This window comes from Equus quagga, chromosome 15 (assembly GCF_021613505.1).
Source record: "Equus quagga isolate Etosha38 chromosome 15, UCLA_HA_Equagga_1.0, whole genome shotgun sequence".
NCBI lineage: Eukaryota > Metazoa > Chordata > Mammalia > Perissodactyla > Equidae > Equus > Equus quagga.
The window spans coordinates 18,293,794-18,437,972 of NC_060281.1; the positions used below are offsets into that span (position 1 = coordinate 18,293,794).

General features: G+C 43.2%; 1 protein-coding gene across 1 annotated transcript; it reads left to right on the forward strand.

Moving 5' to 3' along the window:
• Positions 1–29,098: 29,098 nt before the first annotated feature.
• On the forward strand, positions 29,099–94,683 carry TNFRSF21 (TNF receptor superfamily member 21). Its single transcript, XM_046640660.1, has 6 exons — positions 29,099–29,226; positions 50,260–50,911; positions 52,734–53,228; positions 72,556–72,821; positions 91,726–91,954; positions 93,271–94,683. The coding sequence occupies exons 1-6, from the start codon at positions 29,140–29,142 to the stop codon at positions 93,498–93,500; spliced, it is 1,959 nt and encodes a 652-aa protein (XP_046496616.1). The 5' UTR covers positions 29,099–29,139; the 3' UTR covers positions 93,501–94,683.
• Positions 94,684–144,179: the final 49,496 nt, after the last annotated feature.

A 144,179-nucleotide genomic window follows, 5' to 3' on the forward strand; every position in this document is an offset into this window, starting at 1 on the left:
AATTGCAATTGTTTCCTGTGGAGTGAGTCACAGAGCTCCTCATGCTGCCATTCCGGGGAAGTAGTAGTGATTTTTTAAACAAAACTCCATAACCATAAAGGAAGAAATTTATTCTTTTTTACTGTATTAAAATAAAAAGGTTTTGTCCAAGAATGGTGACATACAAGAAGCTAACTGGTGACTACCAGGTAGCAGGCTGAGGTAAAATATTTGTAAAGTATATTGATAAGCGATATGTTGCACCTCTTTAAAGGATGGATATCTAGAATATACAGGAATTCTTGTAAACCTGCAAGAAAATGATGGGCAATCTCATAGAAAAATGGGCAATGGATGTGAATTGCCCGGAGGGAGAGGCAGTCCATAAGAACAGAAAGTTCCAAAACTCTTCCCAGAGGGACTGACTTTATTCGAAACAGAGTGTGGGGAAGTTCAAGCCTAAGGTCACTGCTCTGTGAGTTCACGAAGGAGGAAACTCTGATAGCGAATGAGTTCATGAAGAGAGACTTCGCCTCATTAGCAGTCATACAAAATGCAATTAAAGTAGGATTCCACTTTACTCTCAACAATAGGCAAAAATTAGGTTTTTTGCCATCAAGTGCTGATGGAAAATGAGGAAATGGAAAGCCTCAAAGTATTGTCGGTAAGAGCATAAGCTTTTGGAGAGCAATTTGATGATATTTAGTGAAATTAAGTACACATTTAGCCTATGACCCAGGAAATTCTGTGCTTGGGTCAATAGCTTAGAAAATCTTTCACAAAGAAACAGAAGGGAGGTGGCTGGTTCGCAGCAGTATTGTTATTAATGTTTGTCAGAGCGCAGATTTAGAACCAATCTAAAAGTTCATCAACAGAGAATGGACGACGTAATATGATATGTGCACGTTATCAAACACAGTGTATCAATCAAAAAGAAGGGACTGGATCTGCATATAGCCAAAAAGATAGTTCACAAACGTGTTATTGAGTCTAAAAAGTCAAAAGCAAAATGGAATGCTTAGCGCAATGCAATGGATGTAGAACACAAAATAATACTTTATGTTGTTCATTGTTACACAAATTTGTGCATAAAAGTATGGATGGTGGAATGGCATACATTAAATACATGAGCATGAGTGTGTATGGTCGGGGAAGAGATGGTGAACGGCATTGGGTGCGGAAGGTGAAGATGACAAAAAGATCAATGCAAAAAATTAAGTTTAAAAGAGCAGGTAGCGCTGTCAATAATGAACCACAAAATAGGGAAGATGATTGGTCCTAACAATCTGATTCTACATGCCCAGGAACCTCATAATATTAATGACGATGCCAAAGGAAGATAAAGTATACAAACGTGACTAGCAGTGCAACTGCCCTTTGCTAGTTCTCCTTTCCTTTCCAACTGCCTTACAGGCACAGCACCAGAATTAGGGAGATGAACACTCAAGAGGGACTTTGAAAATTCCCACAAAAATTATAATTTGAATTACTTTTGTAAAAATTAGGCATGAATTACTATTATAAAAATTACTATTTATTTGTTTACACTGGCCAGTGGCAGAGTTAGGTAGAGACCAACTGGGAGGGTAGAATTTAAAAAGAAAACATTTCAACAAGGCAAGCTGTCAAGGCTCATAGGAATTATATACAGAAAATGGAAACAAAAAATTCCTGGACAAAATCTGTAAGTCATGAATTATGGTCCAAATGGTGCCATCTGCTCATAAAATCATGGCGAGGCTGTTGGAACTTTCCAGCACGGGGTTGGACTATCTCCACAAAGCTGCCTAGGCAAAATTCCGTGGCACCAGCTCATCAGGAGCGTTTCCAAGGGGAGAAGGAACTGCAATGCTTTCACTCTCCCTGTCTTGTTTCTGCACAGCAATTCCCAAAGTCAAGAAAACGAGCATTTGCCCTCTTAAACCACCAGTCCAAATTATACTGCCTTCCACTGAACTAAACTCTAGAACGCCCCTTCTTTATGACCACCCCTCATCCAATTCATAATCATTCTTCACATATCATCTTAAGTCTAAGAAAGAGTGGAATGAGCAAGGACGTTGGATACAGACGAACCCAGGTTCTAATCCAGACTCGACTACTTATTAGCTGCGTGAACTTGGGCACAGTTGTAAATCTGCTGTCCTGAGTAAAATGGGGAAAATAATACCTAACTTTCAAGTTGCTGTGAGAATTAAAAAATTAGAGCAGAGGGGCCAGCCCGGTGGCATTGTGGTTAAGTTCACACATTCTGCTTCGGTGGCCTGGGATTCACACATTTGGATCCTGGGCGTGGACCTACACACCGCTCATCAAGCCATGCTGTGGTGGTGTCCCACATACAAAATAGAGGAAGACCAGTACAGATGTTAGCTCAAGGACAATCGTCCTCACCAAAAAATAAAATAAAATTAAATTAAATTAAAGCAGATACTCAAGTCAATATTTAAACTTTCTCTCTCCTTCATGGTCCCTGTGACTCTGTCCCTGTTCATCTCTCCCTTCTTGGAACTTCTCCAACACATGTAGTTGTGACAACAACTTCCTGTCTTGACTGTCATCTCATTTCATGGCGTAAGTATTGTCTCACCAGGGGGAGCTTGGCATGAACTTTCTTGTCCTTCTTCTTACCCTTCCTCCACCTCCTCTCCCCATCCCCTCCCTCCCATGGCTAGAAGTCCTGATGCTTAACAAACCCTTGTAGACATCCTGACTAGAGTGCTCCCAGCCTTCCTAGAGGAAAACATCTCAGTCAGGCACAAAATGTCTGGACGGGGCTGGAGGAAAAGTTTGTTACCAGAAAGTGAAGCAAATGTTACTGTTGGATGAACAATCTCAGTGCCGGGGACAGTGCCAAGTATTTCTATGTGTGCCCAGAGTCAGCTCTGAGTCCCTGCAGCACCAGCCTCAGATGGACAACTGGGGGCCTTTCCCAATAGTGTCTCTCTCTCCTCCTCTTCCGGTGACCCCTCCAAACCTTTCCTTCCTCTTTGTGCTCTGCAGGACACCCAGAGGAGCACTTTCTGCACCTGTGTCGCAGGAATCACTAGGGACAGCACCCAGAAGTGCCTCCAGGCTCTCCCTGGGCATAGCTGGAAGAGGATTTAAGTCCTTCAGATTCTTTGGAGGGGGGCACTTCAGACCCATAAACAACGTCTCTTTCGTCAACATGGAATCCCGCTCAGGGAATAACTTCATTGCCTCACTCTGGGGACAAAACCTCTGTTTCTATATTGTTTTATAACAAAAATACCTCCCATTTACTGACCACTTGTACTTAAGCCTATGAGGTATAAACTGTTATGACCTCTATTTTACAAATGTGGAAACTGAAACACAAAGTGTTTGAATAGCTTGTGCAAAGTCTATATCTATTGCCTGATCAAAAATTACACCACCACCACCCCATGGTCAAATAAGGTAGGAGGAAAACAAAATCCCACCCAGCCTCATAAGTACTTTTCTTCTTCTGCTGAGGAAGATTGGCCCTGAGCTAACATCTGTTGCCAATCTTCCTGTTTTTGTATGTGAGCCACCACCACAGCATGGCCACTGACGAGTGGTGTAGGTCCACACTGGGGAACCAAACCTGGATTGGTTCACCACCGAAGTGGAGCATGCTGAACTTAACCACCAGGCTACGAGGGCTGGCCCTCATGAGTCTTAATGTACAGAAATTCTTCTCCTAGAAGTCCCTCAAACTTCCCAGTGAGTAAGTGGGTGAGATGAGAGTCTCGATCTCCATTCAATTCCCTTAAGAGGATTTGATGGGGTGAGGGTTCAGGCAGCAGGGACACTTCTCCAGGCCTCCCCTTGCCTCACGTGGTCAGTGGGGAGCCCAGGCGTCTTGGTGGGGGAGAGGAATGTGTCCATAAGGACACTTCTCAGGAAGGTTCATAAGCAGGTGGTGTGGTTATTATCAGCCTGAGAAGGAAGGATCACACAACAATAAGAGGTATTAAGAAAAACCCACCTTGTCAGAAGGAAGAGGGATAGAGGAGAACAGACGGTGACTCCAGCCTGTGTGCATTCCCAGGGAGCGAATCCAAAAGATTCTCACTAGAACGCAGCTGCTGCACACTACCAAAGCACCATGACTAGGTAAGAACTGAGAGAGGCCACATTTCACTTAAAATACCCCATTGGCTATCAGTGACAGGAAAAAAAAAAAAAAGAAGAAGAAAAAGGAAAACAAAGTCTGAAAATTCTCATCAGAAAAAAAAGGTGTTTTATGTAAAACAAAATTGAATGAAATATTTTCAGCGCAGAGAGGCTGCACTCATTTGTCTCCATTGTTTATAACAGCAGCCCCCTAAGGGGAAACACATCCTCTGTCTCGCCCTCCTCAGATATGGCAGTGACTTAACTTCTTATTCTGTTGCCACAAAAGGAGGTGGACAATTTATTTTCCCTGTGATAAATCTAAAGTAGATGGGTTTTCTTTTCTCCAGATAACAAGGCAACATTGACCGTCAAAATCTATTCTATTTTTTTTTTTGGTGAGGAAGAGTGGCCCTGAGCTAAGATTTGTTGTCAATCTTACTCTTTTGTTTTTCCTCCCCAAAGCCCTGGTACATAGTTGTATATCCTAGTTGTAAGTCCTTCTAGTTCTTCTGTGTGGGATGCCACCACAGCATGGCTTGATGAGTGGTGGGTAGGTCCATGCCCAGCTTCCTAACCGGTGAACCCAGGGCTGCCTAAGTGGAGCACGTGAACTTAATCACTATGCCACTGGGCCAGCCCCAGGAATCTCTTTTTATAGTTTATTTAAACTCTTAATTTTACATAATGATATACCAAACCAGAAAAATAGGCCAGTTTCATCCTACGGTCCCAATCAGAAAAAAAGTAGTGTAACTGGGAAAGGAACATATTGATAGCTGAGTTTCATATCAAATTCTTAGGCCATATGGACGATTTCATGGTTGTATAACTAGTCTATTTCTTCAAGATTCACTGGAAAAAGAGACCCCACCTATTTTTCTGGGCACAAGAAGGTAAGTGGCCTTGCGGGAATGCACACAGGGTGGCCCTTTCAGCTTCCATTTTCATCATGGCTCCCAGGGAGCCACCCGCTCAGCCAGCTCCAGGGTGTTCGCCTGCCAAGGCTCTCGGGCCAAAGGCCTTTACCCCCTTCGATGGAATACAAATTTCTATGAAGGGCTTATAACCTTCAAAGGAACTTGAAGCAATTATATTCTGGCTTTAATATAGAAGCCATTTGTTCCACACATTTAAATCAATCCAGTTACATTTCAATTTCCGCAGTTAACATTTGTTGAGCGGTTACTATGAACAAAGCACTATATAAATCCTTCAGGATAGCAGTTCTCACTCATGCAGGGAACATAAGAAGACCTGGGGAGCTTTTCTTTTTTTTCTTCTTAAACAGCTTTGTTGAGGTTTAATTTACACAGCCGTAAAATTTACCCATTTGAAGTGTACAATTCAATGATTTATAGTAAATTTGCAGAACTGTGAGAACATTGTCACAATCTAATTTTAAAACATTTCTATCCCCTTGGGAGCTTAAAAAAATACTGATGCCCAGGCTTCACCCAGATCAATTTAGTCAGACTTTTTGGGGTGATTTAGGCAGCTTCTCAAGTGGTCGTGAAATGGCGCGTGTTAGAAGGACTGCTGTAGAAGGTGCAGACATGGCTGGTTCGTAGTTACTGCTCTCGGGGAACTTACAGACCCCAGCCGTCTCAACCGTGGCACTATTGACATGTTGAGCTGGCTAATTCTATCTTGTGAAGGGCTGTCCTGGACATTGTAGGATGTTCAGCAGCATCTTCGGCCTCTACCCACTAGATGCCAGTAGCACCCGCCACCCCAAAGTGTAACAACCAGAAATATCTCCAGACATTGCCAAATGTCTTCTTGGGGAAACTGCTCCCCATTGAGATCGATTGATCTACAGAGGCAACAAGACAGGATCACACGTAAGTGAAACTTTGACAGAAACATAGTAATTCCAGGAGATACAAAAACAATGCTAGAGCATTTTAAAGAGGAAGAAAAGATCTTGTGTGTGTCTCAGTGTGGTATAGCGGCAAGGTGATGGGCTGTGATACAACCAATGTTTAGACCGATATCCCAGATCTGTCACTGGCTGGCTTTATGATCTTGGATAAGGTCGCCCAATTTAGGAGGAGTAGAGGGAGTGTGCCAAGTGTTAGCACACAGCAGGCACTGGATAACCTTCCATTGACTGGGCATTCACTCTGCCAGGGATGATGGTAAATGCGTTACATAATATCTCATTTCATCCTCACTACAATCGTATTAAATAGGTACCATTATTATCCCTATTTTACAGACGAGGAAGCCAAGACTTAGAGAAGTCAAGGAGCCTACCTAGGTCATGGACCTGGGTAAAGTAAAAAGGGAGATTCAAGAAGCAGATTGGTTTGACCTGAAAACCAGTGTATTTGAGAAATATGCTCCATGACGATGCTTTTTAGACTTTCTCATCATAAGGACCACGTGGTGCATTATTAAAAATGCACATCTCAGAATTCAGAAGTTCCGGGATAGGATCGTGACTCTGTATTTGCTCCAAGTACCACTGACGATTTCTATGATCAGCCAAGTTTGGGGATGATTCTTATGGTGATTCTCCTAAGTACTGAATAGGTTTTAAATAAAAAATAAGCTAGCTAAAAATTCAGGTTTGGAAAATTAGGAAAATGTGTGTGATAAAATAGTAAGGAGGGGACAGCATGAACAAAGTGGATTAAATGTATGGGGTGCGCTGGACCGTTGCAGTCACAAGAGCTAACATCTATTTCGCACTTACAGGGAACAGGCACTGTCCTAGGCATGTCTCATACATCCTCTTATGTAATCATCACAAACAACTTCACAAAGTAGGTACAATTATCTTCTCATTGACAGATGAAGACACTGAAGTGCCAAGAGGTATAAGATCTCATGGCTGGCATGTGGTCAAGACAGGATTTGAAACCAGACAGCTTGCATCCCATTCTCATAACAACCAAACGGAAGCACCTGAGGCTCATGGGGCATGTGGCATGTGTCCAACACACCTACTGAGTCACAGGGATCAGGCGGAATCTTGAGTTTGTCTATCCCCAAACCTTTATTTTTCCACTACACCACAATTGTCTCACTCCAAATTGTGGGGAGCTGTGTGTACTGTATCTTCCTAATGACTTTAAAAATATTTGCTTCACACCCATCATTCATTCAACACTAGTCGGGGAGTGCGTGCATTGGGCCAGAGCCACGGAGCTCCAGAGAACTAAGGCATGCTTGTGTCCTGGGGGATCACAATCTTGTGTGGAAATGGACACATAAACAATTGATTCTAACAGTAGGAAAGTGTAAAAGGCACTCTGTCTAGACAACAGGAAAGACTAAATTCTGCCCAAGGGAGCAGAGACTTGAAGAATAAGCCCCAGACGGGTGCTGGGGGCAGAGTCTATTCTTAATTCTTCAGAAGAGGGCAAACTGCATTTAAAGGTTTGTTGATGGTAGGATGGAGATGGATTAAGAGGAGATAAATGGTCAGTCCAGTCAGGAAGCTATTCTCATAGCCTGGAAATAGGAGGGGAGATGCCAGGGTCCTAAATTAGGGCCAGGAGAGTGGAGAAGGGAAGGTGGGGAGAGACGGTGGGGAATATGTACACAATGGACAGCAGTTAGTTCTAGGTCCTTCTGTGCACTCAATCCTGGGCAGGGGCCTTACAGGGGGGAGGGGTGAGAGAGTGCAGCGCTGGATCTCTGTGATCACTCTCTGATCCTGCGGGGAGCTTTGCTGACCCAGAGAAAAGGAAGAGAATCGATCCCAAAACTCTTGTGCACAAAACTTTCCCTCCCTTCTCCCAAACATACAATTCCTTCCTTTAGAGATCTTTTAGGGTTAGAAAGTGGCCCTTTGGCAATGCAAATACTTTTGGGAGAGCATCTGACATACGGGAGGAAACGGATGAGAAGTGAAGACAAAATTACCCAAATTTCTAATTTTGCTAAAGCCTCTGCTGACAGTTCGTAAGTGAAAATTCTAACTTTTAATTTTTTTATTGAGATCACAACAGTTTATAACATTATATAAATTTCAGGTATAGATCATCATATTTTGACTTCTGAATATTTTTGGTTTTGGTGTGGAAGATTGGCCCTGAGCTAACATCTGTTGCCAATCTTCCTCTTTTTGCTGGAGGAAGATTGTCGCTGAGCTGACATCTGTGCCAATCTTCCTCTTTTTTGTATGTGGGATGCCACCACAGCATGGGATAATGAGCAGCATGTAGGTCCACGCCCAGGACTTGAACCCCCAAACCCTGGGCTGCTGAAGCAGAGCATGCAAACTTAACCACTATGCAACCAGGCCAGCCCCTGTCTTCTGAAAATTTTAACATTGAGTAGCTCTTATTATTACAAGGATACTATGGCAGGACCGACTGGAAGGCTTTCCAGTTTCTTAATGCAAAATGTGAGTTGGCATTCATTTCCAAGAGGAATCCTTGGCAGATAAACTCTTGTGTCCTCTACAGAAGTAAGCCCACAAAGGGACAGCCCAAAGAAATTCAAAAGAAAAGAATCTACTGTACAGTAACATTCCAGAGGGCCATCACTGGTGCATGTCTTGCTGATATAATGGCCAAGAGGAATCAGAAAGGCTTAACCAGAACAAACTAACCGGGCTGCCAGGGAAGCAAAAAAGGCTAAGAAAGCAACTAAAAAGACTGCAATGGCTGCTGCTAAGGCTCCAGCAAAGGCAGCACCTAAGTGAAAGATTGTGAAGCCTGTGAAGGTTTGTGCTTCTTGAGTTGATGGAAAATGCCAAATTGGCAGATCAGATTTTTAAATAAAGATCTGACTATAAAAAGGCTCAGTTCTTAAAATAAGGTACAAGTATTTACATCTTTTCCTCTGCTCTATCCTCATTTCCTCCCTCTTGTTTTTTCTCAACAAATTTGTTCAGAGGCTTCTATGAGTTAGATCAGCTGGACCTTCCCTGGCTCCGAATATCTAGACACGGTTGTCTTGAACCTCCACTTGGTGCCTGGTGGGAGTCCAAAGCCCACCCCAAGATAACTGTATTCCCAGGAGGCTTATAGTGTGTTCTGATCCAAGATCCTACTTTCCTTGAGTTCATAGGTTGACGAATCACCTGGCAAAACCCTGTGTGCCGTCCCTTCTTCCTGTCTAATCTTTCACTCCAAGCATGTGATGTAGGACTCCCTAAAGACTTAGGGAGACAGAGGGAGGCTTTCCATTGCAGAAAGGCAAATATCTTCAAACCTACAAAGTCAGCCAGCCTTATCACTAACAGCAACTTTCCACTGTCCTAGAACAGATTCCTAGTCATGCCACCCTCTTCCTCTCTTCTTCCTGCCCTTCAAAATTCTCCTCTTTGCTTTCTGAGAAGGTATCCAGGTCCCAGCAGTCCATACTCTCAGACCTACTGGATATCAGAATGATTCAAGAGCTCGACAGCACAGTAAGGGATCTTGATTTAACAGAATCCAATCTTCTTAGATGGAAATTTGTGGTTGTAAATAGCAGGTCTCCTTCTCCCCTCTCCACTTTAATCACTCTCTGTCTCTACTATTACATGGTATCTTCCCTTTAGGAGCTCTAAGACCCTTGGAAATAAGGACCAATAAAGATATGTAAGAAGCACTGAAAGACATCAGGAAAGGAAAGACTTGACCCAAAGGGGATTAAGGGAAAGCTTCAGAAGTAGTCTATCCATGTATTCATCTACCATCCATCCATCCAACCATCGACTCATCCATCCATCCATCCACGCAACCAACATTAACTGAGAGCCAGCTAAGTGCCAGGCACTGCTCTAGTCATTGGGTATACAATCATGAAGAAGACAGCAAGGGCCCTGCTCTGTTGGGGTTTATATTCCATTTAGGGGATATGAATTTTGATTCACGTCTTGCAGGAAGACTAGGAGGTCACCGCATAGGTAAGGGAGCCAAGACTCTCCCAGCAGAGATAACAGGATGTACAAAGGCACAAAGGCAAGAAATAGCATGAAATCTAACTTAACCACTTAGACAGTTAGTATGCTTGGCTCATAGGGTGTGCAGTGTGAAGGCAAAGAGAGGGGAAGATGAGGCAGGGCCAGTCATGCATGTAGCTGGGAGTTGGGGTATTATCCTGTGGTGAGGAGAAGGTTTGATAAATGACACATTGTCTCGGCCTGCTTTTTCCTGCTGCTGTGCCTTCTCCTCCTCTCTATTCCAGTCAGCATGCATGCAGTCATTCCCACCAAATGAGTCAGTAGAGATGGGAACATTAATTTATTTGAGCAGACATGTGTCAACATCATTTGGAGAATAAGGCACCGGACTTATTACATAGACTCAAATAACGTGATTAGGACTAGTTTGAAATCAGCAAACCTCAGGCCTTCCTAATTCAGTCCTGACCGCTTTAGCCCACTCTGCTTCTCAGCCTGTCTTCCTAGCTATGTCTGCCTCCTTATCTCCTTATCCCTCATCTCATTCCCCCCCATAACCCCAACACACACTGTTCGCCCATCTCAGTCTCTCTCCGGCTGTTTTGGTTCTTGTTATGGCAAGCCACAATATTCACTGGGTTTCCATAATCAGAAAGGGGTAAATTCTTAAAACATCTCTCTCTTAATCTGGGGAAAGGTATTGTCATAAAAAACATGGGGTGATCCTAATCTCTTCACATTTTTATTAGAGTCACGGAATTCAAAAAGCAAGATCTGGACAGGACCTTAGAGATCATCTAGCGAGACCCAACTCCTTTATTTTAGAAAAATAGTCTCAGAGGAACTTACCTAAAGTTAACATGGCTTTGGGGTTGAAAGCAACAGAGGCACATTCTGGCTCCCTTACTCTGTGAGTAATATGTATGAGTATGTGTGTTTGTGTGTGTGTGTGTGTGTGCATGAGTGTTGGAGAGGAGTGTGTGGTTGGAGGCCCTGGGCTACCCAGGGAAGTGGAAAAGGTAAGACACTGTCCCAACAGCCATACAGCCAGGCTTTAAAGATGCTGGAACATTCTTTAGGTTCTGCAGCATTTGATACAGCACAGAATCCAGGTCATCTGGCCTTGCCTTCAACATCAGTGAACTCAGTTCCTACTCAGTCTCTGCTTCCACTATTCCTGCTACTTCTGCTACCTCAGGTTGATAACTTGAAAAAAACACTTCATCTGTCTTCTTTACGGCTTATGCTGGCTCTTGGCCTCTCCTGATTATGGTTTCTGCTTGTTGGTTCTCTGTGGATGAGTCAGCTCGTGCCCTTTGCTGACTCTCTCTCCTTCTGCCTAGCCTTCAAACTCCCTAAGAGAGACGGACTGACTGATTAGTTCATTTAGTTTCACAGTTATTCTTTTTGGACAAAATTCTTGTGCTGGACCTTCTCGAAGACTGCCACCTGCCCCGTGGATCAGCTGCCCTTGGGCCCACCACCTGCGACCAGGGCGGCAGTAGTTTGCTTTCATTAGACAGGACTGCACAGGTGGCAGTGTCAAACCTCCTGTCCAAGTAGACTCCTGTAACATTAGTGACTAAGGCGAGGCTTAAATCCAGGTTCAGACTCTGAGTTCAGCGTCTCATCAAATTTGGAAAGCCCAGACTTGCCTGGGCTCTCCATGGTTCTGTGTATTTCTTCCTCACCAGCTGCATGCCCCTTAGCTTCTCCTGCCCTGCATGGCATCCTGTAACATGCACCCTCTCACAGAGCAGGCCCATGCTCAGATCCTGGAATTATTGAAAGGGACCCAATAAACTAACTACAAATCAGAAGGGCTTAGTCTATTTCCTTGGGTATGTACATTTTAACGATGTCTGAAGCTGAATAAATTACCTTCTAATGCGGCATTTCATACTGTGCTAGAAGGAAAGAAAGATTTGGGAGGGAGCAAATTTCCCAGGGCTACTCCAATTACTATACAAAAAGGAACTTATTCTGTATGCCAGGAAATAAAGCTTCTAGCGTCTTCTACGCAGATCATCTCCTTTGTTGCCACCACCTTTATTTCACTGATGGCAATGGAGAAGTTAGTAAGTTTTCTGAGCACAACCCAGATTAGGGATGTTGAGTCTGGCACAAATAAACCCATTTTTTGCTCTACGAGAAGCTTAGAAAACACAAGGGGAAGAATAGGAGTGTGCTTTTACAGGGGAAAAAGCTTTTAATTTCAGAATTCTCCAATTTCCATCACTCATTGCCGTCTCCTGCAAAGTAGAGGTCAGATGTCATTCACCGCCCTAGAGTTAGTTTTCCTATATTCCTGGGGAGCTGTTTTTTAATCAACAAATATTACCCTAGTGCCTAGTATGGACCGGGTAATATTTAAGAAATCCCATTGGGTACCCTGTACTGAGTAAGTAGCAGCCGTATGTATATACATACATGCATATATATAAATATTCAATTTATGTTAATTTCATGTTATATTACAAAGATTTTTATACAACTAAATATGTGAAAAGATATTCTCAAAAGATATTATTCTAATAATTACAGAATATTCCATTACTTCAATATATAGCATAATTTAAATATTTCTCTGTCGGTGAATATTTAGGTTGTCTTCAAATGTTCACTATTGCAACGATGCTATAAGTATCCTTCTCATAAATCGTTATTTACATTGATTCTTATTCCTTAAGATAGAGTTCCAGATCTGGAAGCAGTAGGTCAAAGAACGTGATGATTTTTAAAGCAAAAAAAGTTATCTTTGAGGCTGAGCTGCAAAGGAGCTGCGGTGGCAGACAGAGGACGAATGCCAGGACCCCCTTCCTGAGTCAGAGAAAATTCGTAAGTCAACACTCAGTTTCCTCCATCATGGGAAGAAAGCCTGCCGTACGTGTGACTTCCATTCTGTTGGAGAAATGTGTAAGCAGAGTTAGGAGAAGTCAGTCTTTTCACATCGCTGACCACCTCCCACTCCCAGCTTACACGGCCCTCTCCTCTCAGCGGCCTTCTGACTGGTCCTAGAATAACACCTAGAGCCCGTTCAGGGCCCGACAACAGGCGTGTGATCTGCCCCGACTGCCTTTTCAGACATCTTGGCACTCTCCTCTTTCCCTTCCTTCAGTACCTGGAACGTGCCAAGCTCTCTAAAAGGTATTAGTCCAGCCTTTTCTTCTGTGTGCGATATTCTTCCCCACACTCTTTTTTTTTGGAGGAAGATTAGCTCTGATCTAACTACTGCCAATCTTCCTCTTTTTGCTGAGGAAGACTGGCCCTGAGCTAACATCCATGCCCATCTTCCTCTGCTTTATACATGGGACACCTACCACAGCGTGGCTTTTGCCAAACGGTGCCATGTCCACACCCGGGATCCGAACCGGCAAACCCCGGGCCTCCGAGAAGTGGAACGTGCGAACCTAACCGCTGCGCCAGCGGGCCGGCCCCTTCCCCACACTCTACCTGATTTAGCTCTTTCTCTTCCATTAGGACTCTGTTTTAAGTGCACCTCCTCAGAGGGTTCTTGCGTGTCACTCACAGTGTCGCTGCTTTGTAGAACTTACTAAAATTTGCAACTCTTTTCCGTATTTTTTCCCTCTGGTTTCCATTGATGATGGCACAGCAGCTCCTGGGGATACCACGTAAAGTCTGGAATCCCCGGGGCCTAATACAGTGACTGGCATGTGGTAGGCATTCAGTAACTATTTATTGTTGAATTTCTGGTGACCTCGGCCAGTTGTGGCAGTGGGACAAGGTGTACAGTAATATGAGATGTGGGATCGAAAGCCGGATTTTGAAGGGAGGGAGTTGGTCTACAGGTCCAAGGTTGGGTTGATCTGTGTTACCTGGTGAAGTAGCTGAGTAACGCCTCCCAAAGACGTCCACGTCCTAATGCCTGGCACCTGTGAATGTCTCAGGATGACACACTGAGCTTTGCTTGACCAAAGAGCCGACCAACGACCCTAAGGCTGGAGTAGCTGTGATCTGGGTTCAAAGCCAGGACTCCATTTATTAAGTGCCTGGCTCGGCAGAAATCTGAACTGCAGTGGTCACAGCATCCACTGAAGGCAAAATAAAACCAAGACAAGGCCAGATGCTGAAGTCAAAACTGAGTGTAAACCTAAGGGGACCTCAAGATGCACTCTGTTTGTGGGCATTGAGTATTAGAAAGGGCCTAGCGTAATTAAAATGACATGGACTGTGACATTAGACTTGGCTTTGAATCTAGACTAGCCACGTACTAACTAGCTAGTTAGCCGTGGACAAGTCCTTTAACCTAGCTGAGACATAGTTTCTCATTTGTAAAATGTCAGAAATAACATCTACCATATAGGATAGTTTGAAGATTACAAATCCCATTTATAGTGTGCCTGGTACATAGTAGATTTGCAAAATGGTGATTATTATTATTACTGGGGTCTCTTCCTGGAGCCATTGCCAGAGTCATGGATTAGAGTTAGGGTTCTGTCTTAGGTAGGTTCTAATGGATGGGGGCATTCTCCCCCACCCCAAATCCCAAAGAAGGAGGCAGATATCGGAAAGGGAGATACTACGGGATCAGGTCCATTTCCCCACCTCCTCCTGTACTCCCAATCTCAAAGCACAATTTAGCAAACCATAAAGCAGGAACTATTTGTGTTTCTCTACCTCATAGAAAGCCTACAAAACCTTTGTATAAAAAGTTAACATTCAATCTCATTTTCCTCATCTCTAAGAGTAATCATAGTACCTTCCATACAGGGTTATTATAAATATTAAATTAGGTAATGCGTGAAAAATACTCATCAAGGAACCTAGGAGCCGGCCTGGTGGCATAGGCGTTAAGTTCGTGTGCTCTGCTTTGGTGGCCTGGGGTTCACGGGTTTGGATCCCGGGCATGGACCTACCCCACACTCATCAAGCCATGCTGTGGCAGTGTCCCACATACAAAATAGAGGAAGATTGGCACAGATGTTAGTTCAGGGTGAATCTTGCTCACTGGAAAAAAAAAAAGGAGCCTGGTATATGGGAAGTGCTCGGTAAATGCTAAGTGTTGCTGTGGTGGCGTAGTGGTGTAGCAATGGTGAGCCTGAAGATGCTAATAAGGAGGGTGGTGATGATGAGGATGGCGATTCGAGAGTGACTTCAGGGTTAAATTCAGGGGATGCCCTGGGAGTTGACAGTTCTCACACTGCCTTAAGGCAGAACTCTTTCTTTGGGGTGGGGATGGGTTCCAACAACACAAATTTATTCTCTTGCAATTCTGCAGTCAGAATTTTTTGAAGTCAGTGTCATTGAACTAACGTCCGGGCATCAGCAGGGCTGGTTCCTCCTTCAGGCTCCAGGGGAGAATCCGCTTCCTTGCCTTTTTCAGCTTCCAGAAGCCACTTGCACTCCTGGGCTCATGGCCCTCCTCCTTCTTCCAAGCGGATCACTCTAAACTCTGCTTCTGTCATCACATCACATTCCTGTTCCTCTGACCTTCTTGCCTCTGTCTGACAAGAACACTGTTGACTACGTTTATGACCCACCGGCTAACCCCAGGATAATCCCCTCCTCTCAGGAGCCTTAACTTTGTTACGTCTGCAGAGTCTCTTTTGCCATATAAGGTAACGTTCACAAGTTCTGGGAATCAGGACGTGGATATTTTGGAGGGAGATTATTCAGCCTACCACAACCACCCACTGTCTGTCGCCTCATCCTCAGGGTAGTTTCTGGGACCCATTTTGTGAGGCCTCCATTACATACACCCTCAACACCCTTGTCACTCCCCTCCTCTGTTGTAACCCTCATCCCTGTGTAACCCCACACTCTACTGACTATGTGCCTGCATCCACGCAGCTCAGGGAGTCTGGAGAAAAACACAATTGTGCCAGTAGGTCCCATCTTACATTTTTTTTGCTCCAGATCTCAAGCAGGGGGCCTCAGCATTGTGGCAGGGCTCCTGACACAGACCACAGCAGAGACAGACAAGGTAGAGGCAGAATTTTGAGATAATCAATAAAGCCAAAAAAAAAAAAGGATCGGAAAGGTTAAATGGAGATAAGACAATTCCATCTGGATTCAAAACTGAATTGTGAGGAATATTTGCCCCCATTGTGAAGAGTTTTTGTGCAAAGCCCTCTTGGTGATGGAATTCTACGGCAGAGGGAAAGTCATGTGGCCAACCCAGAGAAAAAGGAATCTTTCCAGGTCTGCTAAGAAGCTTGGGGAAAAGGTCATGTAAGTACGGCGCTTAAATGCTTATAGGGGAAACAGAAAAAGATAAGATAAACACATAGAGATAAAATATAATCCCAGCTAGAGAAAAATGCTGATAGAAATAAAGGAGGGAAGAGGCTGGAGAATGACAGGGGTTGCTATTTTAGAAAGAGGAGTTAGAGAGGGCTTCTCCGAGGAGGTGGCACATGAGCAGAGGATGCAGTGAGGGGGTGCAGAAAGAGACTGGCAACCAGGAGAGCAGCCTGAGAATAGAGTGAACGCCCTGAGGCAGGACTCGCTTGGTGAGTTTGAGTAGCAGCCTGGGAGTGAGTGTGGCTGGAGCGGAATGAGCACGGAAGGCAATGGCAGATGAAGCTGGAGGGTCCTCAAGGGCCGGAACGTGGAGGCTCTTGGAGGACTATATGTCTTCTTCTGGCTGCTTCTCTGGAGGAAGGAGAAGATAGTTAGGGCTCTTCCCCTGTCAATCGGAGAGCAATACTGCCTTCAGCAAAGCCCTGCTCAGGCGTCATCTCTATGAGAAGCCCTCTTGGATCTTGGGTCCCCCGGAGGCATAACTGATCAGTCTCCTGCCTTCTCTCATGGCTCTGGGAGCACCTCCTTGTGAGCAAGTCAATACTTTTCAAGGTGTCAGTGTCTGCATCAGACCAGCTCTCCCTTCCTGTGAGAGTGAAGTGACCCACCCCGTCCCAAGCCCCGACGTCTGAGTCACCACCACATGACAGGCTCTTTCAGAAGATTTCCTTCTTCCTGTTATGTTTGCAAAGAAATTTTGCTTTCTTCTCCGTGGTCCGGCTTTGTTTACTTTTCATATTTTTGCATTTGTTACATGATTCGCATTTTTGGCACATGGGATGAAGAGGGACTCAGAAGTGGCGGAAGGGTCAGGGAGAGGTGAGAGAAGAGCTTGGAAGACCGACGTTGAGAGCATGTGATCGAAGAAGGGTGAAGAAACCAAATACAGCAAAGAAGGAGAGTCTGACCACCCCTGGGCAACCGACTTCGGCACCATTGCTGTCCACGCCTTCTGCCTGATGCAGGGGCTGGAGTGGGTGTCCTTGACTGTCCCTGCCAGGAGCAGCTGAGTCCCACTGGCCTCCTGCAGCTGACATGCAAGAGGGTTGGGGAGCTCATTTTTGAGCATGAGGAAGATGAATAATGGGCCTCGGGTTTTAAATTTGGTCATTACATTAGTCAAAATTAAGGACTGAAAATGTAAAACCCAAAATTAACAATAGCAAAAATAAAGCATAACTTTTTGTCTACAGATGTCATCACTCTGGTGTATTTTTTTTTTTTTTTTAAAGATTGGCACCCAAGCTAGCATCCGCTGCCAATCTTCTTTTTTTTTCCCCCCCTTCTCCCCAAAGCCCCCCAGTACATAGCTGTATATTCTAGTTGTGAGTGCCTCTGGTTGCGCCATGTGGGACGCCATCTCAGCATGGCCTGATGAGCGGGGCAATGTCTGCACTCAAGGTCTGAACTGGCGAAACCCCAGGCTGCCAAAGCGGAGCATGCGAACTTAACCACTTGGCCACGGGGCCGGCCCCGCTCTGGTGTATTTACAAAAAAGAGCACAAAGAGTAGGCCAGCTAGGCAGGCCTGGGTTCAAGTATTGACTTTGAAATTTAATAGCTGTATAATTTTAGTATATAATTACATTTTTCCACACCTGAATTTTTCTTGTGTGTAAATGTGGATAAACGTACCCAGGTCACAAATGTGTGCATACTAGTTAACCCACACATTTAATTAGTTAATATAATATATTAGTTACATATATTATATTAGTTAATTAATGGATATACCTAGCAAGTTGCCTAATCTATGGTTACCACCCACGGTCCCTCCTTTTTAACTTACTCTCTTTTTCTTTCCTTCCCATTTTTTAAGAACTGTACAGCATTCCAAAGATATTTAGCAAGAACAAAAACACCAAAAAGATTTTAATAAAAATGTTGACATTTTTCTAAGGAAATGTTTCAGGTGTCATACAAACCAAAAGCAGAAAGAAGGAGAGAGAGAGGAGAAGAAGAAGAAAAGAGAAGAGAGGAAGGAAAAAGCTACATAATTTTCCCTCTCTTCTTCCTCTCTCTCTCCCTTTCTCTTTCTCTCTCAGAATATAAATTCCTGGAGGGCAAGTTTTCCAAACTTATTTTTATATCAACTCCAGTCAATGTATTCTGGTTGGATTTACCGCCAATCTTGAATTAAACAGGCCACGTTTTTCAAGCCCCTGTAAGGAGAGCGTTGCTCCAGGTGCTGTAGGGCGATACAGGCGTGGACAAGAAAGGTGCCTGTCTACAGGCGGCTTCTACTCTAGCTGGAGCACAGTGAATCTTATGAAAATAACTATAATGCACAGTACACATTCATGCGCAAAAAGAGCAAAATAACCTAATGTGTGGTTGGAACCAAATAACTAATTGTCCTTTCCATGCATGTTGAGGTTTTTATATCTAAGGAGGATATGAGGATCTGGGGCAAGGTTAGTACTAGTGACTCCAACGCTGTTCCAGACCACCATCCCCTCTGGTCCGGGCTATTGCAGTAACCTCCTAACTGGTATCCCTGCTCCCCAGCAGTCTATTCTCAACACAACAGCCAGACTGATCCGGATAAACACACATCATCATGAAACTCTACTCAGTGGCTTCCTGATGCACTGGGAAAAGCCAATGTCTTACCCACGGCCCACAAGGCTGGCTAGGATCCGGTCCCTGTTACCAATCAACCTCCTCTCCTGCCACTCTCTGGCACTAGGTTTCTTGTGGTTCCTCCAAAACAGCAAGGACACTCGTGCCCAGCGCTTCTGCAGGTGCTGTTTCTTCCAGACACCTGCACGGCCCCCTCCCTCCCTGTCCTCAGATCTTTATGCAAGTATCGTCCTCCTTGATCATCCTATTTAAAATTGCAACCTCTCTCTCTGCTTTGACTTGTCGCTGTTCTACTGTGGAAGTGACTTAGTTGCCTAGGGCTGCCGTAGCAAAATTTCACAGTCTGGGCTGCTCAAACAACAAAAATGCATTTTCTTGCTCTTCTGGAAGCCAGAAATCTGAGATCAAGGTGTCAGCAGGGTTGGTTTCTTCAGAGGCCTCTCTCCTTGGCTTGTAGATGGCTGGCGTCTCCCTGTGTCTTCACGTAGTCTTCCCTCTGTACTTGTCTGTGTCCTCATCTCTTCTTTGTATAACGACACCAGTCCTGTGGAATTAGGGCCCACCCCAATGACCTCATTTTACCTTAAAAACCTCTTTAGAGACCCTATCTTCAAATACAGTGATATTCTGACGCCCTAGGGGTTAGGATTTTAACATATGAATTTTGAGGGGACACAATTCAGTCCTTCAAAATATCTTAAGTATTTTTGTCTGTCTCTTAGTAAGTTCCACGACAGCAGGGGTTATTGGCTGTTTTGTTTATTGCTATGTACTCAGAAATTTGAACAGTGCCTGGCACACAGGGGTGCTTAATCGATATTTGAAATGAATAGATAATAAAGGGATGGAAAAGAAAGCAAAAGTAATCTTTCAGTAGTTTGGATGTGTAATGGCCGGCGGCAAGTGAATTTAGAGAGCTGTCTTCAGCGAGGGGCAACCGGTAAGGGAGCGGAGGATCTCAGATTCTTCCCTGATCTCAGTCAGCTGGGTAAAGCTGCATTTCTCAAAGTGTCTTTTGGTTCCTGCCACCAACAGGTGTCATCCCTAAGCAGCTGGGTAGGACTCTAGCTTTGTTGCTTGACTACACGAGCTTGATCACTTGCTTGCCTCTCTGAAAATCTGTTTCTTCATCTGTAACATACTGTTAAGGATTTTCGCCCTATAGGATTAATATGAGATGATGGTTGTGGAAATGTCTGGCATATAGTAATCATTCAACTCAAAAGTTTGTAACCCCCGGAATTTCAAGTTATACCCTTTTCTTTTTTTTTTTGGTGAGGAAGTTTGGCCCTGAGCTAACATCTGTGCCAATCCTCCTCCATTTTGTGTGTGAGATGCAACCACAGCGTGGCTTAATGAGCAGTGTGTAGGTCCACGCCTGGGATGCAAACCCGCAAATCCCAGGCCCCTCAGGCAAAGCATGTGAACTTAACCACCACGCCACCGGGCCGGCCCCATACCCTTTTCTGAGTTCTACAGAAATAACACTCCATTCCCTGCCTGTAGCTTCCCCAACATCATATACTGCTCTCTGCCTTGCAAATCCCTCCATCTCAGCCCATTCAACAGGAAAATTTGAAAAAGAAGCAACAAAAATGAGGTGTGGTTATTTTTAAAAAATTTCTTGTAAACAAATACAGTTATTTTATTAGGGAAACAGCAATTTAGTGCCTTAAAATAAAACTCATTTTACAATTACTCCTAAGAGAAAAATTCCATAAAATACTAATTTAGTAACCAATACTGTCATTTACAACTCTTACTTTTAATTTTTAAATTTTTTTTTGGTGAGGAAGATTGGGGTGAGGAAGATTGTCCCGGAGCTAACATCTGTGCCAATCTTCCTCCATTTTGCATGTGGGATGCTGCCATAGCATGGCTTGATGAGTGGTATGTAGGTCTGTGCCCAGGATCTGAACCCCCGAACCTGGGGCCACTGACATGGAGCATGTTAACTCAACCACTGTGCTGCCAGGCCAGCCCCGATCTTTGCTTTTTCACCTAGTGAATGGCTCTATATTAAAGATGGAGTTGAACAGATTTTTGGAGTAGACACTTAAGTAGGATGGGTTTTCAAACAATACCGTTCATAAATCAGTTCTAGAAGAGACTGCTTTAAGATGCAAATATCCATTGTGCTGCTTATTATGAATTCTTTATTTAGCATTAGTTTTAGTGCTGTGAAGAGAGACGGCTGAAAACCTTGCAATGTGACACCACATTGCTGATTAATCTAAGGCTCTTAAATATTTTAGATATTTCAGTGAAATGCCTAATTTCCAAGCAAAGTTTGGATGTTCATGTTGCTTGGAAAGTGACTTCAGATACAAGCAAGTTACTTCAATTCAGACTGGCGCTTAGTACGTGCAAGATGTCCAAAAATCTTAATGCCGTCTTAAACTTTACTTCAAAAGTATATATCTTACAGGTAACAATTACAAATCATTTAAAAGTGTTATTATTTCAATTACTGTAGCTTTATGCATTTTGGTGAATTTTGAATAACTAATGTTTTATTTAAATTTTTTTCTGTTTTTGTCAGTGTTTGCAATCTTCAACTAGAAAGATGAAAATTAAAATTAAATATGTATTATTCCAAAAAATTTTTAAAAAGCACCAACTGTACAAAAAAGCTAAAAACTTAAACTTTCAAATTTTGGGGGTAAGTTTGTTGCATGTATATTTCCAAAAGTAGTAAAGTTTAAAACTGCACCAAGGGGCCGGCCCGGTGGCGCAGCGGTTAAGTGCGCACCTTCCGCTTTGGCGGCCCGGGGTTCACTGGTTCGGATCCTGGGTGCAGACATGGCACCGCTTGGCACGCCGTACTGTGGTAGGTGTCCCTCATATAAAGTAGAGGAAGATGGGCATGGATGCTAGCTCAGAGCCAGTCTTCCTCAGCAAAAAGAGGAGGATTAGCAGTAGCTAGCTCAGGGATAATCTTCCTCAAAAAAATTTAAAAAAATTAAAAAAAAGAAAACTGCACCAAGTCCTTTGGGGCAGCCCTTGGAAAACATTATATATAGTAGGTGCTGTGGGAATAAAGGTGACAAAGATTTAATCAGAAGGGGAAATTCCTGCAAGGAAAAAAATCCCTTTTTCCTCAGCTCAGTTGCTACAGTCAGGGCACCAACGACCAATGACCAATCGTCCAAAAAAACCTCCAGGCCCTTGAAGGGGTGAGGCGGGGTGTGCGTGGAGGATGGTGAATGGGGGAGTCTGCAATTACATTGCCTACATTTCCATCGCTTAAGTGACTCTGGATCCAGTTTTCTCTTGCTGATGAAGTTATTCCTCTGTCCATTTGTCAGAGGCTTTTAATGCTGCCCTCGTCATTTACAAAAGCTGAAGGAAGGGCTCAAGAGAGTGCTGGAGTGTCTGTTTATCCAAAAGGTCTTCTGCCTCCAACGAAGGATCTTCTACAACCTATTGTAATAAGGCAATCTCCTGTGCATTGGCTAAGCGAGTGAGCTATGAAGCCACAAGACTTAGGTTCGAATCCTGTCTCCACCAGTGGCTAGGTATGTGACCATACACAAGTTACAAAATCTCTATAAGTCTCAGTTTGCCCATTTGTAAAATGGGGATGATGATTCCAATAATTCATACCCCAAAACTTTGTTGTGTGGATCAAATGAGATAATGTATGCAAAGGACTTACATAGTGCCTAGTACATGGTAAATGGTCAATGCATGCTGCTGACTATTTGTGTTACCTTTGTTACAGTGCCCCAAACCCTCTCCTTGCTTCCATCAAAAATGGAACCTTCAAATGAAAAAGGTTTCTTCATTTGAAGTTGGCAAAAGTTGGGGGCAGAGGATCTGAGGAAAATAGAAGTAAAAGAAAAAAGCGTGATTGTACTGAGCAGTGAGGACCAACATGAGGCCAGACAGCATGGAGCTCTGTTAGCGTGGACACGACTTCTTGACCAACACTGACCTGAGAAAACAGAGGCAGAGCTTCTGCGAACGTGGATGAATGTTGTAAGGTGAGGATGGTTGGTCATGGGGTGAGGACTTCAAGGATGACTCCGGGGCAAATGAAGTGACAATGGGAGGACGGATGACAGACTAGGAGAGCGGGGAGAGGTAGATAGACGGGAAACTGTGGAGAGAATACAGGGCAGGCTCAGCAGGGCTGAAGGAGGAGAAAAGGACAAGATGTTTGATCAGAGAGGAAAGACCTTAGAGCTTGGAATGGCAATGTCGTGTCTTCCCTGTGTCTCTGCCTTTGCTTGTGTTGCCTCCCTGGCTCAGAAACCTAACCAGTTTCTTCCAAAACAAATTTCCGCATTTTCAGGGAATAACCCATCTAGCCTTCTCCAAATACTCAAACCCTCAACAGTCTTACTTTCTTCTATACACGTGTAGCTCAGGCCACACATCTTGGTACTAAATTACAGTCTTGTCCTACATGCTTTCATGTTTGTTCATCTCATCTGTTTGATTTTATTGTAAGCTCTTGGAAGGCAGACAACTGGCTGGATATTCTGTCTGCAGCCCTGCGTCTTCGCACAGTGTTGGGTGAAAGCCTGCCCTCCATATCTACATGGTGATCGGGTGGAAAAGGAGATCAGTCAGAGAGAGCAAGTGGGAAAAGTGCAGAAGCCAATGGCTTGATGAATCCCAAATGGGACGAGCAACTCCCGAACTGAAGCTAATTGTGCTGCATGTTCCCTCCATACCTCTCAGCATCTGCTTGGACCTCCTCTTTCCCAAACGCTTCCTTCTTCAATCTTCTCTCCCTTCCTACCTCAAACAGCTTGAACTCCTCATAGCCACGAGAAAGCATGGCGCGTGAGCCAACTGAAATCCTAAAACTTAAGTGGGAGAAAGGATCGTAAAAGATCTCTTAGTCCATATTTATCATTTTGCACATCAGGAAGCTTAAAAACACACAAACAGATACAGAGGAGTATAGTGACTAGTCCAAATTTGCACAGCAGAGCCAAGACTAGAGATCACATCTCCCAACTATAACAGTTTTCTTGATGCTACATTGCATCGTATCAGAGTAAGCAATATTTCTATTCATCCTAACTTCAAATTCTATGTGTCTCCGAAGAAATTTCAAACTTTCCAACTCAATGTGTCTTCTCTAATTAGAGTGGTTTATAACAGATAATTCTTTCGAAAGGAGATTGGAGAAAGGAAGTTGATTTATTGAGTACATGCCAAGGGACAAGCACTGTGCTGGGAATTTTACATATTTTATCTCATTTATTCCTCATATCACCACTATGAGATGGTTCTTATTGTCTTATAAACAATAGATTAAGGTATTGCTCAAACCCACCCAATTAATAAATAGTTTAGTGGAGATTTGATCCCATATCTGGTGACTCCCCAAACCCAATGACTTTCAATTAAAGTATTAAATGAAGTCTATTTTCTCATTCTCTCTCCTATTAAGTGAGAAATGATTTAGGGCACTGAGTGGAAAAAGCTTATGGCAAAATGAAAGTGTTATGGGTGTGGACTCCTAAGGCACCTGGATGCTATCAAGTCAAGGTGAGCTCTATTTTTCACAGGTGACAGTTTCTCTCCTTCAGGGAAAGGAAATAATTCAATCTCCTCACTGTTTCTGGGAGTGAGACAAAGGTGTCATACCTTCAAAGACTTGGCTATTTGATTTTTCAAATCATCTCTCTCTTATCATCCAAAAGACAAGGAAGCTTCTGGAACTGTGCCTGCTTTGCAATTCTATTCCCATTTGATCTTCTCCAACAGTGTCTTCTTTGTAGCACGTCACCATGGAGACTTGATCAAACTCTTGCTCATGCACTTAATCTTGGAATCTGTTGCTGAATGGTTGATATTCCTTCCTTAGGCCAAAGAACAGAAAGTTCTTAAATGAATTCCTTTAAGAAAACAGAGCTGTGCACAAAATGTTTAACCCAAGTCCGGGATATGGCACTCTACTAATACACCAGATTAAACCTGTTATTGTTTGTATAACGCAACTCAGGATGTTTGAATTAAGGCTTGGAAAAAGAAAAGGTACATCAGGTGTGTTAACTATTCCACAGCTTGTCAAACTTTCCAGTTTGCTTCACTCAACAAATATGTATTGAGTCAGGTAAATATCTTGAATCTTGACTATGGAGACATGAAGATGATTAAGACATGGATTTTGCCCCCAAAGAGCTCAAGAACTGGCCAAGGACATAGATAATTAAACTGACTATAGCATAATGTCATGCATGCCATAAGAGAGCCACGTGGGGAAAAAACGAGAGGAAAGATCGACTAAGTCTTTCCAAATGAGGGTAGAGAAGGTGAAGAAAGGACGTTAGGAAAGGCTTCTCAGATGAGGTACCGTTTGAGGTTGGTCTTAAAGGGTGGATTCATAGGGATTCGTAAGCAGAGGAGAGGAAATGAAAACAATACCTAACAAAGGCTTGTTAACAAAGGAAGTATGACACGGACTGGGTAGTTAAGAAACGTAATGATCTAAATGGGATTAGTATGTAGAAACTGGGGTTTATAGGGATTGGCAGGGGGTGGGAACAGAAAACTAAGCTGGATATAGGAAGTAAAGGCTCTGTGTGCCATGTTGGTACACGTCTACTCAATCTCCTTGCAGTGGGGAGGGTTGAATTATAAACAGAGATCAGGACATGAGTAGTTTTATTGACTTTGAACTTCAAATTGAGAATAAGGAGGAATTGTTAGGTTTTTGGCCAGAGGGAAGGACATGATCAGATTCAGCTTCTAAAAAACTCACTTTCATTAGGGTGTGAAGAAGAGATTAATTGTAAGGACTGAGAGGTTCAGGCAAAAGGAGAGGCGGGGATACCAATCATAGGTTTGTGTAATCCTCTAGGCAAGCAGCCTTGACCAGAGCAGAAGGGATATAGGGGAGGAGCAAGGGAAAAACTGATAGAGACGGAATTAGAGTAGAATTGACTGAGATAGAATTAGCAGGTCTTCAGACAGATTGATGAGAGGGATGATGGATAACTCAGTCCTAGCCAATAGGAATGTTTTTCAGAAGGCACACATGATAAGTGTTCTTGCCCAGAACTTTAATCACATGGCCATACCTAGGAGCACCAGAGGCTGGGAAACACGGGCTTTTATTCTGGGCAGCCACACAATCAGCTGAAAATAAGTGTGTGTCTATAATGGGGGACAATAGCAATCTCTACCACCCATTCCTGCTGAACTATTTTAGTCACCTTTTCACCTTTCTCCTCCCTGAGACTCTGAGCTCCTCAAAGGCAGGATCAGCTCTTATTATTATCTCTGCAGTGGCCAACAGTGCCTGTCACACAGCAGATACTCAACACATGTGGAGATGAAACAATCTTGCTGTTGCCCAGACAAGCTTCATGCTCTTCTTTCCTCTGAGCTTGATTTTAGCTGATTCCTGCACCTTTTGCACGCTCACATCTATTCCCGTCAAATTCCTGCCATTCCTTCGTGGGTCAGCTCAGGATGTTGGCCATAAAGCAGTCACTGCTCAGAACCTCAGAACGTGGACAACTGTTATTTTCATTATGAAAACTGGGTACTTGATTTTTAAAGACTAAAATTTTACTAGAACTGCCAAAGGTACGCAGGATAAATAAAAAAATAAGGTAAAACTCAAGGCAAGATGGTAATTGTGGTGATTTCTCCAGTGTGCAGATACATAATCAGGTTTTTAACTAGAAAGACAGAAAATGGAAAAAATAGAAAGATAGAAAAAGCAGATCGACTGGAAATGTACTAAGGGAGAAGAAGGAATTAACAATGATTTTGAGACTGGGAGGCTAGGAGACTTGTGCAGCATCAGTAGAAATAGAAAAAGCCCAAAGCTGGGATGTGTGTGAAGAGATGCGGGCTGGGGAGTGATTATATGGCAGAGATATGACAAAGCTAGTTCTTGCGCATGATTGAATTTCTATCCTTTCCCAGAAAATAAATGTCTAAGTGACCATATTGAAAATGTGGCAATGAGTTAAACAATACTTGAAGAATTTTTACAAAGTGAAATGAAAGCATTTATACATTTTAATTCAAAGCAATAAAGTTTCACATCCCATCTAGATTCAAGTTATTCATAATCTATTTATCACTCATATAGAGGGATATTTATTTAAATGTTAACAGCAAACAGGATTGAGTGAATTCTCACCTGTCAAAATGGATATTCGATTTCAACTTGATGTGATCAATGTTATCCCAGGAAATGATGAAATCTGAAAGTAGTTGAAGCCAATTCAAACTTAGGTTTTAGGAAGATCAATAGTTGAGAAAGGACTCCTTATACTTGCACAGTAACCCAAACGCTAAATTTGCCCAACTTCATGGAGCAAATCACTCAGATCCTACTTTGAAAAATGTGAAGCTTGGATGCAAAGAGTTAAATGGACTAACTAGCAACAAACAACTGCTTTGACCGCCCCTCCCCCACCTTTTTTACACCTGTGTAACTTTTTTAACAAAAACTTATGATGGTATTGACCAGTCATTTGAGTTTTTGAAGAAATAATTGAAACTGTTATATATGGAGACACAATGCACGTCCCCGACTCTTTTAAACTTCTGGAAATAGCTGGACAGATTCAAGTTCAGACACTGCCCTCTCCTTAAAACTCCATATTTAGTCGTAACATTTTCTAGAAGTTCTTTGAATTTAACCAGCAGTTATATGTTCTGGCTTTTTCTACCTCCAACATTTATGGACAATTGTTTTCTTTACTGACACATGTTTAAACCAATAGATTGGAATTAAACCTCATATTAATTTTAGCATCTCTCAAAGTGTGCAGAGAACAAACGCCAAAGCACTGTACATTAAAAAGAAAACGATTAGTTGGCACCTCTGCCTAAGTTACCTTCCGGGATACTGGGTATTGAAGCAGATAATTGAGAAAGTGTGTTTATCTTGAAGTAGAAGCGGTCAAGGGAAGTTAGACTAAGTGCAGTACCATAGGACCCACAAGTGAGCATGTGGACCAGACAGCCAAAGAGGTCATTTCAGTATAGTATGCCATGGGCTCTCAGTACATAGACAGGGGACACTACTGTACCAGAAATGGTGGCCACAGTCAGGAGACTCTGCCTTCCCGAGGTTAAACAAGGATTAACACATTCAGAAGTGTGGGAGATGCCAACCATCCAAGAGAACGTTCTGCTGGTTCTTACTTCCGAAGCAGCATCCTACCGCCCTTTCTACCCACCCACATCCCACAAAGGCATTTGGAACTCAACTCAAACGTTTTTAACACTTTTTTGTGGGGAAGGGTGTTTCTTATCTCTGTGATAATCTGATTCAAGACTCTGGATCCTTTAATTATGAAAATGCACCTGCCCACATGTTTCAAGGATTTCCAAGGCCTCTCGAGGACCATCCATGGACCCAACTCCACGGACTCCGGGTTTGGAATTCTTCGTCTGATTTCCTTAACTGCATTCATTAGCCTAGAGGTTCTCAAACTTTGCCACATATTAAAATCACATGGATAACTTTAAAAAATCCCAGTGCTCAGGCCACATCCCGTTCCAGTTAAATCAGAGTCTCCGGGGCTGGGACCCAGGCATTAATATATATGATCTAATCTCCAGGCGATTTTAAAGCGCAGCCAAGTTTGAGAATCAAAGCACTGGTTTCGTTTTGGCACGCAGTTGCTCTAAGTCCTCTAGGGTCGGCTGTTTTCAACCATTGCGTCAGAAACAACAGAAAGGCGTCCGCTGCAGGAATAATTTACTTAGAATCATCTAGGAAGAAAGAAGTTAATTTGGGTCAGCGTGCGCATGACTTCGCAGCGTTTTCCCTGGGTCAATAAGCAGCTGCAATTTCTTCAGCGAACGCCAAGGGGCACCCTCTCCCTCCTGGCTCCACCTGGAACGCCTTCCCCTTTCGGATAGCACAAAGAGCCGGGCCTCCTCCAGGCTGACATCACAAAGGGCCGATCCCCCGCCCCTTCGGCGCCACCACGTGTGTCCCCGCGCCCGGCGGCCAACCGACTCAGTTCCTCGCCGGCCGGTCTTGGGCAGCGGAGGAGGGTGGTTGGCAGTGGCTGGAAGCTTCGCTATGGGAAGTTGCTTCTTCGCTCTCTCGCGCCCAGCCCGCCTCCCTGGTTCTCCGCAGCCGCTGTCGGAGGAGAGCACGGGGAGGCGCGGGCTGCAGCCGCCGCTGCCTCTCCCCGCCCGGGCGGCCGCGCCGCTGGGCAGGTGCTGAGCGCCCCGGAGCCTCTCTCGCCGCCTCCCTCCTCTGCCCAGCTGCCCGGCTGCCGCAGTGCACATGGGGTGCTGGAGGTAGATGGGCTCCCGACCGGGGAGGCGGCGGTGGATGCGGCGCTGGGCAAAAGCAGCCGCCGATTCCAGCTGCCGGGGGGCCACACGCCCCGGGCGCGCCTGCGAGTCCGGGGCTCAGCCATGGGGACCTCCGCGAGTAGCAGCACCGCCCTCGCCTCCTGCAGCCGCATCGCCGGAGCCACGATGATCGCCGGCTCCCTTCTCCTGGTGAGCGCTCGGGGGGACCGGGGGCGGCGGCCGCGCGGGAGCCGGAGGCGCCGCTCTCCAGGAGCGGGGCGGGTCTCCGGGCTGGGGCCGCGGGAGGCGTGGGGTCGGGCCGGCCGGGTTGGGGGGCCCTGCAAGACAAGACAGCACGCGGGAGGGCTGCGACCGGGTTATTTGCGGGAGCCGCAGAGCTCAGCCGGGACTCGGGAATGTGGGTGAATTGTTTTCCTTGAAGCCTGGCTGCTCTGGAGGAGGCGCTAGGGGTGGCCGCCGGTTTGCCTGCGCATTTCAGGGCTTTCCCCCTACTCGGCCGCCCTCGTGCCCCCCCCCACCCCCTCCCCACAGCCCCCCAGCCCCCGGCAGCTGTTCCCTCCGCGTGGTGTGGGGCTGGGGCTGCGGCGTGGGGCGCCGAGGGCTCCCCGCCGCCGCCGCTTTGTTGCAGCCGCAGTGTCATGTCGGGATGCTACCGCAGTGGGAGAGAGTGGGACCGGTGCGCGCCGGGCGGTGGAGATGCCGGGCGCATCCGCGCCTTGCGGTCCCCAACCTGGCGCAAGCCGCCCCCTCCCCCATCTCTCTTCCTTGGCTCGGGTGGGTCCCAGTTTCTGCACGCCAGAAAGAACCTTGAGACCCACTCAGGCGCCTCCAAAGCGGCAGCTCCCAGTCAGCCAGCGCGCTGACACTTAAGTTGGGGGAGGGGGAGAGAGCGCTGCATAAAGGAAGATGAATTTTCTCCAGTCTTTCTGTCCCTCGTTTACCTGGGTCCAGGCTGAAGACCCTACAGGGTGGGGCAGGTTCCTTCTTCAGTACCCGGGCCACATTCAGCTCTAGGGCGTGCCCTCTCCGGAATCCCATCACTTACCTGGTTGAAGCCTGACGTCACCCTTGACTCAAAACTTATCCCAACTTCCCCAGAGCCCTTCTCCTTCTTTCCAAATGTTAGGGGAGAGGGGGCGAGTTAGGTGGGAGAAAATTAATTTAAGATCAAACCCTTGTGCCACCATAAGCTTCCCATGCCTATCTTTTTGTCTCTGCAAGGAGGGTGGAGATTCTTAGCTAAAAACCAAACAAAAACAAAAAACAAGAGCCTATTTTCATGGCAGGGCTGTGTAAGGGAAAGGCAGGCTTGCTGTCTCCTTCCCGAAAAGGGCTTCATGCCTGCCTGGCCAAGATCTGCCTAGATCCCAGGGCACTGCAGTTGCTATGGCCTGGGCATTCATCCTACAGACACTGGTTCCCTGTGAGTGTGTGTTTTAAGGGAAGAGAGAGACTACGGGAAAGTTTGGTGCCCTTAGCATTTATAATGAGGCAAGTCCTAGTCTCCTTCGGAGACTCTTTTCTGCCCATTTAGAGTAACGGGAAAGTCAAGATTTGTAGCCTTGAAACAAGCTGCGAGGATGGTGAGCCGTTGCGGGTGGGGGGAGGTAGTCTCTTCAAGCCGGCACCTGGATTGATATAGTCTTGGTGTGGAGAGAAACCCGTCTAAGCCCATGGGAACACTGATCTTGGCATCAGTGGACGTAGATGTGTCCTTGAGTTTCTTCCTTCTCTGCCTTGGATCTACTCTTCTAGCCCGCCACATGTCTGTCGGGTCCCTCCAACGCTCACATCCAGTCCAGTCCTAGATTAAATCTGAAATCAGTGTATTTCATTTATTTTACCTTTCAGCATGAAATAGGTTCTTAAAGTAAGGTCTCGGTGTACTCAAAGTGTAAGAGACTGGCTCCTTTTCTTAAGTCATTAACCTGGATTTACCTAAAAATTTTGCACTGGATTTGCAACTGAAAACCTGAGAATTGAAGTTTGGCTAATTTTTTTAAAAAGTGAAATTTATAGTGGAGCTTAGATGCAGCCTCAAGGTGTTAGCTGAAATAGGAGTCCTTATTCTCCTGTTAACTACAATAGAAAGGCTCCACTTCAGTTCATGGAATGGCCGGGGGTCGACCCCTTATCCTGAAGGGTGACTGAGAAGGGTGTACATGGGTCACCGGGGGCTATGTTGTAACCCCCAAGCAGGGTGGGGAGGTGCCATCTTTTATTTTTCCCATCGTCGCTCTTGCAAGCTCCAGTCCTCAGGACAGGTGTTGTTAATGTATCAGACCATGGGCTCGTGACATATTTCTCAGGATTATTTATCCCATTGGGATTCTTGACCATGTGAAAATAACAGGCACCAGGTCCCAGAGCCCAAGTAAACATGGCAGGGTGCTCAGAACACTCCTGGGGGCCGTTAGTGACCTAAGTATACATTGTGATTAGATTAGACAATAATGAACCCAATACAACGTCCTGTTTATTATGGCTTACATTTACCCCTCTTCTTGCAAATATCTCCCCTATTGTGTGGCAATATTTGTTATTGTCATCATTTTTGATGCTTTTTCTTGTCGTGACAGGCTAGCTGTATGAAAGAGAACTTACTATAAGATTTAAAAAAAAAGCTAATACAAGGCCAGCCCTGGGGGCCTAGTCGTTAAGTTCAGCGTGCTCTGCTTTGGTGGCCCAGGTTTGGTTCCCAGGTATGGACCTACACCGCTCTGTTAGCGGCCATGCTGTGCTGGTGGCCCACATACTAAAAAATAGAGGAAGATTGGTACAGATGTTAGCTCAGGGCAAATCTTCCTCAACAAAAAAACCAACCCCCCCATATGTGTATACTTATATATAATAATGATATGTATAACATATAGTATGATTTATATGTATATAAAAATTACTGTGCTAGGTGCTTTGTATATAGTATCTCATTTAACTCCCACTGTCTCTGAAGGGGGTGGTATTATTTCCATTTTACAGATGAGAAAATGGAGGCTGCAAAAGCATCATTGGTTTGTCCTGGGCCACACAGCTCCCAAGTGAGGGCACTGAGGCTGGAGCCCAGGACTGTCTGACTCTCAGCTCACGCTCTGCCTCACGCCTGGGCCACACTGCCTGTGTCACAACTCCAAACTGCTGGATGATGAAATGTAACAGCAGAGAAGGCTCACTGGGGCAAAGTTGAAATGGGTGGTTTGGTCTGTCGCGGAACGTAATGAGAATTACGAGAGTGCCTCTGGTAGGAAGTGTTCTTGCTGCTTGCACTTCTGTTTCTGATGAATTGAGGTGTCTGCATGATACTGGAAAGTAAACCATAAACTGAAAGACAAAATTTTCTGTGTTCCAGCCCAAAAGTCTGTAGAGAAGATAAAGGAGATTTAGGTTTGTGCCAGTGTGAAGGAATGCCCTAGAAGGGCTTGCCCACCATGATGCGACACACTCAGGGATGTCTCTTGCCCTCAGGGAGCTTGCTTTGACTGGACGGATAGAATGTGGGCAGTGGGGCCAGCCCAAGAGAAGGGAGCCGTAATTGATGAGGAAATGGTGTCTCAAGTTTTCGAAACTGCTATTCTGCATATATCATGAATTCCAGATAGAGGGACATTTGCTGCAAGGGCCTGGTCTTCTGTGTGCTGGCCTGGAAAGTACCAAGTATTAGTATTTGTCACTGTTATTGAGACTGGATACCTAGCTTGGTGCCACCTTCTGACCTTAGCTTCTTGAAGTTGTTGTCTAGAATTTGGCGCTTGACTTTGGCTATTTGACTAGGTAGGTGTGGCGTGCTCTGGTGGAGGCTGAACTTCTGATGGACTTGGTGGTAAGTTCAAGTAGAACTTTGAATTAGAGCTGATAGTACATCCAAAGGATTTTTCTCCTCTCTGTATAGCTTTTTCTTTTAAAGATTGGCACCTGAGCTAACATCTGTCGCCAATCTTTTTGCTTTTTCTTCATTTACCCAAAGCCCTCTGGTATATAGCTGTATATTCTAGTCGTGAGTGCTTCTGGCTGTGCTATGTGGGATGCCACCTCAGCGTGGCCTGATGAGCAGTGCCATGTCCTTGCCCAGGATCCGAACTGGCGAAACTTTGGGCCGCCGAAGTGGAGCGCGCGAACTTAACCACTCGGCCATGCGGCTGGCCCCTGCTCTCTATATGTCTTAACTCCACAACACTGGAGTGTGAAAGTTGGAAGGAAAAAAACAGCCTAGATTTGGGAAGCAATTTATTGTATGTTAATAAACCTACATTGAGCACTTTCTCTGAGATAGGCATTGTCCTAGGCAGTGGGACCCCAGGGATGAATTAGGATCTGAGTGAAGCCCCACAGGTACAGTTTACATGGTGTATAAAATGTACATGGCTCCCAGCAGTGCTGGTTGGGTTTCACTGTCTTATATGGAATCAGTGGCTGAATGTGATATACTCGAAGTAATACACAAAATGTGATTGATGTTGAAATCTTTAAACTGCTTGAAGTAACTTTGGCTGTTAGTCTGAAAGAGGAAGGAAAATCTTCCAAGTCTCAGAATAACATAGATTAGTCTTGGTAAGGAAGGTGACTCATAATCAGAAGAATGGAGAATGGGGATCTGTACTGGAATGCGGGGTTTCCAACATTCCCCGTGAGTCTTCCATCCTTGTCAAAATGTATAGAATGGGATCGAGCTTTCTCATCTAAACTGTTTCTAGAGGCGTGTGGCTGGCTGAAGCTGCCTCAGGTCCAGTCCAAAACAAACAAACAAACCTCCAGTGTAAATAACATACACAAGCAAACCCAATCAGCAAGAAATAAATTCCTTGAAATGGAATGTCTACTACCTTAGGTTAAGAAAAAACCTGAGACTAAAAAGGCATAAATCCACCAACTGGCTAAATTACATATTTTAGCGTGGCTAAATTTGGACGGAGTCTATCAAGCTGGATGTGTAGGCACAGTTAATGCCCTATTTTCCAGGACAGTTTGCAGAAGGCCCCTTTCTCCAGGTGTGCCCTTATTGGATAGGGGCAAGTAGGCATGAGCTGCTGGGCTGGCCCTGGCTGGTGGTCTGTGGACTTTCTGCATTGTGGATCAGAATGCAGAGACATCACTTTACACTTGATTCCATCTGTCCAGATGAGAGGTAAAACCTCTTTGGAGATTCCATAGGCAAGTTGAAAATTGGTTTTGTACTCACCTGGCCCTTTATAAAGTACATGAAATGTAATTGGCATAAGCAAACTTCATTAATTTTTTTGGTGTCGGGAAATGGTCAGATGCATCATCAGACTATTCAAGGGCCTGTATGAATTGAGTGACTTTTCATTGCGTAAACTCCAATGCCTATTTTCCAGTAAGCACTAATACTCTGCTGGCCCTCTTCCCCCAGTAGGCCTGGCAAATTCCGGTGATGCCAGGCCACTGGCAACTTCTTGGCAAACTCAGGTGCTTCTGTTCTGTGACAAGAGGAGCCCAGAGTATCATCACCTTTGGGCATGTGCCTGATGACCATTTGGAGCAGACTCAGTCTGCACCATCAGGCTCAGAGATGTCTCTTTGACAGAATGAAAACTGAAGCCATAGTAAGAGTCAACTTGGCCCCCCAAATTGAACCCCCCTTTAGCATTAGCAGGACACTGGGCTTTGTTGCTTCTGGAGTGGCAGCTGCTGTGCTTTGATTCTTTAGGAATAGGGGCAAGATCATGAGTAAATACAGTAAATACTGGCCTTGCCCAGTGTTTGTATTTGTCAAATACCAAAAGTAAATAGGAATCCTAAGTTGGCTTGCATGCTGCCACCTGGCTTTCCTACCACCTCCCGTTTCCAGCCTGAGTCCAGGAGGAGGGGAGCTGGGCAGAGGTTATACCCCGGGAGGAAGCTGGCAGATGTCATTGAGCGTGTGCTGAACTGGGGCTGTCGAGAGGTGGGGCTCACTGATGCAGGCTGTTGATTCAGAGCAGCAGTGGTCTCACTCTTCTTGAGGGGTGCTAAAGGCTGCTGGGAACGGTTCATTCTCCCTGCATTCTGGCTATCTCGATTTTTTTCACATCAGCGTCCTGGCCAAGGAGATGACAGATGTTTGCAGTGGTGGGAAAGTTGTGCTCAGAAGGACCTCAGACAGTGGGCATGGCCAGGATGTGGGTGGGTAGTCAGGGCACTGAGCTGTGGCCCCATCCTGTCTTTAGAATATATGAAAATTATGTCAAAGGCTTTGTTCTAAAGTAAAAAACAGAACAAAAAGAAAAAAAGGAAAGGAGGCTTAGTAAGGGAAGTCATAGCAAGGCTCATTATCTGCTCTTTGTATAGTTTTCCATGTGCTCTTCTAGCCTGGAACTACTTGGTGGCTCTGTTGCTTGGAGCCATTTGCAAATCTGTTTTGGGTGAAGGAACATGAGTTTAATGGCTTTAGGAGAGAGGAGAGGAATGAATCCATGAGTCGTACAATCAAATGAGAGCAGAGGGGAATTTAAGATGGCTTTGGTGCTGAGAGCCCAGAAGGGAGGAATATTAATGGCTGTTAATATTAATCATTGATTTGATATTACCAACTCCTCTTATGTTCAGTACTTACCATTGACATTGTGTTGAGTACCTTCTACAAATGATCCCGGTAAATCTTACAAATCCATGAGCTAGTAAGTAGCATTAGTCCCATTTTACAGATAAGGGGATGAGGCTTAAGAGAGGTTACGGTCAAGCAATTGACAACTGCTAGAAAGAAGATTCAAATCTGGGTCAGAGTGGCTTCGCACACACCGCTCTTAGTGCCCGCTTGTGGGTAGGAGACGAGTAACCTGAATTTACTGGAATTTTGTTTTCTGTTAAAGGAATGATTTTACCCAAGAATTAAATGTTCTCTTTCCATCCGATGAACACTTCTGCTCCATGATGGCATTTGGAAGTTTAGCCAAAATGGCTGATTATATAGTAAGAGCAACCTGTGTGTGTGTGTGTGTGTGTGTGTGTGTGTGTGTATTAAAAGGGGAGGGCGTGGAGTCATTGGCAAGCGTTTTCCTATGGTGTGACTCTGACGGGCAAGGTGCCATGGTTAAGATGGAAAGATCCTCTTGCAAGTTGAAATGTTATAAATAGGGGATGGATGCTTTGCTTTCCTGCTACTTGGGTCATTTTGAAAAATATTTGCTTAGTGAGTAACAGTGTAACATGGGTTCTGCTTAGCAATGTAGTTTCAACTTAACTTAGCCTGAGAACCCGGGGACTGTTTAGGGTTTTCTTCGCTGCTAGTCTGATTATTTGTATAGGATGAGTGCATGGGTTTGCAGCACCTGTTATTAGTATTTCCTTTGTTAACTATTCATTTCAGGTCTCTGAAACTTTAATTCCGTGATGTGCATAGTCCCATTGATGATGTTCTCTTGTGGTTTATTGCGCTCTCTGTAGCAGACATGTAAACAAGCTTTTAAACATCCCTTCCTAGATTGTAGATACTGAGAAAGAAAGGCAAAGTGTGAGAGGAAATTTAATCACTGGTTCTGGGAAAGAGGGTGGAATTCTGGTCTCCCAAAGAACCTTTGAGATGAGACCATTATCTGATTTCATCCTTGGCATGGCCAGGTCAGCTTAATCAGGATTAGGAGAGGAGGGAGGGGTCGGAAGGGGGAAAAAGATTCAAAGGCAAATGTTGGCAGATTCCAAGAATAATTTAACTGGGTTATTCACTCCTTGCTCTTCCTTTACTTCTAGAAGTTCATGGCTCCTTGTATTTAAATCTTGTGTACCTGGCCCAGGGAAAATGCCAAATTGGACAAAGTTTGGGTCTGCGTCTCTCCTTATTTGGAATGCTCAGGGGCCAAGGTTGTTATTTCATTTCAGCTTCTTAAAGACGCCGGACAGTGTGCTATTCATCTTTGTATTCTGGCTCAATGGCATGACACATAGTAGATAAGCAGTAAATGATTGTTGAATGAATTCCGGAAGGATCTTGTTCTAAACTGTTCATTCATTCTGGACAAGTTAGAGAGCAATTGGAGTTTACGCTACATCTCAGTACTCTGAGCTACAACTCAAGGGTATTTAGTTATTAACGAAGAACATTTTAAACTTAAGCAAGTTGGCAGACTAGAAGAACCTAGTAGGTATGGAATTCTCTTTATGTGTCTTCCCAATTCATTTTTATTCTTTGACAGTATGCAAACATTTATGTATAGTTAAAAACTAATGTGTATGTACTTAGTTGTGTTTTGCTTTTCTTGTGTAGCTATTTTCTATTATCTTACAGATATTTTTCACTCATTTAATGAATATGGTGCATCTATTAAATGTTAGATGTTACTAGTCTCTGGGTATATGATAGTAAAAGGTTATTCATGGCCCCTTCCTCTTGGAGTTCATAGATTATCAGGTAAAACAGAAGGGGTGACTAAGTCCTCTTTAAGGACTGACCTCCTTAAGGAACAGAAGGAAGAGTATGCCAGTATGAGGGAACAGCATGGGGAATGGTCCAGAGGTAGGAAAGAGGCTACGTGTTCAGAGAGCAGAAAGAAGGCCATCATGGTGGGGGCTCAGGTTGGTGTGGTTGGGCAAAGGGAGTGTGGATTGAGGTTGAAGAGGTAGGCAGGGCCCAAATCATATGAGACCTTTTAAGGTGTGAACGTGTCAGCATATCATTTGGAGTTCAGAGGCAAGCAGGGTTGAATTAGATTTTGGTTTTTTTTCCTGGGAAAGACTTGCTCTGAGCTAACATCTGTTGCCAGTCTCACCACCCCCACCTTTTTTTCTGCCCAAAGCCCCAGCACATAGTTGTATATTCTAGTTGTAAGTCCTTCCAGTTCTTCTATGTGACCTGCTGCCACAGCATGGCTACTGACAGACAAGCGGTGTGGTTCTGTGCCCGGGAATGGAACCTGGGCCACCGAAGCAGAGTGTGCCAAACTTTAATAACCACTAGGCCATCAGGGCTGACTCTGAATTAGATTTTTTTAAAGCTCGTTCTGGCAGCTCTATGGAGAATGGATTAGAAAAGGGAAGCACAGAAGCAGGAGGCCAGCTGCAGTCTTTCTGAAGCTCAGGGGAGAGGTAAAGATTCTCGGTGGTGGCTGGGAAGAATGGGGATTAGTGGATAGATTTGAGAGATTTTGCAAAGAGTTTACTGATGGTGAGATATGAAGGGGCAAGTGGAATTGAAGGAAAGCGGTCATGAGGGCTGACTCCCTGGTTCCTAAGTTGAATAGTCCACAGCGGTCTGATTACCTTGAAGGGAAAGGCTGTGTGCAGGGGGACGGAGCGGGATTGGGGAACCCGAAGTTTGGATGTGTAGGTTTGAGGTGCCCGGGATTCCTGGCAATTCAAGCTTTCATGCCTGCCATTTTTCATGGCCCCCTCTGCTCTGGTTGGCAGTGTGTTGGGCCATCCTTCTGTTGTTGGATGCTTGGGTGGTGGTTGTTGTTCTCACTGCCAGCAGTGCTCATGGAATTGTCTCTGTACAAACCAATTGCTCTTTGTCCTTTTGGGTTGTTCCCAAAAGTGAGGTATATTTGAGGTGTATTCCCCAAAGTGGAATTGCTCGGTTACAGGAAATGAATGAACAGTTTTATGGCTCTTGCTGCATATTGCCAGATTGTCTTTAGAAAGACTGAATTAATTTAGAGCCCCACCAGCAACCTATAAATGTGCCTTCTACCCCACAAGCCTGCCAACACTGGACTTTAGCATCTTAATTTATTTATGCTGCTTTAATATAGACATGTAAGGGTCCTTGGTTGTGCAAATTTGCATTGCCCTAGTTGCTAGGAACATCATAAATTTATCCAGATGATGATTACCTTTCTAATTACTCATGTTGTCCTCTGTCTCTGCTATGGACTGGACTTTGTGTAAACCTCATTTGCATTAATTCTTTATATATTCTCGTTATAACCTTTTATTACTGTGTATGACATTTCTACATTCTACATTTAATATTATATTTAATAACACAAATTTAAGTTAATATTCTTAAGCCCATTTTTTTATATATCTGAGAATATCTTTTTTGTCGATTTTAATGGTCAGAAATTGATCTCTTTGCAGATGGACTAAATAAACTATTTGATTACTTTTAATTGTATATTTGATCTTTTTAATGTTGCGTTTGTTGACTTTTCTGGACTTCAGCATCATATTGGTGGTGAGAACTACCTCAGTGTGATCTGCAGGATGTTCATACCCATTGCATAAGTAAGGGATTGTATGGCCAAATAAGTTTGGGAAGAGCTGGGTGCTAAGTGACCATTTTCTGCAGCCTTCCTGCAGGGTCTCCTGGAACGCCAACAGGCTAATATTGTGTCTCTCCAAGAGAGGGCTGCAATCAGGAGCATTTCCTAAACTTTCAGACCAGGGATTGGTAAACTTTATCAGTAAAGAGCTGCATAGTAAGTATTTTCAGCTTTTTCTGCCTCGTGGTCTCTGTGGGAACTACTCAGCTCTGCCTTTGTGCTTTGAAAGCAGCTGTGGGCAATACCTGAAGGAAAGGGCGTGGCCGCATTCCAATAAAACTTGATTTATGGGCACTGCAATGTGAATTTCAAATAATTTTCATGTGTCACAAACATATTCTTCTTTTGATTTTTTTTTCCAACTACTTAAAATGTAAAAACCATTCTTAGCTTGTGGGCTATAAAAAAAGCAGGCAGCCGGCTAGAGTTTGTTCACCTATGTTTTAGACCCTAGAATCATTTTATTTTTATTTGTTTGTTTATTTTCTTTTGAGGAAGATTAGTCCTCAGCTAACTACTGCCAGTCCTCCTCTTTTTGCTGAGGAAGACTGGCCCTGAGCTAACATCCGTGCCCATCTTCCTCTACTTTATATGTGGCATGCCTACCACAGCATGGCATGCCAAGCGGTGCCATGTCTGCACCCAGGATCGGAACCAGCGAACCCCGGGCCGCCGAGAAGCGGAACGTGCGAACTTAACCACTGCGCCATTGGGTGGGCCCGACCCTAGAATCACTTTAACATCTTATAGGACTAGATCAGGGAAATTCACTCTGGAAAATGCTTACTTAAATTCTGCCCCATTTGTCTGAAGTGTACTTATTAATAGTAAATCCTTTCTCCTCTTATGTTTTCTCACTTGCTATGTACTAAGTTTATATTTTAAATCTGTGTGAAATGCCAGTTGGTCCTTGTGTGTCCTTTAACTCATTGTTGTGCAGGCTATATCTTTGTTTTGTAGAATGCTCCAAGTCTCATCGGGTATCTTTTAGGATTACAGCTTTTTAAAATCTGGAGTCTTGGATACTGCAAAGGGTTCCTGGACCCTATTCCAACATGTGTGTGGAGGCGTCCCCACACCAACGAGCAGATCTTGGTTGCCAGCAGGGTGTCTGAGAATTCAGTTCCTTCTAACGCTGTCTACCCAGACAGAGAATCAGCTTCCACAGGTAAAAGGCTCAGTCCTACAAGACCACCCTTCTCGAGTTTGATTAATTTGGTAGAACGGCTCACAGAACTCAAGAAAATCTACTTACTCACTAGATTACCAATTTATTACAAAGAATGTGAAAAGATACGAATCAACGGCCAGATGAAGAGAAACGTAGGGCGAGGGCCGGAGCAAAGGAGTTCCTGTCCTGGAGTCTGGCGCAGTGGCGCAGGAAAGCGGGGAAGCGGTCTGGTTCCCCAGTATGGAAGCTCTCCTTCTGGGTTTTTAAGGAGGCTTCATTATGTAGTCATGATTGACCAAGTCGTTGGCCATTGGCAGTTGATCCACCCTCAAATTGCCCCTCGGATCCCCCCTCTCCTCCCCTCTCCTGCCTGGAAATCAGGGAGTGGACTCCAGTCCTCTGATCATCCGCTGGTTCTCCCGGCAACCAGCCACAGCCCTTGGGTGGGGTCCAAAAGTCACCTTAAGACATCTTTGTGGCCCTGAAGCATTTCCAGGAACTGAGGACAAGAATCTAAATATTATAACAAAAGATGCTCCCTTTGCTCTTATGCTCGGGCAACTCCAGGGTTTTGGTTGCTGTGAGCCAGGAACTGTGGATGAAGACCAGATATATCTGAACAATATATTTCGGTCCTCTGAATTGACCCAATGTATATTGCTTATAAATCACAGTATTGCAGGAATTGGATATTTGCATTTTCATTGGGGTATTTTAAAAGATTGTCTAATCCTGAGGGAATGAAGCTAAAATAGAGTAGAATGATAAGTAGAAGGAGTGATCATTAAAATAACTGACATTTGTGGAGCACTTACTTGTGTCACACGTGTTCTACCTGCTTTATCTGTGTTAAAAATTAATTGTGAAAACAATCTTAGGAGAGTAGCTATTACAATTATTTCGATTACACTAATGAGGACATGGAGACGTGGGCTGAGCCTCTTTCTAAAATCCCCCAGCTGGGACCTGAGAGAGCTGGGCCTGCTCAGCACCCTGGAAGCTAAAATGGGTTTTGTTTATACTTTCGTGCTGGAGTTGCTGCGCTGGCTGGTGCGTGTTAGCCTGCCTTGGTTTATATAAGGATTCTATAAATTCTTTGAGCACAGAAGAGTATCTCCCTGAACCTTTGCCACTGTCTTGTTTATAACGTGGCTTCTCCCTGTAGGTGGGGGTCGTAGCCTATAGAAATAGTCGTCGAAGCGCATGGAAGGAGATGAAGTTCTGTGGTCCAGGGATTGAGTGCCGGGTGCGCAGAGGCCTCTCTCTGCACTGCAGGTTGCAGGGAAGACCGCATCTGGGTTAGGCCTTGTCTGTTTTTTTCCTTTTCCCAGTGTCCCCTGAGCTTGCCTCCTTCTAGTCCTACAGTCAGCACATTCTAGCCTTGGCTGTCTCCATATTCACTTGCTTTGACAGCAGTCCCTGCTTTTGACCCAGCAACAGAAGACTTTTTTAAATCGGAGAGGGGAGAAGGAAATGCGGGAGCTGACCAAATTTATGTAACTGGGAGCAGTACTGTCTGTGCTTTGTGGAAGCCTTATCCTTGGAGCTTTCCGCGTTGCGCGTTCTTTTTCTCCCTTCAAAGCTAGAGAACTCTCAGCAGTCAGTGTCTTGCTGTTATGAATATGTGAGGCTCACAGTGGCCAGACATTCTAGGGCGTCTAGTTCTACCTGGCTTTTGCCTTTTGATCATCTTAATAGATATTGCATAGTCACCTTCTCAGGAATAACTTGCTCTCCTTATCTTTATTATAGTATCTGCAGTAGCTGAGATCCCTCTGAAACTATTAGTTTTATGCAGCATTAAAAAATTTCTAGGGGGAGCTGGCCTGGTGGCGTAGTGGTTAAGTTTGCGTGCTCTACTTCAGAGGCCCGGGATTCACAGGTTTGGATCCAGGCGCATACCTAGCATCGCTTATCAAGCCATGCTATGGCAGTGTCCCACATAAAATAGAGGAAGATTGGCATAGATATTAGCCCAGTGACAGTCTTCCTCAACCAAGAAGAGGAAGATTGGCAGTGGATGTTATCTCGGGGCCAATCTCCCTCACCAAAAAACCAAGTAATTTCTAAAGTAAATTCACAAGCTGTGTTCCTGTTTGTCCATTATGAATAGACAAAAGTTTACCACTGCCTTGAGTTTGCTCATTTCCATTAAAAATTATTGGAATTTGCTAGGGAACAAGAATGACATAAATATGTTGTTCTTGTAAACTGCAAGGAGTTTTTTCCCCATTTGTTCGAAGGGTGAGGTCATGGGATAAGAATTGTTGAGGTAAATAGGCATCAACGTTCTAACATGTATTAACACATCTGGATGCTTCTGGTCTTCAGTTGGGTCCATCTCTTCCCTGGAGTAGAAGTGACAACAGGGCAGATGTGATGTGGGTCACCAAGGTGAGTGTGGGGGGTCCTGGAAGCCTTTATAGCTTGTCCTTTTATTTTATTTATTTTTTTGAGGAAGATTAGCTCTGAGCTAACATCTACCACCAATCCTCCTCTTGTTTGCTGAGGAAGACTGGCTCTGAGCCAACATCCGTGGCCATCTTCCTCTACTTTATTTGTGGGACGCCTGCCACAGCATGGTTTGACAAGCGGTATGTAGGTCCGCACCTGGGATCTGAACTGGCGAACCCTGGGCTCCCGAAGTGGAACGTGCGAACTTAACCGCTGCGCCACCAGGCCGGCCCCATCACTCGTCCTTTTAGACCTGCCTCTTCCCTCCTTCGAAATCTTTGTCCTGAGCGTTACCTTTTAATCACTCAGTAAGTATGTATAGTGTTCTCATATCCTGTTGGGGATGGGACACTAATATTTGCCTCATTTGTCCATTATTGTTGGTGAAATAAGTGTCCTGGCGAAATAAAATTTTCCAAATTACCAAAGTTTAAACTAGGATGGAACATAGATAACTTCTGAAGAATAATCTCATTATACTGCTTATAATTCTAAGCACCGTTAGTATATAAATCTTTTTCATAAAGTGAGAGGAGATGTTTTAAATTCATGGTTATATTTGCTTGTCATCTTAAGCAACATGCTGAGCATCATTCTTGTAAGCCAGTTATGGTTCCAGAAGTACAAGTGATGTCGTCAGGGTCTTTGGAGGGGAAAGGACCTCTTTCCCCATAGGCTGAAGGCTGCCAGACTGCTTTCTCTCTTGAATTATCCTGGCGATTCTCTCACGCTTGGCTTAACACCTGTGCTTTCCTCCAGCAAGCTCCTCTGCCACCACACTTTCATGTGCTGCTTCTAATTATTTATGGTCTGCAGATCCATTCATTCATTTAGTCAACAAACGCATGAGGTATACCCTGAATCACGTGCGTCCTTGAGGGCTCGGAGAGCATTAGGAGGGAAAACAGACTCTGTTCTTGTCCTCATGGAGTGTGGGGTCCAGAGGGGAAGACACACTAAACAGATCCATGTGCAACTACAAAATTGTGGTAGTCCTATGGGAAAAAAGGGAAGAAAGGGAAACCTGTTTTAATTTGGGGAGAGGGCCAGGGATGGCGTTTCCGAGGGAGTTCCATCTCTGGTAAAGATTTTGCATTTCGTCCGTAAGTCATGAGGGAAGCCATTGGGAGTTCTAAGCAAGGGATGGAAGGATCAGATTTGGTGTGTGAGTGGGAGTGAATGTCAAGAAAGGAAGCCAAGAACTCAGTCCTCATTGCTAGACTCTCTGAGGAGGTCTGAGGATCCCTGCAAGGGAGCTCCTGGTCCCTGCATTTTTGGACATTTCTTTTCACTGCTCAGTGCGGGTATTGGTAGCCTTTTTTTCTGTAAATGGGCAGACAGTAAATATTTTAAGTTTGCGGGCTATATGGTCTCTTTTGCAACTATCCAGCTCTGCCGTTGTATGAAAGCAGCCATAGGCAATGCCTAAACGAATGTCTGGGTTCCAGTAAAACTTAGAAGAACGAGTGGCATGCAGGATTTAGTTTGCTCACCCCTGGTTCAGAGGATGCTCTGTTGATGATTTCCGTGATCTTTATTATTGAGGTGGTTGAGCAAGGGAGGAAATGCAATCTACGTGGTTGTCCCTGGCCTTGAGCTGCTTATGATCATTATGGGAAGATAAATATATACACTTAGGAGGTCATCAACAAACATTATAAGACAATATGTAATTAGATACCAAAACAATGAAGAGAAACAGGAAATGTGTTGAAGAGTTTGCTCATCTACTTGGAATCTGGGTGTCTAGGACTCGTTGTAAAGGCTCCATGGAAAAGGTGAAATTTGACAGACAGTCACAGACACCTTGAAGGTTACAGTTGAATACAACCTAGTCCAACCCGCTAATTTTACAAGCGAGTAAAACAACGTCCTACTGGTCTTAAGGCAGAGCCTGGACAGGAACACAAGTCTTCTGTTCTCTAAGTCTTCGCCCGGGTACTCTTTCTACTTCAAATCTGATCCTTCTGCAGGCTGAAAATACAGATCTGGTAGATTCATATTAATGGGGAGGAGGAGGAGCGAGAGGCTCCAAGTCATGGCTTGTGTGGAGACTTGTCCTTGAAGAAAGCGGTTCTCAAGACTGAGCAGCGTGGCTGTGGCTGTCATTTGGGATTAGAAGGAAAGAAGAGAAACTGGGGCGTGGAGTGGGAAGGGAAGGAGGGGAATGCGGAATAGAGAAAAATGCACACGTACGCCGACATATGGACTAGGAGGCAATCTACATGTCCTTAGAAGGAGGAACCTCTACATTAAGGCGTATCCGTACTGTCGAAGAGAACTGGACCGTTATAAAGAATGAAATGTCTGTATTTCCGACATGGAAAGATTTCCGTGATGTAGTATTAGAAGCTGAATGAAAGCAAGTCACAGAATAGTATGTGTGGCCTGTCCCCTTGAGACACGTGAAGCAAACCTACAGTAACTGAGCCAGCCAGCTTAAAGTGTGTGTGTATGTATTATGTGTAAATGCTCAGAATGGTCTGGAATCATGCACACCAAAATAGACAGTGGGTTTCTCCAGGGATGGGTGGATTTGAGCAGAGACTTCAACATTTTACTCTATTTCATAATTATTAGCATTATTACAAAAATGTTTATCTTTGTTATAAAAATAATTATTAAAAAAGAACAATATGAAAACTGTAAAGGTGCCAGGTTGGGTAAGAGGTGGAGGGAGGGGCTCTGAGTGGAACTGGGCTGTCTCCAGAGTGTTCCTCAGAATCAGAGGATTAGAGTTAGAGGGGTCCTGTCTTAGGTCAGGGGGTCCAGAACTTAGCTGGGCATCAGAACCACTTGGAAAGCTTAAAAACAGACAAAACGAATTCCTGGCCCCATTGCACATCCGCATGATCTCAGGTGATGGGACTGGGGATGTGACCTTTTTAAAAAGCTGGTAATTCTGATGCTGCGTTTGAGGCCCAAGGCTTTGGTGAACCTCTGATTTAGTTTCTCCGCCTCTGTACAAATGAGAGCATTAAGGATCGGGATCAGGTAGAACCTCAGGGTTTCTGGCTCCCGCTCGCCCACTTTTTAATGATTGTGTCTCCAGATTCAGGTGTTTTCCCTAACATTAGCTTTTAGGTATCAACTCAGCTCGGTTTTACAGTTTGTACGGAACATTCTTAAATATTGCTTTTGAACTTGACCCTCTTCCTCCCCATTACCCATCGCTTCACCCCCAGAATCGTCTTTGGGAATGATTTTTTACATCATTCTGATTTTCTTAGAACCCAGAGGGCCACCACCAGGCAAGTTTTCAGTTGACTAAAAGGAAAATAACTTTTCTCAGGTGCCACCTGTGTCTCTGTTAAGAAAAAGGGACAGTGCCATCGCTTCTCTCAGCAGGGTTTCAGTAGGCTGAGGAGCCCAGGGGGCAGGTCCTCCAGCTATGTAGCTCAGATGGGATTGGCTGGTAACTTTGTTATTGGCAGAGCTCTTTGGGGTCCTTATAGCACAGTGATTTTCAAATTTGCTGTAGGAGTAGACCCTCCTTAAAATGAATTCTTATCTGGAAACCCCCTTAGCACATTGGTAAATCAGAGCTGCTGTGTTTGAGGCAGAAATGGGGAGCTTGGCGCCCTACTTCCCATCCCTGCCCGTGGGCCCGCAGGTGCCCCCTCCCGGGCCTCAGGGGCAGCCCTGAGAACCGTTCCATCCTGTGCTCTCTTGAGTGCTATTTGAAAACTCTTGATTTCTTCCTCTTTCTTCTCTTATAGGTCATCGTTCACCAAATCCAGCTGATCTGACCTCTCAAATCTGTTGCCTTCTCCTCTTTCCATGGCCACCACCCTAGTCCAAGTCACCCAACTTCCACCTTAGCTTTCACCTTCTGAGTGAGTTTTCTCCTCAGCTCTCGCCCCACGCCACTTTCACCTTCCACTCTGCAGCCAGATAAGTTTTGAGTTCACAAATGTAGAGTATATGCCTCTTTCCCCCCACCTTCCGATATAAACATATAATGACTTCTCATTGCATTCTGGATTAGGATCAAAATGTGGAGCCTCTCCAAATTTGACAATGGCCACTGTGTTGCATCTTGAGGTAAAGCTACGTAAATTTTTTAGTTCCTGTGCTGAGCTTCCTTCTACTTCAGACTTTTGCTCTGGGACTCCCTCTGCCTAATGCCCTCCACTTCCCCTGCCCAGAGTTAAGTTCTGCTTCTCTATCCTTCAGAACTACTCCAGAACATTTCTCTACCATTCCTAAGCTAGGAAGCGCCTGTTAAACCCCCTCTCCCGGGGCTCTGTATTTCTCCTTCTCGGAAGGAATCTCAATTCTAATTGAGCAATTACTGATGTAATCGGTTGTTTCTGTGTGTCCTGCTTTAGAAGGTAAACTCCAGGGGCCGGCCTGGCCTGGTGGTTAAGCGGTTAAGTTCACACGTTGCGCTTCGGCGGCCCACGGTTCGCCGGTTCGGATCCCAGGTGTGGACATGGCACATTTGGCAAAAGCCATCCTGTGGTAGGCGTCCCACATATAAAGTAGAAGAAGATGGGCATGGATGTTAGCTCAGAGCCAGTCTTCCTCAGCAAAAAGAGGAGTATTGGCGGTGGATGTTAGCTCAGCTATTCTTCCTCAAAAAAAAAAAAAAAAAGAAGGTAAACTCCATAGGGCTGCCCTGTAAACTCTCAAGGTTCTATCCTCAGCCTCTGGCCCAGTGCCAGACGTGGCACGGTACACACGTGGTAGGTCTTCGATAAATATTTGTCCAGGGAATTAATAGTGTCTGGTTTTTGCATAAGTCCCACATCTAGTGTTCAGCCCAGGTGAAGCTGCTGAGGCAGCATTGTTTGTCAGCTCTATTTGCAGGAGCTGGAATTGCCTCCTCTAGCATGAGGTAATTTAAAGGTCCATTTTTAGAGCCACATTGTCTAAAGTGGGTTACCTACAATGATGCAGTTTAAAGGGCCCTGAGCTTTGCTTTAATTAGAAACGTGATCAGTTATTGTAAATGAACAAAGAACTGAAAAATCCACTTAAGGAGTGGGGAAGTGTGCAGGTATAATGAGGTTTGGAGGTGGTACTGCCAGGGGGCCCTGTGGTAATTCAGTCATCAGGGACTGATGAGAACCTAGAGGCATCCCTGGCCTTAGATCTAGAAGCATGTACTTGGGGAGATAGATGAAGCTGTAGGAAGCTTAGCTGCAACCCCAGGTGCAGACGCACACACCGTGAATTCGTGACGCCCCTGTGCTGGTTCCACAGAGCCATCCCCTGGGTGTGTTTCTGGCTGACCACTCAGCCTTGCTGCACAGGTAGAGGGCCAGACTCAAATCCACAGTGCATCAGAGAGATGTTTGTCCCCAAGCATTGCTCTCTGGCCAGATCATCCGTTCCATTCTTTGCTTTCATTTAATTTGCATGTGTAATAACCTGCCATTTTGGTTATTTATGCATCTTTCAAACTTCCAGAACACTGCAGCTATCTAAAACTCCTTTTGCACTTCGAAGCTAGATACGCAGGAACTCAGAGAAGTACAGAGGAGAGCCACTTTTGCACCCTCTTGGGTCAAGTCCTTAGCTTTGAGGGGGTTGGGACGAGATTTGTCCTCATGTATTTGCCAAATGCCACTTGGGTTCCACAAGATGGTGATGGACTTTCTTCCCTCAATGTAATGTGTCTGCCATGCTCAGAAGAGGGTGGCTGGGACTGGTTTTGCAAATAGAAGGACCAAGAAAAGGAAAGAAAGCCAGAAGTAAAAAGGGAAGATATTACAGAATTTACCGTTATCAACCAGGAGATTCCTTTCCTTCAGAATCCAAGATGAAGTTGAGCTTCTTAACCAAGAAAATCAACCGCCATCATTTTTGGTCTCAGAGTAAAGAAAAGATATTCTCATAAGCTGAAGATTTGTTTCCAATATTGTCATTTAATTGGAGGCAGCTCTGGGATAGGGTAAGGGGGTCTCGAGATACTTTTGGTTCAAATAGTTAGATTATGGGATGGAGAAGAATTGAATCTTGGGTTACATTTCAAAGTGCTAAGAAGATAGGAACTCTGATCACCTATGAAGTATTCTTGCTTTCTTCTCTCAGTTACTGGTATAGCAGCAAAGTTGGAAGGAATTTTGCCCTGGTCAGTAGCTGGTAGTTTGAGGAAGCCATTATTTTCTTGACACATAACCTTTCTCCATTTTGTCGAGGACAGTGGAAACTTTCTTGTTGGAACCTGTCAATCTCTATTTTTGCAGAAAAGCTTCCTTTTAATGTTCATTCTTAAATGCGCCTCCCACCCCCGCCAAGGACCTCCAAATTTAGTACCATAAGTATAATTTCCTTTCTCCCAAATTTTCATTCTGGAAGCTACTATAAAATCCTGTCTAGCTGGGTGAAGCTTCTGTTCTATGCATTAAATTTATATGTGTATTGAGTCCTTGCTGGGCACAGCTTTGTGCTTGAGCTTCTAAACGGCATCAGCTCCATGATCCAGTGACCATGGCCTTCAGAGGCTGAACAAGCAGGATGTCCTAAAAACGTCAACTGTTGTTTAAAGCATGTTAAGAATGCCAAGGGCCCACCCCTGTTTTTGTTTTTGTTTTGAGGAAGATTAGCCCTGAGCTAACATCTGCTGCCAGTCTTCTTCTTTTTACTGAGGAAGACTGACCTTGAGATAACATCTGTGCCCATCTTCCTCTACTTTATATGTGGGACGCCTGCCACAGCATGACTTGCTGAGCGGTGCCATGTCTGCACCCAGGATCAGAACCAGCGAACCCTGGGCCGCCGAAGCGGAAGGTGTGAACTTAACCGCTGTGCCACTGGGCCGACCCACGCCTGCCTCTGTTTTGCAAAAATAAACAGAAACAAACAAAACATGTTTGGCTTTGCATAGACAAAACCTTTGGAAAAATTGTGCCATGTCTATTGGTTAACTCCAACTGGGTAATTTGGTGCTGTGAAAGTAGCAGCCTGAACATATGCCATCTTGCTTCTCAGTGGCTTTGTCGTGGTGTCAAGAAATGCCAACTTGACGTTTGAGTCATGGAAAGGAAGACAACTATTCAGCAAGTCATTTTCCTCTTGCGTTAAGATTTTGACTTCTAGATAGCATTGTTAATATGAGCTACAAAGGGCTTTCACGTTCATATTCTCAATTGATTTTTTTGAGAAGACTTGTCAGCTTTATTTTACAGATGGAGAAAAAGGAAGCTGAATCAAAGGTCAGGCAACAAAACCAAAGCTTCCCAGCCAGTAGATCAGGCCCTAGGATGGAAGCGGAGTCTTTGCCTCTCTCTTTGTATTGTGTTGCAGGAGCGGTGTTAAGAGGATACAGCACTGCTCAGGTCTTTAATAGGAATGATGATGGCGGTGTTGGGATTGTTCCATTCCATCCTTTTCTTCTCTTCTGTTCCTATATCACACCTTCTCATTTTGTTCCTTCCCCTCCCCTTTTATTTCTTTCAGCTTGGATTCCTTAGCACCACCACAGCTCAGCCAGAACAGAAGGCCCCAAATCTCATTGGCAAATACCACCACGTTGACCGTGCCACCGGCCAGGTGCTAACCTGTGACAAGTGTCCAGCAGGAACCTATGTGTCTGAGCACTGTACCAATACAAGCCTGCGCGTCTGCAGCAGTTGCCCCGTGGGGACCTTTACCAGGCATGAGAATGGCATAGAGAAATGCCATGACTGTAGTCAGCCATGCCCATGGCCAATGGTTGAGAAATTACCTTGTGCTGCCTTGACTGACCGAGAATGCACTTGCCCACCTGGCATGTTCCAGTCTAATGGTACCTGCGTCCCCCATACAGTGTGTCCTGTGGGTTGGGGTGTGCGGAAGAAAGGGACGGAGACCGAGGACGTGCGGTGTAAGCAGTGTGCTCGGGGTACCTTCTCCGATGTGCCTTCTAGTGTGATGAAATGCAAAGCATACACAGACTGTCTGAGTCAGAACCTGGTGGTCATCAAGCCGGGGACCAAGGAGGCAGACAACGTCTGTGGCGCACTCCCATCCTTCTCCAGCACAACCCCACCTTCCCCTGGCATAGCCATCTTTTCACGCCCTGAGTACACGGAATCCTATGGAGTCCCCTCCTCCACTTATGTTCCCAAAGGTAACTTGAGTAACTTTACTTCATGAGTTATTTATTTGAGGACAGCTTTGAGCCCAGGGAAGTCACCAAGACTGGGCTTGTACCAAAGATGTTTTCTTTATTTTGTATATCCCAAAGTCACCCCTTAAAGAAGGGGCTTGCGTTTTGTGGCTAATTAAATGTAGCTTCTTTGGACCTGTTAGAAACATATAGACTTAGAATAGAAATTGAGGGGATCAAATATCTACAAACTGGATCACATCAAGCTAGAAAATAAGAACCGAAATAAACAAGGACAGCGTGTGGCCTTATGTAAGTCACGGAATTTCTTCAGGCCCTGGTTTCAGACATGTCAAATAAATGAGTGATTTAGATGTTTAAGGTCCCTTCCAGATTAAGTTTTCCAACATGGAGTCCATCCTGGGTGGACACAGCCGGAAGGACAGAAGGAGGGAGAAAGGGAGAAAATAACATGCCATCTGCAAGGGAGGGATGAATATTGGATCTAAGGTGGGGCAAAAAAGGGGACAGAAAGAATCTCAGGAAATGAGCAAATTTGTATCACGTTGACGATAACTAGCGTTCACATCTGGAAAATAATGTTTGTTTTTTCTAATGATTTTAACTTTATGCCTTTCATCAAGTACCCCAGTTTCCCTCAGAATTCATTTTAAACTTCAGACAGAATATAAAATTTAGCCTTTATTTTCAAATCCCTTCCTATTTAATTTAATTTTGTTGAGATGATAGCTGACTTGAGTTGTGCTTTCTAGCCTAATTGTGTGTGATTTCGCTTGACCTTCATGGTAACCCAGTAAGGAGGGCCTTCTCAGAACCGCCATTTTGAAATGAAGAAACAGGCTCAGATGACCTGTCCAGGCCTTCTCGGCCTGATACAGGCCAGGTCCTGTCTCTTGGAACTCAGAATCCCTGGCTCTCATGCTTGTTAATGAAGACTGCTTGTGGAAGCTTCTCTGAAAGAAGTCCACTAAGCTGCCAGCCCAAATTTTGTTTATCTAGTAATAGCAGATACTAAGTCAGTCTTGCGCTATTTTATTCACTGACTTGTTTCACCAAACCTTCTACTGGTTAAACATGGATTTGAGTTTGAACTCTTTTCGTTGTTTTTAAGATTGGCACCTGAGCTAACATCTGTTGCCAATCTTTTTTTTTTTTCTTCCTTTTTCTCCCCAAAGCCCCCTAGTACATAGCTGTATATTCTGGTTGCAGGTCCTTCTAGTTTTGCTATGTGGGATGCCACCTCAGCGTGCCGTGATGAGTGGTGCTAGGTCTGCGCCCAAGATCCGAACCGGTGAAACCCTGGGCCGCTGAAGCGGAGCACGCGAACTTAACCACTCAGCCGCGGGGCCGGCCCCTGAACTCTTTTCTTTATCTCAGTCGTAGTCTGAGTTTTCCCATTGCATCATGAAATAGTCAAAAGGTGGGAGAGGAGGAATAGAGGAATTAAAGGTCCAAGGAATTAAATTTGAACTAGTTCTCTGAATAGTCAGTACAATTAAGAGTTGACTTAAAGCTGTGAACATACGTGTCCGCTCAGTATGTGAAACACAGGAGAAGCTGCTATGAAGCTCAGATGTTGGATCCCCAAGCATGCCCTTGGTTCTGGCATGAGGAAGTGAGTTTACCTGTTCAGTTAGTTTTTACCTTCCATATAAAGGTGCTGTTAGGGTCTTTATGAAAATATGCACTATAATTCATTCTCAGGCTCCAAAGGTCATCTCTTCTTTATCTGGCCTGGTTTGGAGATGACCAGGAAGAGGAGGGAATATATAGATCCCCAAATATAGAAAAGCTCTTCCCCCCTCCTTACTCTTTTTTCTAGGCATGAACTCAACAGAATCCAACTCTTCTGCCTCTGTTAGACCAAAGGTACCGAGTGACATCCAGGAAGGGACAGTCCCTGACAACACAAGCTCAGCGAGGGGGGAGGAAGGCGTGAACAAGACTCTCCCAAACCTCCAGGTAGTCAACCACCAGCAAGGCCCCCACCACAGACACATCCTGAAGCTGCTGCCATCCATGGAAGCCACTGGGGGCGAGAAGTCCAGCACGCCCATCAAAGGCCCCAAGAGGGGCCATCCCAGACAGAACCTGCACAAGCATTTTGACATCAATGAGCATTTACCCTGGATGATCGTGCTTTTCCTGCTGCTGGTGCTTGTGGTGATAGTGGTGTGCAGTATCCGGAAAAGCTCGAGGACTCTGAAAAAGGGGCCGCGGCAGGATCCCAGCGCCATCGTGGAAAAGGCAGGGCTGAAGAAATCCGTGACCCCGACGCAGAACCGGGAGAAATGGATCTACTACTGCAATGGCCATGGTGAGCCTTCTTCTCTCCTTGCTTTCGGATCCTCCTGCCTCTCCTTCCCTGGGCCCGGTTGTCTGAAGGAATGGGAAATGCAGTTTCTGGAAGCTCTTTTGTATACCAAGCGCTGTTTGATCACGTTGTGTCATGAAACATAAGGTGCTCGGCATTTGACATAATACACTCAGAGAGAATAACCACTTTGCCCCTTTCTTCCTCTGGCACATTTATAGGAGAATGTTGTAGGATAAGAAACCCGAGAGTGACGGTGAGGGACTCTGTTCCACTTTGTCGTTGAACAAATGAGGGGATGGAGTTCGGAGAGCTTTGGCTGTGTTGACCCAGGCTGGTTGTTTGTTCAGGATGCGTCGGACTGACTCCACGGCTCCTGACGGGGGGAGCCCCTGCTTGCTCTACACTGTGGGGCCGCTAAGAGAACAGAGGGGGAAATAACAACTTGTCTTCAGTTTGCCTTTTTGAATATGAATTTTGCTGTTAGATTCCTGTCACTTTTCTCACGTTTACTTTTGCCTTCCTTAGGTTTTTAGGATCCCATTTCTGTCAGGAAGATAGGAAGGTCTTTTGGATTATAGACACCCACAGCTTAGCATGTTGGTGACCATCTGAGGCTGGGCCCTGCATCTTTTACCCAGTCTGTGTGTGTTGACACAGTCTGGAATATTGTGGTTTTTCCTCTTTTGAAGACAAAAAATAGCTTATAGAACTTGTCCCAGCAGCTAAGTTTGATCCGAAGACGGCAGTCTTCAGACCGAGGCAGTAACTTCTCTTCCTTTAAACCCTACATGAGATTTCAGCCTGAAGTTTTGAAGATCCCATTCAGGTACCTTCTTTCTACTTAAAGACAAAGATATAAGCCTAACTTGCGGAAAAGCAGTTTGGCCTTTTTATCTTGAGTCTTAAATGTTTATACCCTTTCGCCCAGGAATTCTATTTTTGTGAATTTATCATAAAGATATAAACCAGAAATACTTAAAAAAAAATTTAAGCACAAAGATCTTAAACTTTTAACTCAATGTTATGTGTAATAAATGAAATTGGAAATAATCAAAGGGCCAGTTTTAGGGAAATGACTAAGTAAATTATGGCATACCCATACAATGGAATATTATGTTGACATTGAAGGTTTTATGAATTTTTTTTTACCTATGACATAGGAAAATGTTTATACTAGGTTAAAGAAAAGAAAAGAACCCAAGCTACATACTTTATGTAATATAATCCCAATTCTCTTAAAACTTTAGAATAAAGATTGAAAGGAAATATACCAAAATGACAATATTGTTTCTTCCAGTTTGATGAGATACATAAAATAATTTTTCTGAACTGTATCATGGACCCTTACGCCTAGATACTTCAGTGAATATTTCCTAACAGTAAGGATATTCTCTTAACAAAAACATAGTACAGTTTTCAACCTCAATAAATTTAATGTGAATATAATATTTTAGTTTACTGTTCATATTCCAGTGTTGTCAGTTGACCCAGTAAGGCCATTGGTAGATAGCATATTTTTTTCCTCTGGTCTGGGATCAGCTATTCATTCAATTGCCCTTTAAGTGGCCAATCAGGACACTTGTTCTAATATATCTAATTAGTAAAAACAACGTGAGCGTCCTGCTGGACTATGTAAATATTTGAAACTGTCCTCTCATTATTCACTTTATCAAAGTAGCAACTTCGTTCCTTTGGTAGTTGCATTTATGGATTAGATTGTGGTCAGCTATATTTCTAAACTGTATTTGTCAGTGTCGTTTTCAGAATTCTTGCAAACACAGTGAGTTATAGAAGCAAAACTGCCCCAGGAGCAGAAAGCAATTTAACACAATGACCCTAGACATTCCTGCGACCCTGCTAACTTTGTCAGCTGCTGTGCCTGTGTCCTTAATATCCTATTTCATAAAAAGAATGGAAGTGCCAAATCTCTACAAAACCTGACCATACGTTCTGTGAACGCAGTAATATGCTTTTCCAAATAAATCACAGTAGTCTCATTCAGGTGCAGCTATCTCTTTTAATAATTTAACCTTTTTCCCCAGATTTTTGCGTTGGGATACTTATATTTAAGGTGTTTTTCTAAGGAAGACCTCTTCTTTCCAAATTGCTCTTCTCAAAGGTACCACCAGGTACAATTCCATTACAAAGAGAGGTTCTGTTTAATAAAAACCATTCCAGGTGCTCAGAGAGGCCTGTAGAAACAATACCTTGTTGATCTGATTTGCAGTGAGTGCTGGGCAGCAGATAATCCTGTATAATAAGATCTTGTTTTGGGCCTTGTCCATTTCACGCTGAATTCCTCCTGATGATGAGAGTGGGGATAAAAATGCCTAGCTCTGCGTGTCCTCTCTAAGACGTTGTGTAAGAGCTCACTTACCCCTGCCCGCCTTAAGCAGACCATGCTGTGCCCGCGAATGCCACATAGACCCTCAGCACCTTGAAGCTAGGCCGTTGGTTCTCATCTTTCTTGTCACCAAGAGCCTCTTCTTTATTTGGCTCTGCTCACCCTTCTCTGCTAACCATGGACTTAGGACTTTTAAAGTTGAACTCTACAAAACTGTTGTCTGACTTTCACGGAATCCTACTGTTGGAAACACGAGATGAGACCTTATGTCGCCAGGAGGATGGAAGATTAAGGGTGCTGTGGCATTTTGTAAGCTTCCTTCCTTTCTGAAGTCAGAGCAAGTTTATGTTTGGTAGATTGGGACTGTACTGTGGTTTTTTGCAATATGTCTTACTTCAGCAACAGGAATTGGAAGTCCCTTCGGAAATTTTATACACAGAAATTTATTTAAGAGTTTATTAGGAGGTCCAAGTGTCATCAAGATGTCAGTCTATTGTTAATGCTTAATTTGTTGTGGTCTTGTCCTTTTTAAAAACTATTTCTTTATGAAGTGTCACCCCAACATAATGGGGTAAGTAGGAGTCCAAAATGTTCAGTTTAATTTAAAATTAAGATTAATGCAGGTTCACATTAATTGAGAGGTTACATGGAAAACAGTATTTTTTCTTTGATCTGTTTTGTCACAAAAAGCCTAAAAGTAAAGATAGTGAAAGTTAGTCTGTACACAACTGGCCATACGTGGCACTGAGCAAGTCTAAATGGTCTCAAAACACTTTCCTTCTCTTCTTACTCTCCTCTCCCTGCCCCGCTTCTCTCTGTCTTCCCCCTTCCTTCCTTGATTCTCCCTTCTCTTTAACTATTTGCAAAAGGTGTGAAGTTGGGTTCCCAGCAATCTGTTGCCCTGGGGTTGGGGAGGGGGAGGCGGGGGGAGGCGCGGAGCTTGAAAAGCAGATGAGGAGTGGAAATTGCCCTGAAATTACTAGTGGAGGAGACTCTGCAAGGTTGTAGAGGGAGCAGAAAATCAGCAGTCTCTGTCTTTGATCGTATTTCCCCCCCCTTTTTTTTTTGAGACTTAGGCTATGAAGAAAAATAAGGGACAAAAGGGTGAGAGGCAAACGAATTGGATTTATCTTGTTTGAACTGCACTTAGTTCTGATGAGCACGTTCTTAGTCCTGTGCCTTAGGGAGAGTAAGCAGTTGACTGGGACAGGACAGTAATCCCTTCCCGTGTAGTTACTTACAGCACATGACATAGAAAGACAGCGTCTTCTTTAAATTGACTGCAAAAGGGATTGTGAAAACAGCTGGGGCACTCTCTCAAGCAGACTGTTTTGTACCTGCAGCGGTGAAAGGGCAAATGTCTCCTGTAGATCTAGATTCTAAGATGTTATTTCTTAATCCCTTTCGCTCTTATTGTCTGTCACTGGTTAGCTGTTTGTGGGTATGTGGTTTCTCTCCCCACATTGCTTATAAGTTCCTAGAGAGCAGACACTGGGTCTTGTTGTTCATCCCCTATGCCTGGACCGTAGCCCAGGGCCCGAGGAGGGAGGGTCTAGAGCTGAGCCGGCCCATATGGTAGCTACAGGAGCTTTTTAATTAATTTAAAACTAAAATGAACAATTCATTTCCTCAGTTGCACCACCCACAGCTCAAGTGCCTAACAGCCGCACGTGGCTAGTAGTTACCATGTTGGACAGGACAGGTGTGGAACATTTCCATCATAGAAAGTTCTCCTGGATAGCACACGTCTAGAGCACCCAGGAAGTAAACTTTTTTCAAGGTTAGATTGTTTTCAAGCCGTTGAATGATTGGTTTCTTTCCTTTGGACTAACAACGATATGTGGTGTTAGGGATTTAAACATAAAGATCTTAAGGTGGGTTCTTTGTACTAAATTGCCATAGATACCAAGTAGAATGATTTCTCAGAGCTAAAGGAGGTTTTTATGCCAGCACTGCTTTAAAATATGCAAAAACTGGCTACAAAAAGATTGCTGGTCTTCTCCCATCTGATTTGCTTCTTTAAAGTAGAATAGTTTGGCCCAAGGACGCTGGAGAGCAGAGTGATGCGAAGAGAGAGAGAAACCCGCTAATTCCAAGGCCGAGGCCCCTTTGTAAATGCTTAGGTGTTTGTGTTTCACCGGAGTGGAAGTGGATGAGCCTTGCTTGCTGGTGGCCTTAAGCAGGGAAGCTTGTGGGAGTCATCTGCTTGGGTCAGAGGTGGGAGCGAGGGAGGCAATGCAGGCACGGACTTTTGGGGGAAGTAGCACCATAGCCTAGAAATTACGTTGGTAAACTTAGGCTCTAAAATTCTAGATTGCCATTCCCTCATCATCTCAGTTTAAGACCTTTAATTTCCCTGGGGCTCTGTTTATAAGGTTAGAAAAAAAGTGTTATAAAATGCAGTTAAGAGGAAAGACTCTGGAGTTGAGTTCCACTTAGTAGCTGTGTGATCAAGGGCACGTTATTTAACCACTCTGTGCCTCATTTTGCTCATGTGTAAAACGGGAATAATAATAACACTTAGTTTGTTGTGAATATTAAGTAGGTGAATGTGCCCAGTGCTTAGTACATTGCTGAGCACATGGCTAGCAGTCCATAAGTGCTGGTGTGAGGATGAGGATGATAACAGATGACACACCATCCTCACTACTGTCATCATCATCTCCGTCCTCTCTGGTAATCTCTTGGTCTGTTTCCTGATTCACTCGCAGAAATAATGACCATAATGAGTCTTGTTAAAAATACGTGCGATGGTACTTATGTAGTGTCAAAACTACCACCTTAAAAGAGCTTCTTAGAAACACGGTTTTCCCTCCATACCAGGTATGATTCCTTAGTAGTTAATTGATCTGCTGTTGTAGGCAGTGCCCTCTCAACTGGGCAGAAAGCCTCATAGATAATCCACCAAGACTCCTTATTGGCTTTTTCTCTAAACTGTCTATACCAGGGGTCAGCAAACTAGGAAATATTGTAGGCTTTGAGCATTATATGCTCTGTGTTGCACCTACTCAAGTCTGCTTTGGTAGTATGAAAGCAGCCATAGAAAACGGGTAAAGATGGGCATGGCTGTGTTCCAGTAAAACTTTATTTGCAAAAACAGGCCATAGTTTGCCAGCCCCTGATCTATAGCATAGAGCTGTCATCTCTTAGCAGCTTCTCGTCTCTTGCCTCCTGGTGGCTTGCACAGCTTGGGTAAGCAGTCTGGTTCTTCTTAGAGACTTTCTCAAATTCCAGCAGTTCTAGCACCTTACTTTTAGCAGTAACTGCTTCCCAGTCTCCTGAAGGGATGAGTAACAAAGCAGGACCATCTGATATGTGTGGGAACGAGGAAAAGGTGGCAGGTATCCTTGTCTTTTCTCTTAAAAATTGCTCCATGCTCTCTCTGTTTCCTAAGAGAGACAGCTTTTCCCAGGAGAGCTCAATCTTACCTTGTGGGTCCACCTCACAGGTATACCTGCCGTGTTCTTGCTACGACTTCTCTCTTAGACAGACAGGAGCTGTGGAGGAAGAAAGGATAGCTTGGGTTCCAATCTCTCCTCCTGTCCTTTGTTTGCTCAGGGAACTGATATACTCTCAGTGGAGAGAGGGGCCAAGAGGAGTAGTAGACACACCTACCTGGCTTTATTTTTTATTTATTTATTTATTTTTTGAGGAAGATTAGCCCTGAGCTAACTGCTGCCAATCCTCCTCTTTTTGCTGAGGAAGACTGGCCCTGAGCTAACATCCATGCCCATCTTCCTCTACTTTATACATGGGATGCCTACCACAGCATGGCTTGCCAAGTGGTGGTATGTCCGCACCTGGGATCCGAACTGGCGAACCCTGGGCCGCTGAAGCCGAACGTGTGCACTTAACCGCTGTGCCACCGGACCGGCCCCACATCTGGCTTTAGACTCCAGGTCCACCCCTGCTTTCCTTATAGAGAAGCTGAGAGTAATTGAGTCCAAATGTCTTCCTGGTTCAGAGCTCAGATAGTGCTATTTGAGGAGAGCTGGGAGGGATGCAGGTTCCGCTACCCATATAAGGATGTCTGAAATGCCATCCTTTTAACAAGTATGTGATGGTTGAGCAGAGGATTGGGCTCATTCCTCACAGGTTTGGAGTACAAAGGAGAAGCTGTGGGCAGACATAACATAGGGCTAGGAAAGTTGAAGTCCATGTCTGGCTCTGCTACTAAAGGGCTAGATGATCCTGGGCAAAATACTTTCTCTCTTTGTATCTCAACTTGGTTTGTAAAATGAGGACAATCGAACCCATCACAGGAGGGTCACCAGATTTGATCAATGTGACTGTCATAACCAAGTATACCTACCGTCACACTGATGTCTCCCAAGGAACCACTGCCCTGATTGGTCCTGTGATGTGCTGTAGAGTGGAGTACAGTGTGTTGCTAGTCAGAGATAAGAGCCACGCTGAATCCTAACTGATGCCAAAGAAGGTCTGTGTGCTCGCTACAACACGCTTATAATAGAGTAAGGTCAGGGCAGCAAAAATTTCCACTTAAATCAGGACACGATTAGGGAGGACAAGAGAGTGTGCAGTAACTCTGCTTGCTTTTTTGGGAGAACGTGAGACTTTTTTCTAGTGTGGTAGAGATGGAGCAGTTATTACAGAACTAACGTTTTGGGTTTTTCAGTCCCTTCAAAAGTGCAGTCTTGATTGCAGGGAGTTGAGAAGCCCTGTCCACAGCTTTCATCCATTTCTGAATATTACGCTGAGGGAAACCTTGGTGTCCTCTTGTGGGCCAGGAAGCCCCAGCCACAAACAGAATTCTTGAGAACACTTTGTGTTGGTCACAAGGCACATCTGGAAAGTGCTTTACCTGCTTTGGAAAAGCTGCTCAACTCTCATACTGGTGACAGGAGGTCAGCAGCTCATACTCCCCTTGAAGAGCAGCCAGCCTCTGGGGTACGTGTGTGCTGGCAGAAAACCCCTCGCAGTTCAGCTAAATGGTCATAAATAGGTTGAGGCTTTTGCTACACTGCAACTCTCTTTAACTTTCAAATATTCTTATCATAGCTCATGAATGTGACTATTACTCTCCCCAGTAAGTTCTTAAATTATATGTTTAGCACAGATCTGCACAGCTTTGTAAGTCACAAAGTGCTTAAGATTTTACAAGATAATCTGAAAGTGATCCTTAGGGTGAGGAACAATGTCCCTTATATAATATTGGAAGGCTAGGGTTATAGAAATAATTGATTTCACTTCCAGAAGGGCAATGTCCAAATCTGGTTCCACCTGCAGATAAGAGGCTAAGTGCCCTGGGGGCCCCTCAGAGGCCCAGATGAAGCTCTTGGCCACAGGGTTTATCTTTAGCCATGATGACCATGAATTTCTTTGGGGAAAAATGCTATGAGAGATATTAGATTAGAGAGGAACTATCTTCTTGATTTAGTTACATATTCCTCCCTCTTTGTTCTGCTTTTTGCTGTATTATCTTCTGTTTGAGAGTTGTTGTCCATATGTTGAGTTATTTTCCTAAAGAGAAACTCAATGGTCGACCTGCCAATTCTGAATTAGTTGTGCTCGGCCTGAAGCAGGAGAATATAATATATGAAGTAAACATTTCCTGTATGCACTGTGCTATCCTGCTCTGAAATCATGGGGGAAGTTTGTAACCAAGTTCACCTTTAAGGGATCCTGAGGCAAAAGAAATATTAGGAAATTTCAGAAATAACTCATTATTAAACTGTTTGATTTCTGTTATTTTTCATTGAGTTGTATGTAGTTGAACGCCAAGTTCCAGGCACTGTCCTAGGACGAGGCTAGGCTACTAGGCTTTAGTAACATAAGGAGTGCTTGTTTTAGTTTTATTTTGGGAAAATTTCAAGTTGGAGAGCAATGGAGATCATGGGGAATTGGTGTGTGTGTGTGTGTGTGTGAAAGTCAGAGTTAGAAGAGACTCATTTAGTCTAATCTTCTCACTTTACACAGAAGCTAAAACCAAGGCCCAGGGAACAACGGTGACTTGTCCAGGGTCGCATGCCCAGTGGGCCAGAGGGGAGGCCAGAGCCTGGGTCTCCTGACTCCTGGAAGGTGCCCTCTATATTTCACACGTTGCCTTTCTGGTCAAAGGACTGCAGGGTTCTGCTCAGTGCAGAGGATGTCATGGTTTGAAAACAACTACTCTGGTTTGGTGAATGAGATTATGGAGAGGCCATTTGCCTGTGAGGATGCTGGAAGCTTGGGTTGGGAGAGCAAGAGGACTTAGCCCTTTGGCCATTGATTTGCTTAGTAAACTTTTGTGTCCTTGAACTGAGCTCTATTTAGACCTTGAGTTTCTGGTATGTGTTTTTTATTTGCATAACTCCTCCCACCTTACCTAGCAAACAAGCGAAAATGCCTCCCTTCTCATCCATGTGCTGTCTTTAGGTTTTCCTCAGTAACAACTCCATTCTTGGTTCTAGATCCTTATGAGTCCCAACAATAGGCTCAGAAAAAAGGTTTCCCTTCTTCCTGAATTCTGTTCCTCCTTTAGGAGTGGTCAGGTGTGTGAGAATTGGTCTGTATTGGGGGTTGTAAAGGAAATGCAGCTCCCAGATTTCCAACTCTGCAGACTTCATCCTCATTCCAGGGTGACAGTAAGATGCAGTCGAACTGGAGGAGTGGAACTGTGGTTGCGTTTCTTATATAAGTATTTCCCCGGGGTTGCAGTGGTTGGTTAGCTGATGGATGTTGAGTAACTGGAAGCGGTGCCCTGGATGTGTTTGAATACTGTCAGTATATTCTTCAGTCAGGTTTCATGAATGACTTAAAACCTTCCCTCTGAATTATTAAAACCACCATAGGCAGTGTTCAGAAATGAAGGATAAATGAAATGTGTTAGGATTTCGATAAGAAGTACTTCTCCACTTCATTTTTGCTAAAGTGAGGTAAGGAGATGGTTGTGACTGCTGATATAGGCCAGATCAGGAGGTGATTTGGGACTGCAATGATGACATAAACTGTGACTACAGATCAATTTTTTTAACCTTGTTAAGGTTTTTGCTGCCATTAAGTTTTCATTGTCTACTTTAACAAAGAATTATATCGTGCTTACTCAGTGCCATATCCTGTTCTAAGCATTTTATAAATATTAACTTAATTTTCATAACTCTCTGAGGTAGGCCACTCTCATTATCATTTTACAGATGGGGAGGGGAAACTAAGGTAGAGAGTAACTTGCCCAAGGTCACATAGCTAGAGAGTGGCAGTGCCGGGTTTTAACTCATGCGTCAGCCTCATTACAGACACTGCCCTTTGATTCTTAGCATTTGGATTTCCCATCACTTACCTGATGCTAGAAATTTCTAGATTTCTGTGGTTGATTTTTTTTTTTTTTTTTTACCATGCTCAGTCAAGAAAAATGTTCAGGGCTGGCCCCATGGCCGAGTGGTTAATTTCTCGCGCTCCGCTGCAGGCGGCCCAGTGTTTCGTCAGTTCGAATCCTTGGTGTGGACATGACACTGTTTATCAAGCCATGCTGAGGCGGTGTCCCACATGCCACAACTAGAAGGACCCACAACTAAGAATATACGGCTCTGAACTGGGGAGCTTTGGGGAACAAAAGGAAAAAAATAAAATCTGAAAAAAAAAAGAAAAATTTACTTCCCTTCACAAAACCCAGCTTGTTCTGAAATATAGCTACAAAATTGTCATTGATGAAGAGTTTTCCTCTGTAGAGGTTACTCCAAGTTTTTACTTTTCACTTTTCTTTTTAAGATTGCTTGAAAAGGGGGCTGGCCCGCTGGCACAGTGGTTAAGTTCACATGTTCCGCTTCTCGGCAGCCTGGCGTTTGCTGGTTCAGATCCCGGGTGTGGACATGGCACCGCTTGGCAAGCCATGCTGTGGTAGGCATCCCACGTATAAAGTAGAGGAAGATGGGCATGGATGTTAGCTCAGGGTCAGTCTTCCTCAGCAAAAAGAGGAGGATTGGCAGCAGTTAGCTCAGGGCTAATCTTCCTTGAAAAAAAAAAAGATTGCTTGAAAAGGGAAAATTCTAAAGCCAGATACCCAATAGCTGAAGGCTCCGAGGGCTGTTTTAAAAAATAAAGTCTGGTTCAAATAAGTCAGAGGTGGTGGAGTCCTACTAATCTGAACTCACAGCTGTGAACTTGGTTTTCTCAGCACCAGACAGCAGCAGCCATGGAAGCCTTCCTTCCTCTGCCAGAAGTCTCCTTGCCTCAGAATTCCAGACAGCCGTCCTGTCTGTCAGCCCAGATTTCCTATGGGAAGTACACTTGCAGTGTAAACACCAGGAAGCCTGGTTGAAAGGAGCAGATGATTCCGTTTAAGAGGCCGCTGCGTCCTAGCGCTCTGTCCCAGGGCACTTTCCAGGGCCAGGAACGGGCGGCTGTCTCCACCCCCGACCCCACTCCCTGTCTTTTCCACCTTTGCTTCCAGTAATGCCATTGCCAGCAGATGACACCTTTCTGTTGAACCTCTGAGGGCGTCTGAGATTATACAGCACACGGAACTGCTGCGGGAGAGAAGCCTCTTATCGCGATAGCCTGAAAGGCATTATCTCATGCCCAAAGTGACAGGAGACAAGGTGGCTGGAGATGTGGCCTTTGCCCTCTGGAGTCAGAGGCTACTGTCCTCCCGAGGCCGCCCATTGATGACTTCTTCCTCTAAGCTTTAGGGGGAAGGCATTTTTTGAAAAAATGTATATTTTATTCTATAACTTACCTAACGAATAGCTTTTGAATTTAAACTATTTGGGATATTGTAAAACAAATCAGCATTTTCCCCACATAGCGCTAAAATACAAATAGAAAAAAAAAAAAATCCTTAAAAATTAGTGTCCTTGAATCAGCCTGGTCAGGTATTATGTAAGCAGATTTTGCCGAGGAGGAGGAATTTCTAGAATTCTATTTCGTTCTTCCTGAGTAGTTGGTCATTAACAACGCAGGGTATGTACAGCTTGGACATGCTGGGTTTGATGATGGTATGTCGAACTTTAAAAAATAGTTGGGTTCACGTTTCAATTAAAAATAATAACTTTGACTATATTTCATGAAATTGAAGACTGCCAATTATGAGATATACTTTTATATACCACTAAGGAAAAAAACTCACTGCAGGCAAGCTATGAAAAGACACTGATTGAAATATGCATTCACATGTCTTAGAATCAGTGAAATGTGACAATATTTTAGCCACAGTGTTGTCTCTTTTTGATATAGTCTGACAACACGATTCTACCGCGATGTTCGGTTCTCAGCTTTCCTCTCTTGGGTCTATTGGCAGCATTTGGCACTCTTCGTTGCCTTCTCCTCGAGACACTTCCTTCCCACAGCCTCCAGGACTTTCTCCTCTCCTAGTTCTCTTCCCACCTCCGGCTGTTCCTTCTCCATCTCCCTGGCTAGTTCCTCTTCTTGAGCCCGACCTCCAAACAGTGGAGATCCCCAGGGCTCAGGCCGGGCACCTCCTTTCCACCTGTACACTCTCCCTCCCTTGCTGACCCGGGGCTTTAAATACCATCTGTCTGCTGGTAATTCTCAAGTGCGTATGTCCAGCCTGGATTTTACCCCTGAACTCAACATGCTAATGTCCTCCTGCCTGCTTGGCAGACCCAGGTGTCTGCTCGAATTTAAGATGCCTAGAACTGAATCCCAAACCATACTTCCCTATCGATGACCCGCTGCAGAAGGTGGCTCCTCCAGTCTTTGAGTTGCTCAGAGCAACGCCTTAGAGTCATCCTTGACTCCTTTCCTTCTTTCTCACCCTGTATTCGATCCATTAGCAAATCTCATCAGGTCTACTTTCAAAATATGTGCGGAAGTTGACCATTTCCTGTTGTTTTCACTACTACCACTCTGGCCTAAACCACTATTGCCTCCCTCCTGGATTACTGCTGTGGCCTTTAACTGGTTGCTCCACTTCTGCCTGTGCCCCCTTCAGTTTATTCTTGACACAACAGCCACAATGATCCTGTTCAAATGTAGATCGGATCATGTCATTCCTCTGTTTAAAATCTCCAGTGACTTTTCATCGTGTATGGACAGGCAGCCTAAAGGCCCGGTGTGATCTGTATTCCCCTCCCCACCATTGCCCAGCCTATGACACCTTCCACTCTCCCCCTTGCTCACTGGCTCCAGCCACACCAGCTCCCTCCTCCTGCTGTACGCACCAATACTCTTCCTTCCTTCGCACCTGCTCTTCCCTCTGCCTGGAACTCCCCCAAGATATCTGCCTGGCTTGCTCCCTTACCCTTTAGCTCTTGATTGAAATGTTCAGCCTCAGTGAGGCCTTCTCTTACCTATGGGGGAGAACGCCCCATATCTAAAATTGCAGCCCTACCCCCTCCATCCCTTTTCCCAGCTCTATTTTTCTCAGAGTTCCTCGCTGTGTAATGCACTAAATATTAATAACTTCCCGTGTCCTCCAATAGAAGGCCGTGTCCATGAGGCGGGATTTTGTTTCGCCTTGTTCACTGCCATGCCCCAGTGCCTAGACTAAGTGTCTGGTGCCAAGTAAGTGCTCAGTCCATTTTTGTTGAATGAATAAAGGAACAGCTTCAAACTGAGACTAAGACAAGGAAGGAGGAGGCAGTTTTGGTTTTGTGTTTTTTCTTTTCCTTTGTGGCGTGAAATCAAAGGTCATTCGTTTTCGTCATAGCATCAGTGATATCTCTTCCATCTGGAAAATTGTCGACAGCTGCAATAGAGTTTGTCCCCGGTAAACAGTCTGTCCGTTAGCGTCACGAGACCTTTGCACGGTGGTTTTTAGTTGCCCCTGAAGTTCATCTGAGCTTACGATAACTCAGGACATACCAAGTGCCCAGCCCCCATAGAGCAATTTCTTGTTTGATGCCTCGGGAGTGATCCCTGTTGATGGACCATTTTGTAACCATGCTATGATATACTGGTTACCACAAAACACGTGTTCATGCAGGTCCGTGGCTTTTAGGAGCACTTCACTCTGTTATCAGGCCAGGCAGACCACAGCCTTGACAGGTTATCTGTGCAAGAGGATTCTGCGGGAGTGGGGCAATCTGGGAGACCTTTCCTCCTCCTGAGCTCTGGCCCGTGACGTGGACGTGGTGGAGCACCCTCACTGTGAAGAGGGCACAGGCTGTTGCACAAGAATGGGGTTCCTGTGCCAGGAAGCCCGGGTTCCACCCATGGGTGACCACACCGTGGGCCTTCCTTCTCATTAGTACAGGGACTGGAGATCTGGCAGGGCCACACAGCGAGAGTGATGGCAGGTGGCCACTCAGGTTCTCAGTGGCTTAAGTTATAGAGGCTAATGAGATGATAAATGTGAGGGGGATTCTGGAAAGGGGAGGATGACAAAAAAAGACTCTGATTCATTCAAAGATTCATTGTATTCCTGTTATGTGCTAGACTCCGGGAGGTGCTGGGGATCAAAGCAGACGTGGGGCTTAGGCAGAAAGTGGTCAGAAAAGGCATCTCCGAGGACATGCCCATTGTACAGGGCAGAACATTGACACTGGGAATGCTAAAACCAGGTTTTTATTCAAATTTCTGAACTTGACATACATTGCTCTGGGCATACATGGTATGCGTCGTGTCCATCTTTGCCCTTGTGTCTGCAGTCCGCAGGCCTCAGGTCACAGCATGTGCCGATGAAGAGCGTGTCTTGGGGGAGCGGGGATCCATGTGGCGGTAGAAGGGAAGTAGTCGTGAGCTCACGTCTCCTGTTTTCCATGTGTGTGAAAGTCAGACTGCTGTGTGTGTGTAGAGAAACCAGCACAGGGATAAGTGGAGTCAGCTGTCCTGGGAGGAGGTTGTGTATTAATTGCCTCCATGGGAATTTTCTCATTATTTGTCCCTCTGCTTCTCTTTCTAGAAGAATAATGAAAACGGACATTACGTTTAACAAGTTTGAGAGATGCGGTGGGAATACTTGTCTTTTAAATGATGAGCATTCGCTACCATGAAAAAGCTGATAAACGCATTCATCTCTTTGATGCCCACGATTGGTACACAGCCTGGTTGTCCAGCATGAGATCCAGAGTGCTGTGTTGTGGGTTACAGATGGCCTTTGTTCCTCCAACTCTCTCATCACTGTCCTTCATACCTCTTCCAGGAAAGGCTTTAATATGTGTTATTAATGATGGCACTCATTTCAGTATTTATCTCCAAAAGGAAAGAGCTTTAAGACCATTTCTGACTATAAATGTCAATTCAAGTTTTTATTACAAGGGGAGGAACTCTTTATTGCATACTGGAGTTGACATTGAGCTTCGAAAAAAAGACGAGCCTCAAATTAGGGTTGTCACCCAGATAATATCTAATTGAGGGTTTCATGATGCACTGGAAAATGCCATTTCTTCCATAATAACCCAGTTGATCGCCTTGTGCCTTTATTCTCGAGCTCCCTTGTGGCGGATCTGGGCCGTGTCAGCTCACCCGGAAGAGCCCACTGACTACTGTTGTGACACCCTGCATGTGGCCGGGGCGGCAGCAGCATTTTTCCTTTCACATTTGTCTCTGTGGATGGTGCCCCTCCTGTGCGAGGGTACCCTTTCTGGCACAAACAATTCTGGTGCTTGGCTTCATGGCTCAGCACCTATAATCCTGGTGCTAAAACCTGTATCTGTGCCAAACTCCTCCAACCTTTTGGGTACATTGCTCCAAGGACTCTTGTCCATGCAGAAATGGAGGGGACAAAGGAAGGAGGACCAATGTGCACCGAGGTGCTGTCCTTTATGGTTTTAATATTTGATCCCCATAAATCTCCTTACCCACACTTTGAAATAAGAGGTGGTATTTTCGTTTTATTGATGTGGACACTGAAATCTTAGAGGTCGTGCTAAGCTCACAACAACCAACAAGTTATGGAGTTTGAAACTATATCTTGTGATTGCAGAGTTCGTAATCTTTCTACTGCCTGCACCTTAAAATTTTACAAGCATTTCCCTGGGGCCAGGGCCACCTTCTCACACCCAGCTCCTGGCAAGTACAGCCTCTGGTTTATAGGGCTTGGGTTCTTTGGAACCCTCAGCCTGTTCCCCAGAGCTTCTGGACCTGACATCATAGGAAAAGCAGAGTTAAGCTCCACACCTCTGTCTCTGTCAGCCCTTCAGTTGATTGAAGGTTATGTTGCTTTTCAACCTAAGAAAAAAGAGACTTGGTGTCCCGTTCAGCCAAACAATTCAGATCAGTTCAACAGATATCCTCGGACTCTGATGGGGCAGATGACCAGGGCGCCCTGCCGAGCAGAGAGTTGATCTCTATTTCACTTACTATCACTTCACGTTGAGGTTAATTGGGATGGGAACTTTCATTATTTGAGTGTGTTTTCTTTTAACAAAATGCTTTTCTAAATTTAGATGCCATTTGGTAGTCTAGGTCTCTTTATTGCATTAAAAATTTTTTTCCTAGGTGTCTTTAAATTGCTATAGTCTCAGGGGTTGGTGGATTACAGCACATGGGCCATATCCAGCCCACAGCCTGTTTTTGTAAGTAGAGTTTGAGTTAGGACACAGCCGCCATCATTCGTATTGTCTCTGGCTGCTTTCACATTGCAATAGAGTTGAGGAGTTGCGACAGAGACCGTATGGTACTCAAAGCCTAAAATATTTATTGTTGCCCTTTACAGAAAAAGCTTACTGACCTCTTTTTTTTTTTTTAAAGGGTACCACAGTTTTAAAGAAAAGAACTAAACTTGCCTAGCCCCAGAGAAAACTTTCTAACTTCTGCTTGCTCAGTGCTAACAGGCCAGGAGGAAGCACACACACCATGGCCAGCCCCCAGTGCATTCACATGTAGTCTAGATGGCCATGCCGAGGAGCATAATTGCAGCGAATAATAATGCTCCTCTACGATACCACCTTCCCTGTTAATCATAACAGGTATCGCTAACCAGCTGGGCCACCTTGACCTGGTCACCAACCTTTCTACACGAGATTCCTCAGCAATAAAATTAAAAACACTTAAAAAAAATTATATATATCTCACATAAAAGTATGTGTATATATAAATACCTGTCATATGTGGTTTTAAATATGTATATATAATTTAAAAAGGAATAATAAAATAAATATCGAATAAAGTAAAAAAATGAAAAGAAGACCCGTTTCCTCACCACCATCCACCATCCAGCTTAGGAAATAGAACTTGTGATACTTTTGAAGTCCCTTCTGGGCGCCTAATAATGTTCCCCTTCTCCCTCCCAGAGGTAACTGTCTCAATTTGGTTTAATCATCCTATTGTTTTTCTCTATAGTTGTATTTAGTTTTGCCTAAAACTTTTTTCTTTCAAGCCCATCAAATTTTATGTTTCATCCGTGTTACTTCATTTTCTTGGTGATAAAGTCTTTCTGTCGTAAAATCTCATAAGGGTTATCCATCCAGCAAACACAGTAATACGCAGTGGCTGCTCAGTAAATACTCTTTCCATTCTGCAGGGTTTTCTTTTCCCTGTGGTGGCTATGGTAGGTGGAGAAGGCGTGACAAACTGATGGGCTAGGTCAGGCTGATCTCCCCTTCTCCTGTTGGGGAGTGCTAGGCTGGGAGGCTGATATCTCCAAAGGGAGCCGTTGTCTCCACCATAGTTAGACTTATCACCTCCAGAACGGGAGGGGACAGTGGTGAGGAGCATTGCTGACCCAGGCTGCTTCACAGGCGTGACCTCCATGTTTTCATAGTAAAAGAATAAGATGAAACCTGATTCATAGGCTTACATTTAGTGTCCAGTCGATTTGAGTTGAAGGAAAATCTCATTGTATCCATTCTTTGTGTTTTCCTTTTTTTTCTTTATTTTGTGGCTGAAAAAAAAAAGTATAAACACTGGGTTTTGGAAGAAGGAGCTGTTGTTGAGCTTAAGCCTTTTAAACTCTGTAATTACTCTTTAAAGGCTGTGTATTTGCATCAGAAATGCATTTAGTCTTAGGTTTTAGTGCCCAGTATATGGAGCATTTGTAATGATGGGGTCCTTCCAAAAATAGACCAACTCTATAGAAAATGTTAATCAGCTCATCCCCAGGGACCTTAGCGAGTATCTCCACTGTACAAATGAGGAAATGGACATGACAGTTAGTGGTTTGCCCAAAGCCACACTGTCATTGGCGTTATGAAGATTTAAGCAAAAGTCCCATGTACAAGAAAACGCAGTCATGTTTTTGTGTAAGACACTGTGAGCCGTAGTCAAATTGACCTAAATGAAGATTCAGGGACTAACAAGCCTTTTAGTGTTTGGAAGAATCCACCTCGTCAACCACAAAGAGCCCACTTGCTCCTTTAAGTTACCTATGGGGATTTAATTAGGACATGGGTTTTCCAAGGAGTCTCTTTTGCTTGAAATCAAAAGCTCTGTATCTGGCCAAACATTGCTGTGAAAACTGAAAAGCAACTGGTTCAAGTCTATTTCACACTGCCAGGGAAAATAGCATGAGAAGTACAGTAGTGTCTCGATTTGTGGCATTCTACTTCTGCAGTTGACGAGAAGGCAGCCTTCTACTAGGAATTTACTTTTCAAAAACCCTTTTCAGGGGGTTGGCTCAGCGTGTGTATGCCGTCTTCCCAATCCTCTGCCTCAAGAGCATTGCGTGGCAGAGTAATGATTTAGATGGAAGAACCACGGAGTCCTCCATTTTCAAAGAAACTTCTGGAATTGTATTTGCTCTTGGGCAAAAATTGAAAACTCATTTTTTAAATAAATATTTACCCCAACAGCTGATTGGAGCAAAAAAGATTTTTTTTTTTCCTGGTTAACCTCTAGTTAATTGAAAAAATCAATTGACCTTAATGGTAAGCTCCTTTTATTCTCTTTTCCTTTCTACGCTTAGAAACTTTATCTTATTATTTTTTTTTTTTTGAGTAGTAAATGTTTTCAAGACATGTTAGTGATGATAACTCTGCTATCGGGGCGGCTGAGGGTGAGCTCATTCAGAGACTCGGACGACTCACCCACCTACTGTGGTAAACAAGCCGAGCCCTTACTGAGAGGTTATCTATGCAGCCCATGTATAAATTTGGGCAAAGCCAAAGTGTGATTGCAGAGGGAAGGTGCTGTAAAGAGGAAAGACACGAAAGCGTGCTGCTCAGGGCCAGCCTCCCCTCACAGAGGGTCAGCACCAGGTGCCTGTCCTGAGTTTGCAGATTCTGAGATTTGACTTTGGCATTTCACCTTGCATTCGTCATATCTGGGAACTGTAGACCCACGCCGACCAAGTTTACAAGTGACTTATAGGCCAGAATGACCATATATACATTATCTGGTGAGTTGGGTTCAATACCCAACCCACCTACCTTTGTGTTATTGGGAAAATTGCCTAACTTTTCTAAGTGTTTTTTCTTACCTGTGTAATTGGAATGTTAATGGTTTATAAAGATGTTCAATGAGCTAATGCCTTAACATAATACCTGGAAGATAATAGCTATTGTTATTATACGATCATTTTGGCTGTTGTTGTCATTATGACTGTGCAAGTCAACTTAGGAGGCTGAATCAGAAAATTTCTTGTTGAGCATAGAAGTTAGAGTACAAGAAGTCAGAAGTTCTTAAGGAATGTCTCCACCGGGCTGGAACAACTGGGTACATTGTCACTTGACATAAAGGACACCATTGCCAGAATCTGAACACCCTTTACCCAGACAGCACTGGATAAACTCCACTGTGGTTTTAAACTGTGGCTTACGTTTTTCTAGATTTCGTGAAGTCACCACTTTTTTAGTCTGGGAGCCTCTTAGTTTACTTGGTTTTAGCTGTTTTTAGCAGAATCAAAGGAAATCACTCTGATTACCTTGTTTGGATTTGGCTTTCAAAACATCTTTTGGGGTGATTTATTATGCTTCCAGATAGCTCCTCCTTCTGGTTCCACATTTGGGAAGTGAAATTTGAAGGACGGTACCTAACTGGTCCCCAGGTTGGGCTGCACGTGCCAAGTGCTTAGAGGAGGCGATGCATTCCTTTGATGTACAGCAATGGGAAAAAATCCTCCCTTTAGTTCATTAAAACAGATCAGCCTTATATAAAGGTTTCCCTTACATGCCTGTGTTTGTTTTTTATTTTATTTTCTCTCTGGTTTAGGTATTGACATCCTGAAGCTTGTAGCAGCCCAAGTGGGAAGCCAGTGGAAGGACATCTATCAGTTTCTGTGCAATGCCAGCGAGAGGGAGGTGGCCGCTTTCTCCAACGGGTACACAGCGGACCACGAGCGGGCCTACGCAGCTCTGCAGCACTGGACCATCCGGGGGCCTGAGGCCAGCCTCGCCCAGTTGATTAGTGCCCTGCGCCAACATCGGCGCAATGATGTTGTGGAGAAGATTCGTGGACTGATGGAAGATACAGCCCAGGTAATGCAGCCCGGGTCATCTGTCTTTCCCACTAACCTTTTGGTCCCTGTGATTCAGATTTTACCGGGTATATGGAACAAGGAAAAATAACTGATATTAGGTGTTTAGGTTCATGCAGATACACACACCTTCTAGGGTGGTGGTTCTCAGTGGTTGTCCATTAGAATCGTCTAGAGAACTTTTAAAAGATTCTAATACTTGGACCCCACTGTAGATCAGGCAAATCAGAATCTCTAGGAGGAGGACTAGGAATCAGTATTTTTAAAAGCTCTCCAGGTGACTCTAATGTGCAGTCAAAGTTGAGAATCATTGTATCTGTGGTTGGTTCCAGCATCAGACTGTGCAGCCAGATCTTCTCCTTGTTGCGTAACACACTTTGAACAAAACCAAGAGGAAATGCTTTTTTTTCCTATACCCTCCCCACTCCAGAGGGCGTTTTCTGTGATGTGGCTTGGGGAGGCCCACTCTTACCTCCTGAGGATGCAGGTGGTGCTGGCCGCAGTGGGTACAGGATGGGTCCTCCTCCTTGGGCCCGTTCAATCCGTACATCAGGTGGGAACCGAGGGACCCAGCGGTGTGGTTTATTTATAGTCTCTGGTCAATGAGCCCTGGCTTTGGAGCCAGGCAGCACTGGATTTGAATCTTGGCTCTGACACTCACTAGCTGGATGACTAAGGTAAGTCACTTCAGCTTTCTCTGCTTCTGTTGTCTCGTTTGGAAGCCAACTTTATAGGATTAAGACAGACTAGAAATAAAGTATATAAAATGCTTGACAATTGAAAGTGTTCTATAAATGGTACTTATGACTGTGATGTAACTCATTTTACTTAGCCCTGCCTTAATCATAATGCGCTTCCCTGGAAGGCCATGAATTAGGTACAAATTTGGGTATTGAATCCTATTTCTCAATGCCTTCGATTAAGGTTTTGCAACATATTCCAATAGTGAAGAAAATGCTGCCACTGAGTCTTGATAAAACCCACTTAAAATTTAAAAGGCCATTCTGCCTGTGTTATTTTCCAGTGGTCTAAATTCATTGCCTAAAAGAGCTAGGGAGAGATTTTTCCCCCATCAATTCCAATTCTCTATCATTGTGCACCAAATTTTGTATAGCAAGGGACCTCAGTTCTGTATATTTAAGAAGTCCAAATGCTTTTATCTTTTTATGCTAACAGTGTAGTGTTTCTTCACTATTGAAGTAGACATTTATCAGGCGGATCTTTTATCTAAGTGACTGGATGAAAATCTGTGGGCACTAATCAACTCTGGAGGTAGTCTTTAAAGCTCCTGGCACATTTTTTTAAAACTTCTTTAAAATGTGGAATTTCAGAAAAAATATTTACTAATAGCTGCAGTGGTAAACATTCAAAGGCACACGCCAGTTTCTTGTGATTTTCTGAGAAACAATCTCTGTAAGTATGGTTCACAACTAAAACCATGCTTTACGTAGCTGGATTTTGGGGAAGGAAAGGGAGATGTTTATTCCCAAATTAAATAGAATGGCTGTGGTTCAGAAAAAGAGAGCCTAGAGCCAAACATGATTGTGCTTCCTTGGGATGTTGGCTTTAAGGAAAGAACTGGACGGGCAAGCAGCAGACTTGAAGAAGGATTTAGATACTGGAGAATAAGTCAGTGCATCTCCTTGATGGTTCCTGCAAGAATGACAACATATTACTTTTGGGGATTAAAATTTTCTTTTTTTCTTTTTGAGCAAGATTAGCCCTGAGCTAACTACTGCCCCTCCCCCTCTTTTTGCTGAGGAAGATGGCCCTGAGCTAACATCCGTGCCCATCTTCCTCTACTTTTTTCTATGTGGAACGCCTACCACAGCATGGCATGCCAAGCAGTGCCATGTCTGCACCCAGGATCCGAACCGGCGAACCTCAGGCCGCCGAGAAGTGGAACGTGCACACTTAACTGGTGAGCCACCGGGCCCACCCCTAAAATATTTTTTAAAATGACAAAGCTGAAAGGGCACAAGAGAAAGGCTAGGTAGAAGTTTGTTTTACTGTGCTGAGCGAGGGAGCCATCCTCGTTCTAATCTGGGGAGAGCAGACTGGTTTATGTGACAATCCATTCTTCCTTGGTTGGACTGACTGAAGGTTTGTGATGTTGGCTCAAATTTGCCAAAATTCTTAAACTTTCATTTCTCGTTTCTGCAAGGCCATCTTATTTCACTCAGCAGTCACTTAGAATGTGGTCCTAGTCTTCAGGTACTTCCATTTTGAAGGTGGTAGTGATGGTGGGATATTGACTGTAACAAATGACTTTTGTATGTTTCGCTCATGGTTCCATTGAGTTCCCTGAATATTTAGTGAGCACCTCCTTATTCCAGGCGCTGTCATAGGTGCTGGGAAAGGGGAGCGCAGAGTCTCCATGGAGAAGACTGCATATCAAGGAGAGTGATTCATAACAAAAACTACTAGGTCAATGAATAAGAACACAAAACAGTCCCTAAATCGCTTGTACCTTTAGTTCTTTCCTTCCTCTTATCTCCTCTATATACAAAAAGATTCTAATATCTATTTTTTGTTATTTATTTTTTAAGAAAGTGACATCAGCACATCCTATAGCTTTCTCTTTGGTTCTAGTGTAGCCTTTGTGTTAGGGTGGAGGCTGAGAAGGCAATGTTGAACTTCTTGTTCCATGTTTTAATAATACCCATCATTGGGGCTGGCCCCGTGGCCGAGTGGTTAGGTTCGCGGGCTCCCCTGCAGGCAGCCCAGTGTTTCGTTGGTTCGAATCCTGGGCGCGGACATGGCACTGCTCATCGGACCACGCTGGGGCAGCATCCCACATGCCACAACTAGAAGAACCCACAACGAAGAATACACAACTATGTACCGGGGGGCTTTGGGGAGAAAAAGGAAAAAATAAAAAAAATCTAAAAAAAATAAATAATAATACCCATCATTGTCTAGCAACATGCTGGATCCAGCTTTGACTCTAATTTTAATAGTCAACGAGGATGAATTTCTGGCTGCCAGCTTTTACTAATCTCACAGTATGTAACTGTCTGTTCAGAGTTCATCTCTGAGGTTTGTCAAGTCCAACAAGAGAATCAGGATGCAGGGGGCATAATTGAGACTTATTTTTTCCATATTATGATGGATTTGTATTCTTTGTGTGGTGTGGTAATGCTAGAAATTTGGGACTTTGGCCCAGGAGTTAATGGACTCTTAATGTGTAAAAATGACTCTGTGTGTGTTAATAGTTAATGTTTTTTCCTATTCATGAGTCTCAGAGCACCTATGTTATGTTCCACTCGAAGGATTAGCCCTGGTGTGCCTTTCAGTTGCTTCTGTCAAGAACAGCTGGTCCATTATTAACCATTTTTTAATTAAACACATCCAGAGACTGATTCTTTCTTCTTCCTTTTTTAAAAATTTTTTATGCATTTGGGGCTGGCCCCTTGGCCAAGTGGTTAAGTTCGTATGCTCTGCTTTGGCGGCCCAGGGTTTTGCCAGTTCGAATCCTGGGCACAGACATAGCACCGCTCATCAGGCCGTGATGAGGCCGCGTCCCACATTCCACGACTAGAAGGACCCACAACTGAAAATACACACCTATGTACCAGGGAGAAAAAGTAAAAATAAAATCGTTAAAAAAAATTGTTTTTGTGCATTAAAAAGATTATACAGTAAAATTCACTTTTTGGTGTACTATTCTTTGAGTTCTTTTTTTTTTAAGACTTTTTTTTTAGAGCAGTTTTAGGTTTACAACAAAATTGAGAGGGAAGTACAAAGATTTCCCATGTACTCCCTGCTCCCACACGTACGTAGCCTCCCCCATTATCAATATCACTCACCAGAGGGGTACAGTTTTTATGAAGTATGAACCCACATAGACACATCATAGTCCCCCAAAGACCATAGTTTCCTCTAGGGTTCACTCATGGTTGTACATTCTGTGGGTTTGGACAAGTGTATAATGACACGTATTTATCATTATAATATCATACAGAATACTTTCATTGCCCTAAAAACCTCTATGCTCTGCCCATTTATCTCTTCCCTCCTACCCCACTCCTGCCAACCACTAATCTTTTTATTGTCTCCATAGTTTTACCTTTTCTAGAATGTCATATAGTTGGAATCATACAGCGTGTAGCCTTTTCAGATTGGCTTCTTTCACTTAGTAATATGCATTTCAGGTTCCTCCGTGTCTTTTCATGGCTTGAGAGCTCCTTTGTTTTCAGTACTGAATAATACTCCATTGTCTGGATGTACCACAGTTTGTTTATATTTATCCGTTCATCTTCTTGACTCTTTATCTGAAGCGTGAGCACGAGCATTTAGAAAGAGCAGCAGTGCAGTGGGACAGGACTTGGAAATTAGTGGGATTTTGCCAAAGCTAGTTAAAAATCAAAACAAAAGCCTAATATAGCATTCCAAATTGTATGTTTTCTCTTTTTTCCATCCTTTTACTTTGATTTTTTTCATGTGACTTTATTTAAAGAAAGTCTTTTGTAAGCAGCATATATTTAAGTTTTTTAAAAAATCTAGTCTGACAGTTTTTGTCATTTAATTAGAGAATTTCAGTTTAGTAACATTTTAATGTAATTACTCATGTCGTTGGGTTTAAACCTACCATCTTATTTTCTTTGTATTTGTCCTGTCCTCTTTTGTCCCCCCTCTCCTTTCTTGCCTTTTTTTGGATTAATCAAGTATTTTTAATTATTCCACTTTTTCTCTTGTTTTAGTTTGTTAGTTGTATATTTTTTACTTTACCATTTTTTTGCAAGGAAGATTGGCCTTGAGCTAACATCTGTGCCAGTCTTCCTCTATTTGGTATGTAGGATGCCGCCACAGCATGGCTTGATGCGCGATGTGTAGGTCCATGCCAGGGCTCTGAACCCATGAACCCCCGGCCGCTGAAGCAGAGCGTGGAAACTTAACCACTGCACCACCAGGCTGGCCTCATTTTTTACTTTAATTTTAGTTGGTACCATAGGGGTTCAGACATGCACATTTAAATTATGAGACATTTTATAAATGTATACTTTTTGCTATTTCTGAACAATACAACAGCCTTAGAAGACTGTCATTCTATTTATCCTTCTCTTGCATAATGTCTTTTGTTGTCGTGAATTTTAACTCTACCCATTTCTTAACCCCCTAAAGACATAGTTATTATGGTTTTACACAGTCGGGATTCACGTAGATGTAGCTGCATGTTGATCTTTTCGGTTGTTCTTCTTTCCTTCCTGCAGCTTCAACTTCTACCTGAGATCATTTCTCTTTGGCCGAAAGAATACTTAGTGTAGGTTTCCAGCAATAAACTCTGTTTCTCTTTGTCTGGAAAATGCCCACTAAGTAAATTGCATTATTTGCCCTTTGTTTTTGAGAGATGGCTGGCAAATAGAATTTAAGCTTGACAGTTATTTTCTTTCCATACTTTCATGCCTGGGTTTAAGCCTCCCCTGCTACACAGCCAAGGAGAGGAGGTGATGGTATTTTTAAATCTATATTACATAACAGATTCTGTGCGCAATATCAGACCGGGCACTTTGGGCAACGCAAAGATGAGTAAGACAAAGTCGGTGCCATCAAGGAAGCTTACAGTTGAATGGAAGAAACTTTCACATGCTTATATGATTTAAGGGAGCAAAAGCACAAGAGTGGGAGGAGGAAGTGCTGGGTACACAACTAATAGGCCATTAACGCTCCAAATCGGGACGTCAGCATGGAGATGAGTGCCAGGTTCAATTCTTGTCCTGGCAGCCTTTCACTTTGGGGACGCTATGGTAAATTCCTTGGCCTCTTCTGCCTCACTTTTTCTTGAGAAGATGGCAACACCATCAGTGTGTGTCCTATGAGATGATGTGAGAATTAGCTGAGTGTGACCCACGGTAAGCACTTGATGAATGTTTACTATTAATAGTTGCAATTACTCGTAGGCTCTAGAGGTGTGAGGGGTGGAAGAATGTCCCTAACTCGCTCCAACTCTTATACACGTAATGGATCCTTTAGATCCTGAGCACCGAGGGTTACTTAGTGTTGGATGGGGAGGCGCTCTGAGTTCCAAGAGTGCTTAAAGCAGAAGGTTGAGCACGAGGGTTGCTATGTGGGTTCAGTGCCCAAGAACTGGAAATTCCAGCTAACTGTAAATATTTATTCCTGCCTGCCTGAGCGAATAAATGTTCCTACGCCGGCAGGGGTGTTTTTCTCTGGTGAAGAAAGAAAAGTGATGGTAATGTGTGAAGATAGCCGCCTGCTCCCTCAACCAACGGCTGTCAGAAAAAGGGGAAACAAAAGTGTGCAACTGCATTTCTAGATTTCTTTGTATGTTTCTTCCGTTTCTTTTAGAGACTTTTCTATATTCAGACAGGCTTGACCAGTACAATCTTTCTCTTTCCTTTTTTTGCGTCTCCCTTGGTGGGGGAGGCCTCGGTTTTTTGTCTCTATAGGAAACTTTAGGCAAATGATTTCTCTGATTTGGATTTTTCTATTTAAAATGGGAATTCAGGTGGTTATCAGAATTAAGGGAGCTAATGGCTTGTTAAATTGTGAAATGTAAAAAGGGGAGGTGTTAAAGTAACGGTTGGGAAGTATTGTAATTTGAATTCCAGCATTCCTTTATTGTTTCATTTTGGAAAAGGGAAGGAAAAGTAATTTTATGTACATTTAAAAAACGATAATATTAAAAACAACCACAATAGTTTAAAGTGATATGAAGTGTTACTTTAGCTGTCTGCTTTGACCAGAGATTCGTGAATGTACAGAATTGGTGCTGATCAGGCAGGGGAGCTGGCTATCTTAATCCTCCTTCGCTCCTTTGTAAGATTGGATAGATTAAAATGACACTGGAATCTAACCACTAGTGGACCTGAAGCCAGTGTTGCTGAGTTTTTGTGTGCTAGAATGATTCTTTGTTAGAGATGCTTAATCCTTTCCAGAAACCACATGGGAGCATAGGAGACGTAGGAGGGACAGAGTGTCTCTCTCTTTCTCTCACTCTCTCTCTCTCTCTCTCTCTCGTTCAACCAAGTGTTGGAGACTGGGTGGCTTTGCTCTGTATCACCGTCTGGGAGAATCTCAACAGTGAGAAGAGCACTGGGCATTCTCTTTGGCAAGGGCGGTACCACGGCTGCTGCTGCAGAAGGAACTATGGTTACTGACTTTTTGCTCACCAGCTGCGCCATGCAGCTGTCCTTATCTATGGGCTGCTTGTGGCCAGCTATTTTCAGAAATTTAATATAGTGAGGGTGAGTTGAGGCAAATACCAGCTGTATATGTAACTGTTGGCTTTTTGGCTATTCAAATTTGTCTCTGCCTTTAGTTTGCCAGTTGGCTATCTCTTAGAAAATGGGGATTATTGTCCTAAGGCCTTAAGATGTTAGCTAAACTTGCACGTATCTAGCCCTGCCCTCTGCCTCATTACCAGAGCATAGATGGTCATTTGAGGTCAAGTTACCTAATTTGCAGGATATGACTACGGGCTCTGGGGAACTTCTGGGGTAGTGAGGAGAAGCAGACATTCTAAAGGGGTTGCTGACACACGGTAGGCCCAGGTGCACTTAGTGATGCCTGTGTTTAAGGTGATCATTGTGCACAAAGAAGTGATGTCTATATAAGCCTGTAGAGTTTTAATGACATTTCAGGCTGTTCTACTTATCTTATTCCAAGGTTTCATTCAGTGAGTCAACAACCTATTGTCGAGCACCAGCTCTGTGCCTGGTATTATGGAAAGAAGAAAGGTGTCCCTGCCTTTCAAGAGCTCACTCACTGAGATGGCGACACATGCAAACTAATGACAGTTCAGTGGGATAAGCAAATGTTATCAAAGGAGTGTGCACAAGGAATTATAAAATAGCGTCAGAAGGCAGGGGTACTTGAGCCACCAAAAAATACATAGAAAACAAAGAGCAGACATATATTTGTCCATTTGAAAGTCATTAAAAAAAACCAAACCAGTCTGTAGTTTCTTTCAAGATTGTTTTGGTCTTCTTCCCCAACACTTCCCCATCTGGGTTCTGCCTCGGGCGCCCCACCTGCTTTTTCACACTAAGGGCTTCTCAAACCTTTGACTCTGAAAAGCACGTCTGTTTTACTTAGAGCCTTGTTTTGTTCAGTAACAAACTTTTGAGAAACTTTTCACCATTCTGCAATAGTAAAGCTCCAGGAGTGAGGTTCTGATGGCCCACTTCATGTCAAGTGCTGGAGTTCAAACTTTCAATCTTCAAGAACTAATGGAAGGGACTGACAGATCCAACAATTGGACTTTTGACTCCTTGATTCGTAGCTGTCTAGTAAGGATCTGGTGCGGATTAGAGAGCGTATATACTGGAGACGATGCTTGTACATGTCCAGTCCTGCACTTGACATACAGCAGGGGGTTCGGTAAATCTTAGCTACTGGTTTCTGTGTTGGAATTTGAATTGCACGTTCTCCTTTTTTGCCCCAAGAGCACATGATACCACTCTACTTTCAATAAATGCACGTTGAGGAGAAAGGGACCCCGCGTTTGCTGAGTATCTGTTGTGTCCCAAACGCTGTCCGGTTGCTTTGCATCCCTGCTTATCTAGCAAGCTTCGTGGTCCTGCAAGGTATAGGCAGATGTTAGAATTATGACGTATTTCTTGTATTTTGTTGAATGCCCTGTCAATTGTAAGATGCACTATTATTATACGTACCACAGAGAAAGCAATAAAAATACTGCCAATTACAGTTTAACATATATCTGTATTTTAGCAATGTTAAAATGTGAAAAAATATGTATCATAGAATTAATGAAATATGGTAGTTGAGCTTGAGGTGTACACATTATAAGGAGAAAAGTCTGGAAAACAGATTCATGGGGGATCTTGACATTGATATACTTTCCCTCCCCAACCCACACGTCCTTCCTTACACGTGCTTTTTTTTCTTTTCTTTTTTTTTTAGTAGCCTTTAAGGGTGAGATGGTTTAACACAAGCAATTTATTTAGCAGACATTAATGGAATGCCCATTTTTGAGTTCTGTATCAGGCACTGGAGATACTAAGTGGAAAAAAAAAAGACACTACACACAAAACACAAACATCCCTCAAGATGCTGACGCTTCTATAGGAGGGATCGTTACATGAACCAAACCTTGCAATATATTCTGTGAAACTGCTAAACAGAATTTGAAGAGGGCTTTGATTTTTGCCCTGAGACACGGTGTTTCTACATTCAGAAAAGGCCTAGTCTATTAGTTGATGACATTTTCCACCCCTTTAATCCACACCCTTAAAGGCTTTCTCAAAAAGTGCATTGGGAGGAAATCGGAATCAATATTGTGAAGAGAAGCTTATTTTCTCCATCAGTTCCCAGTGCTGGAGATAATATTTTAATCTTTTTTAAGTCAAAACTCATATCTGGATAAAGCTCAATGGCTTTCAGTTTTGTCTGAGCGTCTCTGTCCTGTTGTGAGACTCTCGAGCTGTGATAACCCACGTGCCAATCATGGGTACACCTGCTACTGGGGAATTGCACTATGGTCAGCAGGAGGTTTTATTATACACGAGTTAATTTTAATGATTTAATAGCTTATTCTTCACCATTTCCTTGAGAGACAGCTGTCACTCCTAATTTTCCCATAAAAAAATTGTCACAGACAGAACTCTGTTCTGATTTCTCCATAGTTGGGCTGAGTCAACGGATAGGCTGGAATGACCAACCGTTAAAATGACTTATCATCCAAGGAGGTACTAGAAAAAAAAATAGGGGAAATTTTTTGTTTCTAGAATCACAATAGGTAAGTCTCTTCTGAGAATGATATAAAATCAAAAGCCATACAAGAGAGGTTCAACCATGTAACAATGAATATACAAGCCAGAAAACACCATATGCAGATCAAAAAAAAATAATAACTGGGAGAAGTTGTTTGCAAGAGAGGGTTAATTTCCTTTAAAAATGAAGAGCTTTTATAAATTAATTAGGAGACCATGGGGGCCGGCCCTATGGCTGAGTGGTTAAGTTCGCGCACTCTGCTTCGGCGTCCCAGGGTTTCACTGGTTTGGATCCTGGGCGCGGACATGGCACCGCTCATCAGGCCATGCTGAGGCGGCGTCCCACATAGCACAACCGGAAGGATCTACAACTAGAATATACAACTATGTAGTGGAGGGCTTTGGGGAGAATAATTTTTTTTTTTTTTTTTAAGATTTTATTTTTTCCTTTTTCTCCCCAAAGCCCCCCGGTACCTAGTTGTGTATTCTTTGTTGTGGGTTCTTCTAGTTGTGGCATGTGGGACGCTGCCTCAACGTGGTCTGATGAGCAGTGCCATGTCCGCGCCCAGGATTCGAACTAACGAAACACTGGGCCGCCTGCAGCGGAGCGCGCGAACTTAACCACTCGGCCACGGGGCCAGCCCCTGGGGAGAATAATTTTTAAAAAAGGAAGATTGGCAATAGATGTTAGCTCAGGGCCAATCTTAAAAAAAAAAAAAAAAAAATTAGGAGACCAGGAACCCAAAAGAAAAATGGACCTGAAAGAAAAAAGAACAAGACAGTTCACAGAAAAGGCTCTTAAAGGTATACAGGTTTTTCAACCTTGCTCAGAATAAGAGAAGTTCAAATTGAAACCTACACTGAGATGCAATTTTAATCTCTCAGATTGGCAAGGAGGAAAAGGTCTGACAGCATTCTTGCGTTGTGAGGGTGCAGGGAAAGAGGCACAGCATCTGTCGTGGTGCGGGTGTTCAGTACCCAGTCCCTGTGGAGGGCCATCTGGCATTATCTACCAAAGTCCATGTCCGTTGACCACTGACATTCTACTTCTAGGAGTGTGTCCTACATGTATTCCCACATATGTGCAGATTGGTGCAAGTGTTCATTATAACATCATTTGTGATAATAAAAAGTGGAACCACACAAATGCCCTTCAATAGCCAACTGGTTATGTCGGTTATGGAACGTCCCTACAGTGGAGCAGTATGCATTTGTCATAAAGACTGTGTCAGCTGTTTATGTGCTAACCTCAAGAGCTGTTTTTCTGTGAAAAAAGGCAAGGTGCAGAACAGTACGTACACTGTGCCACCCTGTTATAAAAAAAATATAAAAAATAAGAGCTGGGGTGGGGTGGGGAATATACGTCCCTGTTTATTGGTATAAGTATAGATTTCTCTGCAAGACAGCGAGGGAATTGGTATAACAGTAGTTACCACCCAACAGTGAACTGAGTAGCTGAGACCTGAAAGTCAGAGACTAAAGCCAGAGTTTGTGAGGGACAAGTGTTTTTCACAGTATCCCCTTTTGTACCTTTGGAATTGTGTACCACATATATTTAATTCTAATAGCATGAATCCAGCTAACGACTTCATTAAATAATACTCATTCAGTCAAATTTGGCAAGTTCAAAAAACTCGAGTCACAAAGATGAGGTTGAACTAAGGCTCTCAAGTTCATGAGTTTCCTGTGAAATTACTTTCTAACCTCCATAATATATTAAGGCAAACTTGTAGGATGTGTGCAACTGTTTTCATGGTTAGAATTGTCTAAAGGCTGTTTTCTGGGAAGGGCTTCCTGGTAGATCTCACTGAGAGAAGTTCGGGGAAACCCAAGTCATTTCCTACAGAGCACCCTCTCCTAATGCACTGATGCAGCCGCGTTCTTCTGAGGCTCGGCGGTATGTGTGAATGTGAGTGGGCGCCAGCTCTGAACCAGGAGAGCCCACTTGCTCACTATCCTCACTTCCTCTTTTGAGAAAGCTAGTCAGTGAGTTAGCTCAGGGCTGCAGCATTAACCGTTGATGTCAGCAGCCTGGACAGCTTGCAGACACATGCGCCAGCTGCTGGGCGCACCTCCCCCCCTTCCCCTCCCTCTGTCCCTCTGGAGTCAGCTGGTTCTGACTGGCTTTGGCAGCTTTGTACAGCACTACTTGTGGCTTCCTGTGGCTCTTGCCCTGTGCATCCAGGAGAGGAGCAGTTCTCTTGCCTAGGACAAGGATCGGCTGCTGACACCGTGACTTAAACGTGGATGGATTTGCAGCCTTTGGGATTCAGTTTGGAAATTAACACTGAGAAGTGATCAGAATTATGCAAGACTAGAGCAACTACCTTGATTTGAGGCTGGGGTACTTAAGGGAGAAAGACGTGCCCAGCTAACCTGGGCTGAAGTTTAAATAGAGTCTTAAGTAAGGTTGCAGTTGAAACAAAATCCTTTCATTATCCTGTGCTTGGACAGATCAAGCGTGGGTGTGGGTGTCTTTAAAAAATAATTCCCCAGTGATTTTGGCATTTTTTGGGTCAAGTTAATCCTATGAGCCTCCTGGGTGGATGAGTTCCTTCTGCAGGCTCTGCCATTGGCTGTCAACTCACCTGGGCAGTGCATATAGCTCTGTTTACTCAGCTCTGCTGCCTCTGTGGGCTGGCACAGGGGTTCCCGGGGAAGCTGAGCAGAGCACCTTGGCGTTGTACTCCTGTTCCTGCTTCTGTCCCATGACCTCTAGTGACCGCAGGGAGATCTAGACAGCATAAGACCAGCGATGTCCACTTGCCAACTGATGATTAGTGCTGTTCCCTATTTATGCAATAGAAGCACCTCCTTGCCTCCCTTTTCTGTGGTCTGGGCTGAGCTGGAGAAGAGGAAAGAAGGAAGAACAATGAAAGAGTAAACAACCAGAAGCCTAGGAAAAGTTTGGGGAATTTTTGTCTTAAGATTATTTGGCTCTTAGCCAAGTAAGATGAGACAAAGGAAAGTTGAAAATACAGTACAACAAACACCCATAAACTTACCACCTAGATTCAACAAGTATTCACGTTTGACATCTTTGCTTTATCGATACATGTGTGCGTATATTTCCAGTCCATGTTCCTGTTTGCAAGACTTCCCTCCAGATTTTTTACTACTGACAGCCCTTCTTTTAAAGGTTAGGAATCAGCCTCTTCCCATTTCCCTCTTAACTGTTTTCTTTTGTGTTTGCAAAAAATTTTGTTGAGTCAATTCAGATTATTCTTGCCAAGACCCCTTACTCGGGCGGGGTTGGATTTAAGGAGTTACACTCAGAAGGATAATTAAGTCATTGTCTCTTATCATCTGGGTCTTTAGAGAAACCTAGCTGTTTTTCCCTTTTTTGTTGGGGGTGGTGTGTTTGTTCCTTTTTTTTAAGGGAGAAGTCAGTGTATACAGGTATTCAGTATCTGAACTTAGGAGTTGAATAGATTCAGATAAATTTTGCTGGTAACCCTCATTATCTGAACTCCCACTTATATCTGAAATCCTAGAACCACATAGGTTTGGATAACAAAGCATTCCTTGTTGGCTGAATTCCTGTCTCTAAACAGAGGGACCACATAGAGTCAGATATCAAGAGATGCTTATATGGCAAAGAGAATTAAAAATACAATTATTTTTGTCAGAGCCCAATCTTACATTCCTACATGGACCTATAGGAGGTCATGAAATCTAATTTGATCTTGATTACACGGACAGCTGGGAGAGCAGGGGAAACAAGCTTGAGATAATATCATAATCTTTAAATAGCTGTAGTTATGTATTTGTGACTAATTCCTTTGAGATAAACCTTTAGTGGAAATTGAATTTGTTTGTTTTTTTAAACGGTCACTGGTCTGTTGGGGTCTGAAATATTTTCAAATAGAAAACAAGTTATTGGCTACAGTTGAGGAGTCTGGTATTTACAGAATCTCTCATGTGTATCTCAGGGCAGTCATCCAGGCAGAGCATAAGCTCTGCCGCTGAGTTACAGGTCCTTGCAGACATTGCCCCGGCCCTTCACTGTGGCTGAGGGGCCAGAGCAACTCCTTGCAGTCATGTGATTGCTCCTATTGAGTTTACAGGGTTTGTCAATTTCTTTAACTGCAGTGGGTCCAGACAGGAAAGTGTCATAGCTCAGCAAAGAGGATTACTTTCCTTATGTTGAATCCTGGCTCTGTGACCTTGGGGCAGGTTACATAAACCTCTTAGAGCCTCAATTTTCTCATCTGTAAAATGGAGCTAATAAGAGCTACCCTAACAGCAAATGGGGCATGTGTATTTCGTGCTGAATCATTTAGCATGGAATTGATAATGGCTTATTTCTTGAAAGTCTCTTTGTTTACTGGATCTGAGTAACAAACTGGTCAACTTCAGATGGAAGAGCAATTAATTTCCATTGAATTTGGCAAGTGGACTTTTAAAAACCATCCTTAAAGTGATAGAAATTTTCAAAAATGTGACATAAAGTTCTTCCTTCTTTCTAAGTGTTGGATGAATTCTGAGGGCAAAGTTCAGTTGAAAGGGTGACTTTTGACTGTAAGGAGCTTTCTTCTTGAGTCTTTCAGGCCTATCTGGCTACAGGTGGGGCAGGAAGGGGCCTGGTGGAATCTGACTGGGTAGTGCCAGGAGCCAAGGGGTTAAGTTGAACCATTTTAGCAGATTGAAAGGGGCATCCAGGCTGGGTAATTAATGCTTCATTTCAGGGCGTCACTGATGCATCAAAGTTGTTAATTAGTTTTATGAAAACAGATTGTGCAACCACAGGGAGATTGTAATTGGGTAGTAATTGAAAATAACTCGGTGGTAAATCTTAGTTGAGTGAACCAGTTGGGAGTAACTTGGAAGGAGAAAGGGGTTTAGGGTAGAGGGTGAGGGGACCATGAAATAGCAATGGTAAGACAAACTATAAATAAGATGTAATTTGGGCAGAGGTGACCTCATCTAACCTTTTTTCATTTAGAAATAAGGAAACGTGTCTGAGATGGGAAGTGGTTTTTTTAAGACCACACAGCTAGTTAGTGGTATATTTCCTTTCTTCCCTTGCAGTGATGTTCCAGGATTTTCATGACTTTGATTTTTAGGAATTGACTGTGGGGAACATGAAAGGCATGCTGAAAAGATAGCTTCTGAGGCTAGAGTTCTCCACCCATTCCTGTTTGTAAAGTATGCTTGGGAATGCTGCTAGGTCATAGGAGAGAAGAAAAGTTGTCTCAAAACCTTCTTTCGTTTATATACTACCATATATTTCCATGACTAAGGCTTGGAAGGATTTTCCTTTACCATTCATGGCTCCACCATCGCTAGGGGCTAGCGAAACACTTCAACCTTCCACAGTAATACCACCCTAGGAAAGGCCAGTCCACAGGAAAGTGAAGTTTGATATTAAAAGAGGAGAATTATTTTTGAGCTTCCGTTTCAAGTTGTGATTTGGTTGACTGCCCACAGTGGGCGCTTCAGTCTTGGAACCTGGTTGAGGTAGGAGTGGAGGGTGGCAACGACACGGCTGGAAATGGCTCGTTCCAGTTCAAGCCAAATAGAAGTTAATCATTGTTCTCACAAACGCTGCTGCAGACCCGTAGCTCAGAGATGTTCAAGCCTATACGTTTCAATCAATACCTTGTTTACCTAATTCCTTTGCATGGTTCCTTGTCCTCCATGGTTCTGATAATCAGAAAGGAAAATAGGTCAGCAATGGAACATTAGGTGTGACTCAGCTGTTGAGTAAGGTGAACCATTTCTCTCCCTTCCCTTATCAGTTTGGACTAATAAATACAGTATCTGGAAGGACTAAGTGTACTTGAATGGAAACCAACCAGGATGACATTTGGGGCTCATTTGGCCAAAATAAATTGTATGCTCTTGAAGTTCACACGACAGAATCACTCTGTTTTTGGCTGTTTGGGGAGGTCCCCTCATTATCCGCCCCCCTTTCCTACCCCCTCATTTGTTCTATCTTACTGTCTACCTCATTTCTCAAGTAAGTCTTCCAAGTTGACATGATTACCTCACGCTTATAAAACAAAAAGAACTGTGCTTTTCAAGTTTCTCCAAAGGAACTTCGAATATTTGGTGGCTACATTGCCTTCACTGGCCAAATTTTTCCCAGAGTCCGCTTTTAGTCTTAATATCTGCCTCTGTGCAATAAATTGGGGGTTGTTGCCCTTTTGTGCCCATGGACACTTCAGAAAAGTATAGAGAGGAGCTCAGCCAAGGAGGTGATCTTCAGCTATCCTGCTCCTTGGCTACCAAGATAAATAAGAGCCGCTGCAGCCACAACATTTTCAAGTTAGCAGAAGGAAAATAGACTTATCAGTTGGTGACTGCTTGTAAAAATAACATTCATTGTTTTTGTAATTATAAAAGTTAATATGTCCCTGGAGAGAATTTGGAAAGCTCAAAGAAGCATAAGGAATAAATCAAGTTACTCATAATCTGTTTTGTGAATATTTTGATAAGTTTTGTTCAAAGCTTTTACAAGAGGCTAAGACCCTCCTCTGTGGAAATCTGGCTTTCCTGTTTAGAGTATTTGTTTTCTCTTTGAGGATCTACATCTTATAAGTGTTCTTCATTTGCTGTAAACCCAATACTGAATCATGAACTTTCTGAATGAATAAAATAAAGAATTAATTTATTCCACACATCCTGATGACTCAGTTTCTGATTAGAGATATCACAGGTAACACAATGCTTGAGTTGCAGTGCCAACCAATTTTGATGAATATTGTAAATATTAAGGGACAAGCAGGAAAGGAGTTAGTCTCCAGGAGCAATTTTTTTTTTTTTTCTCATAAGAAACCATGCAAATAACTTTAGAGGAATCTGGTATGCATCCAGCTACTGTGTATCCTGCACGAAGTGAGGGATAGCTAAATTTAGCAGCTGAATAGATTTTCTAGAAAGATGATGGTCCAGTGGTTCCTGGTTTTCGCTGTAGTTGTTAGCTCTGTTGTGCTGATGCCAAAACCATTCCTAGGGGCGTTTTTATATTCACTTGACTTGTTAATTACGAGAGCGCATCACTTCACCATTCTGCCTTTCTGAATTATGTTGGCAATCATGTGCTTAATTTCCACAGATAGGATCCTTTGACAAAAGTGGGGAAAAAGTTAAATATTTAAAGTTTTGAACTGAGTTCAGGAAATAGGTGGGTGGACTTCTTAGCCTGTTGGCATGCGATTTGTGGGCGGGAATTTCTTTTTTAAGCAAGAACAGTGCACTATATTGACTGACCATGTCATCCAATGTAATGTCCCTGAGAACCAGAGTGTAGACAAGTGTCCTTTGTCTATTTGAATGAATAAAAAAAATGTGTGTTGGCATGAATGGCCATGTGCATTTTTAGGGAGGAGGGGCGCATGCCAGGGCCTATTGAATTAAAAGTTTTATTAAAGCGTATACCTAAAACTTGTGAGTGGATCAGAAGGGGGCCACTGGCAATGAGTGTTATCTGAGTCCTAAACTTGCACTGGAAGCAGAAGCAGGGTGTGGGTGGCTGTACAGAAGAAAAATGCTGTTGGAACATTGGATGTGTGGTCTTCAGAATCTGCAATCAGTTGCAAGAATTTCTCAGGCCTTAAAGGTTGTAAAAGAGGCAGTTGTGTTTGCTTTGTGTGTTTCACAATTATTCAACGTAATTCTTTGAAATGAGGGTCAATGTCTTCCTGATTGAGGAACTTGACATGTGTGAGTGAAGTCATGGGGGTTCTGATGAACGTGATTAACAGTTCTGGGGAAGAGTACACATCACTGCCTGCACTTTGTCCTCTGTGATCTGGCCACCTGGCTCCCAGAGTTTCATCCATGCCGGAAGAGCCAATAAAAAGATAAAGTCAATGGACTAGGAGATGCCACGAGTGCCTGCCAGAGTTCTAAGGTATAAGGCCAAATGGGGCCAAAGAAAGATGTCAAGCAGACCGGAGTTGAGCACTGGCTTTCTCCCAGTAGCTGGGTGCCCTCTCTGGGCCTTAGTCATTTCACCTATAAAATGGGCTGATATCACCTGGCACTTCTCTCATCTCCACTGTACCCCTGGTACAAGCCATGATTGTATCTCACTTGGCCTCTGTAGCAGCGTTTTGACTGCTCTGCCTACTTTGATTTTTGCCTCCCTGGAATCCGTTCTCCACACACCAGCCAGAGTGGTCATGAAGCTCACTATCTGCCTCTGAAACCATCTTGGTTGTTTGCTTACTTGTTACCGTCTCTCTGACCTCCGCTCCAGAATGCCAGCTTCACAGTCACCGTTGTATCCTTAGAGCCGAGACAGTGGCTCCAGTGGAGTGGTCCTCAACTCTCTGCTTCCAGCCGCTTTTACTCTGGTGTCCTCCTGTTCTCATTCTTTCAAGCAGTTTTATTTAATTGCTAAGCTAGTTTGAAATGGGAGCCAGGGTCTGGGTCTAGTCTTAGTGCTGCCGCTCAGCAGGTGGGAGCCCTTAATTGAGAAAGTCACCTCACTGCTCTGGGCCTCATTTTCCTTACCTGGAAAGAGCGAGTGCCCTAGTTTGCTAGGGCTGCCATAATAAAGTACCACAGACGGAGGAGCTTAAACAACAGAAATTGATTTTCTCACGATTCAGGAGGCTACAAGTTTGAGATCAAGGTGTCATCGGGGTTGGTTTCTTCTGAGGCCTCTCTCCGTGGCTTGTAGCAGATGGCCGTCTTCTCCCTGTGCCCTCACATGGCCCTCCCTCTGTGTCTGTGTCCAGATCTCTTCTTTTAAGGACACCAGTCACATTCGATTAGGAACCAGTTGTACCTTAATTCCCTCTTTAAAGGTCCTATCTGCAAATGCTGTCATATTCTCAGGTACAGGGAGTTACGACTTCAATGTAGGAATTTGGGGGGACCTAATTCAACCCAGGACAGAGGGAAATATACTAGCTCTTATCAGACCTTTTCCAGCTCTACACAATTATGTTTTATTTTGGAGGTCTTCCTCCTCACGCCCTTGTCCAGTTCCACTCCTGTGAGCCAACAGCTTGGTGTCTATGCTTCCTGATTTTTGATACTCACACATATCCTCATGCATATTTTTAAAGGGTTTAAAACTATGTGTGTATAGCACTAATATAATAAGTTATGGACTGTCAACATGGGAGAATGTATCTGTAAAATATTAAATGGAACAAAAAATAGCTCCTGAGAAGGGGTTTTAATTTCATTTGTTTTCTGTATAAGTTTTGAAGGATAGCATTAAAGATAATTTTCTTTGCTTCCCTCTCACAGCTGGAAACTGAGAAACTGGCTCTCCCGATGAGTCCCAGCCCACTTAGCCCGAGCCCCATCCCCAGCCCCAACACGAAACTTGAGAATTCCACCCTGCTGACGGTGGAGCCTTCCCCGCTGGACAAGAACAAGGGCTTCTTCGTGGACGAGTCCGAGCCCCTTCTTCGCTGTGACTCCACATCCAGCGGCTCCTCGGCGCTGAGCAGGACGGGCTCCTTTATTACCAAAGGTACGGACCAGGGCAGGACGGCTCGCATCGGGCGTTCATTCTTCATGCCTCCCCCAAAAGGGCCGCTGGGATTTCTCCCTCGCCACTTCCACAGTCCAGTTGTGGTTGAGTCCTTTGAACGACCTGCCCAGGAAGACCTGTCCTAGACTCCAAGATGAGGCTGGCTTGAGAGAGACCATGTCATTAGTCAGTGGGGACTCGCCTAGAAAATCTTTACAGCTCCCACTGCCTGGCCAAGAGCCAGCATCCAGGAGTATCGGTCACCCTTTATCCTCATGATGCTATCAAATGTGGGTTTCAGGGAAGGTCTGATAAAATGTAGTCTGGCAGGTTTTTTGAAAATTATTTACCAGGCTTGCCAGAATCCAAGGATTTAAGTAAGTATAACCTATCTTGAGAGTCTGAAGTATAGGGCTTAGTGACAAATTAAAATTCACTCTGTTACAGTTGATTGTAAATAACTAGGTTTTAAACATTATGGATTGATACTTTGGGTAAATAATTTGCCACTTTCAGTTTTAATAGCAAGGTAGGGAATTGCACATTATGTTGATGATAGATTTTTGTTATAAATTTCCTAGTTTGGGAAATTCCAGGTATATATTACTTGAAAGGTTATATATTATATATTTATGAACTATGTTCTATTTTACATATTTATATTTTATCTACTTTATGTATTTATATTCATTTATTTTGTATTTATATAAAAGATTTATATTTTGGTTTACAGTTCATGTTTTATATTTTAGAGAAAGCTTTTTATAATAGTAATAAAAGTTACTGTTCCTCACCCCATTAAAGGTATGACGCACAAAGCAATATTTTCTTATTTACGTACTTTTGCCCTCAGTAGTTTAGTTTAAAAATATTGCAGGGTAATTAGAAAGTCAGATAAGCAGATTACATTGACTTGGAATTTTTGACGGGAAAAGGACTGGCTGATATCTTTATTTAGTAAACACACTGCCATGGGAGAGTGGAGAGGTTTTAAGGATTTCTGCATTTTCCCTTTGAGTTTAAGAAGAATTTAGAAGTCATTTAATTCTAGGCAAATGTCATGTTAATGATACATCAACAACCCACTGGAGCAGATCCTTGTCTGATCTCTCTTAGGCAAATCTTGCTGGTTATCTTATGTGCAATGCAAATAAGAACTGCTGTGTTGTTGAAAATGTGCCAGAGGCTCACTCACTCACCTCAAGGGGTGCAGGAGGCGAGAGTCTGGGGAGAGGGTAGCTGTCACTCCAGCTCTCCTCCTGCCCCCGTACAGTTCCTCTACAGCTATCTCCTTCCACTCCCTCTCTTCCCTGCAGAAAAGAAAGACACAGTACTGCGGCAGGTACGCCTGGACCCCTGCGACCTGCAGCCTATTTTTGATGACATGCTCCACATTCTGAATCCTGAGGAGCTGCGCGTGATTGAAGAGATTCCGCAGGCTGAGGACAAGCTGGACCGGCTATTTGAGATTATTGGAGTCAAGAGCCAGGAAGCCAGCCAGACCCTCCTGGACTCTGTTTATAGCCATCTTCCTGACTTACTGTAGAACACGAGGGACACTACACTCTGGAAATTCCTCAATTTTAGTGGCAGGGTGGTTGGTTTTGTTTTCTTTTTTGATTTTTTTGTTTTTTGGTGTATGTGGGTGAGTGTGTTTAACAGAATACATGGCCAGTGTTTTGAGTTCTTTCTTTCTTTTTTAAACCCTTCTGGGAAGTTGGTTTATAAGCCTTTTCAAGGTGTAACTGTTGCAGCATACCCACCACTAAAGTTTTTTAGGTTCCATATTTTTTTTCTCTGTTTTGCCTTCTTACGTATTTTCACAATTGTTCTGTGCACTTTAAATTCACTTAACATACCACAAATGCAGTGTGACTTTTCCAGCACACTGGATTGTGCGGCTGTCAACTTCTTAAAAGTGTAATGGCATCTTGTGAATCCTGTAAGCAGTCTTCATGTCACAACATCCATGTCTACTTTTTTATTATTACTATTTTTTATTATTATTTGTCATTTACAAATTTTCTCAAGGGTTTAGGAAATGTAAGACCCTGTTGAGTTACTGTAATGCAATTAGATTTTGAGTTATCTTTTTAATATGCCTTGTTGTATAGTTCATATTCATGGCTGAAACTTGACCACACTATTGCTGACCGTATGGTTTTCACCTGGACACCGTTAAGAATGCTTGATTCCTTGTGCTCCTCTTACGCTAATATGCTCTGGGCTGGAGACATGAAATCCTCAAGCCATCAGGACTTGTTATTTAAGTGGCTTGACAACGGGGCCACCAAAGAACTTGAATGTCATCTTTTAGGGATCGAGCTGTTCTGGAACCCATTGCTGCACTTTGGAAAGTCACAATTGAGTGCCGGTGGCACCTTTTCCATAGGGAATTTGCCCAGCTTTGCTTTAAAAGATGTCTTGTTTTTTATACACACATAGTCGATAGGTCCAGTCTGCCCTCAAGGCCTTGGTCTTAGTGGGTTTCCTTCAACATTCAATCACTTCAATTAAAACTGGCTGCAGCTGTAAGAACTCTGTCTGATATATTTGCAACTATGCTCCCATTTATAAACGTGCTCTCTAATGCTCGGTTGCCGGATTCTAATGCAAAGGTGGTATGGACTCCTTTTGTGTGGGTGGGGTTTGTGAGTAGCGGTGAGGGACTGATATCAGAAAATGCCTTCAAGTGTACTAATTTATTAATAAACATTAGGTGTTTGTTACTTGAGTAGTTTGAGTGTATTTTATCCTTGCCTTGTGTGCGTGCTCGAGTTATAACTTTTTGATTAGTGTCTTGGAAAAATGGGTGTATTCTAAAGACCTCAGCCTTTCTACTCTGTGAATCATGCAGATTAGCAAAGGTTTGTCTATGGAAAAGGCCCTGCAGCTTCATAGAGAAGGACGACCAAGCATTGGAGATGACCAAGCATTTCCTATTCTTGTGGGGTTCATCTGAGGCTCCTGTTTTTGAGATTGTCCCTATTTTAAGAAATGAGGACTTGGAGGTGGACAGGTGCAAATGATGAGTAGGCCTTGGAGTATATTCTTCTTACTCGTTTCCATCCAGGAAATTTACCACTCATGGGAGGGTCTATGCAAGTTCCTGAGCTTCTATATGAAACCTCATTGCCCCTGAGTAACTTCAAGGGGCTTTCTTGGCAGTAAGGCAGGGTGAAGTCTTATGTTGGTGGGATATGTTATATTACTCTATATTCTATCTATTGTATTATATATTTTGTCACATGTCCCCCTTAGCTTGGGAACCCTGGTTCTGCAGTATTCCAACGGCAAGAGACTCAGCAATTTTGAGTTCCTCTTTCAGTGAGAAACTGGAAGTAGATAGGCTGTCTGAACTCTTTGACACCCACGTCAGTGACATCAAAATGGTTTTCTGGTTTCATCCACCTCCGTGTGACTGCTTTCTGGAGAGCCATCCTGGTATTTGGTTTCATGGTTCTCAGGACAGGGTTCCCCTCCTCTTTTGCTGACAGAAGACAGAAACTCTTCACAAAAGAAAAGCACACGAGAATGGGTTATAGTTAGCAGTGGAAGAGATAGATTTTGTTTTTCAGAGGCTCTAGGACCGCCAATTATTTTATGTGTGGGTTGAAAGCATAATAAATGAATGAATCAGCGTTATGGTTATTAAGTTTATAGATTCATAGCTCGAGGATGCTTTTTATTAATCATTTACACAGCTTTATATTTTACAAAGTGCTTTTTACATTATCTTATTGAATCCTCACAACTATCCTATAAGATAGATACTATTATTGTGTCCATTTTATAGCTGAAAAATAGGCTTATAAAGGCTGAGGAACTTGCCTAAGGGCCTATAGAGAGTTGTAGAGATGAGACTTGAATCTGATTCTAAGACTATTTGTTCAGGACTAGTAACCAGAACTCCTTCATTGGGTTGAAACGGGACATAGAGATCACAGTTATCTAGATTATAAGTAAAGCCCTATTCGTAAGCTCAATAAATAATTGTGAAAGTGTAGGAATGGATGGCATCTCTCGATGACCCAGGGAAAAGGGACATAGGAGTTGTGGTTAAACAGAAGCTCAATATTGAGTTAACGTGATACTTAGCTTTCCCCTGCAAAAAAATGCAACCACCAGCTTCATTATGAGAAAAATACAATGTGCTGGTCAGTTGATGACAGTCTTCTTTGCATGCTATGCTGCTTGCGTTGGAGGTTTCTGTGGTTTGAGCTGCCTGCCTTTGCCGGGTGTGCTGAACTGGAAGGTTTCCAGTGTGGGGTTGGGAGGATAACCAGAACAGTAGGAAACAACCAGGAGCGATTGTTGGGAAATCTAAACCTGACGATAAAGATCATGTGGGCAAAGGAAAGACTGCTTGCAGTTAGTTGAAAGGCTAAGGAAAAGACGATTTATTTTCCTTTAGGGAGTAATACCGTTTCCTCTAGGACAATCTAAGCTAAATGCAGAGGAGCTTTTAAACAATTAGATCGGGCTGCTTCTCCCCTACTCTGGGGAGAAGTTGCACGGGACTGCCGTGGTTCCCAAACTTTGATGTAAGTAAGAATCACCTGGGAATGAGCAGTGTGTTAGGGCAGATTCCCAGAGACTTCGATTCAGGTTTGTGGTGAAGTCAAGAATGAGCTTCCCACACCATTTTTCTGGAAACCCTCACTGGGCCAGACTTTTGAGAAAAAGTGCTTTGGATCCTTGCCACTGTGGACTGAGGCCTAGCAGAACCCCAACACCTGGAAGTTTGTTAGAAATGCATAATTTGTCGCCACTTTGCCATGCTCTTTAAACTTTAACGAGCAAATGAAACACCTGGGGATCTGTTTCACTTGTTGGGGGTGGGGAGGCTGGATCTGGGTGATGTGGATGCTGGTCTCCAGATGACATTGAGTAGCCTGAGATTATGCTTCGGTTTCATGGAAAGAGGAGAGCTGATATGGGAGAAGATCACACCAATTCCATGTGAGAGAAGGAAACAATTTCTGGCGATCCAAAGAGATTTCCAGAGTCAGGCAACTGTGGTCAAAATGTATAGCCGTGGTTCTCAGCCCTGGCTGGACACTGGAATCAGCAAAGAAGCTTTGAGAAATCCAGTGCCCAAGCTAAATCCTAGACCAGTTACAACAGAACCTCAGGGGATGGGACCCAGGTAGCATCATTTTTTTGAAGGTCCCCAGAGATGCCAATGTGTAGTCAGCTTAGTCAATCACTGATTTCAGAGCTTGTGAAGAGAGTGCTTCTCAAATCTCACTCCAGATCTGATGGATAAATGTTACAGGGAGTTAATCTGGGAATTTGCAATCTTGATTTTGCTACAGCCAGTCCCACTCAACTCTGCACACTTGCTTTAAGACCCGTAACCCTGCTGGAAAGTTTTATGTAACTGTTGAATCGATCCATTACCAAGGACAGATGGGGCAACATCTTAAAGCCGAATTGCGTTGATAAACCCACCCACAACTCATCGATTCTTCACAGTTTGAGCATAATGTATAAGGTATGGTTAATCAAGAACGTTTGGGAAGTGATGTTATTCTGATTTATGTTTCTACATATATTTGACTGAATGTTTGCCAATTTTCAAAGAAATCAAGTAAGATATAAAGAGTCATAAAACTGCACTGACTGTATCACAGAACCTCCGACTTTTGTCGAACCTGGGCCATTGGAGCATCAATCTCGTGCAGCCCTACAGACACAGCAGGTACCTACCTTGCACTTGGGCTTGAGAAGAGTAAGTGTGATCTACTGTTTAGCAGAACGATGGCCCTTACCCTCATAAGAAACCTCGGACATCATCTAGAGCACCATGGTTTTAAGGTCAGAAGATAGGCCCGAATCTGCTAGTTAATGGCAGAGCCTGGTTCCTTACTCCCCATTAGCACTCGCTCTTTCACTGTTTAAAGATATCCCTCTTGCCTCTCTACTTGAAAGTAGAAAATGAAATTAATGATTTGAGCAAGAATTATTTGAGTTAGAAATCTAAAAAAGTTTTTACCCTACTTGACTTCAAGTAGCTGCATGTATGAAACACACTGGGATGCCAGTCTTATTATTTCCAAAATATAGATATTCATAAAATATCTTACAAGGATGTATAAGAAACGTATCAATGGATGCCTCTAGGGAGAGCAGCAGGCTGAGCCGGGAAGAGCAGAGGAAAGACATGTTCCTTTCATGATTTGTTCTTTGGAGCCTTTCGAGTTTTGCACCATGTGTATGTATTAGTGAATTAAAAACATTATAAATAAGAATAATTTTTTAGAATATTTCTATAGCATCCAGGGAATGTACACCCATGAAGACCAAGGTAAGAGTTATGTGAACCAGACTTACAATGTTAGTAATAAGGCCGCCCCGTGGCCGAGTGGTCAGGTTCGTGCGCTCCGCTTTGGCAGCCCAGGGTTTCACCAGTTCGGATCCCCGGCGCGGACGTGGCAACGCTCCTCAGGCCATGCTGGGGTGGCGTCCCGCATGCCACAGCTGGAGGGACCCACCGCTAAAATTACACAACTATGTACTGGGGGACTTTGGGGAGAAAAAGGGAAAATAAAATCTTTAAAAAAAAATGTTAGTAATAGCTTTGTGAGGAGCATTTCAGTAAAATCTGCAAAGGGAATCAGCCGCTTGCCCTGCTGTCCAGGGCAACCTCTGTGATTTCAGATCTTTTTTCCAGGACTTGGCTCCCAGACAAACCTAATGTAATGCAAAATTCAAATGGAGAGAATTTAATCTTAGAAAGTTAGAGAGCTGGAGCAGAGATGCTATTTTCTGGCCAATCTTTTTATATTTCTCAACTCAGAAATCACTTCCAATTAATATCTTCATGAGGAAAAAGGTCAAAGATTTCTTAAGAGTCTTTTAATAGTTCCTCGTCTCTTCGAAGTGCTTCTGTTCTGCACTGGCATTGTTTTCACTCACCTTCTGCTTTTTTTTTTTTTTTTTTTGAGGAAGATTAGTCCGGAGCTAACATCTGCTGCCAATCCTCCTCCTTTTGTCAAGGGAGACTGGCCCTGAGCTAACATCTGTGCCCATCTTCCTCTACTTTATATGTGGGACACCTGCTTGACAAGCGGTGCCATGTCCATACCCGGGATCTGAACCGGCAAACCCTGGGCCTCTGAAGCAGAATGTGCGCACTTAACCACTGCACCACCGGGCCGGCCCTCACCTACTGCTTTATCCACAGCAAAATGCCCAACAGGAAACCTCATGGGGGAGGAAGAGAGGCAAAAAGGTAAATTATTTCCAATAGTCCTGAGAACAGTTGTTTCTCATTCTCTTTAGAAGCTTAAAACAGCCAATTTTACACCAGGTTTGGTTTTGTTTAAATACAGTGTACCTGCCAACAGAAATATTCATTTCCACTCATCCATCCATGAAACATTTGAGCACCTACCATGGACCAGACACTACACTAGGAGCTGGAAATACAAAGAATTCCACCCAAGATTGTAACTACCATCGAGAACAGGGCATTTGTCCGTTCACTGCTGTATCCTCAGCATCTAGAACAGTGCCTGCAACATGGGAGGTGCTGGTTACTGAATATATGTTGAATATATATGTTGAATATATATGAATATATATGTTGAATAAATGAATGCATGCAGCCTCCTGACCTCAAGTTCACAGCTCAGTAAGGGAAAGAGACACATGAACATTATAATCAAATGTTGCTGAGTGAAATGATAGAAATACAAAGACAGCATTAAGAGAGTCAGAAACCTATGAATCAAGGAAAAATATGTCCCCTACTGTAAGCCTTCCTTCTTAGTAATTTCAAAGAAAATTGTGGCAAAAGTAAAAGGCTGACAGTTGTAGTTCCATGCGTTTCAAAGCTTTGGGGAGTGAGCTAGATTGCATAGGTATATTGTAGACGTTATTATGTAAGCCAGGAATTCAGATCATTTATACATTGCCTAACCATCATGAGAAATGAGGCCAAGTCATGTGACAGCTTTGTACATATCACATATTCAGAGGGGAGAATGTATATATCCTTTCATGGAACTCCTCTTATAAAGTATCCAAAGCACTTGACATTATTCACTCTTTAATCTTAACCTGAATCTTGTGACGTAGGAACTGTTGTTCTTTCCATTCCACTGATGAGGAAACTCGCGCACAGACAGATTGTGACTTCCCCAAAGTCGCACAGCTAGTTAAGTGATGGAGCCAAAAAGGGTATTGTAGAATTGAGTGAGCCAGGGATGGTCCTAAATACCAAATAAGGTGGACTGGATTCCTGCCCTTGTGGAGCCTTTCATCTGGACTTAACCAAAGTTGGATTTCTTTTGGTTTATTTGTTTGTTTGGCTTTCTCCTTGTTAATAATTTATTTTTTACTTTGAAATAATTTAAGATACACAAGAAGTTTTAAAAGTAGTATAGAGAGCTCCTATCTACCCTTTGTCTAGCTTCCCCACAGGATAACATCTTTGCATAGCTATAGCATTACCCAAACCAGGAAACTGACATTATTACAGTATTATTAACGAAACTATAGACTTTACTCTGTTCACACCAGTTTTTACATGCATTTTTTTTTTTTTGGTGTATAGTACTTCGAAATTTAATCACATGTGTAGATTCATGTAACCACCACAATACAACTCTCCCGCTACCCTTTTATAGTGATCTCTCCCCCAACCCTAACCTTGGCAACTCTTCTCCACGGCTAAGTTTAGTCCTTTAGAGAATGTTACATAAATGGAATCATACAGTATGTAACCTTCTGAGATAAGCTTCTTTCCACTTAGCATAATTCCCTTGAGATCTAACCACGTTGTTGCATATATCAACAATATGTTCTTTTTTACTGCTGAGTAGTATTCCATGGCAGGGATGTACCACAGTTTTTTTAACCATCCATGCACTGGAAGACATTTAAACTGTTTCCAGTTTTTGGCTATTACAAATAAAGCTGCTTTGATCATTTGCATACAGGTTTTTGTGCAGAAATAAGTTTCCTTTTTTTTTTAAGGTAAATACCCAGGTGTACGATTGCTGGATAGTATAGTAGATATATGTTTAACTTTACAGTAAACTGTCAGACTTTTCAAAATGGTGGTACCATTGTATATTCTCAGAGCAGTGTATAAGAGATCCAGCTGCTCTGCATCTTTGCTAGTCCTTAATATTGTCAGTATTTTAATTTTAGTCATTCTAATACATGGTCCAAGCTTGAATTTATAAAACTATAGTGATGTACAAATAAGGATTTAAAACTGAAAAGCACTACATTTATGATGCTCACTTCTATTTAATTGCCATAATTTAGTTCTTTCTTTTTCTTTAAATTTTATTTCATTTTGTTGTGGTAAGAACACTTAACATGAGACCTCCCATTAACAAATTTTTAAGTGTATAGTACAGTATAATTGACTATAGGTCCAGTGTTAGACAGCAGGTCTCTAGAACTTGGTCGTCTTAACTGAAATTTATGCCCCTTGATTAATAACTCTGTCTCCCCAGCCCCTGGCAACCACTATTCGATTCTTTGATTCTTTGAATTTGACTATTTCACATACCTCAAATAAGTGGAATCATACAGTATTTCTTTTCCTTTGACTGGTTTATTTCCTTAGCATCATGTCCTCAAGGTTCATCCCTGTTGTCATATATTGTAGAATTTCCTTCTTTTTTTTAAGTCTGAAGAATATCCCAATTTATGTGTGTACCAGATTCTTATCCATTCATCTGTTGGTGGACATTTGGGTTATTTCCATATCTTGGCTGTTGTGAATAGTGAGGCGATGAACATGAGAGTGCTATTGTCTCTCTGAGATCCTGATTTCAATTCTTTAGGATAAATACCTAGAAGTAGGATTGCTGGATCATATGGTAGTTTTAGTTTTTCAAGCAATCTGTATACTGTCTTCCAGAATGGCTGTAATTAGTTTCCATTCCCAGCAATAGTGTGCAAGTCTTCCCTCCTCTCCACAGCCTCACCAACACTTGTTATCTTTTGGCTTTTTGATAATAACCATCCTAACAGGTTTGACGTGATATCTTACTGTGGTTTTGATTTGCATTTCCCTGATGATTAGTAATATTGAGCTTCTTTTTATATACCTCTTGCCCATTCGTGTGTCTTCTTTGGAGAAACATCTATTCAAATCTTTAGCCCATTTTTTTAATTGCTACTCTTTTTTATTTTCTGTTATATATTTGTGATAGTCATAATGTAATGCTATTAAAAATATAATATGAAACATCACAAATTGAAAACCTAAAATTACCTTTTATTTTGTTTTTTATGGTATAATATGTAAATATTTTCATAAGGACTCAAGATAAATACTAAAGATCACTTTTGCTAATTATGTTAGGACAGGTTCTTTGATCCCATTTCAATCCTCCAAGTTTTTTTTTAGACCATCAAATTAATTGTAATTTAAAAATTATGATGGATTTTCTTTTTTTAAAATTTTATTGAGCTCATAATAGTTTATAACATTTTGAAATTTCAGTTGTACATTATTATTTGCGGTCACCGTATAAATGTGCCCCTTCACCCCTTGTGCCCACCCCCAACCCCCTTCCCCTCTTGGAACCTCTAAACTGTTCTTTTTGTCTGTGTGTTAGTTTATCTTCCACATGTGAGTGAAATCATATGGTGTTTGTTTTTCTCTGTCTGTCTTATTTTGCTTACTTAACATAATATCCTCAAGGTCCACCCATGTTGTTGCAAATGGGACGATTTTGTCCTTTTTTATGACTGAGTAGTGTTCCATTGTATATGTATACCACATCTTCTTTATCCAATCATCTGTCAATGGGCACTTGGGTTGCTTCCACTTCTTGGTTATACTGAATAATGCTGCAATGAACACAGGGGTGCAAAGTCTCTGAATTGTTGGTTTCAAGTTCTTTGGTTAAATATCCAGTAGTGGGATAGCTGGGTCATATGGTATGTCTATTTTTAATTTTTTGAGAAATCTCCATACTGTTTTCCACAGTGGCTGCACAGTTTGCATTCCCACCAGCAGTGTATGAGGGTCCGCTTTTCTCCACACCTTCTCCAATATTTGTTATTTTTTCTCTTGGTGATTATAGCCATTCTAATGGGTGTAAGGTATATCTTAGTGTAGTTTTGATCTGCATTTCCCAGATGATTAGTGATGTTGAACATCTTTTCATGTGGCTATTGGCCATCTGTTTACCTTCTTTGGAAAAATGTCTCTTTATATCCTCTGCCCATTTTTTGATTGGGTTGTTTGTTTTATTGTTGTTGAGTTGTGTGAGTTTTTTTAATATATTTTGGAGATTAATCCCTTGTCAGATATCTGATTTGCAAATATTTTCTCCCAGTTGGTGGGTTGTCTTTTCATTTTGTTCCTAGTTTCCTTTTCCTTGCAAAAGCTCTAGTCTGATGAAGCCCCACTTGTTTATTTTTTCTTTTGTTTCCCTTGTCCAAGTATACCTGGTATTTGAAAAGATCTTTCTAAGACCAATGTCAAACAGTGTACTGCACGCTTTTTTCTTCTAGGAGTTTTATGGCTTCAGGTCTTACCTTCAAGTCTGATCATTTTGAGTCAACTTCTGTGTATGGTGACAGATAATGGTCTACTTTCATTCTTTTGCATGTGGCTGCCCAGTTTCCCCAACACCATTTATTGAAGAGACTTTCCTTTCCCCATTGTATGTTCTTAGCTCCTTTGTCAAAGATTAGCTGTCTGTAGATGTGTGGTTTTATTTCTGGACTTTTAATTTGGTTCCCTTGATCTGTGTGTCTGTTTATGTACCAGTACCATGCTGTTTGATTACTGTAGCTTTGTAACATGTTTTGAAGTCAGGGATTATGATGCCTCCAGCTTTGTTCTTTTTTCTCAGGATTGCTTTAGCTATTCAGGGTCTTTTGTTGCCCCATATGAATTTTAGCATTCTTTGTTCTCTTTCTGTGAAAAATGTCATTGGGATTCTGATTGGAAGTGCATTGAATCTGTAGATTGCTTTAGGTGGTATGGACATTTTAACTATATTTATTCTTCCAATCCACATGCATGGAATATCCTTCCATTTCTTTATGTCCTCATCATTTTCCTTCAATAATGTCCTATAGTTTTCATTGTATAGGTCTTTCGCCTCCTTGATTAAATTTATTCCTAGATATTTTATTCTTTTTGTTGTGATTGTAAATGGGATTGTATTCTTGAGTTCTTTATTAGAGAACTAATAAAGTTCTCTGTTCTGTTAGTTCATTATTAGAGTATAGAATTACAACAAATAATTGTAAGTTGATTTTATATGCTGCAACTTTGCTGTAGTTGTTGATTATTTCTAATAGTTTTTCTGAAGGATTCTTTAGCATTTTCTATATATAAAATCGTGTCGTCTGCAAACAGTGTGAGTTTCACTACCTCATTGCATATTTGGATTCCTTTTATTTCTTTTTCTTGACTAATGGCTCTGGCCAAAACCTCCAGTACTATGTTGAATAAGAGTGGTGATTGTGGGCATCCTTGTCTTGTTCCCATTCTCAGAGGGATGGCTTTCAGTTTTTCCCCGTTGAGTATGATGTTGGCTGTGGGTTTGTCACATATGGCCTTTATTATGTTGAGGTACTTTCCTTCTATAACCGTTTTATTGAAAGTTTTTATCATTAATGGATGTTGTCAAATGCTTGTCAAATGCTTTCTCTGCGTCTATTGAGATGATCATGTGGTTTGTTTTCCCTCATTTTGCTAATGTGGTGTATCACATTGATTGATTTGTGGATGTTGAACCATCCCTGCATCCCTGGTATAAATCCCATCTGATCATGGTGTATGATCTTTCTAATGTATTGCTATATTCAGTTTGCCAATATTTTGTTGAGGATTTTGCATCTATGTTCATCAGTGGCATTGGCCTGTAATTTTCCTTCTTTGTGTTGTCCTTGTCTGGCTTTGGGATCAGGGTGATGCTGGCCTTATAAAATGTGTTAGGAAGTGTTCCATCTTCTTCAATTTTTTGGAATAGTTTGAGAAGAATAGATATTAAATCTTCTTTGAATGTTTGATAGAATTCTCCAGAGAAGCCATCTGGTTCTGGGCTTTTATTTTTTGGGAGGTTTTTGCTTACTGTTTCAGTCTCTTTACTTGTGATTGGTCTATTCAGATTCCCTATTTCTTCATGATTCAGTTTGGGGAGGTTGTATGATTCTAAGAATTTATCCATTTCTTCTAGATTGTCCAATTTGTTGGCATATAGTTTTTCATAGTTTTCTCTTATTTATTTCCCTCCTTCTGCTGACTTTGGGCTTTGTTCTTCTTTTTCTAATTCTGTTGGGTGCACTTTAAAATTGCTTATTTGAGATTTTTCTTGTTTGTTGAGTGGGCCTGTATTGCTGTGAATTTCCCTCTTTACACTGCTTTTGCTGCATCCCATATGAGTTGGTATGGTATGTTTTCATTTTCATTTGTCTCCATATATTTTTTTATTTCCCCTTTAATTTCTTCAATGATCCATTGGTTGTTCAGTAGCATGTTGTTTAGTGTCCACATATTTTTCACTTTCTTAGCTTTTGTCTTTGTGTAACTTATAGTTTCATAGCATTATGGTCAGAAAAGATGCTTGATATGATTTCAATCTTCTTAAATTTATTGAGCCTTGCTTCATTTCCCAACATGTAGTCTATCCTTGAGAATGTTCCATGTGCACTTGAGAAGAACGTGTATTCTTTTGGTTTTGGATGGAGTGTTCTATATATATCTATTAAGTACATCTGGTCTAGTTTTTCATTTAAATCCACTATTTCCTTGTTGACTTTCTGTCTGGATTCTCTCCTCCATAATATCAACTCTGTTCTTCAGGGCATCCAGATTTTTCTTTATCTCATCGACTGTGTTTTTCATCTCCAACATTTCTGGTTGGTTTTTCTTTATAGTTTCAATCTCTTTTGTGAAGGATTTCCTCTGGTCATTAATTTTGTTCCTGATTTCATTCAACTGTCTATCTGTATTTTCTTGTAACTCACTGAGTTTTTTTAATGATAGCTATTTTGAGTTCTCTATCATTTAGATTATAAATTTCTGTGCCTTCAGGATTGATTTCTGGTTAGCCAATTTTTCAATTGGGTTTTTGGGGTTTTTTTGCTATTGAGTTGTAGGAGGTCCTTATGCATTTTGGAAATTAATCCCTTATCAGATATATGGTTAACAAATATTTTGTCCCATTTCATTGATTGTCTTTTCACTCTGTTGGTTGTTTCTTTTGCTGTGCAGAAGTTGTTAGTTTGGTGTATTTTGCCTATGTTTGCTTTGTTATCTGTGCTTTTGGTGTCATACTCATGAAACCATTGTCAAGACCAATGTTAAGAAGCTTTCCCCTATGTTTTCTTCTAGAAGTTTTATAGTTTCAGGTCTTACGTTTAGATCTTACTCCATTCTGAGTTGAGTTCTGTGAATAGTATAAGATAAGTGTCCAATTTTATTCTAATCTTTAGGGGAGTCTTGACTCCCATGCTCTGTTTAGGTTCTGTCAGAGAGAAATTTGTTCAGGTGGCTCCAGGTCAGTGTCAAAGACTGAAGTTTAAATCGTCTAGCATTTACCGTATGGTGTTCTGAGGAACTTCTTGTGACATGTTTAAAGTGTTACACAGATAAAACTCAGTAGGCCAATAAATTTGAAAAAAGCTACATTACTCTGCCCCTTTCCTTCCATCCACTGAATATTACAATGCTCATTAGTAGCATATTAAAGGACCTTAAAAGTCCTATAATGAAATAACCTGTTAAACAGTTTTTAATTCAGCATTTCCAAAATTCACATGATCATGAAATACATACACTTATACACACATATATACATACATATACATATACATATATATATATATATATATATATATATACTTTTTAATTCATTTGTTTTTACAAATGCCTATTTTCTCATGGAAAAGTAATTTTCTACAGAGCAGAGTCTAGAAGACACTAAGATAGATCACAACAGTGTAACATCCTAGAAAGAACAGTGGATTTTGGGTCAGAAGTCCTGGGCCCACAGCTGCTGCTGGTTAGAGCTGGGAAGGTCTGAGTACATTTGAGCCAAGTTTCAGAGTAAGGTAATATCCCAGTGGCTAAAGAGGCCCTGAGAGGCCCAGGGAAGCAAGAGGCAGAAGACAGACACTGTTTCCATGGTCAGGTCAAGCTCTGGGTCAGAGACCAGCGTTTGGACACATAAGAAAGAAAATTGACACCAAGGAAAGCAATTAGAAAGTGATAATGTGATGCTGATCACTGAGGTTAGGCTTTGGCAGAGCCAGAGATTTCACTGTCACTTTCTCCTGGGTCAGAAACCAAGTCTAGGGTTATAAGGGTCACAAGGCTGCAGGCCCAGCAGGGCTGGGACAGACTAGGGAACTGTGGGCTTATGAGCCCAGGCTGAGCTATTGAGTCAAGACAGAGCCTGAAGGTCCACATGGGAGCCCAGCTGGGAGATATAGGGGGCAGGGTCCCAGACAATATGTGTCCCAGGGATCTAGAACTTGTAGGTCACAAGGAGAATTTTCAAGGCCTCCTAGTTTAAAATCCAGTTGTGGCTCCAAGCAGGAGGAAGGTGGGAGATCAGCCAGTGCCCAGAGAGCAGGATGTTAGTATGGAGAATGCTAAAAGCATGTGTTGGGCTAGCACATGAATGATTGGAACTAGGGGTAAAAACCCCATTAGTGATGGTCTGAGAGTGGATAGATTAAAGACAGGGATTTGGGGCTCCAAATACCCCAAAAAACAGCACCTTTTCTCTAAGATCAGATCTATTCCTGGAGTTGAGGACACAACTGAGCTTGTAGATGAGGGTGAGAGGTGGGTGGATGGAGTCAAGCAAAACAACGCAATCAGGACATAGAAAAATCATGGGCTACAAATGAAGAAAATAGGTGAGTGAGCTCCTGACTCAAATGGAGAACAAATGAGTCAAAATGAAGTCACATATGGATGCAGGGGAAGTGGCATTTTTCTGGAACAAGATGCATGGTGGACCCCAAATCTAAATCTCATAAAGTATGAAACTAGATCTCAACATGGTTCAACTCTTCCCCCCACCATCCAAGCTGGTCATTGAGTCATCGTCCTGAAATTTGGCTAACTTTATTTTAGAAAAAAATAATTGTAAGTTTAGTAGCTCCGGATACTGTGGCCCAAGGACTAGAGTATTATGTAAATAGTAGGAACATTAGAGGTCATTTAATCACATTTCTCACTCCAGAGTGCTCTATTGCATATTTCACTGCAATTCAAATTCATGACCCCTGAAACTTAAAAACATCCCTCCAGCCCTGGAGCTCTGAGACCAGTCAAGCACAACAACTCAAGTGCAAAGTGTGGCATTTTCGACTGCCAAGCAAATTGGGGCAGTGACGATAGCCAGAATAGATAATTCCATGGCAATGATTATCTACACACTCCAATTCAGCAGGCATTTGGCAACTCTGGATTTCAGTTTGAGTTCTACAAACCTAGTTCAGAGACTCAGCTCCATGATTCAACAGTTCTTGTGCTATGAAGTGAACATTTCCAAATATAGTTCCACAGGTGCATTGCAGATACAGTCAACCTAATAAAAACAACCATGCTAAAAATGACTTATCTGCATTCCCATCTTTCCATCCCAATTAGCATTTGTTTTGTTGTACCAAGTGAAACAAATGTATAAAAATAATAAGGTCTGGCCTGGTTTCTGTTTTGAAAACATTTTCTAGGAAAACAAGTGTTTGCAAACTAAATAAATGTGCGTGCCTTTGATAATATGCCTAGTCTGACACATAGGTTCTATATCAAGAAAAAATCTTGGGGCTGGCCTGTGGTGTAGTAATTAAGTTTGCATGCTCTACTTTGGTGGCCCAGAGTTCACAGGTTAGGATCCTGGGTGCAGTCCTAGCACCACTTTTCAAGCCACGCTGTGGTGGCATCCCACATAAAATAGAGGAAGATCGGCACAGGTATTAGCTCCGCGACAATCTTCCTCAAGCAAAAAAAAGGAAGATCGGCAATAGATGTTAGCTCAGGGCCAGTCTTCCTCAAACACACACAAAAATCTTTGGGGGAGGCACCAGTCTTTAGTAAACCGTCAAAGGGCAATGCTTGGGGCCGGTCCTGTGGCCAAGTAGTAAAGTTTGCAGGCTCCTCATTGGCGGCCTGGGGTTCACTGGGTTGGATCCTGGGTACAGTCCTCTGCACTGCTCATCAAGCCATGCTGAGGCAGCGTCCCACATAGAAGAAGTAGAAGGACCTACAGAATATACAACTACATTCTGGGAGAGAAAAAAGAGGAAGATTTGCAATCGATGTTAGCTGAGGGCCAATCTTCCTCACCAAAAATCTTTAAAAACAACAACAACAAAAGCAATGCTAGTCTTGGAAGGATATATTCTCATAGGAGACACTCTGGAAGTTCAAAAGTGCTGGGTGAATCAGGTGCTTGGGGAGAGCATCATAGCTGTGCCTCCATCATATCAGGACTCCTCTCTCCCACCAGCCCCCTTCGATCTAATCAGTACTGTCCTCCAATGTCTGGACAGTGCTTAATTCTACATTTCCAAGGCTCGTTATTCTCCCCACTTTATCTACTCAAATTTACTGGTCCAGCCACACGGTACATTTTGGAGTTCCCCAAACAGGCCCCCGGTTTCCTGCACAGACCCTTCTCAGGGCTGCTTCCTCTGCCCAGAATGCCCTTCCTGCACCCTCAACTGCCTCCCACCTCCTCCTCCTTCGTTGGCTAATTCATTCTTACTCTCCAAGACTCGGCTGCACTCACCACCTTCCTGCCACCTCTCCGCCTCCAGTGGTCGGCTAGATGTTCCCAGCTCATTTTTATTTTGTCACTGTGTTCCAGGAGCCGTGCCCAGCAAATGTTGGTGGGATTAATGAAAAGAAGTTGGGAAGTTATTAGGCAGTTAGGAGACTGGATAGGGAGGAAGACAGGACATTCAGAAAGGGAGGGAGGAAGGAAGGGAAGCCAGACGCCACGTGGAGCTCTAGAACGCACAACGTTGAATGCAGTAGGAAGGAAACGTGGCCCTTGCTAATCAGGTCTTTCCAGTTGGAGTTGATGAGGGAAACCCAAGTGAGACCATTAAAGCTACAAATCACAGGGCAACATCCACAACAATGATAGAGAATAAACAGTGTGAATATAAAGCAGAGAAGCACTGAAAATGGAGAATTAGTCACTCTCTGCCCATCCCGGGAAGCGGGTAGCTTGCTTTCTCATTTGCGATGCCCATCCCTTGTTTCAGGAAAAGGAAAATTAATGTAAAAGGTATGTGTTCCATCTTCTTTTCCTCTCTTTTTGAAGTATCTTCATCTTAAATTGATGCAGTGTTCTGGTTTTGCTTCAAAATAATTCGGGTTTGAGCAGGGAGCGAGTGGGGGACACAGGAAACAAGCCCGGCTATGTGGTGGTTACTGTTGAATCTGTGTGATGGGTACATTTATACAAAACTTTTCTACTTTTGTATAAATTATTTATTTAAAAAATACAAAGTAAGGGGCTGGCCCCGTGGCCGAGTGGTTAAGTTCGCGCGCTCCGCTGCAGGCGGCCCAGTGTTTCGTTGGTTCGAATCCTGGGCGCGGACATGGCACTGCTCATCAGACCACGCTGAGGCAGCGTCCCACATGCCACAACTAGAAGAAACCACAACGAAGAATACACAACTATGTACCGGGGGGCTTTGGGGAGAAAAAGGAAAAAATAAAATCTTTAAAAAAAAAAAATACAAAGTAAATCCTCATCAGGAACCATGAGTTCTGCTTTGGTTAAATAATTTACCAGGCTAAATTAAATACCAACTGAATGTTTTTATATGCCTTCAACAAAATTTAATTGCATACATGAAATGTGTCAGATGCTTGACAAGGCATAAGACACTTCCTGTGATAAATGGAACTGTCCCTATGTTTCCTGCTTCCTCATCAACCTGAATCCTGGTTGTTCTGGACCCTGCCTCAGTTCAGGAGTGATTTATTGTGGGAGAGATGGTGAGGGTTATCAGTGGCCCCACATCTGAGAAATGGGCACAGCTTTCTCCACTCATTGGATGCCACTGAGAGCCTCTTACATATTAAATATCCACCAAATGTGGGGACACTTACCACTGCCATGCTATATCCGTTACGTGGTTTTACTCATCTACCACACTTAGATAAGGGAATTAAGGCACAGAGAGGTTAAGTAACTTGTCCAAAGTCACAAAGCAAGTAAGGGGCAAATTGAGGATTTGAACCTCAGGGCATTGGACCCCAAAACCAATTGATTTAATCATCAAGAAATGCTGAAGTCAGCCCTATAATGCCTCAGTTTCCATATCCACTTCATTTGTTCTGATACCTTCCCACTCTCAAATACTGGCTTTAGGGAACACTTTCTCACTCCCTTCCTCCCATTTTAGAGGTTATTTCTCTTTCTCGCTCTCTCTTTTTCTCTCTCATATACCTGATGCCTGGATTGCCTTAGGCTAAATACAGTTACTCTTAATCCTCAGATATTATTTTCCCCCACAGCTATATTATTTTTGGTTTTAGTCTTTGAAGTTGCCAGTTAGGGGAAGTGGTGATGTGATGGCAAAGAGAAGAAGAAAGTAGACGAGTCAGCTGCTGCCCTAAGAAATTACTGAGACACCTTCCTCTTTCTGGAGACAGCTCCTCAGAGAGGCAGAGAAGGCTAACGACAGTAATAGTGACCACTAGTTACCACTTAGTGACTGCTCAATGGATTCTAATGCAAAGCACTTTATAAGAACTTTCTTTAGAACGACCCAGTGGGGTAGGCACTATTCTCTCCATTTTACTTATTTATTTATTTTTTATTTTTATTTATTTTTTTTCTTGAGGAAGATTAGCCCTGAGCTAACTACTGCCAATCCTCCTCTTTTTGCTGAGGAAGACTGGCCCTGAGCTACCTGCCCATCTTGCTCTACCTTATATGTGGGACACCTACCACAGCATGGCTTTTGCCAAGCAATGCCATGTCCGCACCCGGGATCCGAATCAGCGAACCCCGGGTTGCTGAGAAGTGGAATGTGTGCAAACAACCACTGCGCCACCGGGCTGGCCCCATTCTCTCCATTTTACAGAAGAGGAAGCGAAGCTAATACAAGTTAGGACTTGCCTCAAGTCATGTAGCTCGATTTGCCCCGGAGCTGCTGTGTACTGCTGTGTAGGTTGGGACCTCCTCTGGGTGTGCCGTATGGATCAGTGGAGGCCTTGTGCGAACCAGGCCCAGCCGACTTGGGAGTCAGAGCATTGAATCTTGATGCCCAGAAGCAAGCCTGCGCTTTCTGCAGAGCACACACTCTATACTCCTTGTGTACACTGGACTGTCACAATGACATTTTGAGAAGGGAAAGGTCAATGTGGATCGGTAAAAAAAGAAGGATTCATGGAAAAATTAAGCCTAAGGCACCCTTTGATGGATGGGCAGATTACTTTTAGACAGAAGGAAAAAACAGGCTTTCCTGGGCAAGAGAGGAGGGCAAGAAGCAAGAGAGTTAGGCAGGAGCATGAGAGCGCAGGGAAGAGGGAGACAGCAGTCCTGAATAAAGGAGGGCTGCAGATGAGGGGAGGGCTCTAAAGATGGGGAGTGAGGCGGGGTCAGACTGGGGGCCCTAGAATGGGGCAGAACAGTTTAGACTTGAAACAGGAGGCAAGATGGAGCCAGGAGAGTGATCTGACTCAGGGAGGGGTGAGATGAAAGCATTTTTCAGGAGGATTAGGCTGGCTGAGGCACAAGACGTCTTGGTCTTAGGCAGGTTCAGACCAAAGGTTGACAAGAAGTCCCTAAGGAACTGTCATGTTCTGAGGGTTGCCCCAGCTTTGGTCTCCCAGTCACAGTTACGGCAGCCTCCTTAGGAAGGCTGGAATTACCTAGAGGCCCTGACTGTGTCTCTCCGGGACTCACCCTCCCACCAGCTTGGCTTCTATGCTATCCTCTCAGCTTACGTTTCCAGGTGACCTAAACTAAAGGACTCAGCGGCTTGGGGTTTTCCGAGGCAACTCCAGAACTTGCCCCATCTGGCTTTCCAGAGGAGAAAATGCATTGCTCAACTTGGCCAGGGGCCTTTGCAGGCATACGTCCATGGCTAACCTCTGCTTCTCTTTGGCTCACCTCATATCCCCCTCTCCTTTTGTGTGGCCCTTTCTCCCACCTGTTCATCCATTGCACTGAGTTGAACATTTTCTAACCCTCTCTGGCCCCTTTGCATGGGGGCTCTGAGGAGAAATTTTGCTGCCAGCCCCAGCAGCAAGGTTGGGAAAGACACTATGTGCTGCCAAGTCTAGGACGGCAACTTAACGAGAGAGAGCGCTTCATTAATCCTACTCTCTCTCATTGGCGGTGTTTTATAAGTGACAAAGAAGGCTCCAATGGGCATTTGTGCCGCACCCCAAGGCAGGTCAGGAGCTGGGCCAGAGCAGCAGCTCTTGATCAGCCATAGCCTGGTCAGCACCACCTCCAGGACTCACTTCTCTGTTGGTGCAATGGCGCACTTGGGCGTCTTGTCCTCCAAGTCCTTTCCAGCTCCTGCCTTTGGATTCCCTGAGGACCTTCTCATTCCCCATATGTTGGCTAGAATGGGATCCTGGCCCTAACCAGGGCTGTGGCTGCCCAGTGAGGGTACATGAAAGCAACCTGCAAACAACAGTCACACACATGCTCACACACACACCATTTCTTCCTGCGACTCTGACCTCTCTCTCCCGAGACGATTAATTTGGATTACAATTCCCCCAAGAGGCTTCAGCAAACCTATTACCTATACACTCATCACTAAAATCCTCCTGGATGCTGTTAAGGCCCTTGGCTGAGACAAAGCTAAGGGAAGTTCTCCATGTTTAATGTGCTTGTGGGGTCCCTGAGTCACAACGTCTCCTGGTCCCTGTGCTCGGCTCCATGTCCTTGAATTGCCAGATCCTCTTCTCTGCTCTTCTCGCTTCACAACAGCAATAGTCAACAGGCGATGGATATCCAGGGTGCTCGAGGCCCTGGGAAGGCCCAAGGTGGTGTCCCAGACCAGCGCAGCCCAGGGCTTCAGTGGAATGAAGATTTCAGTCCGTTTAAGGGAGACAGAGAGATTTATGTGGTAACTACACAGTGAGGGAGGAGCCTGTCAGTACCACCGGAGTCTTCAGGAAGCTGAGGAGCTGATAAGTTGAGGAGATTTCTGGAGGATGTGCCTGCAGTGGAGATGGGAAGGATTGGGAGGACTTGGTAAGTGGAGTGGCCGGGGGAGATTTCCCAGGAGAACATGAGCCAGCATGCATGTCAGAGAGAGGAGGTCTATGACAAGCCTGGACGCGCCTGTTTGAGACAGAGTGTCACAGGCAGTGGGAGATGAGGTTGGAGAGAGAGAAGGAGGCATCAGTCAAAGACACTGGGGCTGTGGGGAGCTGCCAACACCTGGAAAAGTGGGCCCAGGTGTGTGTGTAACTGCCGAGGTTCTCATGGGAAGGTCAGTCAATTATAGTGACTTGGTTATGAGTTACCCCTGCTAAGGAATCTTGAGACAGCTTTGAAGAAACGAGCATTGACAAGACAATGGCTTGTTTTTTCAGCCAACATCTTTCCTCAGTGTGGATGTTGGCCTTTATCACATTTCACTCCCTACAGTTGCTTAAAGTGGTACCTCATAGACTTTGAGCATTGGTTTCTCGTGGGCAGATCAAACTGCTAGCAGCATCAGGGCTGTGTGTGTGAGATGGAAAGAAAGACAGAGAGAGAACACACTGAGGAGGCAGGAGCGAACGGACAGTGTGGAGTCTTGCTGTGGGTGTTCAATAAAATTTCGCGCTTCATAAACGCTGCTGTATTAAACTGAAGAAGAGAGCAGAATTAAAGAGCTGTACAGAGGCCACCATGCGTTCTCTTTCTTGATTGGTGGACTCTTCCACCAACCAAGTCAGCACCATCTGGTTACCTCTGTGGCAACGGAAATGTTGGCAAAATGAAGGAGCAGCTTGGAAGTCAATTTCTTTGGGGACAGATTTGTTCTTCCTTGTCCCTAGGTTCTGTAGCTCTTCCTAGTCTTGGATTATTAACTTTGCCTCACAGCGAGGCTGACAATAGGACCCATAACCCTGGGTCAGCCACCTTACCAATGCAAGAGTATGACTTCAGAGTATGACTGGTTCCACATTAGGTTGTCACCATACTAAACTCACACAAAGGTCTCCTGAGTTTGGGCCAGCACGGCCACAGTCAGTGATGGATGGAAGGTGACATATGCCATCTCTTCTCAGGAACTTAAACAATTACTCACATAAGTACTAATTGAATGTCCATTATGCCATTCAGTACTTGGAGGCAGCCATCTGTCCTTTGACACCCCAGGAATTCTAACTTTGACTTGGGCTTGGGCCTCCTCTTGCTCCAGAATCGTTTGGTTTCTCTCAACTACTTTTGTTTCTTCCTCTGGAAACCAAAGAAATAGCTCTGACCTAAGTGCTCACTGGGCAAGCAGAGAACTTGGATAATTAAGAATTAGTACAAGAAACTCAGTTCTTGAGTTCTCCAGTAATTTTGGACTGCGTGGATATTTTCCCCCTCATTTTAAAGGTATGAAACATTTCACATCTAGAGAAAAAAATAGAGTGATATTGCTCACCTGGGTACCCAATATCTAGTTTTTTCAGATATTAACTTTTAGCCATAGTTGCTTCAAAGTTTTGTTTATTAAAGACACAGAGCTTTGTACTTTAATCTCAGTTCTATTATACAACCTAGGGATAAATTGGCTATCCCTTTGTGCCTTTTTTCTTCTTTGCTGAGGAGGATTCACCCTGAGCTAACATCTGTGCCAATCTTCCTCTGTTTTGTATGTGGGTTGCTCTAACAGTGTGGCCAGTGAGAGATGAGTGATACAGGTCCGCTCCTGGGAACTGAACCCGGGCTGCCAAAGTGGAGCACACCGAACTTAATTGCTAGGCCATGGGCTGGCCCTGTGCTTTGTCTTTAAAATGCAGTGAAAGGTTGGGCTTTAAAATGCGGGAGGTGACAAAGAGTCCAAATTCTATTGCAGAAGAATTATGAAATATTCTTAATAGAAATTCTAGAATATTTTTAAACTGAAGTTTATCAGTTACACTAATTAAACAGAGTTTAAGTGGATCTTAAATTCTCCAACTACTAAAACCTTTAAATGTTTGAAGTCTTTCTTTCCACGACATAATAAATTCACCCATCATTCTAACTATTGTCCTTGCTTTCTTCAAACCAGCCATATCCAAATGATCATTGGACACTTAGAATTTAAAAATATGACTTATTCTTTTGGTTTCAGTCCTTTGAAACCCAAAAGTCCAATGTCACGTTTCTAGTTTGGTTTGGTTTAACAATTTGCTAGATTGTTCTTTGGGAAGACAGATTTGTGTGAATAGCTAACTTACCCTCATTAATGAGTTACTACTTGAATACTATGAGCTTAGAAGTTGAGGGGTTGTTTCACTTAAATCAGAAAGTTGGTTTGTAAGGTAGTCATTCATATAGAGAACCAATATGATAAAGATTTATAGAATTTAGAATATGTAAAACATGTGAATAATACTGGAAATACTTTGAGAGCTTGAAGACCTCTCTAGCAAATCCTAAGATTTTCCATTCTTATTATAGATACTATTAAAGATTATTGTCTCCAAGGACAAAATCGTGTCATACATAGCATGTGCTTAAGTGAATGCAAGATAGAGAACAGTCACTTGAGTTCGGTGTGGATGATAACAGTGCCCAATGCACTTATGGGAACTATGAGAGGTTCAAAGATGACTAACACAGTGCTAGTTGGTCATCAAGTCGTGTAGCCAGGGAGACATGTACAACCAAATAGATTAGAAAGTAGCAAGAAGCACGTGCTATAACAGACTTACAAAGGAAATTCCGCATAATCAGTGAGATGGGAACAGTTTCCTAATTCACCAAAGATTTATGTGGCAAGTACCAAGTAATCCATTCTACCTGCCTGGAGTACAGGGAAGCTGAAGATATGATGGTGTTCGATTTGGTCTTGAAGAATGGCTAGGATTTCAACAGGAAGAGAATCGGTAATGACAGTAAAGGCAAAATAGGGAAAGAAGCAGGAGAGGAGGAAACTGGTGCAGGATGAGCAATTGCCATAGAAACATAGTGGGTTTTGAATTTCCGAGAAGATTTGTCTACAATTCCAGTCTTCAGTGTCTTACCGTCCATTCACTTCTCACTCCGCTGTGATCTTGCCTTTGTCTACACCACTTGCTCAAAGGGTTTCTGGCCAGGTCATCGATGATTTCTCCATTATAAATCCAATGGACACTCTTTAGTCCTCATCTTACTTGACCTCTTGCAACACAGATGCTGTGGTCCAGTCTTGCCTTCTCACTCATCCGTTGGCTTCTGCAACACCTTTTTTCCCCTCCTTTTTCTCTGACCTCTGTTCTCAGTTCTCTTTTCTCTGGTCATCCCTTTTTGCCCCAAGTCTTTAAGCATAAATTTTCTTTTGTCGTAGTAGCAACTACTCTCCCATATTGTATCTGAATAATTCTTATTTAGCCTTCAAGTCTCGGCTCAATTATCAGTTCCCTCAGGAAGGCTTCCCTATCTCTCTACTCCCCAGTTCTTGCCCGTATGCAGTTAGAAGCCTCCAGGTGAATGCACATGGTAACCAGCTATCCTCCTAGATAGTACTTACCACACTTTGTTTTCATTGGTTGTAGCATCTAAATCTAAACACAGAGGTCGTGTTACCATTACATTCTCAATACTTAGGACAGTGATGGGCTAACACCAAGTACTTAATAAACACTTCTTGAATAAAAGAATGGTTTATTCAAGTGGCATCAAGAAATTTGGGCTGGTTAAAATAGGGTACATATAGAAAGAGATGAGAAAAAAATGGGTTGTAAGAAAATCTTGGCTTTCAAACTAAAAATTTTAACTCCATTCTATAGACAAAAATTGACATTTGAAAGAGACCTGAGCCAGAGAATGACATGTTCTAGCATTAGTCTAGTTGTCTGTTTGTTAACTGGTGTAGTGTAGCCCATGAAGTGAGGTACACAGCACGGTCTATTTGAGCAACTGTAAGAACAGAATGACAGTATGGATTGAAAATCGTGGTGGCCAAAGGTATGTTGGGAGATGATGAAAGAGAGGAAGTCATTGGAAGTGACTTAGCATTCTCTTCTACATTACCACCATTCACTGAGAGAAAGGGTGCAGAGGAGGAGCCGGAAGAGAGCGAGTTCATTTCTTGATATAGTTTATTTGACTTGGCAGGATATTTTGGAGATATTGCAAAGAGACATTTGGAAATTCCAGCTTGTCGCTCAGAGAAGGTTTGAGCAAGAGATGTGGATTTGAGAGACATTTGAAAAGAGGCAATGGTTGAAGATGTGACAGTCACCAGGGAGAGAAGAGAAAAAGAAAAGAGTTGAGAGCTCCACTTGTGACCTTGAAGAAATCTCACCTTTTAGGCAGAGGAACAACAAAGGCAGCAAAGAACAAATAAAGAGATTTTTCAAGAAGGAAAAGGTAGTCACACTCAAATACTGTTGAGGTCAGAGTCTTCAGAATGTGAAAAAGTAACATGAAAATTAGTAGATAGCCAGGCAAAGATGGAGAGAGGGGGATGACCTGACATGGATTTCCAGAAAGGAGAGATGGTTGAGTTTAGGAGGTGGAAAGTAATGCAGACATGATCCGGAAGTAACAGTAGGGGAGAGGGTAGTGAGAATGTGCCCTTCTTGACTTTGAGATATAGGAAAATTGAGAAAGGAAGCAAACTCTACTTGACAAGGTGAAAGGCTAAGCTAAAGTGAAAGCTAGGTTTTCATTAGTGGAAGGGGGAGGAAAAGGTGAAAGTATTCAGGGCAAAGATCCAAAGTGTAAAGGAATTTATTGACAGTGGAATGAGAGTTCTTAAGGTTACAGTAGCAAAGTTTAACAGTAGTCACTAAATTTTCATTGAACCAAGTCAACCTGACGTTACAGCACATCTCATCAGCTTTCTGTCACCAGTATGTAAATTACGGTGTGTTAACTTTTATCGCAGTTAATTACGTTTCATAAAGATTATCACTAATTAGTCATTAGCACCCCACCTTCCTGATTTCTGTTCTTTTGAAGAACCACCCTCCTTTATTGTTTTCTTTAAATGGACTCATGGTTTTCTTACCCTCATTCTAAACAATAACACTGACCAAATCACTGGTTCACACATATTTTTATACCCTGTAAATTGAATACATAACAGTTAAAATACAAAAGGCTTATACAGGTAGGGCATGGGATCTGGTACCTGACAACCTGGTTCAAATCTTATCTCTACCGCTTACCAGCTGTGTGACCTTGAGCAATATATTTAACTTCTCTGTGCCTCAGTTTTCTCTTACATAAAATGAGGATGTTGCTCAATGCTCCAGCCCACTATGATCTCTTCTTCTTTCTCTCAAACTTTTCAGTAGCTCTTTCTGTCTTATTTTCTTTACGACTTGTCACCTGTCTTATACCACCTTCACTCTCTTTTTCATACCAGGAAAATCACTGGGCACTTAGTACAGTCACTGGGGGTACGTAATGATAAAGACCCAGGCCCCTCTCCAGGAGCCCATAGCCTACTCTAGAAGGTAGCGACAGATTGGCAAATTGACCACTACACTATAGATAGTGCCTTTGGCATAAACTCCAGAGAGTAGCTGTGATCACAGTGGAGTCCTACCAGAGCTGCGATGCTTGAGTTCAGGCTCAGAGGATGAGTAGGAGTCAAGTGTACAGACGTGGACAGTAAGATTTAGGCCATGGGAGCAGATGACGGTGCTGGAAGATGCTGAGGTTTGCAGGCACAGTGCACTGAGAATGCTCTAGGTAGTTGTCAGTGACTGGAGCACAGGGCAGGTGGGAAGAACAGAGCAAGCAGGACTGGATTATGAGGGGTCTTATAAGCCACATAAGATGTCTAGATTTTACCAAAAGTATGAGGTTAAAAGCACAGATTCTGGAACAATTCTTACAGGGTTCAAATCCTCCTTATGCTACTTACTGGCTGGTATCCTTGGGTAAGGAAGATAATTCTCTATGTCTCAGTTTCACCATCTGTAAAATGGGATAAATTATACACTTATTGCTCATGAGTTACTATACATAAAGTGCTTAAAACAATGTCTAGTGCATGGCAACTGCTATAAAATGATTATTACTGGTTATGGAGGGATCATTGAAGGACCCATATAAGGGAGTAACGTGGTCAGATTTGAGTCTTAGAAGTGACTCTAAGAGGAGTATAGGGATGAGGTGAAGAGCCATGAAAATGGGAGTCAGGAAAATGATAGGAGGAAATTGTAGTAATGCAGCAGTGAAGTAATGAGGGTATTGGAGATGCAGATGGAGGAGTGGGCAGATATGAAACAAATTAATAAAGAGGTGTCATAAGACGATGGCCCACCGGATAGGAGATGTAGGGGTGAAGGAGAAGGGGGAGTTAATACTCAGTGGTCTGCTGTGAACACTTGGGTTTCTATTTGTGCCACTAACCAAAATAGGGACGGTCATGGGTTTTGGAGTCACGTGGGCCTGAGGGCCAACTCACTTTTATTGAATTAGCCCTGGAACCTCAGCTAAGTTATTTGACCAGGGTGAGGTTTGATGTCTCCTCCTGGAAAACGAGGTTGATAAAATCAACGTTGCAGAGTCTTGAGGGTTGAAATGAGGCCAAGTAAGAAATACGCCTCACACAGTGCCTGACACACACAGCAGGCACTCAGTGAAACAGCGATGATGGTGGTTTGGGGTTTGAACATGCTAGATTCCAGGTCCCTGAAGAACATCCTTGTGGATAAAAACATCTCCCCAAATAGACAAAAGGAATCTTCGACTGTGTCCCTTACAGCACTTATCAAGAGCTATACTTTCAACCTACAAGTGCTCATGACACTCATAATCATTTTGATTTGCTATCTCACTTCATAGGATGTGGGATGATCACTGCCTTGTTAAAACTCCAAGGCTTACCTTGGTTCTTTGGCAAGTGAGAAGCCACTTAGGTTTGGGCAAGTGGAGACTGAAGAAGGATGAGGAAGAGAACAGTGCCCGCAGAGTGATGATTCAGTAAACAGAAGGAGTGTCCCTATCTCTAGAGACTCAAGGGGCGAGATTAGCCTTCTCAGCAGTCCTTTCCTCCCTGGCAGTGGCTTATCAGAGCAGTAAGATCTTGGTTGACCTTTCAAATCTCAACCAGAAGAGTTTCAAGAAAAACATTCTCTCCTTAGCTCTGGTTTCTGAATTAAGGAAAAGCAGACACAATGCTTCGTATCAATGGATTGGCTCGTTGCCATCCTTCTTCCTGGGTGCATGAAGTTTCTCCCTGTGTGGAGAAAGTTTCCAAGCTCTGAGAGAGCCCCCTTGGTTGAAGAAGCCACCAACTCCAAAAGCAGTCCTTCACGGTCTTTGATATTTGTTGAATTGAATTTGGGGAACTATAAGGAACCCCACTTCCGGTTCAAGCTCAGGGCAGGTCCTGGACTTTAAACAAAGAGGGGTGCAACTCTTCTGGAATCTGTGGACTGCCTGGTTCATCAGATAAAATCTTCTGAGATAGAATTTAAAGGGAAGTTTCCAGAGGGGATTTCAATGTTTTTCCTATAAACAGCTGTGAAGCCTGCAGCTGAGTCTGAACTTTCCTTTGACTCCTGGCCTGTGTGTTGCCTTTTGGATAAACACCAGCTACTCCTCTGAATTATCTCTGAGGTACAAAGAGCCTGCCGAGGGTCTTCATTGCCTGAATTCTAGAAAGGAGAAAGTGAAATTGATGGCTGCTCTTTACAGCGTTCAGGAGCTGGATTTCAACATATAATGAATCGATCTATCTTCCTTTTATTTTGCATATCAATACTATACACCATAAAGCCAAATCAATACTAATCAGCAATACCTAATTTCGAACTAGATTCAAATTGAGATCTAACTGACCATTACTGGACATCTGTAACAAATATGTCATTTCATACCTGTCATCGCATTTAATCATATTAATCTTTATAACATATCAGTCAGACAAACATTATTAATCCTGTTCTAGAAATAAAGAAACTGAGATTCAAGGTCACTTAGCTAACGTTTTACTCTAACTGTAACCATAGGAAAAACTTTATTTTTTAAAGGTATTGTTTTCATATGGTGAAACACGTATGAAAACATGAACAAATGCAGAAAAATTTACAAAGAATATGTTTTTAAAGTTATAAACTAAGGATAATGAGAAGAACTATACACTCCTTGGGGCCATAGGCTATATCTTGTTTTGCTTTTCACTCCCACACCCCAGCATGAAGAGAGATTTGATCAAGGTCTGTAGAACAACATGGGTGGATAACAATGATTTCCTCGGTCTTTCGATGACTGTGTACATTTTCAGAAAATAGTAGAGTTCCAGAACTGGAAAGGATCTTAGAAGCATCTGCATAGTGGTTCTCAAACTTTAACACGTAGCATCAGAATCTTCTAGAGAGTTTGTTAAAACACAGTTTGCTGAGCCCTAGCTCCCCAGAGTCTCTGATTTACAAGGTCTGGGATGGGACTGAGCATTTGCATTTCTAGTAAATTCCCAGTGAGGCTGATGCTGCTGGTCCACGGACCACACTTTGAGAATCGCTAATCTGAGACAATAGATTTTAAGGACTTATTTATTAAGGATAACATTTATTAAGGACTTATTATGTGTGAGGCACTGTGCTGAGTGCATTACTTACATTATGTCATTTAATCCTTACAATAAGTCTAAGGATGGTGACATTATTAGCATCCCCATTTTATTTATGAGAAAAATGAGACACAGAGAAGTTAAGCACTTTGCCCAACGTCACCTATCTAACAGTTGGTGGAACCAGGGCTGTGAACTCAGGTGACCTGATGCTAGATCCAGCACTCTCACAGTATGTTATAGGACCTCACAGAGTGAACTACCCCTTGCATCAATCCAGATGAGGAAATGAAGACTCACAAGAAGTGACTTGCCCAAGGTCGCACAATGAATTGGAAGAAGAGTGTGAATGGGAACTGGGGCTTCCTAATTCAGCATCTTTCACGCTGCCTTCTCTTGACATTGAGCACTAGGAGTGGGCAAAGTCTCTACTCCCTCTTCCAGTTTGGATTCCCGAGGCCATCACTTTCTAACCAGTTTGAGTGGTATATATATCCTTACGATGTTCTGCTATCCTAATAGTTTTCCTTATTTACCTGCTATTTCATCTGACTAAGGAAGGTAGTGGTTACCATGGCGGAGAGGATAGAGGGTGATGGATGAGTTGTGAGGCTGGAGGCTAAGCCCTGGGAAGGAAGGAGTTAACCAGACTGATGAATGCTTGGGTAGAAGGAAGCGTCTCCACGCATCTTGGCAAGTCCTCAGTCGTGTCTCAACTGACACTTAGATAGCCTAGCTCTTAGGGACTTTAGGTCACTGTACCTCGACCTCCCGAGTCTCCCAGGGATGCTGGGAAGGAAAATTAGCAATGTTTGGTTAGCAGAAGATTGGGCCTGGGAGGGCTCATGAGATCCTCCATTGAGTTCCCTAGAGGCTCTGTCCTTAGATGTGCTGTCCCCATTGCCCCAGAGTGTGCCCTTTCCTGGGCCAGCTGCTGGACAAATGTTTACAAAGAGAGGCAGCACACTGCAGTGGACAGAGCACTGGCCTCAGCCCAAGTCCCTCCACACCACTGACAGCTCATGAACTTGAGTTAGACTGTCATCTTTCAGAGCTGCCTTCCTCATCTCATCTATAAATAAGGCCAAGATAATGGCCTCCCCCAAATGTCCACATCCTCATCCCCAGAACCTATGCATATGTTACCTTAAATGGCAAGAGGGGATTTGCAGATGCGATTAGGGGTCTTTAATCACCCATAAGGTAGGGAGATTATCCTGGATTATCCAGGTGGGCTGCATGTAATCTCAAGAGTCCTTGTAAGTGGAAGAGAGAGGCAAGCGAATCAGAGGCAGGGAAGGAGATATGACCACAGAAGCAGAAGTTGGGGTGATGTGATGGCTGGCTTTGAAGATGGAAGGGGACCACCAGCCTAGGACTGCAGGCAGCCTCTATAAATTGGAAAAGGCAAGGAACTGACTCTCCCCTAGAGCTTCCTGAAGGAGCATAGCCCTGCGACTCCTTGATTTTAGCCCCTTAAAACCCCTTTCAGACTTCTGACCTCCAGAACTGTAAGAGAATATGATCTGTGTTGCTTTAAGCTAAATTTGTGATACTTTGTTACAATAGCAATAGCAAACTAATTTAGGGCGCAAGTAACAACGGCCCTGTCTACCTCTTAGAGCTGCTGTGAGAATCAGATGAGATCATTTATATGGCGCCACTGTAACCCACTATCCACATAGAAGGCGGTCATTATCAGCATTGGAGTGATTCATTACCTGAGACAGAAAACATGGTCAGATAAGCACAGCGATGTACTGGTAAACGTCTAATAACCAGTTCTTGGGACCAGGGCAGGTTGAGGGAAACTTTGATTGGGAGCATTTACCTAGTTCCATGGTATCAATACTCCCACCATGGCCATTTCAAGCCACGACGTGAAAGTCACTCAACCAGGAGTTGGGAAAAGTACACACCAGCTCTCACCACTACAAGACAGCTCCAACACACCCCCGCAGAAGCACAAACCCAGCCCCAGCACAAAGCAAACAACACACGGAAAATGCTCATTCTGGGGGGCTCTGAACATAAGCCTCCCACAGGAGGGCCAGAACACTACTGTGAGCCCGGAGGTGGCATCAGGGAGGCAATCTTCTTTCCGAATCTGCACTGAGAGTTTGTCATTTTCTGAACGGGAGTGTATGGTGATTCTGTACCTTGAATAAGGACAGATCGAGAGGGGATGTGATCAAAAGGTAAAACCTTCTAGTTGTAAGATAGATAAGTCCTGGGCACGTGGTGTACAGCATGATGACTATAGTTAATTATAGTTGTATATTTGAAAGTTGCTGAAAGAGTAGACCTTAAAAGTTCTCATCACAAGAAAAAAATTGTAACTGTGAAGTGATGGATGGTAACTAAACTTACTGTGTGAATCATTACACAATATATACATTTATCAAATCAATATGTTGTATACCTTGGACTAATACAACGTGATATGTTATTATATCTCAATAAAACTGGCAAGAAAAAAAATGAATAGAATCCTTACATAGCCCCCGGGAGAATTCAAATTTGGTAGAAGGAAAAGCCCCTTAAATGCAAGGACTATCCCTCCCAGGGCAAGTTCCTATAGAGAAAACAAATTTTGGGACCTGAAAAATGGGTTCTTTTGAAATGTGGCTCCCTTCTTGGGGTGGCAGGGAAGTTCCATCCAGCAACTATAAATTGGACTACATTCCAGCACTCATGAAAATGTGTGATGACAACAAGTAGACATGGTCCCTGTCCTCAAGGCGCTTATGGTCTAGTCTAGTACTTCTCAGACATCAGTCACTGTGTCTCATACTCACGTCTTCTGCATAACCATTTATCACCTGTACTTATACTCCTTATTGTCAAGTTGAAAATTTTAAGTGTAAAGTACCAGAGTTGGATTTGGCTGGATATAAAAGAAACCCAACCACAGTGGCTTAACCAAACCAGGGGACGGTTATTTGTGTAATAAAGAGGCTACAGTTAAGAAGTGCAGCACAAGGGCAGCTGCTCAAGGAAACAGCCGCTTTCTCCCTCCTCCTCAACCATCCTTAGCATCTTCATGGTCCAAGGTGTCTCTACTTTGTCCAGCCATTTCACCTGGTTTCCAAGCAGAAGATGGGGTGGGGGGGTGGAGGAGAATTGAAAAGGAAAAGGCATCTGCCAGCTCTCTGACTGTCTTTTTTCAGGAAAACAAAAGTTTCCCCCAAATTCCCATCCAGTAGACTATTGCTTACATCTCATTGGCCAGAACCTGGTCATACACCACCCATAGCTGGAAAGGCGTCTGGGGAGATGAATATGTGTAACTAGGAACATGGCTACCTGAACAAAACTTAGGCTCTGTGAATAAAGAAAGAGGAGATAGTTTAGGTAACTAATAAAATCTATCATGATATCTATCTACTCAGTCTCAAAAAAATATCCATAGGGGGCTGGCCCAGTGGTGTAGTGGTTAAGATTGCACACTCTGCTTCTGTGGCCCAGGGTTCACGGGTTTGGATCCTAGGTGGGGACCTACACACCACCTGTCAAGCCATGCTGTTGTCGCATCCCACATACAAAATGGAGGAAGATTGGTACAGATGTTAGCTAGCGACAATCTTCCTCAAGAAAAAGAGGAAGGTTGGCAACAGATGTTAGCTCAGGGCCAATCTTTTTCACCAAAAAAAAAAACCCAATCTGTATAATCATGTACTTACTGGGCCAGTTGTGCTAATGCATATTAAAATATAAAGCAAAATGAAAACATAAAGTGCATAGCTATAAAGAATTTAAGTATCAGACTTTGGAAAACGGGACTGTTACTACCAGTGGATTTCTGGATTGCTTTACGGGGATGTAGAATTTGCTGCATTCCCTTCTTAGGCCACAAGGCTTGCTCTGGCCCCAGTGGAAAATGATTTTCAAGGGCATGTGGGAGAAACTGGCTTTGGGATATGTAGGATCAGGGAGCAGGCATATAATTATTTTTAATTGAGATATGATTATATACAAAAAATGCACAGATTTTAAGTGTACCATTTGATGAGTTTAATGAATGATTACCCTCTGAAACCAACATTCCAATCAAGACATGACTATTTCCATCACCCCAGAAAATTACCTTGTGCCCCTTTTTAGTCAACCATTCTTCCACCCAGGGAAACCGTCATTCTGATTTCTATCCCCATAAATTAGTCTTGCTAAACAGGTACCTTTGAGTTCATTCAATGAGGTCAAGGTAAAAAAATTTTCAGTGAGTTTAACATCAGAATTAAAGAAGAAATTTGTCTACTTTTCAATAACACACAGTACCCAGCAAATAGCAGATGCTGACAAGCAGCAGCTGCTTTGGTCGTGTTGGTGGCCAGGGCTGTCCTTTCTCCGGCCAGGAAAGGTTTCTCTCAACATCCTGCCTGCAAGGAGGCCATTTCTTAAAGGGCTAGCCTTCCCCTAATGCACATCATTCACAAAACTGCACTACTGAGGTCGTGGGCATGATTACTAACGGGTCCTAACTTTCTCCAGAGCTTCAGATGGATATGTAAACTGGGTGGATGCCTGTGTGATGAGTGAATTTGCTCTTCAGGATGATAAACTCTGGACACACAGCCTGGAGAGAGTAGGTGCTCTCGAATGACTCATTAGTAACCAGCAGGCAAGGCACAAGGCACATTTGTCACTTTTCCTGCCAAAGGCCTCTCCTACGCCCCCTCCAAAGTCTCCTTCGACTCCACCCTCCTCAGATGGAACAACTGGGGGAGAAGACACACTTTTGCAACCAAGGTAAGGTCAGAATGGCTGTTGCTCTGAGCCAGCTCTTCATCAGGAAAGCATCAGCAGAGTCAGCACCATCGTGGGTGAGCTTGTTAAAACGCTTTTCTCTTTTTCTCTGACTTACAATGGAGATACCCACTTTTGTAGCTTTTTTTGTAAAAACAAGAACAAAATGGATGCCCGGAACACATATCTAGCTGAAGCCAAGCACATCTTTGGACAATAAAATGCTGTGGGCCGTTTGGTTCCCAGTCACACTAAGTTACATGTGCAGGGGACAGCCATGCAGGGTATAGGCTTGGGGGTGGTAGGGACAGCATCTGGCCATCTGACCAGCTTTGTGACCCCTGCTCTCCTCACCCTTGGTCCCAAAGGTTTCTAGAATCCCGCTGTTAGCTATGGCTTGGGCACATAGTGTCCTCGGAAGGTTGCATCTTTCCTCATACTGAGTTATTCTTAATTAAGCCCACAGGACTCAGCCCGGCATTCTAGTCCCTGGACAGTCTGTTCCCAACCAACCGTTGTCACTAGCTTCTACCCCAGGCAGACCTCATTCTACTCTAACTAGTAGCAGGTAATAGGCACGGTCTCTGGAGCCAGAAAAACCTGGGTTCAGCTCAGTTCAGTATTCTCAGCCGACTGAGCTACGCCTGTACTTCTCCCCTCCTCAACTCTTGCTCGCACCATTACCTCAGCCTGAAACGCCACCTCTGCTCCTTCACATACAGGCAAACCCTATTCACTTCCAAGGTCAAGTGCAAATATCACCTTTATCCCTTCTAACTACACAACTGGGTGTCACCTCTTCTTCTGAGTTATCTCAGCATTCCATCTATTTGCCATTTTCCATATCTTGGTTTGAATTGTTCCTAGAGCTCTCTCTCTTCTGCATTTCTACCTTGAATCTCTGTCATAAAACCTACTATACAGTAGGGTTGCCAGATAAAATACAGGCTACTCAGTTAAGTTTTTAGATAAACAGTGAGTAAATTTGTTTAGTGTAAGTAAGGCCCAAATATTGCATGGGAAATACTTATACTAAAATTTTTCTGTCATTTATCTGGAATTAAAATTTAACTGAGCACCCTGTATTGTGTGTGTGTGCATGCACACACACAACATTGGGCAGCCCTTCACACCTGACTCCTTTTTAACAGATAGCTGTACACTTATCTGGCTCCTTCCCTGGATTGCACATTATGTGATGGTGGCAACCTTGCCCGTTCATCTTTGCATCCCCCAGTGTTTCTTCCTCAAAGCAGTTGCTCGGTAAATATGTATTGGTTACTAAAGGGATTGTCACACCAGCAGGTATGCCTGAGCTTTGGAATCAGATGGACCAGAATGCGTCATGCTCCCACCACTAGCCTGTGTGTGCCTTAACAAGCTACCTCACTCCCAGATCACCCTCATCTGTAAAATGAAAAGAAAAGGAGTGTACCAATTCTGTAGGCACTATCTACCTTGTGTTCTCTGTGTGCACAGAAAGGGCTTAGCACAGTGGCTGGTCCATAGAAAATGCTTAATCATTGTTAGCTATTGCTATTGGAAACGATGAAACACCTTCAGACCAGATATCTTGAGTTTCATGGCAACTACTTTGCTATAGGTAGTAAGGGTTATATAAAGGGACTAACTATACATAGTTTGGAAACTGAAAATGCAGGATGGATCCCAGTCTTCCTTTGGAGAGAGTTATTAACTCGTTTGTTTTTTCTTTTTAGTTTTCTAAGCCAAGGGCACGTTCTTTTCTCAGGCTAAGGTCTTTGTCTGGTTTTCTAAGATGTCAGTTCTTCGTCTCTTGCTCTAAGCCTGCCGTCCCCAACACCCTGAGACATTCTAGTGCCTCATCCAGCCCTGCATGACTGTATTTCACTTCCCTTTCCTTTGGTCCTGAATGCTAGATCCCCAGCTAGAAATTATTTGCAGCTTCATTGATAACATTGCCCTTTGTGTGCGTGTGTGTAATGGGGGAAGAAATAAATTATTTTAATATCTCCTAATTATCCAGGCACAGTTGGGTGGGTGGCCATTAGCAAAGTCACTCAAATATGACATGTACGTTTTGCTCTGCAAGAGTCTACGTGCAAAGAACACTCTCACCGGCTTTAACGGCACATCTGTGCTCTCCCGGGCACTGTTAGACGCTTGGCTCACATCGACCCATTTCATCCTCATGAGAGCTCTGAGAGGTGAATGTTTTTGTCTCAATCTTGTGCATGAGGAACCAGAACAAGAGCGATTAGGGACTTGCTCTAAGGCTACAGGGCTGGTGGCTTCTAGCTGCAATTCAAACCAGGTTCCTTGACTCCAACCGCCAGGCTCTTCCTCCACTGCCAGGGGCTCTTCACCCTGGCAGCACATTGGAATCAACCCAGGGAGCCTCTCCAGTGTACAGATGTCTGGACCCCAACCCCAAGATTCTGATTTAATTACCTTTTGAGAATCATTATAATTATATTGCTGTCACCTCATCCCTTTTGCTAGAACATGAAAGGATCAAACAGCATCTAATTTGATTCCTCACAATCTTCCACTTGTGGAACTTGGGCCCTAAAACTTCCTTATCATTGTATTCAAGGGTTACTATCTCGATGGCTGGGAAGGACCCTAGGTACGTGCATGCTCCGTATAACTGCAGAAGTGTGGCTGCAACCGCTCAGGAGGGCCAAGGAGAAGTGGCCGCACATCCTGCTCTTTTTCTGTGTGAAGAGTCCTTAAAAACACGTATTTTGGTGCTTTTTCTCCCAAGTTTATTTTCCATTGCTTTCTTTGGGAACCTTTTGCTTCAAGGTCCCCAGTTTTCAGAGACTTGTTTCTGTGTTGATCTTCACTGCATGGACTGCTTCATCTTTCTCCAGGCCGGGATGGGTGCAGGCTAAGGAGGTATGATTTGTTTTCTATGCTCAACTGAATTTGTCCTCTTTTTTGTTTTCATTTCAGTCCAAGGATTTGGCTGATTGTACTCACTTATCTCAGGAAGTCTTCCCCACAAAAAAACCTGTCATGTCTCCTCAATGATCTACATTCGAAGTTGATCTTTGTTTCAATACTAGTGGCACACCCATTAGGACTGTGATCTTTGACCAATTTTATTTTTGGGAATCCCCAGTTTCTATCATTGCTAACTGAGGCATAGTAAAATCCACTGCTCATGATTTCCATGAAAATCCACTTACTAAACACAATGGGTGTGTGTTTGTTTACTGTGTCTCCTCAACTAAACTGTGAGCTCTTCTAGGCACCACGACTGTTTTGATTACACTGTGTGTCTGGAGCCTAGAATTGTGGTGGGATTTAGTAAGTACTCAGTAAATATTGGTGGAATGTTGACTGTTGAGTGTTCTTGGGAGTCAAACATACCAGGTTCTGAGTTTCTGATGCACTACTTAGGAGCTGTGTGACGTTGAGCAAGTTGTTTAACTCCTCTGAACTTTCATTTTTACATTTGTAAAATGATAATAATAATAATATACCTCATACACGTGTTGTGAAGATTAAATGATATGTGCACATAAAGATATGTGCATCCCACATACAAAGTAGAGGAAGACTGGCACAGATGTTAGCCCAGTGCCAATCTTCCTCAAGCAAAAAGAGGAAGATTGACAACAGATGTTAACTCAGTGCCAATCGTCCTCACCAAAAAAAAAGAACTCTAGTTAATAGTACGCGTGCGCATCCTTCTAAGTGCTAATGAAGATGACGATGTTACCTAGAACTATTGATTTCCACAATAATATTTTTGGGAACCAGAAACATATTACAAAATTAAGAATTACTTCAAAAATAATAGCTATTCAACTCTAATGAGGCAATGTAATGAAGAAGAAGTGTGTCCACTTGGGGCTGGCCCCGTGGCTGAATGGTTGAGTTCACGTGCTCTGCTTTGGCAGCCTGGGATTTTGCTGGTTTGGATCCTGGGTGCAGACATGGCACTGCTCATGAGACCATGCTGAGGTGCTCACAGCTGGAATATATAACTATGAACTGGGGGGCTTTGGGGAGAAGAAGAAGAAAAGGAAAAAAAAAAGAAGATTGGCAACAGATGTTCAGGTGCCAATCTTTAAAAAAAAAAACAAAAAAGAAGTGTGTCCACTTGCTTTTTCCTACACGTTTTCCTCCTTTATGGGGTTTTTTCTTTATAAAGAAGACAACAAACACGTAAGTCCAATTCATCCTCAGGCATGAGTGACACCAGAATTTATTCCAGGGGGGACTAATTGTATTTTAAAAGCAGCCATGAGGTAAGACTCACTGGCACACTCAAGACTTGTGTATTTCATTTTATGTAAATAATATCTTTAAAAAAAGGAACTGTAAAAAAATATTGAACTCAGGGCTGGCCCAGTGGCGTAGTGATTAAGTTTGCACGCTCCCCTTCAGCGGGCCAGGGTTTGCAGGCTTGGATCCTGGGTGTGGAACTTACACACCGCTCATCAAGCCATGCTGTGGTGGTGTCCCACATACAAAGTAGAGAAGGATTAGCACAGATGTTAGCTCAGTGCCAATCTTACTCAAGCAAAAAAAAGAATGATTGGCATAGATGTCAGCTCGGGGCTAATCTTCCTCAGCAAAAAAACCCAAAAAACTATTGAACTCTAGTTAATGGTATGTGTGCTGCAGAATTTGAGGGTGAAGTGTACTGATGTCTGCAACTTACTCTGAAATGCCTCAAAAAATGTGATTCATTAATGAATGGCGAGAAGCCTAGAGATGTGATAAAGCAAATAGAGCAAGAGTGCTCACTGTAGGATCCAGGGGTTAGAGGCGTTCATTGTACACTTCTTCCAATATTTCTGTGTATTTGACATTTTTCATGATAAAATGTTGGGAGGAAAAAGAAAGTTTGGGGGCCCTAGGGAAAGGGAACATGCAAACCCAAGGAGGACGTGTTCGTGCGGATTTGGGGCCTGCTTCTTGTTAGGATCTGTACTTTAGGAAGACTTCTCTGATTTTCTTTCATTCATAGCCCACAGGAAACCCCCAACATGACCCTGTATAATCTTGACCCAGATAAAGAAAAACATGGTCTGAAGTGGAAAAACAGCAATGAAAAGGACACATGAAGAATGGAGGGCAGAAGCAGGAGATCCTTAGGCACTTTGGGGAAATAACTAAGTCATTAGAATCCCAGCTGTCCAGGGCTGCTGGGAGAACATGAGACTCTGACCTGTGCCATCCCTATTATTTACCATGTGGGAGAAAACTATTATGAGTAATTGATCATTTGGTAGCGAATTATGAACAAAAGTGCTTGTAGGCCATTTCTTTAGAAAGGCCTGTATGATCCTAACTAGGGTTTTTGGAACGGTAGTTTTTGTCTTGTTGTGGAAAGATATAATAAGAAAGGATTTGATAAGTGTGAGAATATGTATCAACTTTCCACAAGTTAGAACAGTTTGGAAACTCGGTTATAGGGTAAAGATAGGTTTTATGTTTATCTACTTGTAAATAATCAAGAACATACCCTGGTCATCTCAGGAAATATGTGCATCTTCTCTTGGCCGTGGGAAGCTGCTGACAGGATGCAGGAAGACTTTCAAAAGAAGATGGACAGGAACGCCCATGCCATGGGGTAGCTGAACAATGGGCCGTATGTCACCATTAGCTCATTCGAGTGGCAGTTTGAGGCCCATTTAGTTGACTTTTTCTTCCGTTTGCACAAATGGAAACACCTCGCAGGGTTTATGAAAAGCAGATGTGTTAAATATCATCTCTAAAGCTGGTTTAACCAGGAAATGATGAGCATTAAAACACACAAAAAGGAGAGAATGCACAAGAGCGGGGAGAGAGTAATGTGTAACCTGCAGGAATCCCAGCCAGGGAAGAATATCCAATTCAAGGTCAAGGCCAGGCACCCCCTGTTGCATAGGTAGAGAGCAAATAACACTCACTTCTTCATCGTCTGCTTAAGAAACAGAACCGCCTCCTGCCTGGGTTCTCTGCTGCTCCCTGGATGATCCCAGGACTCCTGATGGCAGATTCTGGGGGCTTGTGCTCATTTAAGGCAAGTTGCAGCCAGCAAGGCCGTGCCACTCTGTGAAGCACTCAGGGCCCGGCTAGCACAGAGAATACCCCTGCGTGTGTTACAAAAGGTGCCTTCGGTGTGAATTACAAAAACGTGCCCCTTCCTCTGGGATGGCATGAGATTTGGGGAGGGGGGGTAGTGGCTAAATTTCAACTCCCATCTTCCCCTCAGCTGGGTCCCTCTGTCCAGTGCACACACTCTTGTATCTGTACGTGGTAGCCCTGGAAATCTTCTTAACTACCCTACTATGAGGAAGTTAAGGCTAAAAAGTCTTATTCAAGGCTACAGCCTAAATAGCAATAGACTTTTCTTGAGAGAGAAGATATTCCCAAAGTTGGCTTTCATCATTGTTTAAAGCAACTGCTACATGCAAGGTACTCTGCCAGGTATGGGGGGCATGGCCTACACAGATCCTTGGCATTTCAAATCTAATTTTGGAGGTAGGTGGCACATGCTCTGTGCTGCCCAAGTACTGTAGACAGTGAGAGCTATGTGAGCTCCCAAGAGGGGAGGAACAGTCGCTCTTTTCAGGTGCAATTGGAGAAGGTTGCACTGAGAAGGTGAGACTTGAGTACAGTGGAGAATGCATAGGGCTCGGAAAACCAGACAAGACAAGGTAAGATTTTAAGGAGAGAAAACAGTGTGAGCCACAGTGTGGAGAGAGGCTCCACCTCAGTGACCCCAGTCGCTCCATGGCATCATGTCACCCACTCTTGTTCCCCATTCACAACTGGTGCCTCTGAAGGGCAGTCTTCACTCCAGACCACAATGCTCTCTTTGATGGAACTTTCCCATGCCTCGTGCACCCCAGGTCTGCTTCCTGAAGGGTGGTAGCCCGTTATATAGGAGAACCTGGGGTTAAGTATTAATATGTTAACCCAGCCACCCAACAGAGATACATTTTAATGAGGAATTTTTGGATATATTGCCATAAAAAACTTTTAAACTTTTGGAATTACAGGTAGAACAGAAAGAGTTTATATTTGATATCTATTGCTATGCAATAAATTTTCCCCAAACGTAGCAGCTTTAAACAACAAACATTTATCTCTCAGTTTCTCTGGGTCAGGAATTCAGGAGCTGCTTAGCTGGGTAGGTCAGACTCCGGGTCTGTCATGAGGTTGCAATCGAGATACTGGCCAGGGCTGTGTCATCTGAAGCCCTGACTGGGGCCAAAGGATCTTCTCTAAGCTCACTTACACATCTGTTGGCAGGAGGCCTCAGCTTCACGGGTCTCTCTGTAAGTGAGTGTTCTCACAACACCACAGCTGGCTTTCCCGGGAGTGAGTGATCCGAGAAAGAAAGAGTGAGGAGGAAGCTCTGGGCCTTTTATGACCTAATCTCTGACATCCATCACTTCTGCTTTATCTCATTTGTCACTCAGATCATCCTTGATGCAACGTGGGAGGGAGTTATACAAGGGGATGAATACCAGAATGTGGGGGCTACTGGGGACCAACTCAAAGACTAGCACCATTGAATTCATATTTTGGGGAGACTAGACCTTTTAAAACATATAGCAGAGGTCATGTGATGACCTGGATATCCTAAACATTTTTTCTTTAAAAGAACCCAAAATCCTGATTAAAATACTTTTTAGAGGCTGGCCCTGTGGCCTAGCAATTAAGTTTGGCACACTTTGCTTCTGTGGTCCAGGGTCGCGGGTTCGGATCCTGGGCGTGGACTTACACCATTTGTCAGCCATGCTGTGGTGGCAACCCACATATAAAGTAGAGGAAGACTGGCACAGATGTGAGCTCAGGGTGAATCTTCCTTGGCAAAAAAATAAATGAATAAATAAAAATAAAAAATATTTTCTAAATCTTTGAAAGTATGTCACTGTGCTGACTGGAAAATATGAGGTAAAATAAACAAACAGATGAGGAAACATGAATCCAGAGAGACAAGTGAGTGCTTAAGCTGAAGTCTCCCCTGGGGGTACCTGCTTACCCTCACGTGACCCAGAGTGTGGGTCTTAATACCAGCAGGGCGAGTGTGAGACAGAGTCTGGGGGAACATGGGAGATCAGATCAGAGACCCTCTTATAAATTACCTTGGACCCGAAAGGATGTCTCCTCAGTGACAGTTTAAACCAAAAGTTTTCTCAACTCCCTTTCCTCACTGAAGACAACAGAAAGGAAACTTGCCTGTCTTAACCCTGGCTCTGGAGAGCGGCAGGAAAAGGCTGAGAATTTATAACCACAGGCTAACCTTCACGCAGGCTTGCAGCCAAATTGACACTCCTCTCAGTGCGATTTGAAAACACCTAGTTGATAATTTGTTGTCATGTAGCCCAGAGTTGGTAGTTCTGTCAGTCTAGAAATAATTCAAATCCTCACGAAAGGAATCACCTTTATGGTAGGCCTCAAAGAACGCCAGACATAAAACTCCCTTGAACTGGAGTTCGCAATTAAAAAACCGATCACAGTACACTTGAGGAGAAAGGCACTGTTAGAGAGAACGGCAAAAACAACTGGCAGCAGATACAGCCTGACAAACGCTTCGGATATTCGGTTATTGAACATGGAATACATTTAAGTATATTTAATATGCTTATCAAATGGATGAGTAAAAAATAAGAGACGATAGAAAATGACAAGGCTTATTTGACAATCAAATAGAACCTCCAGAAGCTAAAATTAAATTTAATAAAGGTAAAAAATTATTGCATTTTTTTTCAAAGACTGGCACCTGAGCTAACAACTGTTGCCAATCTTCTTCTTCTTTTTTTTCCCTGCTTTTTCTCCCCCAATCCATCCGGTACATAGTTGTGTATTTTAGTTGTGGGTCCTTCTAGTTGTGGCATGTGGGATGCCGCCTCAGCGTGGCTTGATGAGCGGTGCCATGTCTGCGCCCAGGATCCAAACCAGCGAAACCCTGGGCCGCCCAAGCACAGCGTGCAAACTTAGCCACTCGGCCATGGGGCCGGCCCCATGCATTTTAAAGGATTACATAAGTACCTGGATGGTGTTTTTGATTTCGCCCCTTGGCTCATAAAGTCTAAAATTCACTCTCTGGCCCTTTACAGAAAAGCTGTGCCAGTCCCAGCTGTCGAGGCACCGGCACAGGAGACCCTTGTTCAGCCGAGGGGTCAGCCTAAGGTCGAAGATGCAGGGAGCAGCCACACAGGCAGGGCTGACCACTGCAGAGCGGGGAGCATGAAGGGGTAAATGAGGGGGGGCAGGGAAGCCTCAGTTGGAATTTGCAATGAAAGGGAGGCTGGTTTTATGTGTGTGTTAAAAATAGCTGGAAGTACGTCTTGAACGACCCTGGAGGGATGTTGGCACCCAGAGGCCTCCCCTTGGTAACTCCTCTGTATGGGGTGGGAGAAATAAATCTGAATTGAATGCATGATTGCGGGGAAGTTATTATGCAACTGTGGATGGTATTCTGCAAATAGAACAAATTAAGAAAAAAAGGGTAAAAAGGGATTTCTTTGCTTCAACCTTGCATCTCAGTTGCATATCCTCAGGTGCTCTCTGATTGCCAAATGTGGATTAAGGCCAAGTGCTTTTTTATGGCCATTGGCTCCACCCGGATGGGCCTCAAAACTGTTTCTGAACACCAAGTGCTGACGCATTTGCCCTGGGAAGAGTGAGGGACAGGCTGGCAGGAAGCCTTGAGATGACCCTAGGGTGTTACGAGCTGCAGGAAGCCAGTAGGGGATGTGATCTTGGGAAAGGACAGGAAAAGCTTCATTGTGCCCCAGGGTTCTTCTTTGAAGATGGACACCACACCCAGTCTGTCCCAGGAGTCCCTGAGCCTGTGTGCTCCTCTCTCCCCGTTCGCCGAACGAGTCAGCAAGGATGGAGTCAGAGAACAAGGAGCTTGGTGGTGAGCAACCATTTTCTAAGCCTCTATTGTATGCCAAGTGTTTTACATTTCAATCTCACAGAGTAGATCTTAGCCTTCCCAATTTGCAGATGAGGAAACTGAGGCCCAGATAGATGCATTAAGAACTGTGTCCAGGGCCACAGAGCGAATTAGCAATGAGTTCAGGTCTGTTCACACAAATAATACATAACCAATCTATAAATTAAAATTGGGGTGAGTTTATTATGAACCAGATCTGAGGACTAGCCTGGGGCCTTTCTTCCCTGAGGAAGGAAGGGCACCAAAGAATTGGGGTGTACAGAGTGGTTATACACCATCAGGGGTGCATGTGTCACCCATGATTGGAATGCCCCTTTTACAGCAGTCACAGATTGCCTAGCCGGCATAGCACGTCACAGAGCAGTTAGCAGGTCTGCTGTCTTGATGGACACAGCAAGGTAGCCCGTCTGTTGTCTTGAGCTGGGTGGCCACAGGTTGAGCGCAGCAATCAATTCCTAGCCTAGGGAGATATGCTTATCCTTAAGGAAATGCCATTGTGGGGGAAGTTGCATCTTTATCTTAAGGGTATTTGTTCCTGTCTTTGGGACATAGTAAAGGCTTAAAGCAGATCATGCTCAATAGTCACGTCAGGCCCTTTCGGAAAAACAAGGTCAGGCCGAAGTGGTTTCACAGCAAATGGCTTCCTCATACACTCCAATATATCCTATTGCTTGCCATTTAGTTATCAGGTCTCACTCCAATCGGCAGGTCTCACCGCAAATCCCAACTCCTGCCTCCCTACCAGCAGGTGTAGCCAAGAACCACACGGAAGGAGCAACCCCACTCTTCTGGCAAGAACAGGAAGCGAAACAGAAAATTAAGCCCTACTGCCCTGCCTCCCCTTACTCCCTTGTCTAACTTCAGGATTATTCTGCTTATCAGAGAAATTTGCCCCAAATGTCTCTAATGACATATTATGGCTCTTTCTATCTGACATGTTAGCTCTATCCTCAGCATAACAAATGGATGAAATGAAAAATAAAAAGGTTCTGTTATCAGGAAGTTGCTGTGGAAATAGTCACACGTTGTGAGTGAAGAGATGCGGAACGATCTGCTAAAATTTTCTGCTGGGATAGATGTACTCAGTAGTCAGGCTCAGGGAAAGCCAGGAGAGCCTAACCCTCGTGCCAGGGGTCGATGGCCAACACAGAAGAGGAGGAAGAGTCTAGTGGGATATAGAGAGTAGATCAACGTGACAATCCCTGAGTGAGGAGGGCAGGCCCGTGGCCAGTGTGTGGAAACAGACTTGATTCACTGGCTCCATGGTTACCCTGAAAGTCAGGCCTGGATCTCACCTTCTGCTGGAGGGACCAAAACTACAATGAGAACTTTAGCGAAGGGTAGAGGGAAGGGAGAGGAAGAGCGTCGTGATGGTTAATGCCCTTGAGGGAATCACGCTAAGTGAAGTGCATCAGACAGAGAAAGGCGCATACTGTATGACTGCAGCTGTACGTGCAATCTGAAAAACTAAACTCACAGAAACAGAGCACAGACTGGTGGTTGCCAGAGCCAGGGGGAAATAGGTGGAGGTGGTCAAAAGGTAGAAACTTCCAACTATTAAGCTCTGGGGATGTAATGTACAGCACGGTGACTATTGTTGACAATACTGTATTGGATATTTGGAAGTTGCTAAAAGAGTAGATCTTAAAAGCTATCACAGGGGAAAATAAGTTTGTAACTATATGTGGTGATGGATTTTAACTAAACTTATTGTGGTGATCATCTCACAACATATGCATATATTAAATCATTATGTTGTATACCTTAAACTAATACAATGCTCAATGTCAATTATATCTTAATAAAACTGGAAAAAGAAATATATATTGGATATAATTATTATTATATACTGTTACATATAGTATATACTATATTATAGATATTATATTTTATATATATAGTTGTGGATAGAGACAGCCCTGGGAAAGACTAGGAAGAAAGAAGGGAGTTAACTACTTACAAGTAATTTAAACACTGGCAATTTAATGAGAAGTGGGCTGGAAGTAATGGACTTGGGCCAGCTTTGTGGGCATGCAGCCTATGCCTCAGGGCCCTGCACTCATGAGGGTCTGCACTTGGTTCAATGCCGTGCTGTTGCAGTCTTGAAGTTCTTAATGAGTTTGGAAGATGGAGCCCCACAGTTTCACCTTACTCTATTCCCCACAAATCATATAACCAGTCCTGAATGGACAGGTCTGCTTGTGTCCCTTGGAGAAATGTTGGTGACTGGGGTGGGAAGTGACAGCAATGGCTATTGTCACATAGAAACCTAGACAGTGTTCCCCAAACTCCCCTAGTCTTCCCCCACCCATCACTAACCTTAGGGGCCAGGGACTCAGATTCCTGCTTTAAACAGCTACAGGAAGGAAAGGGGAAAGTGCTGATGACGCAAAGCTGAAAATCTCCCTGTGAATGTCTCATTCTGGGCCCCAAGGCTAAGATTCGTTACCAGTTTAACATAAGCCTTCTCTCCAGGGCTGACTAAGAAGTGAAGTAATGTAAATACCAGTCTGGCAAGGCCTCCCATGCACCTATAGTGGATGATCTCCCCAAGGCACATGCATTTTGCTGGAGAGGTCATCAGGACTGAGCCGGGGAGGAGGTTCTGAGTCTGTCCTTATGGCCCCAGGTCTGGGCTTGGCCAAATTGAGCGTCTCAGGACCAGATCTAGAGAAGTTATGACTCATGGGTTTCCTTGGGGGACAGTTTCAAGCATATTGTAGTCAGTATTCTAAGCCTATTTCAACTTTCGACAACCCATGCCCCTTTCTCCAGGAAGTCCAACACTCTTTGAATGACAAATCTTGCCAACTTGCTGTTCAGTTTTTTAGATGGTTGGTGAAAGCCAGTAGCTGTAAAGCCTGGGAAATGACATCTTTCAACAGTCTCTCCTTGCTGCCTTTATTTAGATGCAAATATTGCTCCTGTCATTCCTTACAGCCTGTAACATAGATGGTTTTAGTCAACAGATTTTTCTTTTCCACACGTGTGACACACACATGCGTGCATACATGTACCCTAGCCTACTCAGTATCCTTTCCTCTTTCTTTTTAAAACCCCAACTTTTCTTTGGGAAATTTTTCCTTCCCCACGCCAAGTCGTCTGCTTGGGATCAATGATGCTTATGGTGCGATGTCATTCCAGTGGGATTTCCTCTAAGGGCCTATCCATTAGTTCTGGTTACCAAGATCCCCAGAACTGTTTTCCTTGCCATCCTTCCCATCCTTCTGAATGTTCAACATTATTTTTTTATCCTGTGAGCTACCTGGGACCTAACACTAAGCTTCTTTTTTGCTCATGTTTTTCAGGGTCAATTTATGTTGTTTGTGGTCCAAGAAATCTATTCATATGAGAGACAGTACCATTTTGGAGGGTCTGGACATTCTTTATCCCAATTTCTTAAAAAGTGAAAACATTATAATTACTTTCCTCAAGTCTACTGGAATCCCCTTATGAAGGATAATGTAGTACGTGGGATAGTAAAAGCTAAGTGCAGTTAGTCATCACCTTATTATTCTGACTTACCCTAGGAATTCAGGTTGCGTAAGCAGCAAAACTTCTTACCTTGCTATGTGGTTCTCACATGCTTGGTACAATTAAGTGGACCAGTAGAATAGATGGAACAGTTTGCAGCCTGAGTGCCCTTTGGGAGTCTGGAAAGCCAAAAGAGGACATCCAGGCCCTCTGGTCATTGCAAGCTGTGGCAGAGTGGGTGGTAGGAGTCACTACTAGTGTGAGCCAGGTGCACAGTGAGCTCAGAGGGAGGATTGTTGGTGACTCAGTGCTGGGTGTGGAAGGATGGAGAGAGTAGAAGTTCACAGTTAATTAGTATTTCTCTGGCACTGACTTAGAGATGATTCTATTCTGTATCATTATTAATACATAGGAAAAAATGAAAACGGCATTAATGAAATTTGTAAATAGTGCAAAATAAGATAATATGATTAATATTCAGGAAGACCAGAGTAAAAGTAAAAGTGGTCTAGACTAGCTGAATGGTCTCATAGAAATAAGATGGTACTCCTTTGAAAGAAAGATTTTTTCTTTCAAAACTTAAAAGTATTTCAAAGAAATTAGTCATTCATAATTTAGGGAAGAAGGAAGATAACACATTTTGGAGCCAGACATACTTGTATCTAAGCCCAGCTCTGCTGCTACTGTGACTGTGATCCTGGCCAACGGCATTGGTTGGGAATGCTCAGGGCTGCAAGTAAAAGAAACTCCAGCTAGCAGTTACTTTAACCATAGATGAACATTTCGTTACCTCTCCTAACAAGAAGTCAGGAGGTTGGTTCCAGTGCATATGAAATGCCTCACTGATATCAGAATACTAGCTTGACCTCTTTGTAATTTTCTTCATCTGCTTATAGACTCAAGATGGCTTCAACAGCTCTAGGCACTATATCCTCATGTGGCAACTTCTAAAAGTAGGAAGTAAGAAGGAAAAGGGAGGGTAGCAGTGACAAAGAAGGTTTTCTTCACATGTCTCTTATCAGGAGACTAAAATTTTCCCCAATCCCCTAACAGACATCTCTTTACTGCTCATTGGTTAGATCCCCAGAAGAGTCATGGTTCAAGAATATGGAATGCTATCACTGCCTTAGACTACTCCTGATTCATCCAGTGAGATTTGCACATTGTTGCTTAAATAAAATCAGGGTTCTGCCAGGAAAGAAAGAAAGAATGGCTGTTAGGTCTAGAATCAGCTGTGACTGACATTGCAAGTCAATCAGTTTCTTAGCACCTTGGTGCATTTATCTGAAATTATCTACCAAGCAGGATAGCTTTAATATTAGAATAATATTCCATTATATGTATGTACCACATTTTGCTCATCCATTCATCTATTGATGGACCCTGGAGTTGCTTCCATGTTTTAACTATTGTGAATGATGCTGCTCTGAATACAAGTGTACAATGTCTCTTTAAGTCCCTGCTTTCAAATCTTTTGGGTTTATACCCAGAAGTGGAATTTCCAGATCATATGGTAATTCTATTTTTAATTTTAATTTTTCAAGGAACTGCCATACTGTTTTCCACAGTGGCTGTAGCATTTCCACCAACAATGCACAAGGGTTCCAATTTCTCCATAGCCCCCTCAACTCTTGTTACTTTCTGATGTTTTGATAGTATCCATCCTAACAGGTGTGAGATGGTATCCCATTGTAGTTTTGATTTGCATTTTCCTGACGATTAGTGATATTGAGCATCTTTTCATGTGCTTATTGGCCATTTGTATACCTTCTTTGGAGAAATGTCTATTGAAATATTTTGCCCATTTTTGAATCAGATTGTTTTTTTGTTGTTCAATTTAGGAGTTCTCTATATATTCTGGATATTAATTCCTTATCAGACATAAGATCTGCAAACATTTTCTTCCATTTCGTAGGTTGCCTTTTTACTCTATTGATATTGTCTTTTGATACATAAAATTTTAATGAAGTCAAATATGTCTACTTTTTCTTTTGTTGTCTGTGTCTTTGGTGTCATATCCAAGAAATCATTTCCAAATCCAATGTCATGAAGCTTTTGCCCTTCTAAGAGTTTTATAGTTTTGCTTCCTACATTTAGCTCTTTGATCCATTTTGAGCTAATTTTTGTATACGGTGTTAGGTGAAGGTCCAACTTCGTTCTGTTGCATGTGGATATCCCATTTTCCCAGGACCATTTGTTGAAAACACTGTCTTTTCCCCTATTGAATGATCTTGGCACCCTTGTCAAATATCATTTGACCATGTATGTAAGGGTTGATTTCTTGGCTATCTATTCTATTCCTTGGCCTGTATGTCTTTATGCCAATACCACACTGTTTTGATTATTGTAACTTTGTAGTAAGTTTGGAAATCAGGAAGTGTGCATCCTCCAGCTGCGTTCTTTTTCCAGATTGCTTTGGCTGTTCAGGGTCCCTTGAGATTCCAAATGAATTTTAGGGTGGGTTTTTTCCACTTATGCAGAAACATCTTTGGGATTTTGATAGATATTGTATTGACTCTGTAGATTACTTTGGGTAGCATTGAAATCTTAACAACATTGTCTTCCAATGCATGAACATGGGATGTGTATCAATTTATTTCTGTCTTATTTAATTTCTTCCAGCATGTTCTGTAGTTTTCATTCAACAAATCTTTGACTTCCTTGGTTAACTTAATTTTTAAATATTTAATTCTTTTTGATGTGATCCTTTGGTTGTTTAAAAGTATGTTGTTTAAGTTCCACAAATGTGAATTTTTTTCATAATTTCCTTTTTAAATTGTTCATTGTTAGTGTATACAAATGCAACTGATTTTTGTTTGTTGACTTTGTATTCTGCTACTTTGCTGAATTTATTTATTAGTTCTAATAATTTTTCTTGTGGAGTTTTTAAGATTTTCTATGTATAAGATCATATCATCTGTGAACAGAGGTAATTTTACTTCTTCCTTTCCAATTTAGATGTCTTTTATTTCTTTTTTTTGCCTAATTGCTCTGGCTAGAACATCCAATACTATGTTGAACAGAAGGGGTGAAAGCAGTCATCCTTGCTTTGTTCCTAATATTAGAAGAACTACTTTCAATCTTTCACCATTGAGTATGATGTTTGCTGTGAGTTTTTTTATAATATGGCTTTTAGTAGGTTGAGGCATTTTTATTCTATTCCTAATTTGTTGAGTGAAATGGTATTGAATGTGTCAAATGATTTTTCTGCATCAATTGAGATGATCATTTGTGTTTTTTCCTTCATTCTGTTAATGTGGTGTATTACACTGATTGATTTTCATGTGTTGAACTATCCTTGTGTTCCAGGAATAAATTCCCGTTTGTCATGGTGTGTAATCCTTTTAATATGCTGCTGAATTCAGTCTGCTGGTATTTTGTTGAGGATTTTTACGTCAATGTTCATAAAGGGTATTGGTCTGTAGTTGGTTTTATTTTTTTCTTGTAACATCTTTGTCTGGCATT

Bases quoted from the DNA above. Each gene is read 5' to 3' on its own strand.
- TNFRSF21 (XM_046640660.1), top strand. From the start codon at position 29,140: ATGGGGACCTCCGCGAGTAGCAGCACCGCCCTCGCCTCCTGCAGCCGC. The intron at 53,229-72,555 runs GTGAGCCTTCTT...TCTCTGGTTTAG, and splicing joins CTACTACTGCAATGGCCATG to GTATTGACATCCTGAAGCTT. The intron at 72,822-91,725 runs GTAATGCAGCCC...TCCCTCTCACAG, and splicing joins TGATGGAAGATACAGCCCAG to CTGGAAACTGAGAAACTGGC.